Source organism: Dromiciops gliroides, chromosome 5 (assembly GCF_019393635.1).
Source record: "Dromiciops gliroides isolate mDroGli1 chromosome 5, mDroGli1.pri, whole genome shotgun sequence".
Classification (NCBI taxonomy): domain Eukaryota; kingdom Metazoa; phylum Chordata; class Mammalia; order Microbiotheria; family Microbiotheriidae; genus Dromiciops; species Dromiciops gliroides.
This window is the reverse complement of record NC_057865.1, coordinates 94,626,351-94,748,745: the sequence shown is the minus strand read 5'-3', so window position 1 is coordinate 94,748,745 and position 122,395 is coordinate 94,626,351. Positions and strand designations below refer to the sequence as shown.

At 50.0% G+C, this 122,395-nt stretch overlaps 3 protein-coding genes and 18 non-coding genes across 23 annotated transcripts; 3 read left to right on the top strand and 18 right to left on the bottom strand.

Annotated features, from left to right (window-relative positions):
* Positions 1 to 4,978: 4,978 nt before the first annotated feature.
* On the top strand, positions 4,979 to 23,072 carry ZNF212 (zinc finger protein 212). 2 transcript variants are annotated; one of them, XM_043968151.1, is made up of 5 exons: positions 4,979 to 5,114; positions 12,474 to 12,863; positions 12,997 to 13,123; positions 14,921 to 15,025; positions 21,374 to 23,072. In XM_043968151.1, exons 1-5 carry the CDS (start codon positions 5,091 to 5,093, stop codon positions 22,258 to 22,260), a joined length of 1,533 nt encoding a protein of 510 aa, XP_043824086.1. In that variant the 5' UTR covers positions 4,979 to 5,090; the 3' UTR covers positions 22,261 to 23,072. The 2 variants fall into 2 exon arrangements, with proteins under 2 accessions (XP_043824086.1, XP_043824087.1); XM_043968152.1 differs by having other exon boundaries at positions 4,991 to 5,114; positions 21,377 to 23,072.
* A 7,926-nt stretch (positions 23,073 to 30,998) lies between these two features.
* LOC122727748 (zinc finger protein 777-like) lies at positions 30,999 to 43,469 on the top strand. The gene is made up of 7 exons (XM_043965511.1): positions 30,999 to 31,173; positions 33,340 to 33,741; positions 33,831 to 33,957; positions 34,227 to 34,343; positions 35,077 to 35,205; positions 38,284 to 38,400; positions 40,167 to 43,469. The coding sequence occupies exons 1-7, from the start codon at positions 31,150 to 31,152 to the stop codon at positions 40,994 to 40,996; spliced, it is 1,746 nt and encodes a 581-aa protein (XP_043821446.1). The 5' UTR covers positions 30,999 to 31,149; the 3' UTR covers positions 40,997 to 43,469.
* Positions 43,470 to 45,395: 1,926 nt separating this feature from the next.
* LOC122727746 (zinc finger protein 777-like) lies at positions 45,396 to 67,205 on the top strand. Of its 2 annotated transcripts, none has more exons than XM_043965508.1 (6): positions 45,396 to 45,682; positions 51,904 to 52,293; positions 52,799 to 52,925; positions 56,653 to 56,766; positions 62,238 to 62,354; positions 63,668 to 67,205. In XM_043965508.1, exons 1-6 carry the CDS (start codon positions 45,659 to 45,661, stop codon positions 64,864 to 64,866), a joined length of 1,971 nt encoding a protein of 656 aa, XP_043821443.1. In that variant the 5' UTR covers positions 45,396 to 45,658; the 3' UTR covers positions 64,867 to 67,205. The 2 variants fall into 2 exon arrangements, with proteins under 2 accessions (XP_043821443.1, XP_043821441.1); XM_043965506.1 differs by having other exon boundaries at positions 63,665 to 67,205.
* A 6,127-nt stretch (positions 67,206 to 73,332) lies between these two features.
* TRNAC-GCA lies at positions 73,333 to 73,404 on the bottom strand. The gene has a single exon. It is a non-coding gene; the product is annotated as a tRNA-Cys (tRNA).
* A 4,946-nt stretch (positions 73,405 to 78,350) lies between these two features.
* On the bottom strand, positions 78,351 to 78,422 carry TRNAC-GCA. Its single transcript has one exon. It is a non-coding gene; the product is annotated as a tRNA-Cys (tRNA).
* A 791-nt stretch (positions 78,423 to 79,213) lies between these two features.
* TRNAC-GCA lies at positions 79,214 to 79,285 on the bottom strand. The gene has a single exon. It is a non-coding gene; the product is annotated as a tRNA-Cys (tRNA).
* Positions 79,286 to 80,098: 813 nt separating this feature from the next.
* Positions 80,099 to 80,170, bottom strand: TRNAC-GCA. Its single transcript has one exon. It is a non-coding gene; the product is annotated as a tRNA-Cys (tRNA).
* Positions 80,171 to 80,955: 785 nt separating this feature from the next.
* TRNAC-GCA lies at positions 80,956 to 81,027 on the bottom strand. Its single transcript has one exon. It is a non-coding gene; the product is annotated as a tRNA-Cys (tRNA).
* A 728-nt stretch (positions 81,028 to 81,755) lies between these two features.
* TRNAC-GCA lies at positions 81,756 to 81,827 on the bottom strand. Its single transcript has one exon. It is a non-coding gene; the product is annotated as a tRNA-Cys (tRNA).
* A 785-nt stretch (positions 81,828 to 82,612) lies between these two features.
* Positions 82,613 to 82,684, bottom strand: TRNAC-GCA. The gene has a single exon. It is a non-coding gene; the product is annotated as a tRNA-Cys (tRNA).
* Positions 82,685 to 83,412: 728 nt separating this feature from the next.
* On the bottom strand, positions 83,413 to 83,484 carry TRNAC-GCA. The gene has a single exon. It is a non-coding gene; the product is annotated as a tRNA-Cys (tRNA).
* Positions 83,485 to 84,275: 791 nt separating this feature from the next.
* On the bottom strand, positions 84,276 to 84,347 carry TRNAC-GCA. The gene has a single exon. It is a non-coding gene; the product is annotated as a tRNA-Cys (tRNA).
* Positions 84,348 to 85,945: 1,598 nt separating this feature from the next.
* On the bottom strand, positions 85,946 to 86,017 carry TRNAC-GCA. The gene has a single exon. It is a non-coding gene; the product is annotated as a tRNA-Cys (tRNA).
* A 728-nt stretch (positions 86,018 to 86,745) lies between these two features.
* TRNAC-GCA lies at positions 86,746 to 86,817 on the bottom strand. The gene has a single exon. It is a non-coding gene; the product is annotated as a tRNA-Cys (tRNA).
* A 785-nt stretch (positions 86,818 to 87,602) lies between these two features.
* TRNAC-GCA lies at positions 87,603 to 87,674 on the bottom strand. Its single transcript has one exon. It is a non-coding gene; the product is annotated as a tRNA-Cys (tRNA).
* A 785-nt stretch (positions 87,675 to 88,459) lies between these two features.
* On the bottom strand, positions 88,460 to 88,531 carry TRNAS-GCU. Its single transcript has one exon. It is a non-coding gene; the product is annotated as a tRNA-Ser (tRNA).
* Positions 88,532 to 89,259: 728 nt separating this feature from the next.
* On the bottom strand, positions 89,260 to 89,331 carry TRNAC-GCA. The gene has a single exon. It is a non-coding gene; the product is annotated as a tRNA-Cys (tRNA).
* A 790-nt stretch (positions 89,332 to 90,121) lies between these two features.
* Positions 90,122 to 90,193, bottom strand: TRNAC-GCA. The gene has a single exon. It is a non-coding gene; the product is annotated as a tRNA-Cys (tRNA).
* A 9,223-nt stretch (positions 90,194 to 99,416) lies between these two features.
* On the bottom strand, positions 99,417 to 99,488 carry TRNAC-GCA. The gene has a single exon. It is a non-coding gene; the product is annotated as a tRNA-Cys (tRNA).
* Positions 99,489 to 116,101: 16,613 nt separating this feature from the next.
* On the bottom strand, positions 116,102 to 116,173 carry TRNAC-GCA. The gene has a single exon. It is a non-coding gene; the product is annotated as a tRNA-Cys (tRNA).
* Positions 116,174 to 117,820: 1,647 nt separating this feature from the next.
* Positions 117,821 to 117,892, bottom strand: TRNAC-GCA. Its single transcript has one exon. It is a non-coding gene; the product is annotated as a tRNA-Cys (tRNA).
* Positions 117,893 to 122,395: the final 4,503 nt, after the last annotated feature.

Genomic DNA, 122,395 nt, shown 5'->3' with positions numbered 1-122,395 from the left:
GTTGGGAATTCTATGAGGGAGTGAGGAAGGGGTGCTGGTAAGGGCTGTGACAATGAACTAGTGATCGGGAAGGAGAGGGGAACTAGAAATATAGACTGGGACCCGGAGTCTTCAAGCCTGTATGTAGCCTTAGCACAAGGGGAGCCAATTTAATGAGCCCACACATTTGTATACTTTTTTCCAAAGTGCTGAAGAAAAAGAAATAAAAAACAACTCAAGAATTAGAGCCTACAAATTATGAATCAGAACATTTAAGAATTAGGATTCTTAGAAATTAGAATTATTGTCCGAAAGCAGAAGAGATAGCTATAGAAAGTGGTGAATTAATCCATTGCTGGATGTTTTCTAGTAGAAGCTGGGGAAGCTAACCCAGAGGAGTCCTATTTAGGTACAGATTAGATGGAAACAAGAGGTAGCTTCTTAGCTCTCTTCTAACGCTGAGCTTCTATAACTCTATTATTGAATTATTTCCTCATGTCAGTCCTAATGGGGACAGACATTTGTCATTTCCATTTGTCAGATGAGGAAATCAAGGTCTGATGAGGGAAAGTGATTCACCCAAGCCTACACAGGAAACCAATGCTTTAAATGAAGGAATGAAACATTTGTTGACCATTTACTATGTGCTTAATACTGTATGAAGCTCTGGGAATACAAATAGAAAGGAGCTCACATTCTAACTGGGGAGACAATGCAAATCAAATGGAAATGCCCTTAGTGTGCAGTGGCAAAGCACCTTGAGCTCAGTGTCTTGGGCTATTTCCATCAAAGTCAGAGGGGAAATGGGGGTGGGGGTAGTTTGCCTTGCCTTGCCCAGGCTGCCTCCTGTTTCTCCCTCGAGGTGTCGGGCTGCTTCATCTAGGCTGGCTTGCCTTGTCTTGTGTGTGGACATTGGTTGGTGGTAGGTGGGTAGAGCTGCTCCCTTCATAGGATTTGTTTCCCCAGTGATGGCTCTGAAGGCTGGGCTGGAAGCACACACACATATACCAGGTCACACACATGTGCATATTATACATCTACACATACCCATATCTACATATTACATATACACACATACACACACACACACACACACACACACACACACACATATATACAGCAGTATGCTGGAGCTAGGCATTTACACCTTGGAAATTGGCGAAAACTACAAAATTAGGGCTCAGTTTATTGTTTTGTTGTTTGCCTTGGCTTAACAGAGGTGAGGAGAAAATGTTAATAATGTATATTATACTTTAAAGTGTGTCATAACTACATTTTTTTCCATGGAGCTGATTGGTAATCATTTACCAGCACATCACTTTGTCTAGACAACGTTTATATAGAAATGCACAGACACACACACATCCATACACACATACACAGTCTAAGGGAACAAAGGTTCAGTTTATAGACCACTCTCTATTTCTTTTTATTTATTTCTCTTGCTTATCACCTAATAGCCTGCCTTAGAATTCAGTCTCCACCAGAACCACCAGCTTTGTAAATTCCCAGGGAGAGTCTCCCCCATTGCTCAGCTGCAATTCTCCTCATTCTAGATGAGAGAGAAATGAGAACTAAATGCATAGCCCTTCCTCTGGTTCCATAGTCCTATTCTCCCAACTTCCACCACACAAATAACAACTCAAAAAAAAGGCTGGCTCCCTAACTTACTTGATCTATAGGGAGGTATCCAATATCCAGAAGGGACTAACTGAAAGAGCTAGGGAAGGGGAACTAGGAGTATGTCTAGAATAATCCATTAGAAATACCATAACCAGAGGCTGCACAGAACAACTTCCTCTGCCCCCCTACTCTCTTCAGTACAGGAGAGAAGGGGCAGTTGGCTAGGTCATATTCTTTGTGGTTTAGTGTTGTAAGGAAGGGGAAATAACTCTGAGGGAGCAGTTTCATTGAACCAGGTCCATTATCCTGCCCCTGGCACCAGCCACACCCTCTTAGTCTTGTAGTCTCTCTGAATGAGAGAGCTGGGGGATTAAGCACACATGTTCCCAAGATGGAAGGCAAGGCTTGGCTTTCTTTATTAGACTTGGATATGGGGTGGGTATGGGGAAGGGACAGGAAGGGGGAAAAGAATTTATTAAGAACTTACTATGTCCCAATGCTAAGTGGGACATTATTTCACAACAACCCCTCTGTGAGGTATGAGTCTCACTTTATAGTTGAGGAAACTCAGACACACAGGTTAAATGACTTACCTCAGTCATAAGGCTGTGTAAGTGCTGGAGGTCACATTTGAACTCAGATCTTCCTGACTCCAGGCCCAAGGCCTCTATGCACTGAGCCACCTAGCAACTTGCCTTGCTGGTTTCTTAGTACTCATACTAATAATAGTTAATATAGGAATGCTGCTTTAAAGTTTGCAGAGCAGTTTACATAGATCTGGGATTCTTAACCTTTCTTATGTCATAGATCCCTTTGGTAGCCTGGTGAAGCCTATGGACCCTTTCTCTGAATAATGTTTGTTGCCATAATTAAACAGAAGGACATGGCACAGTGGACAGTCAGGAAGACTCATCTTCCTGAGTTCAAATCTGGACTCAGACACTTATTGTGTGACCCTGGACAAGTCACTTAACACTATTTGCCTCAGTTTCCTCATCTGTAAAATGAGCCAGAGAAGGAAATGGCAAACCACTCCAACATTTCTGCGAAGAAAACCCCATGGGGTCATGATGAGTTGAACATGACTGAAAAACAACTAAACAACAACCAAATTCTTTTAATTAGAAATTAATGAAAATAAAGATGTATTTTTTCTTCCCATCCAAGTTCTCAGACCCCCTGAAATCTATCCATGGATCCTTGGATTCTAGGCTAAGACACCTTGCATATAGTATCTCTCTTATTTGAAATTCACGACATTAGGTAGGAAGTTCAGGTATTTACTTTTTGAATTCCCAATGATGTTATTAATAACCTTACCTTCAAACTGAAACCTCAGTTTAATTTTTCTTAAATATATCATTTCAATAGGCCTATATAGTATAATTGTTCTTGAAGTGGAAAACATTCGATTAGTTAAAAATAGTTTGAAGAATGGAAATAGCTCTCATCATTTTGTTCTCTTCTCCCTTCTTCCAACATTACAATTCCCCAGACCCATCCCACCAAAAATTTTTTCCAAAGGGGGAAAAAAAGTCACAAAAGTACAAGCTGAGGCATGTATTTGGACAGCTAGAATAATACCAATAGTTGATGTTTTATGCAATGATTAGCCAAGATTCCAAAAGGCCCATGATGACGACAGAAACATCAGGAGATAGAGAGGTCATAGACCTCTCAGGCAGAATGATACACACATTTGGATATAGCCAATATGGGAATTTGCCTTGCTCAACTACGCATGTTTGTTGCAAGGGGTTTGGATTTTTTTCTTCTTTTCAGTGGAGGCATGAAGGGGGCAAGAGGGAGAAAAAAATAAATACTTGACAATTGAAAAAAAATTTTTTTTAAACAAAGAGGCCTGGAAGAACATGGGTTTAAAATTAATTTGTGCCTTTGTTTATATCTGCAGTGCCACCTTGCAAAACCCTAATTTCCTCTTTCAGGTTTCTCTGCCTCTCCTCCAACTTTCATGCTGCAACAAGATGAGTCTTCCATAGCTGAAGATCTGGCCATTTGGCCTACTTCTTTTCAGAGCCCTCTAACTGCCTTTCCAGAATACCCAAACTCATTACATTGTCACTCAAGGTCCTCCGCCACCCCCACCCCCCCAAAGGTTCACTAAGGTCCCTTCCGGCTCTAAATCTATGATCTTGTCATTGTCTCTCTCCACCCTCCACCCTTCTCCACGTGCACCATGCTTCAGCCACATTAGAGTACACAGTTTCTTCTCTCTCTTTCCATATATGCAAAAACAACAACACTGAGAAGCAAAACTAAGCCATGACCATACTCTCGGTTTCCTGACACACTCAGGATTTGGGCCTCTGGACCTGGGCTTTCATCATTCTGTCTTTGGGATGCCCAACCTCAAACCCCTCTGTTGAACTGGTAGACATTTTACAAGGCGAAGCTTAAATGCCAATCCTTCCTCTATGCAGCCCTCCGTGACTTGGAAAAGGTATTTCCTTTCTCTGATCCCATACTGTATTCTAGATGGGATAAGCAATTTAAAGCGCTTCAAAAACCAAAACTGATATCATGTTCGGGGATCATCATCATCATTATTTTTTTTTTGCAGGGCAATGGGGTTTAAGTGACTTGCCCAGGGTCACACAGCTAGTAAGTGTCAAGTGTCTGAGGCCGGATTTGAGTCAGGTCCTCCTGAATCCAGGGCCGGTGCTTTATCCACTGCGCCACTTAGCCGCCCCATCATCATTATTATTACTACTACCAGTCCCTGATCATTATTTTCTTCGAGTCTACCTTATAATTATGGTATAGTTATATATGACTACGTACTATAGTAATAGTATAATAAGACTGCATAGATAAACAAGAGGGTTCCCAAAGTCTTGGTGCAGTGTGAAGACTTAGCTATTTAAAACTTCAGTAAGACTTTTGGGACATTCAGCACACGTCTTCCCTCTCCTGACAGACGACATGGGAAAGAAATTTAATTATGTTGTTTGTTCATTTTATTTATCTTTCAAATTATCTTTGTATCTCCCCGTGAAACTAACACTGCTTTGCATACATGTGCTTTGCACATAGGCACTTAAAATGACTGTTGAAGAATGAATGAAAGAAACCAGAAATCTTCAAAATGTAAAGCCTCTGACAAGCAAATGATTTGCTTTCGAAAGCGAGAAAACGGGTTAAAAAAGGAAAATGGCCTCTGCCCCTGGCTCGGGTCTTGGCTCTGCGCACGCGCGGGACGCTCCGGCTGCTCTCCCTCCTCCCGGCCCGCTGGAGGCGCCGTGCTTCGTTCCGCGACCCGGCTGCTGAGCCGGAGGCTACTCTTGGCAGGGTAGGCGGGCGGGGCGGGTCGTTGCTCCCAGGATGCAGTTTGTATCAACACGGCGGCGGCGGCGGTGGCGGCGGTGGCGGCGGTGGCGGCGGTTGCCGCTCCTCTGGGGGTCCGGACTAACCGACGGCAGTTCGGCCTGGCTCGCGGCCTGGCTGTGTGAGGACGACGGCGGGGAGCCATGGCCGAGGCGGTTCCTCCTCCGGTGAGGTTCTGCGGGCGGGCCGAGGAGCCGGCCCACAGAGGGGTAGACGGAGGCGGGCCCGGGGGCACCCGGAGGCCTGACCTGAGGCGCCGGGTGCGGAGCGAAGACAGGCTTGGTAGAAGAGCGCCGCCCCCAAGAGGGAGGCAGCCCCCGGGGAAACTGCGCTCTGCTTCCGGCCCGACGGCACTGGGGCTGCGCTCCGGTACCCCGGGAAGCTGGCCACAACCCCCTCCCTGGGCTGCGAACATCGCCTGGTCCCATCTCCTCTCTTTACAGATGAAGAAACTGAGACCGAGGGAGGAAGGAAGGGAAGGTCACAGCCGAGAGCCCCCGTTTGCGCGGCGCTTTAAGGGCTGTCAGTCAAGCGCTCTGTCTTGTTTGTTTAGATAGCCCGTAGCCCCGACGGAATTTGAACCCAGGGCCCCGGACTCCAAATCCGGCGCTGATTTCCCCAGGTGGTTGTTCCTAGGGTGTGTGTGTTGAGTGTGATCCGCCCCCAGGCTGTTTTCTGGAGGTCTCTCCCGGGTCCTGGGGGAGTGTCTTCCTTGACCTGGTGCCCGCCGGCATTCGGTAGGCTTTTAATTTACGCGTGTTGTTCAAACACTGGGGAGATACTCGTATTGGGGCTGTGCCAGGACTGTCTCGTTTGTCTAAGCTTGGCCCCATGTCTCTCCTCTCCGTCTTACTCTACCGCCACCCTAGGGCGTCTTTGCCTTCGTTTGTCCTGTGCACGGTGCCCGGCAGGTGCTCTGTAAATGCTAATTGACCGACCGATCCAACCATAACGTCGATAGTCCTGATCCGTGTTCGTATAGTATGCAAAACACTTGTCCACGACTCTGGGATGAGTGGTCCCAACTGTCGCTGTCCCCATTCTGTTGTCCAGTCACGTCCGACTCTGTGACCCCATCTGGGCTTTTCTTGGCAGAGATACGGGACTAGTTTGCCATTTCCTTCTGCCCCTTATTTTACAGATGAAGAAACTGAGGCAGAGTGAAGTGACTTGGGTCACAGGGCTAGTAAGTGTCTGAGGCCAGATTTGAACTCAGGAAGATGAGGCTTCCTAAACTGGGCCGGTTTCATTTTTGTCTTTGTATCCTCAGAGCTTAGCACAGTGCCCAGCACTTAACAAGTGCTTAAAGAAATGTTGGTTGATTGATAACTCACAGCCTTATGGCTGGTAAGTGACCAAGTCTTTTTTTAGCACATTACACTGTAGCCCCATATCTCCCTGTCAGAGTTAGTGTCACTTTTAGGCAGGACTTCCCTGGAAACCTGCTGTTTGTTGTCTCGTTACCTGTAGAGTTCTCCCAAATCCAGTTCTGCCATACCATGGATTTACTAGAGTAAATCCCTTCATCTCCTAAAACCTCAGTTTACCCCTTGAGTAAAAATGTGAGAATTCGGTTTGGTGATCTTTCAACTTTCTTTTGGCTTTAGCATTTGGTATAAAATTTAAGGCCATTCTTATACTTTTGGCAGTGGGTGGTCCTGTTATTTTTCTCTGGGGGAGGTTATGACTGGGATCTTGGTTGGAATGTGATTTACTTTCAGTATAATGTATACCAATTTGTTGACAAAAACTGTGGGAGTTTTGACATAAAGTGCAATTTAGATCAGTTCAACAAATGTTTATTATTGTACCTAGTACTGTTCTTGGAATCAGAGGACCTAAATTTTTAGCTCACAAAGTTTTTTAAATCTTTTTTTTTGGGGGGGTGCCCTTCGGGGCAATGGGGGTTAAGTGACTTGCCCAGGATCACACAGCTAGTGTCAAGTGTTTGAGGCTGAATTTGAACTCAGGTCCTCCTGAATAAGGGCTGGTGCTTTATCCATTTCGACACCTAGCTGCCCACAAAGTTGTCTTTTGTTCCCCCACAAAGTTGTTTTAAGGAGAATGTTTTATAAACTCTAAAGTGTCATATAATTTGAATTGCTAGTTGCAGGTGATAAATGATGAAAAATTACTCATCCCCTGTCTTCCAAAGAGCTTATAGTCTAGGAGAGATAAGAGGTATAATAATATCTATAATGGAAATTTGAAAATAATTACGTTCATAGGTGAAGTCAAACATTGGTTGAAAGATTTCATGGAAGATTACTTTAAATTTTGGATATGTGAACCTAGAGAAGGACTTCAGGAATTGATGTTCTGAAAATAAAAATTGTTTTATTTGTATTATATCCCTAGCACCTAGAATGGTGTCTGATATATAATAGTTCCTAATAAATGCTTATTGATTGATTAATCATGTTGGAATTTTTCTGCTCTTCATTCCACTATGAGTGAATGGTGGAGCTTGATGATCTGTTAAGTAGGTTCATTTTTATTGTCCTAAAAGGAGGTAAGTGCATTTCCAAAGGTGAAATCAAATCAATATCAACAGACATTTATTGAGTACTTACTCCCATTCGACCAATGCTTCCCAAACTTATTTAGACATAGAATACTTGTGCTTAATGGAACCCATAAATGCTGGTACAAGGAGAATGGTGCATCTCCCCCCAGGGGTAAAAAGGGAAGGGGCTGGAAATTTTGGAAGAAATAAGCATACATGCATACAGAACAAGTGGTTTTGGTACATTAAATATTTTATATCTTAGGAATGGAAATTATCAAAATGTTATTATATGCAGAAATTTGTGTAATGTGATTGTACATATATAACTTATTGTTTGCTGTCGTGGGGAGAGGAAGGGAAGGAAGGGAGGGAGAACAATTTGGAACTAGAAATCTTATAAAAACAAATGTTGATTTAAAAAAACAAACATTGAAAATGATCTCTACATGTAACTAGAAAATAATAAAATATTTTATGATAAAAAAATTATTACAGAACTCACATCCCTTGATAACACAGTTTGGAAATGTTCTACTAAGACCACTGTAACCTTGGTAGGGTATGAAGTATAGCAGGATCCCTGACTTGTGGAGTTCACCAGTTCAATTTCGGAAGCCTTTTGCTTACATAACAATATAAGGTCTGCATAACTAAGACAGCAGTTGAGAATTCCAAGCATTCATTTCTGTTTAATCGCCAAATAAGTGATACTACAACCTGAGAAAAACTGTTATACGAGACTGCCTAGCCTTGTGGAAGTGGGGAATTGGTGCTGCTTTGTTTAAAAGTAGGAATTTTCTAATCCTTGGTAGTAACCACATAAATAACCTTAATCAAAGGGGGAGTAGGTTTGTGGGAGATGTGGTAATTCAGTTTTAGATTTGTTAAATTTGAGGTAATTGGTGAGACTGCTGGTAATACTTTGAATGGGCTTATCTACATTGATATGACCATTTATTGACTGCGGGTTAGATAACGTTGGGAGAGAATGTTGAAAGTGAAGAGGATTGAGAACAAAACCTTGGGAGTAGAAAGAGGAGGTCTGTGAAGGACACCAGGGGAGCACTTTCAAATAAATCAAAAGGAAGGCTGTTGGATTTGATGATAAAACACTTAGACATCTCAGAGGAAGCATAATGTTAGTAGAGTGGTAGAGATGGAGGCCAAATTTCAAGAGACTGAGGAGTTGATTGTTTCAAAGGAAGGTGAGAAAAATTTAGCAGTGAAGGAGGAAGGGAAAAAAAGCATTTATTAAGTACCTACTGTGTGCCAGGTACTGCTGTACAAATAGCTCATTTGATCCTTGTAGCAACCTGGGGAGGTAGGCACAGTTATTATCCACATTTTACAGTTGGGGAAAGTGAGGCAAACAGGTACAGTGACTTGCCCAGCCAGGGTCACAGAGCTAGTAAGAGTCTTAAGTCAGTTATGAACTCCAGTTTTCTGGACTCCAGGCCCAGTGCTGTATCTGCTACATGACCTTGCTGCCTCTAAGAAGAAAAGATGGCAGCTTAAAGCAATATCAAGTTCAAGAAAAGAGGATTTTTTTTAAAGGATGGATAATAACTTGTTTGTAGGCCAAGGAGAAGAAGCCAACACAGGTAAAAACTGAAGATGCATGAGAGTAGTGATGGTTGACTGGAGCAAAATCACAACAAAGACAGAAAAGGAAGATGTGATGTAGACAGAAGACCTGCTTAACATATATTGCCTTGTTGCCTTGGTCATCTCTTCTTCCTCCCTGTAAACCCTGTGGGGAAGTGATCCTTTGATGCCTATTTGTGTTTCCATTACCTAGGACATTGTTTTACTCATATTTGATACTCAACAAAAAACATTTGAGCTCCACATATGAACAAAACAGTATCCTAGGTAATGGAAACACAAAGGTATCATATGTTGATAGGCAGCCAGGTGTCACAGTGGATGGAATGCTGGGCTTCAAGTCAAGGAGACCTGAGTTCAGATCTCACCTCATAATAACTAGCTGTCTAACAGTGAGCAAATCACTTAACTTCCATTAAAAGGGACATGATAACTGCACCTATCCCAGGGTTGTTACGAGGATCAAATGAGGTAATATTTGTAAAGTGCTTTTCACAGTGCCTGGAACATAGTAGGTGCTCTTTCCCTTTCCCTGCTCTGTCAGAATGCCTTAGCCAGAGTGAAACCTTCAGTTTTTACATTAGCTTCATTTTGGCATATATCCCTCTCTACTCACATATCCTTGGGGTGTGTGTGTATGAGAGAGAGAGAGAGGAAGACAGACAGAATAAGAAAGGAAAAGCAGTTCAGCAAAACAAACACATTAATAGTTTTACAGTATCTATAGCTTTCTACCACTCATAGTCCCCCAGCTCTGCAAAAAAGGAAGAGATGTATTTTCTCATTTTTTTTTCTCCAGGGATAGCTTTGCTGTTCATAGTTCTAGTGTTCAGTTTCTTTCTTCTTCTTCTTCTTCTTCTTGTTGTTGTTATTTACTTTTACATTGTTGTAGTCATTGTTTAAATCTTCCCAGGCTTCTCTGAATTTTTCATATCCATTGTTTTTGTGTGGCATAATACTCCATTATACTAATATAACACTATTTCTTTAGCTCTTTCCTAATTTACAAGTAGCTACTTAGTTTCCAGTTCTTTGCTACCACAAAAAGTGCTGCCATTAATATTTTGGTATAGCTGACACTTAACTTTCTTGGATATCCATTGAGTATATTTCTAGTTGTGGGTTGTTTTTTGTTTTTTGGGGTTTTTTAGCATAATTTCAAATTGCTTTCCAGAATGTTTGGACCAATACATAACTGAACCAATACATAGCTCCACCAGTAGTATTAATATGTCTTTCTTTTCAAAGCTCTTCATACAGGGACTCTTTCCATCTTTTGTTATGTTTGTTAATTTTCTGGATATGAGATGAAACTTCCCAGTTGTTTTGATTTTCATTTCTCTGAATATCAGTGACTTGGAGCAGCCTTTCATACTACTGTTAATAGTTCTCAGTTCTTTTTTTTTGGTGGGGCAATGAGGGTTAAGTGACTTGCCCAGGGTTACACAGGTAGTAAGTGTCAAGGAGACACTGAGGCCAGATTTGAACTCAGGTCCTCCTGAATCCAGAGCCGGTGCTTTATCCACTACACCACCTAGCTGCCCCTCATTTCTTTTAAAAACTGTTTGACCAAGTATTTTTATAGTATCCATTGTTATGTATTTTGAGGTCTGCTTTCTAAAGTGGAAGTGGACCTGTCTAATGGCAGTGTTTCAAAACACTAGAGAGTGATATTGCGTATTATATTAGGTACTGGAGAAAATCAGTGGTGGAAAAGGAACTTTTATTTTTTTTGGTGAGGCAATTGGGATTAAGTGACTTGCCCAGGGTCACACAGCTAGTAAGTGTTAAGTGTCTGAGGCTGGGATTTGAACCCAGGTCCTCCTGACTCCAGGGCTGGTGCTCTATCCACTGTGCCACCTGGCTGCCCCTGGAAAAGGAACTTCTAAATAATAAATTCACTGAAAGCATAGGGTCTAGGAATTTGGGAAACTGACAACCTAAAAATCATATAGATAATGTTTAGAAAGAACCCTTCTCATGTCTCGTCTGCCTTGGATTTGCCAAATAATCCATGCAGCAGTATCAACAAAGATGTGTAGATTTTGTTTGTGTATTTGTTTGTTTCTCTTTATCCTCCTTCCCCTCTACATTTCTGCTGTTTACATATTTATTGAGTGACCATGGTCCTTACTTTATAAAGTTAAAATTACAGGCAAATAGACATGGGGGTGGGGGGTGTAAGCATCTCGTATGTGGATTTTATTTGTTGTTTTCCCTTTTGACCATTTTTGGATATTTGAAGATCTGACATTGTTTTTTGCCAGCTGGGGATGAGACAGGTGGACAGGGCGGATATCCAGGTTTAACTCAGTTGGTTTAGGGCATATTGTTAATGAGGCCATGTTTATGGTCTTAAAACTCTCCACATGGGCCAGTTGATTTAATCCTGTTTTGTACAGTTCCAGACTGTATCTCTGACCCTGGGGAACTGACTGATAGATCCATGCTGTCAGTCAACCACCTGGGAGTCTGACACGGACCCATCACCAGTGCCGGAAAGACAACTTACAGTACATATCAAGGATGGAAAAATTGATAGGACTTGGTAGCAGGAAATATTGTAATAGCAGATAAACATGGGACAAGGAATATTATCTGTTTCTATTTCATGAATTGCCTGTCCCTAAGACTGGAAGACAAAAGTGAATGGGAGTCATATGGCAGGACATGCGAGGGTAGCCAAGCAGCACTTAAATTTTGCTTATGTTGGCAGCCTTGCTGTAGACTCATCACATTTTGGAATCGACCTTTTAAAAAAAATCTAATCTTAGTATCCTTTTCCTCTCTTCCCTTCCCCATCTCTCTTACATTTTGTTTTTTTCTTTTTGTCATTGCATCCCCAGTCCTTAGTGCCTGGCACATAGTAGGTGCTTAATAAATGCTTATAGATTTGTTGACTGTGACTTTGACAGATGAGGAAATCAATATTCATGCAGCTAGTCTGTCTCAGATCAGGAACTAGAAATTAACTCTCTTGACGCCTAATCATGTGCGTTTTCCAACAGACTGACACTTAGAACAGAATTTAGCATGCAGTAAACAATAAATGTTTCTTCTAGCGGGATTTTGACTGTTGAGTCTTCCCTGGAGGTGGTTAAATTTGTTTCTTTATTTTGCTTTCCTCCCCTGCCCCCAGTGAAAGAAAAAAATCCCAGAAAATCATGATTTGGTTATATTTCTTTTGAGTTTTCCTACAGTGTTTCCTCCACTTGTAGGATGATGCTAAGTATAATAATAAGCAAGTTCAGTGAAATCTAGGTGGTGCTTTTAAACTAGGAAAAAACCCAGATCCTAACCTAGGACATTGTTGAACAATGTTGAAATGTGGCAGTTCTTTTCATGTTGTTGTATATTTAAACTGTCATTGTTGAATCAAACTGTGATCATAATTACATCTTTCATTCTTCAGAACAAGGGAAAACGACGCTCTACACCTATAACTTCCTCTTCACTCCTGCCTCCGGCCTCCGAGAAAGATTCATACCTACAAAGTACAGAGATCTCCCTTTGGACTGTGGTGGCAGCTATTCAGGCAGTGGAGAAGAAGGTGGAGTCCCAGGCTGCCCGATTACAGACCCTGGAGGGGCGGACTGGGACAGCAGAGAAGAAACTGGCTGATTATGAGAAGACAGCAGTAGAGTTTGGGAACCAGTTGGAGGGCAAATGGGCTGTGTTGGGGACCTTGGTGCAGGAGTATGGGCTGCTGCAGAGACGGCTGGAGAACATGGAGAACCTTCTGAGAAACAGGAACTTCTGGATCCTGCGGCTCCCCCCGGGCAGCAAGGGCGAGGTTCCCAAGGTAATCTCTCTAGGTCTGGAACTGAGGTTTGGGATGGCATGCTTGACCTTGTATACTCCTTGCATTTTTCTTGAAGGGTCATGCTGTGCCAACATGATAAGAGGAACTCAGTGTGTGACCCTTGTGATTTCAGGTGCCTGGGACTTTTGAAAATGATGGAGTCTATTTCTCAGAGCAAGAATGGGAGAACCTGGATGATTGGCAAAAAGAACTTTACAGGAATGTGATGAAGAGCAACTTTGAGACCCTTGTCTCACTGGGTAAGAGAGTTTCCCTTTTTAGGATTATTTTAGTTATTCTGGACTTTTGGATTTGGACAGTTACTGACCTTGGCCCAAATTATAAATTGTAATTGGGCCCTTATGATGTCCGTTGCCAATTCATAATATAGGAACTTCCCTTTTCTTCTTATTTTCAAAGATATTTAAAAGTCCCAGTGCTGGTCCTCTGGCATTTACTATCTTTGATCACCTGGGTAGATCTTGATTTTCCTTGCTAATAAGAAAAGCATGATCAAATGGAAAGAACACTGAATTAGGAGTCAGGAGAATTGGATTTGTTTAATCACTCAGTCTGTAACTATGATTTTGGGCAAGTCATTTCTATTCTTTCCTTATTTGTCAAGGTAAATAATATCTTTTTTACCTCACTGGGTTTTTATGGGGATGAAATGAGAAGAAAGATGTGGTAGTATCTTGGGAGAATAGTGATCTAAATAAAACAGTACTCTTACCTTTGGAATACAGCGTATAACACTTCATACCTTTGGAATACAGCACATAACCCTTCATAGTATCATAGATTTAGAATTGAAAATTACCTTAGAGATCATAAATCCAATCCTCAGGGTGGTGGAATCACTTATTTATACTTTAACTTGCTCTTAGAGTGAACTTGTGTTCCCTCCTTAGTACACACCAAATGAGTGGAGGAAGATGGTCAGAATGTTGTAGAGTGTGGCAAAAGGTAAACCAGCTTACCTTTCCATGGAGAATTTAGAATTGAGTTTTTCAGAATATTTGGTGTTAATTCACTATCCAGTACCTCCATCACAGGTTCTTTTTGACTAAAGAATTTTTCTGTGAAACTATAGATTCTCTTCTGTTTTCTAGGTGGAAAATGTCTTACATCACCATTAAATTCCTCATTAAAACCAGGTCTACATATTTTTACCTGTAAAATGAAAGGGGTAAAACTAACTCTAACCCTAACCCTTGGGGCATACAATTATTAAGTGTTAGAGCCAGCACTCAAACCCAGGTCTTTTGATTTCAAGGCTGCTGTTCTTTTTGTTGCAACTTATTGTTTTTGCTATAATGGCTGGACCTCTCTTTTGCACTTAACCAGTTTCTATAGTTATAAATGTCTTTTCTGCCTTGTTAGATTATAAACTCCTTGAGAATAGAGTCTTATGTCATTCTGTATCTTTTTATCCCCAGCAACTAATATAGTGCCTTAATACCAATTTAATAAATTTTTATTGAATTGATTAGCTTAGGTAAGACTTTGTCTTGTTAAGATATCAAAGATCTCTGGGAAATAGAAAATGTATAAAATTGAAAAATGCAAAAATTGAAACACTTGATCATTCACAATGTGGGCAAGATAAGTTTAAGCAATCCTTATCTATAAAATGAGTTGGAGGGGTGGCTAGATAGCACAGTGGATAAAGCACCGGCCCTGGATTCAGGAGTACCTGAGTTCAAATCCGACCTCAGACACTTGACACTTACTAGCTGTATGACCCTGGGCAAGTCACTTAACCCCCATTGCCCCACCAAAAAAAAAAAAAAGAGTTGGAGAAGAAAAAGACAAACCCTAAGTGTCTTTGCCAAGAAAACCCTGACAGGGATCATGAAGAGTCGGACACAACTGGGAACAACTGAACAACAATACAATTACATAATCTATGAGTTTATAAAAAAGCAGCCAGGAAAGGGAAAATAAAATAGTTATAGCTTTGCCATGGTTCTGCTGAGGTATAGCATTGGGAATTTGTGTCAACAATTACAAACCAAATGTTCAGTGTATCTTTTTTTTTCCTTTCTTGTTTTTAGACTGTGCCATTTCCAACCCTGAGATCCTGGCCCACCAGGAAGAAGAATCTGGCACAGAGGAACTGGGGGATTTGGCTGGGGAGAGTCCAGGTGGTCCCCACCTAGGTGAGTGGCTTTAGGATACTTTCTACTGTAACTTAAAGTAGTCTCTTACCTTCCTGTACTTCTCTGGAACTAGTCTTTGACTACTTTGTGACAGATTTTAGATGAGGTATTTTCTTCTATTATTAGTAAACTCTTAATTGGTATTATAAATATAAACTTGTGAGCAGGGACCATACTTTATTTTCCTTCTGAATTCATTCAAAGGACCATGGACAGTGCTGGTCATAAAAGTATAAGGCTTAGTTAAAAAATTGATAGATTCAGAAGTGTTCCAGATCACCAACTGTATAGCAGGTGACATCATTTGGGGTCAAAAGGGAACTGCATTGACAGTGCTTTTTCCAATACAGTAATCTGACTTTGGTCGGTCAGTTAACAGTCAACAAGTATTTGTGAAGCAATTAACATGTAACAGGGACTGTGCTAAGTGTGGGGAATACAAAGAAAGGCAATGACATGGTCCCCAATCACAAGGAGCTCACAGTTTATTGGGAGAGACAACTTGTAAAATGCTAAGTTCATATGGGACGAATATAGTGTAAATAGGAGATAATCTCAGAGAAAGCACCATGTTTATTTTGTTTTTAAAAACAATATTTCATTTTTTCCCAATTACATGTAAAGACCATTTTAACTTTCATTTTTTTAAAAATTTGAGTTACAAATTTTCTCTCTCACCTCTTCCTTCCCTGAATTGGTAAACAATTTGGTATAGGATATACATGTTCAATTGTGCAAAATATATTACCATATTAGTCATGTTGTAAACAGACCATAAGGAAGGAAAAAAAAACTTGAAAAAAATACAGAACATGAAAAATGGTATACTTTGATCTGCATTCAGACTCTATTAGTTCTTTCTCTGGAGGTAGATGGCATTTTCCATCATGAGTCCTTTGGGGTTGTCTTGGATCATTGTATTGCTGAGAATATCTAAGCATTCACAGTTGATTATCATACAGTATTGCTGTTAACCATGTTAACACTGTCTTCCTGGTTCAGGTCACTTCACTTTGCATCAGTTCATATATATTTTTCCAGGTTTTTCTGAAATGAGTCAGCTCATTGTTTGTTATAGCACAGTAATATTCTATTACAATAATATACCACAACTTGTTCAGCCATTCCCCAATTGATGGGCATCCCCTCAATTCCCAATTCTTTGACACTATGAAAAGAGCTGTTATAAATATTTTTGTACAAATAGGTCCCTTCCTCCTCCCTTGCTTTTTAAAATCTCTTTGGGATACAAACTTACTAGTGTTACTGCTGGATCAAAGGATATGCACGGTTTTATGACCCTTTGGTCCTAACTCCAAATTGTTCTCCTGAATAGTTGGTTTGTTTACAACTCCAGCAATATTGTACTACTGTCCCGGTTTTTCCATATCCCCTTCAACATTTGTTATTTTCCTTTTCTGTTGTATTATCCAATCTTATAGGTGTGAGGTGGTACCTCAGAGTTGTTTTGATTTGCATTTCTCTAATCAATAGATATTTAAAACTTTTTTTGTATGATTATAGATAACTTTGATTTCTTTGTCTGAAAACTGCCTGTTCATATACTTTGACCATTTATCAACTGGGGAATGATTTATATTCTTATAAATTTGATTCAGTTCTTTATATGAGAAATGAGGCTTTTATCAGAGACACCTACTATAAAAATTGTTTCCCGGTTTTCTGGAAAGCACCATGTTTAGAAAGGTATGACACAAAGGTTATTCAGTGCCTGCTTGACCTCTTGTATATGGATGCTCTGCTTGCCTTTGATTTATACCTTCCTTCACTAGCATTCAAGCAGCCCCCTTATTACCTTTTAAGGAAAGGCTAAGGCAGATTCTTTAAATCTCACACAAAATGAGCCCTATGTTGACCAAACCATCTGTTGCATCAGTAGCCATTTCACACAACCTGTCATTCACTAGCCATAATGACTTTTGTCAGGCCATTCAGTAAGTACTTGGTAGTCTTAGTCTCTGGATATTCTTCCCAAGGATAGAAAATTTTGAGTCAGCTCAGTTAACACAGTTTCGCCATATTGCTTCAGACTCCATCTGTCTGTGGCTTTCACCTTCTCACATTTCTCATGTACCTGTGTGATTGCTGTAGCAGCAGAAGCCATAAAGACACCCAGGAATACTCTGATTCCCATTGATGAAGTGGGAGAAAAACCTTGGGATCAATCATCTAGTCCAGCCCCTTGTTTTACAGAGGAAGAAACTGAGGTTCAGCAAGGATAAGTGACTTGCAAAAGAATACATAAGGTCAGCCAGTTTGAAGGCATATCCTTCAACTCTAAACTGGCTTTCTTTTTATTCATACCTAATACTTCAGCTTTATAGAGAGAGCTCTAGCAAATGCCTTCAGGCCAGATTTGTGTTATGTAAGTTTATCTTTTTGGGGGGAAAGGGGGAGTGTTTCCATTCCCAAACAAATAATACTTCTTCAATCCAAGCAGTTTATAGTATACTCCAGTAGCAATATCACATCTGCCTCTGTCTTCATTGAGTCTTACTCAAATACTCTTCATATTTACTCTCTGAAGTTCCTGAGTTTCCTCACATATCTTCTACATAGGTGGTGCTCCTGCTCTACCCCTTTTTGTCTATTCTTTTTCTTTTCTACAAGGTCCTACCAGAGCCATATTCAAGTTGTATCCCACAAGTCTTAGGAAAAGAATGAGATCCAGACTCTCAACACCTTGGGCACCATAACTATACCACACCTTTCCCTCCTAGCTTCATTTGGCTCCTCTGCATGTATTTATATCATTCATTCTCACCACATTTTCTTTCTTATCACTATGTCCAGCCTGGCTTGATTTAAAAAAATATCAGTCTGGGGCATCTAGGTGGCGTAGTGGATAGAGCACCGACCCTGGATTCAGGAGGACCTGAGTTCAAATCCAGCCTCAGACGCTTGACACTTACTAGGTGTGTGACCCTGGGCAAGTCACTTAACCCCAATTGCCTCACCAAAAAAACCCAAAAAACAAAACAACAGCCCTTTACTCTATGATTCCTCTGAATAATCTAGAGGAAGTGCTGATATTAAAAGCCAGGAGTCTCTAAACTTTTTCTCATACTACCATCCATAAAAAAAATTTCATGCTTGTACCCCCAAAACATCTATATTTACTTACTTTAAAATTAAATAGATATACAACTCTACTAATAGTTATATATATTACAAACATTAAACAAAAAATAGAAATTAAGAGATGATGAGATAAAGATGAAATAATAGAGAACCACTAGAGTTTATTAAGGAGCAGGGGGTGATATAATCAGAAAATCGCTTTTTCATAAATCTGTGTGGAGGTTAAATTAGAGGGGGGGAAACTTGAGGCAGGGGAACTAATTAGGAATCTATTATAATTGTCTGGGTGATGAGACCCTGAACTAAGGTGGTTGCTCTCTGAATAAAGAGAAGTATACAGATAATTCTCACTTTACATAAGTGGACCATTCCATAAAGTGATTTTTTGGGGGGTTGGGGTGGGGCAATGAAGGTTAAGTGATTTGCCCAGGGTCACACAGTTAGTAAGTGTCAAGTGCCTGAGGCTGGATTTGAACTCAGTTCTTCCTAAATCCAGGGTCGGTGCTTTATCCACTGCAGCCACCTTGCTGCCTCTCCATAAAGTGATTTTTACATAATTCAAATGTACCCATGCATGTGGGGAAGAGGGGGAGGGTGGCCAGAAGGGGTGGGGCATATCCCCCTCCCCCACAATGGAAGGGGGGTTGGCATAGCACATGTTTAAGGACACATGGAGGCTGGAGACAGAGAATTGAGAGGAGGAGGAGGAACGTGTGGATGGGGGGAAGCAGACAAAGACAGACAGGAGAGGATAGGTGACATTTAAGGCCCAGGGACAGACATGGCACCTGTTGGAGGACAAATGGAAGACAGATAAATGGGCCAGACATGTAAGTGTATGGGTAGAGTGGGGCAGAAGTCTTTCTCAGCTTCAGAGGTCTCGGGCTAAGCCCCAATTGGTGTCAGTGGTGGGGTAGTCTTTCCTTGTGTCCATTCTATTTTCCCTTGGAAGTTTTTGTTTGTGTGTTTTGTTCTTTTGGTTTCAGGGTGAGGGGCTTTGGAGTGCTGAGCCAAGGGGCAGAAATGGAAAGAGCACAGTACTGTGTAGTAAAGTTAACATAGATGTTCTTTTGGAATGCAGATTTCTTTCAGGATTATTTACATAAAGTCAAATTTCCATAATGGGAATTTACATAAAGCGAGAACTGTCTGTATTGGAGAGATGTAAAGGAGGTAGAAATGACAAGATCTGGCAACTGATTGGATATATGAGCTGAAAGTAAGTGAGGAGTCAAAGATAACACCAAGATTGAGAACCTGGGTGAATACAGGGATGGTGGTACCCTCATCATTAATAAGGAAGTTCAGAAGAAAGGTTAATTTGGGGCAAAAGCAATGAGTTTTCTTTGGGACATATTGAGTTTGAGGTGCCCATGGGGCATCCAGTTGGAAGTGTCCAATGGGTAGTTCATGATCACAGGATCGGATTTAGATTTGGAAGCGACCTTAGAGGCCAATGAGTCTAACCCCCTTGTTTTATAGATGGAAAAAACTGAAGCACTGAAAGATTAAATGACTTGCCCCAGATGTGAGACTAAAGTTCTGAGGAGAGATGTTAGGGCTGGATAAGTAAAACTGGGAGAGTTTTGCATAGAAATGATAGTTAAAACCATTAACTGAGAGAATATATAGAGAGAAGAGTAGAGTACACCCACAGAAGAGACATGAAATGGATGTTGAGATAGCAAAGAAGACTGAACAGGGAGGTTTAGACAGCTGGGAGGAGAACTAAGAAAAAGCTATGTCTGGATTACCCAAAGAGAAGAGATTAGGTATCCAGGAAGAGAGAGTGGTCAGCAGTGTCAAATGCTTTAGAAAGGTCAAGAAGAATTAAGATTGAAAAAAGGCCCTCTGATTTGGCAATTAATGATCATTGCTAACTTTGAAGAGAGTGGTTGGAATTAAGTGAGGAGTCAAGGATAAAGAAAGAAGATTGAGAACCTATAAGACTAGAAGGATGGTGGTACATGGAAATAGGAAAGTTAAGGAGAGGGATGGATTTGGAAAGAAAACTTATCCTGTGCTACTTTTCCTATTGAAAAATGAAGTATGTGTAGGTTTTAGTTATTAGCTGCTACGCCTAAGTCCTCTGCAGGTATGATGACTTGGGACAGAAGATGAGGACTACAGGAGAGGAGTAGAAATTTGTCTGTGCCCCTGAGTTGCATTATTGGGGGTCTCAGGCCTAGTATCACCTGAGAAGGCTGTGGGAAGGGGACTGAATGAGAGTGTATTAGAGGTATCGTAGTTTTGTTTGAAACAGTCTGTGATTGACTAATTGGCTATCAAGATGGGATGGGGGGAGGATGTAATCCTTTTTCACTCACTGATTGTTTGATCACCTACTCCTTTGGGTCATTCTGTGATCCCTTAGAGTAGTGATGTCAGACTAAACTAGAAGTGATCCTTGAGGGGGATCCATATTGATGGGCTGCTCTAAAGACACCGGCCCCACATCTATTCTAATTTTACTTATTTTGTTACACATTTTCCAATTACATTTTGTTTTTTTGTTTTGGTTTTTGGTGGGGCAATGAGGGTTAAGTGACTTGTCCAGGGTCACACAGCTAGTAAGTGTTAAGTGTCTGAGGCCAGATTTGAACTCAGGTACTACTGACTCCAGGGCCGGTGCTCTATTCACTGCGCCACCTAGCTGCCCCCAATTACATTTTGATATGGTTCAGTGACTTCTGCCATAGCAGCCTACTTTAGACACCATTGTAATAAGCTATTGTTTGCTTCAGCTATTGCCCTATTTCTTGCAATTCTACATTTGAAGGATGTCACACCAAATTCTCCTCCAAACCCTGAAAATGCCTTATTGTACTAACACTTCAGAAAAGGTGGTATAAAAGTATTTCCATGTTTCTCTTCTCAAGACTATAGAATAAAGGGAGCTTGAATAAGAGGTCAAAGACCAGAATGCATCCATATAAATCAGGAAGGAAGCTTTAAAACCAGGTAATTTATATTGAACCTTAAAAGATAGAAATGTGATGACAGAAAAGACAGACAAATATGTATTTTTAAGAAGTGGCTTTAGTGGTTTTAAGTGTTGAGACTGGTTTTCTCTGCCTCTTCTGTAGGTAAAGAGTAATAAGTCATTTCCTAAGTCATTTGCTGTTTAGATGACTTATTTGGAACTCTGAAGGCAAAGCTGTTTTAAGAGACCTTTTTTTTTTGTTTAGAGTTCAGGGGTATTATAGTTTCATTTTTGTTTGTTTCTCCTCTTCTTTTCCTGTACAGCAGATGGAGTTATGATCAAACAGGAGATGAAGTACCATCAAGAAAGCCCTGAAGACTTGCCCGGAGAGTTTTCTGGTAGCGTTGAACAGCATGCTTTACTAATCCCTGAGCAGGCTGCAACCTGGGATGGTCAGGGCAACTCCATCCTTCTGGAGACTGACCCAGAGGTGGCTAAACTGGAAGAAGCTATAGAATGTGACCAAGACCGAAGTAATGCCAAAACATTGAGCTTTCATCGGAAGCGGAAAGCTAGTGGGCAAGCCCGATCAGGTCAGGAGTGCAGACAGGGCATGAGGTTAAAAAGGAGTCTGGCCCACCCTCGGAGCCCCCCAGCCACTGGTTCATACGAGTGCTCTGAGTGTGATGTCAGTTTCCGATACAAGCAGCAGCTGACTGTTCATATGAGAACCCACCCTGGTTGGGGGTCCTTTGGGGATCCAGAGCCTGAGGAGAATCTACGGCCCAGGCCCCAGCTCAAACCTCAAGCCAAGAGGGTGAAGCCGCACCGGTGTGAAGAGTGTCTGAGAAGTTTTAGTTGTAAGGCAAGCCTTGTGACCCACCAGCGGTGCCACCTGCAGGAAGGCTCAAGCGTGGGCCAGCGAGTCCAGGAGAGGTTCTCACCCAATAGCCTGGTGGCACTACCGGGCCACATCCCTTGGAGGAAGAGCCGAAGCTCACTTATCTGTGGATACTGTGGCAAGAGTTTCAGCCATCCTTCTGACCTGGTGCGGCATCAGCGCATCCACACAGGTGAACGGCCCTACAGCTGTGCACAGTGTGAGAAGAGTTTTGTACAGAAGCAGCACCTATTACAGCACCAGAAGATCCATCAGAGAGAACGGGGTGGGCTGGCCCTGGAACCTGGAGGGAATGATGGGCTGCTCTAAAGATGCCGGCCCCTCATCTATCCCTGGGGCAGGGGGGGCCGGCATAAGCCCCCTGGAAAGTCACTGTGCAGGGGTGAGGCAGCTCTCAACTAGATCCTGCTTTAGGGCAGGGTGAGCTCAGCCACCCCCCTACCCTCCTCTCCTTTCTCCGACCAAGCACTAGACTGAGCCCGAACTCTTCCCTGAAAACCATGCTGAGATGGGGTAGGTAGCCTGAAAGTCAGGCTTCCATATCCTGCCTTCCACCTGCTGATGAGTCAGCCATTCTTTGGAATCCTTTGTGCCTCTGTTTTTCACATTACCCCAGGGTTTGTGGGTTGGAGTGGCCTAGGTTTGCCACCTGCTGGGGAGTTGTGTTCTGTTGCCAGGCCCAAGTAGCGTTCTTCACAAGAATCCCATAATGGAAATTCCCACAGATGCCCCTTCTGCCCCTCCAGGTGACCTATGATCACCTCCAAGGCCTGTTGTTGGGGTGTTTTGTAACCGCCTCTGGGGGGAGTGGGGCCAGAGTTATTAGCAGTTGTGTGGCAGGAAGTTGGGAAGCACAATATTTCATTTCTTTAAAAAAAAAGTTATAATTGGTGTTAACATGTAGGATTAACTTAAATGAGCCACTTTCCTTTCTCTGCTGATACCTGTTTTGAACTCAGTTTGAGGATTTTTGTCATTTAATTTTTAAAACCAAGCTTTCTGACACTTGGGTTTTTTTGTTTGTTTGTTTTGTTTTGTTTTTTTTAAATTCTAAAAGAAGTGGTTGTTCCTAACTGGGACTGGGCCCACCCTCTAGGAGGGAATAAAGGATATGAGGTTTCTTTAGTGTTACCATCACTGAGTGGACAAATCAGGGAGCAGAGGACATGTTTCTGGTGTTTCTCTGACTAGCTCCTGGAAGTCACAAGTTGAATGGCTTTGTTTATAGAGAATCAAGGAGAAGAGATAAAATGGCTGAATTCCAAAAGCCCCTGAGATTGTAAAAGGCAGACTTGGAGCTCTTTCACTGGAATAAACGTAGAATCTGGTTTCAGGGCTTTACATGTGAGCAAGGAACTGGGCCTATTTCTTTTGTATGTATGTATAACCTTGGTTGTTCCATAAGGGTCTGTGGCCTTGGTTTATCAGGGTTTTTCAGGTTTTAGAATTGGCTGTGGGTCTTAGTTTCAGAGGGACAATGAAGGGAAGTGTTCAGTTCCTTACCTCTGAAGCCGCTGCCAAATGCTCATTGCTATTACTGATATCTCTGGTGGAAAAAGAGGGAGAGGGTTCCTGGGACAGACAGGAATCCCTCATTGTGCTCTGCTTAGAATAAAACTGCTAACTAGCAAAAAGCCCTTATCTGGTGTTTTCCTCCTGTCAGAAATGGCTTCCCTAGTTTTGGGGAGCTGAAGTGAGAGAGGCAGACTTTCTTGGGATGTTACGAGGAAATTGGCCAAGAAGCTTAGACTTAAGACTCTGTGGAGTCAGTAACTTCCATTGCATTTCAGTCCAGGTCAGCTACATGACACAGGTTTGTCTTGCCATAGAACTAAACTTCCTAATGTTTGTGAGAACACTGAGTGTCTTCTCAGCTTTATGTCCTTTCCCTAAACACCTCCCTTAAAGACACCCCTTTTAGGCCTCATAGGATTGGATTCATCACATCTTTTGAACATTTGTTTTATAAACAGGAGAGTGATAGGACTTCCTCTGAACTATTTCTTACTTTGACAAAGGAGCTGTAATATTTGGTAAATTTGGTGATAACTGGTATTACCATGAGAAACCCTTACAGGATCTTAGTCCAGCTTCAGCTTTGATAGTTGTAATTAAAATTGATAGAATCTACCTGGTGAGGTCCCCACAGTTCATGTCTCATCTTTGCTTTTGCAGTAACAGAACTTTGACTTTTGAACTTGAGAGGGGCAATGCTGAGTGCTAACCACATTCACAAGGAGACGGTTTTAGTATAAAACAATGAAAATTTATTAAATTACAGTGGGAGATATGCCTGGCTTGAGAACCATGCCTGGACAACTCAGGAGATTAAATGAACGTTGAGAAAGTTTATTGAGCATAATATCAAAGCAGAAGAAAGTTGGATGTTCCTAAGGGATATTTCCATCAATCTACATACCAAGGCAAAGACACATTTGGTACTTTCTTCTTGAGCTTATTATATATCAGTGCAGTCAGCTGATATATCGATGGTTCTGGGTGGCTGATGGACAGACATTTAGCTGAACACAGCAGTGCATGTTTAAATTTATTTTCAAAACTTCATAGAAATCCAAAGGGGAGTCATTTGAAAAGAGGTTCAGAATGAGCCATTTTTAATACCTCTTCAAAAAAATTGCTCATACAATGAGCTCTAAGGTCTTAGATGTGCAGCATTGTTTTTCTTATTTTGCTGAATCTTGCAAATTTTGCTTAATGAGCAACAGAATTCACTGAAGAAACCATAGCTGACCTGAGGTATAGAACTGGGTTTAGAGCACCGTGGATTTGGGGAGAGCTGCCATACATGTACAGGGAATGCCGGCGGGCATTATAGGGATAAGCAGGCATGTCAGGCAGGAGACAAGGTGCCGAATCCCAGTAGGTGTGGCTGATTATAGGGGTGTGTCATAACTGGATAATAGACCTGCCTCAAAGTAGAAAGCTGTTGTATGGTATTTGAATAGGTACTATTAACTGATGTTTCCAGAGCAACCTGTCAGCCACCTGACCGTATATAGTAACCTTATATACCTGAGGAACTTGCTTGGTCTATCCCAGAAGAGTATGTAGCTTAATAAACGCTGATGATATCTCACATATCCCACAAGAGACTGTTCCCTAAAGTGTTGTTGGCTGCTTCGATAAGGTAAATTAATACTGCAAAACCTTGGTGTCTTGAAATGAGTCATTGCCTTTTGGATCACAAAAATATGAGTTGGCATCGAGATGCCTCAGCCTTCCTGACCTAATTAGTTGAAACAGTGGGGGCAACTGCAGCAAGAGGAGCAGCGTTGGATGAGAAGGTTGCTGAAGAGATTAAGGTCTGATATATGGCCAAGAGAGTATGCACTGTATGGTAGACAGTGAGGATACACAAGTGGTGGCACTCAGTGGATATTTGTCAAATAGCTTGTCCTGAAGCTGACATTGTATCAGTGTTCAAAAAAACAGGCCGCTGAAGAATATCTCCAACATATTTGGGGAGGAGTATGGGACAATGCCAGTGAGAGGTTTGCCATCGGTTCCATTGTATGGAAAACATACCATACCATTGTTAAGACACTCCTGTTTCATTGTTACTCCATTCATACTTCTTCCCCTGAAGATTTCAGAATCTTGTTCCATCTGATTCTGTGAAGAGTTGGACAAACCCCTCCAAACTGAATCAACATAAACTTTGACGTTTGGTGACTACTGTGCCAAAAGGTAAGCCCAGACGAAGTGCATAGAGTAGGGAACTTGGACGTGTGATGGCTTCATTAATATAGGCAACTTCCAAGTGAGAAAAAGTCCTCTGCCACCTTGCAACAGAGAGCCTTAGAAAGTGGCCTCGAGCTCTCAGAGGTCTAGTGTCTCACCCAAGATCATCAAGACCAAACTTTCCAGGCCAGCTTGAAGAAATATATATTGGACAGTCTGGGTCAGAAGTAAGGAATGAAGCCAGATCTTTGGTGACCACACACAAGTTTCATGCCTTTACATTACAAATATTTCCATTGGGGCGGCTAGGTGGCGCAGCAGATAAAGCACCGGCCCTGGATTCAGGAGCACCTGAGTTCAAATCCAGCCTTAGACACTTGACACGTACTAGCTGTGTGACCTTGGGCAAGTCACTTAACCCTCCTTGCCCAGCCCCCCCCCCAAACAAACAAACAAACAAATATTTCCATTGAAAAATGGGAAGTATATAGGGTCAGCATGACAAAAAGTGAAATTGTTTCTATTTTAAGAGACAGAAAATGACATTACTGATGTGGGGATCATTCCTAAATCAAGTGTCTCTGTGCAGCTAGATCACTGACTTGTTAGAGCAAAAATCAAAATTAGTACAAAGTTAAGGGGGTGAATGCTCAGTTTTGAGAATTTGGAAAAATAAAAATGAGAAAAATGGTATATAATTAAAATGGCATCCTTACCTATTTTAAACGAGTTATTGATGCCAAAAATAGGACATGGGTGGAGAAAAGGACATAAAGCTCGATTATAACAATTTTATGCAGATATTTAACTGATATAAATACCATAGAGAAGAAACCAAAATAGCCTAGAAGCTGCATCAGCCAATAAACATGACTTGATCTAGCTAAGTAAAGTGTATCAAAGACAATACCAATTTAGAATAACAGGTCATTTGTAAAATCTTAAAGAAAAGAAGGGATTGGTGGGAAATGGAGAAGTATCACTTTATAAGACAGTGTAAAAAAAATAAGACAATAAGGAAAACTTGCTGAAAGACCTAAGCAAAGTCATCTGAAAGCATTTAAAGATAAAGCTGAAAGGATGGCGGACAGATTGCAAAACTGCAAGAGTTTTTTTTGTTTGTTTGTTTTTTGTTTTTTTAGTGAGGCAGTTGGGGTTAAGTGACTTGCCCAGGGTCACACAGCTAGTAAGTGTTAAGTGTCTGAGGCCGGATTTGAACTCAGGTACTCCTGACTCCAGGGCTGGTGCTCTATCCACTGTGCCACCTAGCTGCCCCAAAACTGCAACAGTTTTATAAAAATTTTTATAGCAAACTTCTATAGCAAGGATAGTGGACCCACCACATTTGGATTCAGTATAGTTCTGGATGTCCTGATGGAAGAAGGGGAATTGGCACTGAAGAAAACCAACAGAAAAGACATTTGGATTGCACTGAGAGGAGTTATGTGCTTGGGGTGACCTAATTTTGAGGGCACTAAGAAATCCTCGAGGTTTGTGAAAGGAGAGGAAACAGCATAAAAACATCTCATAAAAATTTCTTATCAAAAAAGGCAATCAAGATGATCTCAAAAATAGCTACTAATCCATATGCCTAGTTTCCCATCTGTACAAATTATTACATCCTTGGCACACATTGAGGGAGTCCTTCATGAGCTTGAGGGAACAGGCATTTTAAGAAATAGGCCACATCCGACCATTGACTGAAAGGCACAAAAGATGCCTTTTCCTATTTTGCTTACTGATTGTTTGCCAAAAAAAAACCATTTGATTTTGTAAAGCAGAGCATTGCCATAAAAGCTCATCTCAAAAAGTCTCCCATATCTTGAAAGATGTGAAGACAGAGAATTTTATTAAATGACCCTCAGTTATTAGTGACAGGTGGAATATAAAAGGGACATGTATGTATGCTAGAAGTTAAGTGGAATTTTCTAGAAATTCGCTATAGGTGGTGAGGCCCTCCAAGTACTCCTGTTTGTGAATGACAATGTGTTTACTGCACCAAGCCCTGGAGCATTGCAGACTTCTAAATGAGATCAATAACCTTAGCCTTTTCCCTTGGAACAGTTTCTGGTGGTGGTGTGTAGTTTTGAGTCAAGGAATGCTACTCTCTGAAGAACTGAAGTTAATAGTTATCCACAAGTTTTGGAGAACATATCAGGCATTATCAGTAGCAGCACATTACAAATGAGAAGTTATTCATGAAAAGTAATATAAAAAATGTTAGAAAACTATATCATTGGAAAAGTTAAGTGTTGGGTGTATAGATTGAGGGATAGCCCGCACACTCCATTGCTATCTATTCATTGTAAGGAAAATGTGAGGACCTTCAGCATGTTGGGTGGTAGCTAAGCACTGTGGCAAATTTGTGGGGTGACACAAATGAAGGTTGGATTTGGATACATTGGGTTTTTTGTCTGGATGGTGAGCTCACGTCTCTCTTGGAGCATGTATGGAAATCTTTACATTAAAAAGAGGGGGTGGGGCAGCTAGGTGGCACAGTGGATAGAGCACCAGCCCTGGAATCAGGAGGACCTGAGTTCAAGTCCTGCCTCGGACACTTAACACTTACTAGATGTGTGACTCTGGGCACACCAATTGCCTCACCAAAAAAAAAAAAAAAAAATGGGGGCAGCTAGGTGGTGCAATGGATAGAGCACTGGCCCTGGATTCAGGAGGACCTGAATTCAAATCTAGCCTCAGACCCTTGACAGTAGCTGTGTGACCCTGGGCAAGTCACTTAACCCCAACTGCCTCCCCCCCAAAAATTTTTAAGGTGGGGGCAACCATCCAGTGATTCCTGTCCCTGTTACATGCATGGCAGAGAGCCCTTGTTTGCAGGATATTAGGGTGACCTAGGAAAAGGAACCGAGTAGTTTTTAAATTAAAGTCCAGCTTAGAGTCAAAAACTGCACATTGAGGAAGGCCCCTCGAAGAAAATTGTTTCCTGGCTCTTACTGGCTAAAAGTTTGGGGGATCTTCGTCACCTTGGCACCCTAGCCTTGAGGAAGATGAGAGCTTCAGGGGTTCCTTCCGGACTGATGTAAATGTCTAGGAAAGAGAGTAATTGAGATCCAGGACTGGAAGATACTGTTTATTTCCTGTGAAGTGGGAAAAGTGAAGAAAAGTTAAAAAAAAAAACCCAAACCATGAAGTTACACATTTCTGTACATAACAGACAGCATTTTAACAAATCAAATCATATGTAGTATATTTTAATTTTAAACAACATGTATTAACTTTTTTTTTTTGCAGGGCAATGGGGTTTAAGTGACTTGCCCAGGGTCACACAGCTAGTAAGTGTCTGAGGCTGGGTTTGAACTCAGGTCCTCCTGAATCCAAGGCTAGTGCCTTATCCATTGCACCACCTAGCTGCCCCCATGTATTAACTTTTAAAGTCTGTAATGGGTAATTTTTTGGGGGGGTGAGGCAATTAGGGTTAAGTGACTTGCCCAGGGTCACAGAGATAGTAAGTGTCAAGTGTCTGAGGTCAGATTTGAACTCAGGTACTCCTGACTCCAAGGATTGTGCTCTATCCACTGCACTACCCAGCTGCCTCTGTAATGGGTAATTTTTTTTTTAATTCCCGAAAATTTTTGCCTCAATGTGTGATGCTCCCAGCCCCCTTTGCTTAATATTTGAACTCTTAAAAACTGCTAGTTCTCAGGATTTCCTTCTCCCTTATTAGTTTCAGTGAATCTTAAGTTATTTGAAGAGAATCTGCTGTTGAAATTGGTAGTTTCCCCAGTGGTCTACATACCCTCCCATGTTTTTGAAAGGAGGCAGGTTCCTTTGGTCACTGGACAGTCATTTAAGGAAACAAAGTAGTTATGGCCAAATAGTGATAAAAATGACTATATGTAGGGTATCATTCATGAGTGGAACCATCCAGAATGCATTATCACTTAAAATATCTAGCAGAAGTTATGGGAGAGCATGGCTAAGAAGTTGGGGTAAATGGCTTGTGATCGTCACCACTGGACACCAAAGTTTGGAATAATTTGTTTTTAAATTTTTTCATAATTGAGAGTTAATTTTATATGGGTTCAGGACAATTTTAAGAATACAGGTACATGTAAGAATAAAAATGTCCAACCCAATAAACATTTTTTTAAGCACCTGCTGCGTGTAGAAGACTGATGGGTGGGGTGGGGTGGGGTGTGGTGCGAAGTGGTTTAAAACCTAGTTTAGAAAAGGGTCTGTACTCATGTTGCTTACATCCTAGCACAGAGATAGTTATATGTTAGTATCTCCTTACTAGATAAGAATTGCAAACATGCGGAATCTAAGGCAGGCAGGAAGTTTTTTTTGGTTTTTTTTGGCTGGGCAATGAGGGTTAAGTGACTTGCCCAGGGTCACACAGCTAGTGTCAAGTGTCCGAGGCCGGATTTGAACTCGGGTACTCCTGAATCCAGGGCCAGTGCTTTATCCACTGCGCCACTTAGCTGCCCCAGGAAGGGAAGATTTTAAAAGCTTTTCCTTTTTATTCCATATATAAATCCTATTATTTCATGTGTTCATACTGGGAAGGCACCTTAAAAATCAGTCATTTGGTCGATGACAGCAGAGATTGAGGTTTGCCAAAAGTTTCAGTTAGTGGCAGTTACAGGCTGAACCTAGTTCTAGGACCCGAGGGGTAGGCCGAACACTCCCAAGCCGTTGGCTGCCCATCCGGCTGGACGCCCCTTTTTACTTTACCCATCCAAGCTCACTTAAGCGTTGACAAGCGCTCCCCAACCTTCTCCCCGTATCCAGTAACAACCCCTGTAACGCTGGAAGTTGGTCCTAAATGGGTAAGTTGAGTTCTACTGACTCGCACCGCAGAGCCGCCTTGAAGTCGCCCCCCCCCCCCCAGGCCTGGAACCTGCCTGGGTTGGCGCGCCCCCCCGCCCCACTCCCGGCTTCGTTTAAGAGGATTTAGGCCTCGGGGGTGCTTGGGGAGGGAACGCCCCCTGGAGCTTACGTCGACGAGTTTAAAGAGGCTTGTTTCTACTTCCATTACAGCCCCATCTGGACTGCCCCTCCCCCTCCCTCCCCCATCAGAACAAAGGCGCGCCCTATAAATCCACCCTGGCCCCGACTGCCCTAGGTTGGTGCTATTCCTCAGGTTCGGCTTCTTTGAAGTGTGTTGTTTGAATCCTTTTGTTTGAGTCTCGCCCGGGGTGTTAGGCTCTACAGGCCAGAGGCAGGGCGGAACAAAGCGGCCGTCGCTCCGCCGCGGTGCTCCTGGGCCTGCGCCATTCAGTCCTACGGTCCGCAGGGGGCGCTCTCGGCATTCCGGGCTGGCTCTCGCTGAGCCCGGCGGCACGTGTCCTGAGGCCCTGGGCGGGGCTTGACGGAGACCACAGGGCGGCTTGGCTCCAGCTCCGTCGTGTAGCCGGTGTCGACCGCTTCGCCCGCGGGCCGGCTCCGGCTCCGCACCCCGGCACCAGCGCCTCTCGCCCGGGGCGAGCGGCCCAGGCCGCAGGCAGGCTCACCCGCGCGCGGCGGCAGGGGACCATGGCCGAGGCGGCGCCCGCTCCGGTGAGCCCCGAGGCTGGGCGGCGGAGGCCGGCGGGAGGGAGGAGGGGAGGGAGAGCGGCGCGGGCGGGGGTCCTCGCAGCCTGGCGCGGGGCTCGGCCCCTTCGCCCACAGCGGCCTTGGCCTTCCACGCGTTTCCGGCAGCGGGGCCGGGCCGCCCTTCGTGGCCGCGGCTGTGGCCGTGGCCGTGGGGGCGGGGGGAGGGCCGCCACAGGATGAGTGGGTCCGGGAGACCTGAGCCCAGGTGGGGGGCTCGAAGCCCCCGCCCCTCCCCGAGGGTGCCGATCGCCGAGAGTCGGAGACCCTCTACCCCCCTGCGGCCCGACCGCCCCAAATTGTGGGGCCCGCCTCCGGATAGTGGCAAAGGAGACGGATAACCTGTGATCTGGCGTGACTGTGAACCCTAGGACGACGGCAGCCCCGAAACAGCCGGCGGTCGTCCCCTGGGAAGAGCAGTGGGTCAGGAGAAGACTCCGGTTCGGTCCTACCCCGGCCCCTACTACTTGTATGATCGTGGCCAAGCCACTTCTGGGCGCAGGGTCTTCTGTATCACGAAGGGACTGGACCAAATGTTTAAGGTCCCTTACAGCTGTTAATCTGGGGTCCTTGGATCGCACAAAGGGTTCCAGCTGTTTTACAAAGACTTCTGCAAAAGAGCCACGGTAGAGGGCCTGCCTTGTCGTGTGTCCTACCCCCTTTGACTGTCTGGTGAAGCCGAGGGAACCTTTCTCGGAATACTTTTAAAGACATAAAATACGTGGGATTATAAAGGAGATCAGTTAGACTGGCATACAGGTATCAAAAAATATGTGTGTACATGTCTATACACACATTTTTTTAAAGTTACCGGCACCAAAAAGATGGGCTTTTTCCTGTAGCCTGAGAGAGAGACGATTGATAGCTAGCTCTCGTATCCTGCTCTGTTAGTGTCCTCTAGACTCCTGAACTCCAGGAAAGCTCCCAGCACTTTGGGGGGGGGGGTGTTCTCAGTGGTAAACATGGGGGGAGGGGGTCAAGGGACAAGAATCACTGGAATCACAGATCCATTGGAGTTTTGAAGTAATTTTAAGTTGTGTTAATAGTCTGCTTTTTTCTCCCAGGATAAGGTCAGTCTTAGTCATTATAATTTTATGACATTCAGTTGTTTTTAAGCATTCAGTTTTGATTGTTTCATTATTTCAACATATACACTAATATAAATTAGCAATTGTACATATTATTTTCCTGGCTATCCTTACTTTACATCAATTCACTTAAGTCTTTCCATGCCTCCCTGTGTTCACTGGGCTCATTATTTATTAAAGTCCAATGTCTTCATGTACCACAGTTTCTCTAGGTATTTCCCAGTTGATGGGCACCTACTTGGTTTTCAGTCCTTTTGCTACCATAGAGAGTGATGCTATAAATATTGTTAGACTTTCTTTTTTGTCATTCTTCAGGTCCATGATTTTGAGATTTGAAATGATTTTGGCAGTAGCTATTATTTGGTTTAGATTTTTGTAGAGAATAGTTATAGACTCTATAATTCTCTATAAAGAAGCCCCCTCTACCAATTCAGATTGACAACTGTTCTGGAATTTATGCCTTGGTAAGATTAGACAGGTGCTGTCAAAAAAGATTGGAGGACAGTGGAGGTGGCTGTACCTGTTAAGGTGTTATCATAATCGAGGTCATGAAGGGCTGTGCTAGAGTGGCATAGTATAAAGCCCTGCATTATCTCCTACAGTGTTAAGAATGCAGTAATACCTCAATTAAAAACTTACTGATTGGGGGCAGCTAGGTGGCTCAGTGACTAGAGCACCGGCCCTGGAGTCAGGAGGACCTGAGTTCAAATCTGGCCTCAGACACTTAGCACTTACTAGCTGTGTGACCCTGGGCAAGTCACTTAACCCCATTTGCCTCACTTAAAAAAAAAACACAAACCAAAAACCTTACTGATTTAATGAATACCAATCCTATACAAAGCAAGTAGGCATTTGAGCTTCTTGTGGCCAGTCCATGACTAATTCATCAGGAAGGACATGAGGTGGAAGGACATACTAGGAAAGGTCCAGAGCTCAGGAGTGGTTCTTCCTACGTCTCTTTTTGGAGTGGCAGATGATTGTAAAAAATAAAACACAAGTGGCCTCCTCTAATCCTGACCCCATCTCTAATTCTCTTTTCAAATAGGCCCTTGAGCAGGACGTACAGTCTGGATCCTTGAGAGCTTTGCTGGCCTCCCCAGCTCTGCAGGTGTCTCCTGAGAAGGACTCCTGCCTGCACTCCCCAGAGATCACCCTGTGGACAGTGGTGGCTGCCATTCAGGCTGTGGAAAAGAAGGTGGATTTGTGCCTGGCCCGATTATTCACCTTAGAGGGTCGGACAGTGACAGCAGAGAAGAAGCTGGCAGACTGTGAGAGGGTAGCCGTGGAGATGGAGAACCAGCTGGAGGGCAGGTGGGCCGTGCTGGGCACCCTGCTCCAGGAGTACGGGCTGCTGCAAAGGAGGCTGGAGAACATGGAGAACCTGCTGAGGAACAGGAACTTCTGGATCCTGCGGCTCCCCCCGGGCAGCAAAGGCGAGGTCCCCAAGGTAATCTCTTCTGGCTCAGGAATGGTGGGAGCAGGTGAGACCAAGGTGGTGTGTCTGTGTGTGAGAGTGTGTGCCCCTTGTGGTTCTAGGTACCCCTGACGTTTGATGATGTGGCCGTGTATTTTTCGGAGCAGGAGTGGGGGAAGATGGAGGAGTGGCAGAAGGAGCTTTACAAGCATGTGATGAGGGGCAACTATGAGATGCTGGTCTCCCTGGGTAAGGTACCAGACTTGGTCCCCACTAAAGAACTTCTAGGGGTCATGCAATTCATAGCTTTGACTTTGATTTGATCTCAGTCCCCCAGGCTTTTGGTACTGACTTATGGGAGGCCTAGTCTGTCTTCCCATAAGCAGGGAAGTATGTGTGTCTCTAATGTGTTCCAGGCTGACTTGAAGTGCTTTGCTTTGTTATCTCCTTGGTTGAATCTACCTGCCCTCATCCAGTAATCAAACTGATTATGTCTTCTTCCTCCATCTTGTGCATAGACTATGCTGTTTCCAAGCCTGATATTCTCTCTCAGATTGAGCGAGGAGAAAAACCATGTCTTAAGGACCAGTGGGGCTTGGATGAGGAAGTGCCATGTCCTGGAAAACTAAGTCCTAGTAAGTATGAGGTAGAAACAACGTAGAAGACTGGGAGTGAAATGCTAACAGGAAGTACTAGAATTTAATTTTATTTCCAGATCGGTGCTCACTAGCACTTTCTTTGTACCCTTGGGAGGGTGGAATTAGGTATTTATATCAATTTGAATTTTCCAAAGGCAAAGTCAAGCCTCAGAGTGGGAGAATTTGTGGCCAAGGCCAACAAGGTGACTCAGAAGGAGTAGTTAACTACAGGGGTCCAGACTGGTGCTCCTCCCAGACCCAGCCCTTCTTCATTCCCAACCATATCAGCTTCTGGCTCCTAAAGTTGGCTAACATTCTTTTGCCCTTGGAGACTGTTTCCTGGGACAAAGGGCCATTCCTCTTCACCCTTACTACAATGTGGAGTAATAGAAAACACTGGACTGAGAATCTAGAACTTGTTCTAGGGCTGCTTCTAGTGCTAGAGTAAAAGCATGTCATCATCATGGGCCTCAGTTTTCTCATCTTTAAAATGAAGCCATTAGACTAGATCATTTCTACTTATCCAGGGCTAATGGTCTAGATTTGATTATTCACAGAGAGGCAGTTGTTCTGTATCTAGTCACCACCCCAGAGAAAAGAACTGCCTGAGAATTCAGCATCTCTTAAAAATGTCAAGAGATTTCTGGCGAATCCTGGGAATATGGCAGATCTACCCTGGACCTATGTATTCTACTCAATATTAGTTATGTATAATTTCCCCCTGCCCCAGACCTACCTTCTCCAGAGTATATTTCCAAGCAACTTCAACCTGACCAAGGGGAAACAGAGGAAGAACCAGTTCTTACAGATCATCAAGGCTCAGAAGCACGAGAAAGTCTGACCAAGTCAAGCCTAACTGGTGAGTCAGAGCACGGGCTAGGAGCTGAAGGTCGATGACAGATATTTGAGCTATGCCTTGGGGGGCAGAGAGTCTTCTTTTGGTGCTGCCCTCCTAGAGGTGAGGGGAAGGACAGGAATTTTCCGAGGGCAGCGAGTTCTAGAGCAGGACCCATTCTTCTAACACTCATAAAACAATAACAGTAATAATAGAGAGATTTGAGGTTTACAAAGTGCTTTTCTCTAAACCCTGTGAAGTAAATAAGTTCAAGTGTTTTGCCCATTTGGCAGTTAAAGAAATAGAGGCCCACAGAGATGAAGTCACTTTATTCATATCATAGTCAAGGTTCAGACTATTGACCTGACATCTATTGACCAAGGGAATCTAGTGTTCTTTCCATTATTCTAGCTGGACTAGTTTTTATTCACTGTTCCAAAAAAGGATTATGCATTTTCCTATTGCCATGCCGTTGCTCATAATATTCCTCCAGCCTAGAATGACCTCCCCTCATTTCTTTATTTGAATCCTTTCGCCTCTTGAAAGCCCATTCAAAGTCTTATGGAACAGTGCAACAAGCACTAACTCTGGAGTCAGAGGACCTAGATTCAGATCCCACCTCTGATCCTCACTGTCTCTTCAAATGATCCTGGGCAAGTCACTTCAATTCCCTGGGTCTCAATTTCCTCAACTGTAAAATAAGGGAATTGGACTAGATAGGCCCTGAGGTCCCTTCCAGCCCTAACCCTTAGAGATCTGGGCTCCTCTGTAAGACTGCCTTCTCTGACCCAGGCCCCTTGGCTGTCTTCTGATAGAACTTCCTGTCTGCTGCTGATTTTGCACTTAGCATAATAACTCAAATTCATATAAAACTAAAAGGTTTCTAGAGCAACGTCCTCCTAACCCTGTGGGGCTCAGAGAAGTGAAGGGAATAAATGGCTGTCCTGCGAACTAAGGTCTTCTGACTAGCTCCAGAGGTCCCCACCTTGGAGCCACACTTCTAGTTCCCATTCAGCATATGCTCCTTTATGTTTATGCATGCAAGTGACCTATCTTCCTAACCAGATGAAAAGGTCCCTCTTTACGTCTCATGTACTACCTAGCACTGGGCCTTTCACCCAGTAGGTTCACAAAAATAGTCCCTCCCTCCTCTATGAAAATGCCTGTGTTGGGAGCTTCCTTAGCTCCAACCTGGTGTGATATAGATCAGTAACATGATATAGTGGATAGAGGGCCAGCTTGGGGGCCAGGAACACCTGGATTCTAGTCATGCCTGTGTAACCATGAGGAAGTCACTTGAGCAACTCTCCAAAGTAGTGGGTTGCAGTTAAATTGCAGATCTGCAATAATGGAGAGAATTTCCACACAAGGAGTTCTCTGTGCTGATGAAATCACAGGTATGGACCCCCCCCAAAAGAATTTGTACCAGTTGTGACCATGTGACACTTACCCTCTCTCTGACCATAGTTTCCTCAGCAGCAGAATGGGAATAATTTATACTATTTACTTCAGAGTTTTTGTGAGGAAAGTACTTTATATACCTTAAAGTTCTATATAAATGTCAGCAATTATTCACCTATTTATAAGGCATGGTCTCTTTCTTAAAGGATCTTCCAATTTAGTTAGAAAGATAAGCTATAAGCACATGAAAACTAAATACTATTATTGTGGTAACATGATATTGCAAGGAATGTCATAAAATGGTATGTCGGTTGTTTTGTTTGCTTTTTAACCGGCAAAAGGCAGAGAGAATGAGTGTGTTAAATCAAAGGAGAAATCAGGATGGTCAAGGAAGGCTTTTTAGCAAAAGTGGGAATTGAGCTTGCTCTTAAAGGGTGGTTTGAGTTTATCTAGGGGGTAAAGGAAGTCATATTATTACTCCTGGGATAGATAGAGGAAACTTTGACCAGAATTGGGATAGTGCCTCATGAGTTTGGGGACTGAGCATAACAGTTTGATTGCAGCAGAGGAATCATAGGGTAGCCACCCAGGAAAAAGTTGACTCTTCTCTTTTCAAAGACATTTAGGGAAAAAGCCCCTGGAGGGTGTTGTATCTCCAGTGATCGAAAAAAAAATTCCCTTAAATTAGATTGAAATCTTTCCTACCTTAACTTAATCTCATTTACTATTATGTAGACCTTCACAGGCATAAAGAAGAACTGAACAGCACTGTACCTTTCAGAAAGACACAGGGCCAATCCCCTCTTTTCCTCCTATCTCAGACTATCTAATCTCCAGGATTGTTTGCTTTCTTAGGACTCAGCTGTTTGCTACTGACTATCTCCCTCCTTGCTTTTGCCTAACTTTGTTCCTTTCATCTCTTGCTTTCTGAAATTTCTTATGGATGTGCATATATGTCTGTCTGATCTCTAGCATCTCATTGTTTCTTAAGGGCAGGAGCTGCCTCTCTTCCTCTGTACATCTAATAATACTGTGAGTGGGGCACTGAACCCTCAGAAGTTATGTGTAGGAGGGGAATTCTACTGACCCACTATGTGCCCTTCTGAACGGTTTTTCAAGAAGTGGCTTAGATGAGATGGTCATCCACACTCTATTCTGGCCGTCTGTTACAGCCAGAACTTGGGAGGTTTAACCAGCCTATGTTGGAATCAGGGAGTGAGACACAGGAGAGTTCTGGACCTGCTGTTAGGAGATCTGGCTCCACTGCCAGTCCTGACCCTGGGAAGCTGCCCATACCATTCCTTCCCCTCGTCTCAGTTTCCTCACCTGTACAACGAACAGAATAGGCAGGCGCTGCTTACTTCCTAGTACTGATTAGGAAATGTATGTAAAACCTAAAGCACTATAGAAATGTCAGTTTTTGTCATTAACAGGCTGACAGCAACCTGGGCTTCTTTGCCTCCGAGATGTTGGCCTCATTAACTCTGTGCTCTAACCTCCTGAGCCATGGTTGATGGGTGACTGACTTCAGGTTCTCATCTGGAACCCGATGGGGATCCTCCTTTACCAGTAGGTATCTGCTCAGAGTGTGCAAAGATGTTTCACACCTGCTGGGGAAACAGTGATGCTGAGTCCCATTCTTGTACCACTCATGGCATCTAGCATCCAAGGAAGACCTTAATGGGATTCTCTCTCTCACAGAGCTCCCCCCAGCTGGCATCAATGTTTTGTCCTCGATTAAACAGGAGGAAGAACCACAAGATGGGGAAGAAGTATCAGCCTCCCCACAGAGGGAAATCCTGCCCTACCTGGGACTTGGTAAGTGATAGGGGAAGGGGAAGAGCATGTATTAAGTGCCTCCTGTGTGCCAGGAACTGTACTAATAAGCACATCACAAGTATGATCTCATTTGATCCTCAAAACAAACCTGGGAGGTAGGTGCTGTTATTATCCCCATTTTGCAGTTGAGGAAATTAAAGCAAATGGTTAAATGACTTGCCCAGGGTCACATAGCTAGTAAGTGTCTGAGGCCTAATTTGAATTCAGGTCTTCTTGACTCCAGACCCAGCCCTCTATTCACTGAACCAGGACACCCACACCATAGCCAGTTTGGGGGCTAAGGGGTGTCAGTTCTAGTTGGCTGATTGAGGGTACTCTTCAGAGGTTCTGCTTCTTCCCTCCTTTTGCCAACTTCAGCTCAGCTACTTGGTTCTGCACCTAGGGGAGTCTTGTGGCAGTGATGGGATTATTTCCTCTTCGGTGGGGTTTGGGAAACAGGAGGGTATAGATTCCAAGTTCTTTATCCCTTTACCACTTAACCCACATGGGGCTTCTGCTTATTCACTGGTCAGTGTCCTCTGGCCAAGCTTCCAGACCCCACTTATCCACACTCCCAACTTCCCACCGACCTTGATAGGGAATGGACTCAGCCCCCCAAAAGCTAGACTGATAGCCGGGACATCCTTGTTGTCTGTGCTGAGGTTGGATGAGCCTTGGACTTAAAGACCCAACCTGCCATTTTGGGTGGATAGTGGGGAGGGAGGGACAAGTGGCAGGAAGAGGCCTAGCTCTTGCCTATGTAGCAGTCTTTCAGGAGAAATGAGATCTCCCATAGTTCTCTCTCTCCTAGCTTAGTCCTTTTCTAGCCCCTACTGCAGCTGGTCTACCTCCGGTGGGCAGGCAATATTGATTAATCAAATATCTGTTATGATGGGGGGGGCAGAACGATGATGCTAATAGTTGTAGTAGTAGTTCATGGTTTATATAATGCTTTAAAGTCTACACACCACTTTCTTTACATTATTTTATTTGAGATAATGATAGAACCACAACCCCTGCCTTCTAGAAGTACAAACTATTTGAGGAAACAAAATGGTACAAGGCAAGATGGAATCAAATGCCGGACGGTGTGGTTCAGACTGTAAGTGCTAAAGGAATTCAGGTAGAAGAGATGATCGTAGGGGGATGAGCAATGAGGGAAGGCTTCATAAAGGGGGTGGGAATTGGAACAGGCAAAGATCCTTTCAGGCCAGAGGCAAAGCTCTAGAGGGTGGCTGGGTCAGCAGCTAGTTAACAACCCCCTGGGGCTTCCTTGGTTGTGTTTGGCAGCGCTCTTGCTCTGCTGGGGACCATAGCACCTTTCCTTCCCTTCATTTCCAGCAGCCCTCTGCCTTCGATCTCCTCTTAGTGGAGCTAAGAGAGCACTCCAGTCACAAGGATAACTGCATTCTCTTAAGCTCAGTGCTCCCCATCACTTGCCCTTGATCACGAATCCTCTTTGACCACCTTGCAGTGTGATTCTGGAACAGTCACCGCACCTCTCACCTTCAGTGTCCTCATCTGTGAAATGAGAGGGTTGGGCCTGGTGATCTGGAGGTCCCTGCTGGCTCCAGTGTGCCAGGATTCAATGCCATTAAACATGGAGAAGGGAGAGAATCAGATGGCTTGGTGGTGCCTGAGGGAAACTTCAGGGAGGAGGGTAGGACCAGAGTTGGCCTGGAATGAAGAGTAGGATTTTGATGAGCTTGGAGATGGAAATGCCCCTGGTTTATTTGAAGGGCTTGTCTGTGGATTCTTTTCACCAGATGATGGACACGTGAACATCAAAATAGAGGATCAAGTGGACGAGGCCCTCCCTCAGCAGTTGGACTTGGAGCAGGGCTCCCACCCACCGGAGCACACCGCTCCTGACGGAGGGAGAGAAGACTTGGCTGAGCCAAGTGAGCATGCCCGCCCTGGTCTGCCAAGGAGTCGGGTGAGGGAGAAGCCCTCACGCCCTGCAGCGAGCGAGCCACCTCGTGTCCTCCCTCGCCGGAGAGAGCGGGCCTTCCCATGTCCGGACTGTGGTCAGAGCTTCAGGCTGAAGATCAACTTGACCATTCACCAGCGTAGCCATGTAGAGGATGAGGACTGGACGTCCCAGAGCAGCTGGCCGGACGCCTGGGAAGAGACTCCTGCCTCCTTGGAGCCAGGTGAGGTGGTGGTGCCTGGCCCCATCATCCAGTGGCTGCCCGATGAGCCAGAGAACCAGCCGGTGCTGGCTGGGAGGCCGTGCCAGGAGCAGCGCCCTTCGTCCAGCCGGACGTCTAGGCTGTACCACTGCAGCGAGTGCCTGCGCCTGTTTGAGCAGCGGAAGAGCCTCTTGCTGCACCAGCGTCTGCACACAGGCAACAGTCAGGGCTGTCCCACTTGCGCCTATTGTGGTAAGGGTTTCCGGCGACCCTCAGATCTCTTCCGGCATCAGCGCATTCATACTGGGGAACGGCCCTACCAGTGCTCTGAGTGCGGTAGGACGTTCAATCGCAACCACCACCTGGCTGTCCACATGCAGACCCACTCCAGGAAGCATCAGGATGGCCCCCACTGTGCCAAAAAGGGGAGCCTGGCCCGGCCCAGTCGTGCTGAGGAAGGCTGAGCCCACAGGGCTCCTGGGCTGGGGGAAGCTCCTCTCCTTCCAGCAGGACCCTCCTGCCCCTTGAGTGGCAAGAGCCCAGATCTTCATGCTGCTGCTCAGCACGAGGAGAGCAAAGCCCTTCATCTCCACCCGCCTGCCACTCTTCCCTATTTGACAGAGCTCTCGCCCTAGAACAATTTAGGAAACTTTTTCTTTTCTTTGTGCTAGAACATTGGGTAGCTGACACATAATTGGAATCATGAGTGTGTTCAGACACCTACATTTTCTGTTCTCCATGTCTGGGTCGATGGGCCCAGAGGATCAAAGGAAATGGGCCCTTGGGGGTCCTTATCACTGGGCACAACTGGTAGGCTGGGAGTGTGGGGGGACCTGGGTGTGTTGATTGGACCCTCTCACAAGCCCCACTGTGGCCTACCATGGCCCTTCCCTGGCCTTTTCCTACTGGTCCCAAATGTGGGCCAGCCCAGGTGCCATTTTGTATACTCAGGCCTCCAGAGTGATAGGCATTTGGGTGTATAGTTTCCCTGAGGAGCATCGCTGTCATGATGTTGCCTTTTTTGTTGTTCTGCTATGTGTGTCTTGGATTTCTTTTTCCAATGGAGGATTTTTTTTTATCACTTGCATAAGTGGTCTGAGTTATCTCAAAATGGTACAAGAGAGACTTGGTAGAAGCTGACACACAGTGAGTGTGTGTGTGTGTGTGTGTGTGTGTGTGTGTGTGTGTGGGGAGAGAGAGAGGGGAAAGGTTGACAGTGCCTCTGGCCCTGTGTCTGTGTGTATAGAGAGGAGAGGTTGATATACAGTGACCTCTGGCTCTGTGAGTGTGTATATATCTATATGTGTCTATATATGTGCGTGTATGTGTATGTATGTATGTAAACACATATACTCTGAATACACCCAAATGCCTCTATATTTGTATATATATCCGCACATGTGCACACCCACACATAAAAAGCTTCAGTCTTTTAAGAGGGCTAAGTTGTGAACTAGCTAGGGTTCTAGAGCCTGTGATTATAATCCTCAGACCACCAGAGTAGGTGTGGCATTTGGCCAGCATTTCCCCTTATTTTCTTTGTTTTTTTTGTTTTGTTTTGTTTTATTTTTTGCAGGGCGACTGGGGTTAAGTGAATTGCCCAGGGGCACACAGCTAGCAAGCGTCAAGTGTCTGAGGCTGAATTTGAACTCAGGTCCTCCTGAATCCAGGGCTGGTACTTTATCCACTGGGCCACCTAGCTGCCCCTCCCATTATTTTCTTTATCCAAAGTTCTCTTACATCCTTACTAGTAATGATAATTATCTTACATCTCTGTAGCTCTTTATGGTTTATAAAGTTCTATCCTCATAGCTGAGGTAAATGAGGCAAGGATACTCCTCTTTTTTTTTTCTTTCTTTTTTTTTTTTTTTAGTAAGGCAATGGGGGTTAAGTGACTTGCCCAGGTTCACACAGCTAGTAAGTGTTAAGTGTCTGAGGCCGGATTTGAACTCAGGTACTCCTGAATCCAAGGCCAGTGCTCTATCCACTGTGCCATCTAGCTGCCCCAATACTCCTCTTTTTATACATAAGGTAAAATGAAGTTTAGGATAGCCTGGCTTAATTGGACTTTCAAACTTGTTTTTTCCACTATACAATGGTATCTGTTATTTTATCCAAATTTTACTTGTGCTCATGTGGAAAGACCAGAAAGAATCCAGTTCTCCTGGACTATACCTGCTCGTGTGTAATGTGATTCTGGCCAAACATTTATCTCTGCGAATAACAGAAAATTAGCTGGAGAGGTCAGAAATACCATTGACCCTCCCCAGCAGAGAGGAAAGCAACTGACCTTGCTACCAGTGACCTTCAACCAACTCAGTTTAGGCTTTGTTTGCAAATTTTACTCATCTCTCAAACAAGGACAACAGAGGATGCCTATTCTGGCACATATCTACTCTCCTGATTAGCTATTCCATCTCGATCATCACAGGTCACATAGAATGAGCCCAAACTGGGAAGAAGAATGTTAGAGTCTCCCCTTTGTCATTTGCGAAAGTCACAGGATTTCTCTGGGTCCAAGTTTTTTGGGGATGATGATTCTTTTCATGCTTTTGTTTGGAAAGATGATTATTAGGCTACCACAAGATAATGAATATAGAAGTACTTGGGGGAAAAAATAAGACTCACTTTCTGGGGATACCCCTCCCCCACCTCAAAGCACCCTTTTATTTATTTATTTCCCCATTCTCACCCACCCTCGATCAAAATTTGATCTTAGGAATAGCAATGAAAGAATAATTATAATTTCCTTTCTTCATAAGGGGAGTAAAAAACTGATAAAACTTGCTTATTTGTATTTTGCAACTGGGGACAAAACCTTTTTTAAAAACTAAATCTTAGAAGAATTTTAGGCAGCAATCAGCAGCCCCTTAAAGAAATATTTGCTAACTTTGATTTCAAATGAGGATGACTGGGGCAGCTAGGTGGTGAAGTGGTTAGAGCACCGGCCCTGGATTCAGGAGGACCTGAGTTCAAATCTGGCCTCAGACACTTGACAATTAGTAGCTGTGTGACCCTGGGCAAGTCACTTAACCCCAATTGCCTCACCAAAAAAAAAAATGTGGATGACTTCCTACTTTATCTGTGCATGAGGGGGTCTTCCATATAGGGATTATTATAAAGCTCTGCAATTAAGCGGGCTACTTTGAAAAGCAGTTTCTGTCCAGGTAAAGCCTTTTTTTCTTTTCTTTTTTTTTTTTTTGCGGGGCAATGAGGTTTAAGTGACTTGCCCAGGGTCACACAGCCAACAAGTGTCTGAGGTCAGATTTGAATGCAGGTCCTCCTGAATCCAGGGCTAGTGCTTTATCCACTTTGCCACCTAGCTGCCCCTGAAGCCTTTTTCTTGATAGTGGCACCAACCACCGCCTGCCCATTCCAAAGGGTGGCTCCTACTTCCTTGTGTGTTTTGGAAGGAATCAGCTGTGAAGTATGGTCTCCCGTTTGTACTTTTTGCTCTTGAGCTGCTGTGGGTGCACACATTCTTCCCCTACCCCAAAAATTCTTAGATGATGCCGTGGGAGTTTGGAAGATTGGAGGAGTCTGCCCAAAACTCACTTTATTGAGGGGACGAAGGTACTTCGCATATCTGAAGCACTATCCTCTCCCCTTTGCCTACTGGAGGAGAGGAGCCACCCCCAAGGGTTCACTTGAGCTCCACCATGGTTTTGGGAAAGAAAGTAATGTTTTACTGAAGAGAGATGCAGCCTCCTCAAATTGTGGCATTTGGGCAGGAAGTGGTGCAGGCCAGATGGCTGGGTTTAGATGATAAGACGGATCCTTTGGGTGGTGGAATGGGGGAGGGGTATTTCTTCTTGGAACCTCAGCAAAAAGTTGTTTCTCAGAATGAAGTTCTCTTATACCTCCTGGGTCCGCTTTGCAAATGCTGATTTGGGCTCCTGAACATTTTTCTTCTCCTTTAACCCCCCCTTCGTGTAGATAAACGATAAACTAGGAGATAGCGGTGCATGGACCCACACACTGGGTGTGCAAGATGATTTGCCAAACATTCAGCACCTCTTAGATTGTCTGGGCACCAAGTGCTGAGGCAGGCACGAGTATGTCTTTGGCTGTCAGGAACTTTGTACTACCCAGGAGTACAAGCCTGTGGAGGAGAGAAGAAGCAACAACGCAGTTCAGGGGAGGGGGCAACGTGGAGGAAGTGGGATTGAATTTGGCCCTGGAGGAATAAATAGTTTAGGGAGTCGAAGTTAGGGTTAGCAGGGTGTGGGTGACCTAGAAGCAGATTTTGACAATTAGCTGCTCAGACGAAAAATGGTTCAGGGTCACCGTAGTGCTTAGAGGGCTGCACGTGCATGGCGGGGTGGGGTTCCTGGCCGCCCAGTTTAAAGTAGTCGACCTCAAAGGGTCGGTCCATCCTTTACAAGGCTCCCAAACGTGCCTTTTTTAGCTGAATAGACTAATAATCTTAACAGCACGAAGACTCTGGGACCCCTGTGCAAGAGCCGAAGGTGTGGCGCGGGCAGCACGTGCAAATGGCTGTGCCCAGCGCCGGGACGGCCTTGCTCAGACGGCCCCGCTCCGACCACGTAACCCGCTAAGGCTGTTCTCATCCTCAAGGACATCGACGGAGCCCGCGCGGGGGCCGCCTTCCTGCTCCTACGGGCCTTGGGGGGGCGCTGTGCGCTCCGCGGCCGAGAGGAGGCGCCGAACGTTTCTCCTTCCCCGGCCAGCCAATGGGGGAGCTGAGCTCCCAGGATGCAGTGGTTATCAACACGGCGGCAGCTGCAGCAGCTGTGCGGCTCGCGCTGCAGAGGAGCAGGAGCGGGAGCCGCTGCAGGGCCGGGCGCAGGTGCTGCAGAGCCGGGGCCACGCCGAGCCGAGCCTGAGGCTGAGGGGCCGGAGCTGAACGCGAGGTCGGAGCGCGGCGGCGGCGGCGGAGGCGGGGGCAGCCCAGCTCGGGGCCGGTCCTCCAGGAGCTCGCGGCGGCCGGGGTCTCATTTCGGGTTTTTGGATCCGCGCCCTCCCCGCTGACGGCTCCAGAGCCCGGCTTGGTCGGAGGAAGCCCCCCCTGCGGGTCCCGTGTACAGAGAGAGGAGGGCCGGACCGCTCCGGAGCCCGCTCGTCCGCGCCGCAGCCTCCGGGGCCTGGGAACGAGACCAAGGGCCATGGCCGAGGCGGCTCCTGCTCCGGTAAGAGACCCCCCCTCCCCCCCCCGCCGCCCCCAGCCGGAGTCCTCGAGGAAGGGGCTCTCCCACCCCGGGGCCCTGGGCTCAGCTTCTCCGAGCGAGGCCGGGCCATCGCTTGGGCCCTCTGGGGTCAGGGTCGGGGCTGAGGTCAGAGGGCTAGATTGCCCGAGTTACTTCGGGAGATGGGCCCCGCGAGGGCGAGGGTCCCTGCAGCCTTGCGCAGGCACGGAGGTCCCCCCTGCCCTTTCTCCATCTTGGTTCCGTTCTGCCTCCCCGCTGACCTTCAGCTCCATCCCCCAGTCCAGGACCACCTGGCCTTCATCCCCCATTGGGACCAAAAGGCACTTGTCCTGTGGTCCCTGTTCTGCTCACCTGCTGGCCGAAGCAGGCCCCTGGCCAAACATCTGCATCAGAGAGGTCCTCCCGGCCTCGTGTCTGGCTCTCCCTTTATTTGGGAGGCAAGATTGCATTAGTGTGCCCATTTCAGCCTTGTACGAAGGAAGGAAGAAAAGGGGCATCAGTCTTACATCATTCAGGCTGAGTCTTGTTATAGAGCCGTGGCATGGCTTGTACACTTTGTAACAGGGAGCTAGTTGTGTCTTAATGTGGCCCTATTGTATCGCTGCCTCTGTAGAAACTACCCCCATACAGAAATGGCTTCCAGAAAATTCGAGATAAATCTTTGGTGACAGATGAACAATTAAAGAGAAGTAATCCTGTTTAGGACATTTTCTTGATATGTAACAATTAAGGGAAAGATAGCCATGGGTTCCCTCAATCTTCCCTAATCAGAGACCAAATCTCCAGGTGGAGGGAATTGGGGGCTGGCCTGTAGTATCTTTTCTAAGGTTTTTATTCTTTCTCGAAGGTGTGGTGCCCCTCCCAACTCCTGTTATCAGGATGTTGTTTGAAATGTCTACCTTGGGGGTGGGGCGTGGGGGGGTGCTTCTCCTCCCAAGGCTCTTAAATCTCTCTGGCCTGTTCCTGGGTGATCGGGCCTGGCCTCCTTGAATGAAAGTGACTCAAGTTGGTTGAAGGCAACAGAAGTCTGAAGGGACAAGAAGTTCGCAGAACCATAGAATTTTAGAGTTGGAAGTGCCTGACTAAATATTTGGGTATGGTTCAGTTCATTTTTGTAAAAGAAAGCAGGCTCATTTTCCTTCGTGAGAGTAAGAGTCTTTTTAACACCCCCTAAAGTTTCTGAGGGCTTGGATTTCACTCCCACTTCCAAGGGCTCACCTCTCTGATCAACCTCATGAACTTTCCCTTTTTGTCTGGCTTTGTCCCATCCAGAAAGGGTCAAAAAAAAAAGCAGTAATTGAAGGAATAAGCTTTAGCGGCTTTGAATTTTCACTCAACAGAAATACATCAGATGCCAGGTCTCCCAGTACCTGAATCTGAGTGAACAAGTTGGTAATTGGCAGACATTTAGAAATTGTCCACCATGTACCAGGCAGTATACAAGATGATGGAGAGATGCGTAGAAAAGTTAATCAAGCTTTCTCCTATGGGAGGATACAGTATATTCACAGCAAAGTAGTGGATATATACAAAGTGTGGAGGTGGAAAGGGAGAGCATGTCAAGTATGGGGGGGTTGGGGGGGGAGCCTTGGCAAAGACTGGAGATAAAATATAATGTACAAGGACTAGCAAGTAGGCCAGTTTGACTGGAACATAAAGTTCATGTGGGAGAGTAATGTGTAATCAGGCTGGAAAGATAGGCTGGAAATTCCCTATTGCTAGAGTTTCTCAAACTAATAGCCACCAAACACTCTGGGACTTAACAAATGGAACCCATAAATGTTGACTCCCTGAAAGAGTGGGAGTGAAGGGCCTAGGGGTTTGTAATTCTCCCACTATAAAGGATGGTTGAGGGAATTCTTAAAATGTAATAAGGGAAATTAAGCCTGTCTTCATGTTGAAAACTTTCCAGAAATATGCATATTTAATATTTTGGTGAAAAAGATCACTAACATTGACATTTTTATTTTAGAACACTTACATGGTATAGAGCATCTCCACCTCTGAGCCTTTGTAAAATAAAGGGTTTGACCTCTTCTGAGTCTAAACCCTAATATCCTGGGAACACAGTTTGAGGACCCTCTTTCTACTGAATCCAAATTCTTCTGCTTGAGGGTCAAAGCCTTCCCCCAAGATGGCCAGCACAACTTGTTCTTTCCTTCCTGACCTGCATTCTTGCCTTCAGCCAGGCTGATCGTATGATCCTGTGAACAAACCTTGGTCTTCACCTTAGTTCATATTATTTCATCCTCCCGCCCTTCATACTTGGAATGCTCTCTCTCTTCCTCTCCATTTTTCTAAGTTTTATCCATCTTTGAACACTCAGTTCTTTTCAACCTATTTCACTTGATTTTTCTGAATTTTTAAAAACATTTTGTTTTTTGTCACTTATGTGGCACTTCAGTCTTTTCTCATTCTTTTCTTGCATGTTAATTTTGTCTTTCCAAATAGATTATGAGCCTTTTCAGTATCTCTCCCATGTTACCTAGCACAGGACAGGACAGGTTGCTTGAAGAGTTGGAAGGGGCCTTAAAAATCACTGAAACCAACTAACTCCCTTATGTGAGAAAGTAGGCCCAGAGGAGTAAAGCAGCAGCTTGTTCACAGGCATACTCTCTTTTAACGTCAAACTTAAAACTAGGTCCCAAGATACAAGATTGACTATTTCTACTGCTGTACTGTTTCTCAAATCATTGTTTTCCTTTGGAATGTAAGCTCCTCAAGGGCAAGACTTACTTCACTTCTGTCTTTGGAGCCCAGAGCAGATGATTCATAAATGATCCCACAGCCAGATCCACATGAGTCCTGGCAAGGCCTGGCAGGGAAGGGATTAGAAATCCCAGTGCCCAGCACAAAGTCGATACTTAAGAAATGCCTCTTGAATGAATGATATACATATCAGGTTTCAGTTTCATTGCCTTGAGTTTTGGCCATATCCTGTCTGACTTGGAGATTAGACCAGAGATCCCCCAAGAGGAATCTGTTGGTAGTGTCAAAAACTTTGAGACATCAAACCCAAGCTCAATAACGTCACTGTGAAGATCTTAAACTAATCTACTTCATGTAGTTTATTTACAACTTATATGTAAGTAAAGTATAACCTGAGACATATTTTAAAGGTATTAAGGGAACTTCCCTTGAGAAATCTTTTTAATAAATCATAGACTGGCCCCTGATTTCTGCTTTTATATATTGAGATTCTTATATTTTTTCGAGGTTTTTTTCTTTAACTTTATTTACATTTTCTTTTCTCTTTCTCTGTCTATTTTTCTCAATTAACAGTCATCCACAAACATGAACATTTCTATGAAGATTATATACGAAACTGAATTTCAGTTACATATCTCATATCATATTCTGTTCTGCTCATATATTGCTTTGATGTCTTTTGTGCTACTTTGTGTGTGTGTGTAATCCAGGATTTGTAGTTTGCTGTGGCTTACTTTCACCCACCATGTAATCCTTTAGCTACCTTTCCATGATCTGCAATTTTGCTTTCTCTGAGACTGTAGTATCCCATAATTCAAAGCCATAGAGTAACACTGGAAGAACCCAGTGCTTAGTACAGTGCTTTGCATATGATAAGTGTTTAATGTAAAAAAATTTAATTATTATTAGCTAACCAATCTAACCTGGAAAAATTCATCATTTGACTTATGAAAAATTATAGGTTTGGAGAAATTATAATTGGGCCGTAAGTCCTGCCACGGTCGCCATTAAAATGTGAGAATATTTTAAATGAGTAGCCTAATTTTGGGGCTAATCTGACAGGAGGACTAATCTGGGGACCTTTGACTGTTTGGCCATCTGAATGCTGTTAATTTAATGTGGGCCGTTTATAAAGTTCCACCACACTGCTCCACTCCCAAATTGATAAGCAAAATATTAAGAAGCCTCTTAACCAAATAATCAAAGCAGAGTTTATTTATGAGATACTATTTAAAATTAAGAATACAGGGAAATAAAATGTACAACCTGACTACTTTCCTGCCCTCTCTTTCCACTGCATCTCTTTCCCACCTGCTGCGCTTATAACTTTTTAATACAATAAGGGCCTTAGCCACCTCTCGCCTCAGGGTATTCAGGTCCTTTATTCTAACTCCGAGCCCCTTTCACTTTGTAAATCCCCCTGCTTCTTACTTTCCTCTCCTTACTGCCACCGCTGAACCCGTGTTTCTCTCTCACCGATCTTCTATCTGTCTGCTCCATCAGTCTGCCCTCTGCCTCTCTTTTCTCTGCTCCTAGTCCTTCTCATCTTCTCCTGCGTCCTTGTAGCCCCGTCTCTAGTCTGCCATGCTCCAACCTTTCTAATCTCGTCAGCCATCGCTTGACCTCTTCTCCGCCTCCTCTCGTCCGTCCTCCCCCTTGCTGTCTAACTCCCAGGTCTATATATACCGTTTCTTCTCTCCACTCAAATCTTGGGGCTTCCTGTGCCCCCACAGACCAAGCTAATCCGCCAGCCAGGGCTGCGGCTGGTGGGAGGGGGGGGTGCGCTCTAGCATCATGTGCCTCAGCACAGGCTATAGGCTATCTGGGATCTTTCCGATAGCTCTGCTCAGGTTGGAGGGGGCTTGGGGCTTTTTTTCCCTAACTGTCTGACCTGGCGTCTTGTACAGCCCACGGGGCTTTTGGGCTCAGCTGAAGCAGAGGGGGAGGGGCTGGTGCCCCTCCCACACAGAAGAGACCCTAAGGGCCTAAGGCTTTCCAATCTCAGCCCAAAGGTAGGGTCCCCAAATCAAAATAAATTTCTATATTAATAAATGCTTCATTCATGTTGGGGTTTTGTTTTTAGGGAGAAGCTTAGGGTTATTGAAAGCACTGAGAAATTTCCCAAGGGCAGTCTAGCCTGTTTCTTTCCTTCCTGCTCCCTCCCCCACTTATCTTCCCCTTCCTCCCTTTTCTTTTCATCTTCCTCCTCAATTCTGAGGCCAATTCATTGTCCAAAATATATGGACCATTGAACCAGCTATATAGGTTGTCTAATTACATAACTTGGTCTGGACAATGGGTTTTCTTTATCTAACAAAGTTTATTTCAAGCTCTCAGTAAGATGATCATTATCCATGGTAGTGCTTCTCAAGAGTCTTCTATGGGCAAGGAATTGTGGGGCATATGGGGAAACACAAATAACCATAAGACCTGATCCCTCATCTCAAGGAGCCCTCTTTGGGACAGTCATTACAATTCCAGCATAGCCCAGTTTTCTCCGAAGCAGCTAAAAGCATTGTCACATCTTCTAAAGGAACTTCTTTCTTACTAATGGTTAAGCTGGTTTCCCAGCAGATGGTATTTACTAAGTATTTAGAGAAATAACTGTAACGCCAAGGGGACATTGGCTTATTAGCAGTGTGAGAGAATGAATAAGGTTGAGAGGAAGGCATAAATGACAAAACAAAAGCCTACAAACAGCAATAAATTTGAGGTTTTCCTTTTTAAGATTTTCTGTCCTCATATGATGCTGCTTGTCTTCCCCCTTTAGGCTGGAAATTCTTACAGGAAGGGGAAACCCTTTTCCCTTTATAATCTCTTTCCTACTCTGTACAATGGGTACAGTAAATGAAGTTGACTGTGTGCCAGGGGCTGTTTGAACATATTGGTGCTGGGAAGGAGGTACAAGGTATTGTGCTCTAGATAGAATATTGTGCTTGGAGTTGGGAAGACTTAAGTTAAAAGCTAGGTTTTGGTACTTATTGACTGTGTGACCCTGGACAAGTTATTTAGCCTCTGTCTGCCTCAGTTTCCTCATCTGTTAAATGGGGATAATACCTGTCTCCTTCTGTTGTTTTGAGAACAGAATAAAATTACTGTAAAATGCTTTGTAAACCTTGAAGTGCTATATAAATGCTCGCTATTATGATGATTATGGATGATATAAAGCTTATTGACTCTTTTCATAGATGAGGAAACTGAGGCCAGATAGGTGAAATATGCCAGTGTAAAATCTCAGCTGTAGTTCGGTCTCAGTCTTATAGACGCTGAGAGCCCAAAGGAGCCTATGAGATCAACAGCTGTGAGGTGAGTGACTGCCCTGCTGGAACTTGAACCTGAGGGTGAGGGCTCCTAGACAGGGTTATTCCCGTGACTGCTTCTCCCACCTTCCCTCTTTCTGTGGCTTAGGCACGGTCCTCAGCCAGTGCCTTTTTGTTGCTGATTATGGTAAGTGGAGATGACCCCCACCTGTTTCTGTGTCTCCTTGTGTTTAGTCTCAGGAATGGGACACCAGCATACAACACCCAGCGCCTCCAGCATCTCCTACGGGCCCCCAGCGTGAAGCCCAGATCCAGTCGGCCGAGATCTCCCTGCTGGCTATCCTGGCTTCCATTCAGGCCGTGGAGCAGAAGGTGGAGTCCCAGGCTGCCCGCTTACAGACCCTGGAGGGGAGGACAGGGACAGCAGAGAAGAAATTAGTTGATTGTGAGAAGACAGCGGTGGAATTTGGGAACCAGCTGGAGGGGAAATGGGCTGTGCTGGGCACCCTGCTCCAGGAGTATGGGCTGCTGCAGAGGAGGCTGGAGAACATGGAGAACCTGCTAAGGAACAGGAACTTCTGGATCCTGCGGCTCCCCCCAGGCAGCAAGGGCGAGGTCCCCAAGGTAATCTGCTGTGGTGGATACTAGCTTGGCGCACATTGTTCTTAAGAGTCCAGTGGCAGCAGGCACTGAGCCAATGGAAAGCAGAATTCTCTGTTCCTAAAGCTAGTCAACCAGTTATTCCAAGGAACTTTGGGATATTGGGAAGGATAGGGGTCAGGGTCTAATCATCCTGAGCTAAAGAAAGCAAGAACTTTGATCAGAAGAGTTGGGGATGTATAGGGAGAGGTAACCATGGCAACAGGTATACTAGGAACAGACCGTAAAGTAGAGAAGAAGCTTCTAAAGGCCTATAAGGAGCCTGCATTCTGGAGCTGGATGTGGGAGGGCATATGGAATAGGAAAAGCAAAAGTAACTGCTGCACCCAATTCCACCTTGAACAGCTTGAGGACCAGTGAAGATGAACACTTATTTATAGGAGTTTTGTCAGAGAGCCCCAGAAATCACCAGGACGAGAGCTGGATGTCAGATGTGACTCTGAAATGGGCGTCTCATACTGTTTCCTAGGTACCTGTGATTATTGAAGATGTGGCTGTGTATTTCTCAGAGCAGGAGTGGGGGAACCTGGATGAGTGGCAGAAGGAACTCTACAAACATGTGATGAGAGGAAACTATGAAACACTGGTGTCCTTGGGTAAGGGGCCACTCTCTCTGTGTGTTAAGAGCTCTGGGACTGCTATAGAAATCCTTTTAATTTTTACTTACTGGCTTAGCTACTTAAATCAGAATCCTGTATTTGAGAAGTAAAAGGAACTTTGAGAGAACATCTGATATAGGTAAGGTGGGAAATGGGGATTTTCTCAGGGTTATAAGCTAAAAAAATGGGGAATGCACAAAAAACTTGGGACTTCTGCCTCTCCAGCATAATGCTTTTATTCTATGAATGGTTATTTGTACACCTGATTTATTTTCCTCAACTGTGCTGTAAGCTTTGGGATGGATAGTGGCCTTGGTCTTATATTTCTGTATCTCACAGGGCTTAGCAGAAGGCCTTATCCATTGTGTTTGATAAATATTGGCCAATTATGTGGTTGGTGAGGCACCAACTCTTAAGAGTGATTCATTAACCTCTCTTCATTGGAGATCCTAACAGTCCACATCTTCCACTCAATCAAAATCGTAATTTCTATTTTCTGTGGACTTCCAGGATACTCTCCTTCCCTCCTCAGTAAGTTTCACTGCTTGGCTCACAGTCTTTCTCAACTCCTGCCCTCATACTAGGGGATTTCAACATATATATTGACACTCTCAAATACCACAGTTGTTAAGTCCCTTAACCTACTCACTTCCCATGATGTCCTCCCCTTCCCCATCTGAACCACACACAAACATGATCATACCTTAGATTTTGCCATCACCCACAAGTGCACCACTTCCATGGTCCAAGAACTCTGAAATCCCCCATCTGATCATAATCTATTGGCCTTCTACCTCCCTATGCCTTCCCATACCAAACCAAACCAAACCGTAGTCTTCATCCATACCATGACCTTCCATCCTTTAACTATCAGTTCTTAACTGTCATCTCTGCACTAGCCGCTCCCTTTGCCTCTCCCCATCTTGACCCTCTGGTGAACCAGTTCATCACTACATGGTCTTCTTCATTTGAGTCCTTAGACCCCTCATCATTTTGCCTGTTGTGCCCTACCAGGCCTCAGCTTTCAGTCACTTCCACCATCTGTTGCCTTGGCTACTACACTTGTTTTGCTGAATGAAGGTGAAGAAAATCACACAACCATTCTGACTGGGTCCTCTCCAAATTTATGTTCCACAATCTCAACTGATCCCTCACTACTGCTAGGCAGACCCATTCCACAGCAGCTCTTTTTTTTTGGAGGCGGGGGAAGAGGTGAGGCAATTGGGGTTAAGTGACTTGTCTAGGTTCACACAGCTAGTAAGTGTTAAGTGTCTGAGGCTGGGATTTGAACTCAGGTACTCCTGACTCCAGGGCTGGTGCTCTATCCACGGCACCACCTAGCTGCCCCTCACAGCAGCTCTTTCAAATCTTTTCATCCCTCCTCAAACTTCTCATGGCTCCCCCTCCCTCCCTCCTCCCAAGCTGATAACCTTGCCTCATATTTTACTAGAAAATTTGAATTTGTTCATCATGAATCCCACTTCTCCCCTCTTCCTCATCTGTCACCCCTCCACTTATTCAAGCAATCCTGTTCCATCTCATCTCCTCTAGCAGATTGCCCTTCTGTCATCACCACTCTCCCTTTCTACTGCCTCATTCCCTGCTGCCTATAGGCATGCCTTGTGTCTTCTCCATCTTGAAAAAAACCTCACTTGATCCTTCCATTCCCACTAACTATCTCCCCTTTGTGGCTAAACTCCTTGGAAATGGCCATCTACAATAGGTGCCTCCACTTTGTCTCACTTTCTTCTTAACCCCTAACTATGGCTTCTGATCTCATCATTCCACTCAAATGGTTTTTCTAAGTTACCAGTGGTTTCCTGCTTGCCAATTCAATGACCTTTTCTCAGTCCTCCTTCTTGACTCTTTTGCATCTTTTGATACTGCTGATCACTTTCGTTTCCTTGATACTTTCCTTTTTCTAGGTTTCCAGGACATAACTCTTCTGGTTCTCCTGTTACCTATCTGAACTCTTTCTCAGTCTCTTTTGCTGGACTTTTATCCAGCCCACTCATTGTGGGTGTCCTACACGACTTTGTTGTGGACCTTCTTCCTCTTTACAACTTCACTTGGTGATCTCATCAGTTCCAATGTATTTAATGATCATCCCCATGCTTTTGATTCTCAAATCTACTTATGCTGCCCTAACTTCTCTGCTGACCTTCAGTATCTCATCTCCCACTGTCTTTCATACATTTCAAACTGGACATCCATTAGACATCTTAAACTCAGCAAGTACAAAATTGAATTCTCTCTTTCCCCCAAACTTTCCTCCCTTTCATATTTCTCTATTACTGTCAAGGACACCACCCCATGTTCCTCAGGCTCATAATCTAGACATCATCTCTCCCTTCTCACTATCTCTTGATCTTTTTTTTGTGAGGCAATTGGGGTTAAGTGACTTGCCCAGGGTCACACAGCTAGTAAGTGTTAAGTGTCTGAGGCCGGATTTGAACTCAGGTACTCCTGACTCCAGGGCTGGTGCTTTATCCACTTCGCCATCTAGCTGCCCTTTCTCACTATCCCCCCCCCCCCCCCCCCCCCGCCCATATCCAAGCTGTTGCCAAGGCCTATCGATTTCACTTTTGCAACGTCTCTCATATATGCTCCTTTTTTTCTTCTGACCCTGCTATTGCTCTAGTACAGGCCCTTACCACCCCATGCCTAGCTGTGTGACCCTGGGCAAGTCACTTAACCCCCATTGCCCTGCAAAAAAAAAAGAAGAAGAAGAAGAAGAACCTACTGGTGGATCTCTGCCTCAAGTCTTTCTTCACTCTGTCCTATCCTCCATTCAGCCACTGAAGTGATTTTCCTAAAACAATAAACTGCAATGGCTCATTTCCAGGATCGGATACAAAACCTTCTGGGTTTCAAAGGCCTTTATACCCACCCCCACTTCCCAAGTACCATGTCTTTCTCTACACACTCTGCATTCCAGTGACACTGACCTCCTCGCTCTGCCAGGAACAAGACACTCCAGCTCTCAGCGATGGGCATTTTCTCTGACTGTTCTGTCCATCTAGAATGCATTCCTTCCACATCTCTATCTGCTGGCCTCCTTGGCTTCCTTCAAGTTCTAGCTACAATCCTGCCTTATACAAGAGGCCTTTCCCAATCTCTTTATTCCAGTTTCTTCTTTCTGTAAAGAAAGCTTATTTCTACATATTTGTTTGCTCATTGTCTCCCTCATTAGATTGTGAGATCCTGGAGGAACTGCCTTGCTTCTTCTTGTGTCCCCAGCCCTTGAGTGTATGGTACATAGTAGGCATGTAAAAAATGCCTATTGACTGACCGACTCAGGCTGGAGGAGGAGGGAATGGAAAGAATGGAACTTTAGTTCCCCTGTTCAGTAGTGTGGTCCAGGCTCAATCATCTGTTCTTTCCTAGACAAATGGACAGAAAGCCATATGTATGTGTTTGTGCTGTTTGAATCGTGATTGGGATCAGAAGATGACTGTAGGCCCGCCCCCTCAATTACTGCTTATGAGGGCTGACCCATGGGGCCTGTGGACAAGATGGGGCACAGTGGGACCTGGAGAGAAAGAACCTCAAAGGCCTAAGTTGGGGGAAGTCTTTCCCCATAAAGTAATTGGGCTCCATGATGGGCCTTGTGGTTTTCCTTTCATAGTTGCCTGCTCATCCCATTTGACTGTTAGAGAATTAGAGTCCATGACTTCCGGTCCCACTCACATCCTTTATAACACTTCACTCTTTTCCCTACCAGACTATGCCATCTCCAAGCCAGATCTCTTATCCCGAATTGAACAAGGGGAGGAGCCATGTGGCCAAGAGCTCTCGAACACAGAGGAAAGAGAGAACCCAGTGCATCCCAGTGCTGGTGAGTAGCTCTGCTTCTGGAGGGTTGGAAGAGGGACGGTAACCAACTTCTGGGAGCACCCTCCCATGGAAAGAGTTGGAATATCTGGGCTCTTTCAGAGTAGGAAGGGACTAAAGAAGCCATTTCTCTCATCTTCGATAGGAGAAAGCTGAGGCTTAGGGAACTAGTTTTTTACCCAAGGTCATACAACTAGAGAGAGCTAAAACTGGAATCCTAGGTCTCCTTACTTCTAGTACATTATTCTTCCCATTACAGTGACCAGATGTTCTACCTTGGGCAAGTCTTTGAATCTTTTCAGACCTTGGTGTCCTCATGCAAAATTTTTTGGGGAAAAAAATGGATTAATTTCCAAGGTTTCTTTTCGTTCTAAAAATCTAGCATTTGATCAAATACCATGCCAATAAAACCAAAGCTATAGGTTTTTTCCTTGTATGACCTGGTTAGTTTTGTTCACTATCCTAGCCATATACTTATTACTAAACTGGGTTGTAAATCTGTCCCATTATTCAGAAGAGATAACATAGAACTGTTGTCTTCTTCTTAGGCTGTGGGTAGAATTTCCCTCAGAGAAGATTGGAACATGACCCTGTGTACAAGTACTGACCCTAAAATAGACTGGGCTGATCTTTCTTGGGATATCTCTCTCTCTCTCTCTCTCTCTCTCTCTCTCTCTCTCTCTCTCTCTCTCTCTCTCTCTCTCTCTTTTTAAAGTTTTTACTCTGAACTTGACAATCAACAAATACAATCATTTCAGTATACGAACAACTTTCATTTCCATTTGCTTTGAAAGCAAAACAGGATTTTTTTATTTGATTCTAGATATAATCGAAAGCCCCTAGAGTTTGCTGAATGGGGTGGTGACATCATCAGACCTGTACTTAAAGATCGGTTTTACAGCTCAGTGGCGCGTAGATTGGAGTAGAGAGAGATTTGAGGGAGGGAGATCAACTACCCTCAGGCTATACCAATAGTCCAGGCATGAGGCAGTGAGGGTCACACTCACAAAGGGAGTAACAATAGGGCTTCGCAGGTTAATGGATGTGTGAAGTGAGAGAGTAAAGACATCGGATGACATGCAGGTCTTGAGTCTGAGTGACCAGGAGCCTAGTGGTACCTTCAACAATAATGGGGAAATCCAAAGGAAGGGAGGGCTTTGGGGGATAAAAGTATTGTTTCATTTTGGAGATGTTGGATTTAAGATGTCTGTGGCCCATCAAGTTTGAGATGTCCATTAGGCAGCTGGAAGTTTGAGACTGAAGGTCTGGAAATAGGTTAGGACTGCATAAATAGATCTGAAAAACATCGGCTTAGAGATGATAATGGAATCCATGGGTGTTGATGAGATCACCAAGTGAAATCATATAGAGGGCATAAAGTAGGAGGGCCCAGGAAAGACAGCATTAGCAAATAACTCTGGTTAGGTGAAGATTGACCAGAGGAGGAAACCCAGGAGAGAATAGTGTCCCAGAAACAGAGAAGAGAGTATCAAGAAGATGAGGGTGATTGATAGTGTCAGGGGCTGCAGAGAGGTCAAGAAGGATACAGATTGAGAAAAGGACATTGGCTTTGGCAGTTAAAAGATCATTAGTGTAAAAAGCTTTTGCACACAAGCACCAGCCCTGGATTCAGGAGGACCTGAGTTCAAATCCAGCCTCAGACACTTGATACTAGCTGTGTGACCCTGGGCAAGTCAATTAACCCTCATTGCCCTGCCCCCCCCCCAAAAAAAAGGCTTTTGTACAAAAAAAGCCAATGTGCAGAAAACTGGGAAAGAATTTTTGAAACAAATATCTCTGATAAAGGGCTCATTTCTCCTTTTCCATTTGGCCACTTTGACTTTTCAAGCTGTTGACTTTTTTCTCATGTCTTTCCTGCATCCCCCTCATTTCTCTTTCCATTTTTTCCTCTACCTCTCTAACTTTATCTTCAAAGTCCTTTTTGAGCACCTCTATGGCCTAGGACCAATTCATATTTTTCTTGGAAGCTTTAGATATAGGGGCCCTGATGTTGACATCTTCCTCTGAGGGTGCCCCTTGGTCTTCCTTGTTACTGAAGAAACTTTCTATGGTCCTCACCTTTCTCTGTCGGCTCATCTTGCCTTTCTTTTACTTGACTTTTAGCTCCTTAAAGTGGGGCACTGTTTCCAGGCTGCAGTATCCCAAGCTTAAGAAGTCCCAGGTGGTCTGATTTAAGGAGAATCAGGTTCTTTACTCACCCAGCCTGTTTCCTGGTCCTAGATGACCCCAGACCAACTTGCCAATCAACCAGCTTTGTGTGTTGTGATTGTCAGCTCTGACAAGCCTGTGCCCCTCCCCGACCTGGGCCACTGCTACTTGAGCCCACCTCCTGGTTCTCAGCAGGGGTGTAAAATCCAAGTTCTGCCTCAGCACCAGCATAGACCCCTGTAGTCTCCCCCCTGCCCAGGGCTCAGTCCACTGACCAGATTGTGAGCTTAGTTCCAGACGACACTGGCGCTTCAGCTGATTCAGAGGCTCTGGGGGTCTCCTTCTCTGGTGAGGAGTTCCTGAGACTGGATCTGTGTCAGGGTGACTGTGGGGTTGGGCTCAATTCCTGTATCAGCACAGCAGCTCCCTCCTTCTGACCTTCCAAGCCGTTCTTGGTTAGAAGATGATTTCAGCACATTCTTCTGTGAGTTTTGCTGCTCCGGGCATTTTCCTAATGGTCTTATTTGGATGTTTTTTGGAGCGATTGTGTCATGAGTTTGGGAACTCACAGCCTTTCCAAATCATTTAACTTCTAAGTCTCCACCTCTTCATCTTTTATAGCAAATTGGTCACCAAATATTGTTTCTGGCTTCACATACCCTTCACATAGATCCTCTTCTCTCAACTCGTTCAGTCACCAGCCTAGTTCAGCAAGGCCTCATTTCTCAAATATTTAGAAAACTGAGTCAATTTTATAAAAATACAAGTCATTCCTTAAGTAATAAATGGTCAAAGGATATGAACAGGCAGTTTTCAGACAAATCAAAGCTATCTGTATTCTTATAAAAATGTTCTAAATCACTATTGATCAGAGAAATGGAAATTAAAACAATTCTGAGGTATCACTTCATACCTTTCAGAGTGGCAAATATAACAAAAAAGGAAAATGTTGGATGTTGAAGGGGATGTGGGAAAACTGGGATGCTGATCCACTGTTGGTGGAGTTGTGAACAAATCCAACCATTCTGGGAGAGCAATTTGGAACTGTGTATACTCTTTGATCAAGCAGCTACCGCTAGATTTATATCTGGAAGACATCCCAAAAAAGAGAAAAAGATCTATTTGTACAAAGCTCTTTTGTGGTGGCTAAGAATTGGAAATCAAGGGAATGCCCATCGATTGGAGAATGGCTAAGCAAACCGTGGTATATGATTTGTGATGGAATGTTAATTGTGCTCTAAGAAATGCTAAGCAGGACAATTTCAGAAAGGCCTGGAAAGATTTATATGAACTTATATATAGTGAAATGAGTAGGACCAAGAGAATGTTGTACACAGTGACAGCAGTATTGGTAGATAAAGAATAGTGAATGATTTGACTATTGTCAGAAATACAATGATCCACGACCAATGGACTAATGATGACACATACTGTCCACCTTCAGAGAAAGAGCTGATATTGATTGAACACAGACTGAAGCGTGCTATTTTCCACTTTTTCATTTTTACTTTTTTTTAAGTTTTCTTAGACAAAATGACTAATATGGTAATGTTTTATATAATTGCAAGTGTATAACCTTTATCTGTTTACTACTTCAGGGAGCGGGGAAAAGGAGGGATAGAATTTAGAACTCAAAACTTTAAATAAAAATGTTTATTATCCCCCTTTTGCCCCCCCAAAAAGAATGTTACCTCAGATCATCTTGTAGTATAAAGTCATGTTCATTGGAATGAGCGAGGATCTATGACAATGGGGACATCTTCTCAAGGATGGGAATATTTATATATTAAATTGAGGATGAATTAAATAATATAATTTCTGGCAGATGTGCACCCCTTCCCCCACCCCCTCAAAAAAAAATCACTAGTGACTTTGGAGAGAGCAGGTGAATGATGAAGTAGGAAACCAGACTGCAGTTAAGAGAGTGAAAGGAAGGGAAGTGGAGCCTTCTCCAGGAGTGTAGCCCCAGAAGGAAGGAGAGATCTGGGGTGAAAACTGCCCATGATGGATGAATCAAGTGAGGGTTTTTTAAGAATAGGGGAGACATGGGCATGTTTGTAGGCGTTAAGAAATAAGCCCATAGACAGTGAGTGTTTGAAGATTAGTGAGAGAATAGGAATGATAGAGGAGGCGCTTTGCTGGAGAACATGGGTTGTTTTCCATTGAATCATTGTGCGTGTAGAGAGGTTTGCCTTGGCAGGGAGAAAGCCTGCTTCTTCATGTGAAGCAATTTTAATCTGCTGTATTCATAAATATATCTCAATATATATTTCCTCTATTTATATTCATAATCTATTTTCATATAGCCCTATCTCTGCTATAGGAAAAGTAGTGAAAGAAATCTGTGTGAGGGGATGGGAGGAGAAGGGGAGAAGAGGAAGCGTTTAGCAAATGACTTCTGTTTTGTCAGTAATATATGAGGTAAGGGTGTCAGCTGAGGGGATGAAGGGAGAGGTGGCCATGGGAGATTTGAAGAGGGATGAAAAGGTTTAAAAAAGATGCTTTGTTGGTGGGATGGTAAATTGATAGGGAAGGTGTGAAAGGATTTGTCTTACTTCAGTGAGGGCCCAGGTGAGATTCTACAACATAAATTTGTTGTGGGCTCAGTCACCAAAGATTTGTGTTTCATTCAGCAACCCATGAGCAGGAGCAGAGGCCGCTGTGGTGGGAGGAATATAAGGCTGAGAATTGGCAGGGTAAGATGTTTAGTAGGATAAAAGGACAAGGGACTTGAGACAATATGGAGTTCATCACAGGTCAGAATGGCATAGGAGTGAGTAGCCCTTCCCAAAGGCTTGAGAAAGAACTGCAGGGGGAGGGATTGGAGGTCTCAGTGAAGACATAACGTAAGGTATGAGGTTGCAAGGCAGAGGGAGAGGTGAAAACACAATAGATTATGTTCAGATAAAGGGGTTTCAAAGATCTTGAAAGAGGAGGGGCACATTTGTAGGTATTGGCAGTCAAGGGTATGACCCTTTCTGCATCATTTCATTCAAGGTGATTTTCTCAAGGTAAGCTGTTTAGCAGACCTTAGACTAGAACCATTTCCTCACTGGCAGCCCAGTGTTTTGTTGTTTTTTCTGCCATACTGCACTTATATCATCTGAAATCAACCCTTTGGCCCATTTAGTGCACCTGGGAGATTTCATGTGGCCTGTAACACACTGGAGGCAGATTGTGTGCTCAGTCATCATCTTCCTTGTTTCTTTTTTGTCTGGCCTCTGACCATACCCATAGGCTGCATGGCCCACAGAATAAGAAAAAGTGCAGTGATTTGTAAACCTTAACTCTTTCTCTCCCCTACAGAAACTAGTACGCTGGTTTCTTCTCAAGATGTACTTCCCTGGATTAAGCAAGAAGGAGGATGTGGGAGGAATCAACAGAATCTGCAAGAGAGTGAGATCTCCACTGACCTCTGCACAGGTAAGGGTTGAATCTCTTCTCCCTCTCATTATGGCATGTATCTGCTAGGTGAGAACAGCAGTCAGCAAGGGTGTCAAGGCAGGTGTCCGTGGCTTCCAAATGGATGTATTAGATATAGCCAAGCCAGCACTTCTTGGGAGAAACCCTCCTTTCCTAGCCAAGAAGATGGTGCTTTTCTCCAGGAATTTCCACTTGCGTTTTCTTAGGGAACAAGCCCTTGCAGGAGAAATAGCAAGGAAAACACTAAATATAATCAGATTTAGACATAGAAGGGTATCTGAAGCTCATCCCCTTCAATCCCCTCCAATCCCCTCCAATCCCCTCCTTGTAAAAGGGGGACAGTGAGGCAGGATAACTTAGCCATGGTCACAATGACTCTGAGTCATGTTTGGACTTTGGAAATCCTTCCTAGGTTGAGTTTTACACTTTTGTCTTAGAACTCCTGCCCAGGGTCCATGCCCTGCCTCACTGTGATTGCTCTTCCTTTTACCTGGGGAAAGAAGGAGAATATTTTGAACCTGAGGGCCAAGACCAACATCTCTGTGTCTCGTTTGTTTGTCTGCTGTGGGCTCCTTTCTCAGGCATCTTGATTTAATAGGTCATTATTTCAATATGAAAGTTGCCTTTCCCTTGAGGTCTTCATTGAGCAAGTTTAAGTGTCTTTGTAGTAACACTATGTTAGTCTTTTGAAGTGTGTATGTGTATGCATGTGTGTATACGGGAGCACATGCATGCATGTGTATGTGAGGCATAGGGTGTATAAGGTGAGGGGGTGATACAGTCAGATGGTCACTGCCTTCAAGGAACTTACAGTCTAGTTAGGGAGATGAGACTGAGGTCTCTGGAACATATGAAATAATAATACCCAAAAGTGCTTCATGATAAAGCACTATCCGTTGGCACAGACAAGTTTCACAGGTGTTGAAAGGCTAGGGAGATAATTGTGAAGTGGAGCAGACAGAACTCGAGTGGGGCCTTGAAGGATGAATGGAGAGGAAGGGGAAGGACATTCTGGGGAACATTACAGCCAGGTCTGTTCAGAGAGAGGATTATAAATGAGAGAGATTGGGGTGGAGAGGTGGTTTGAGAAAGCCCTGGAAGATCAAGATAGATTGAGACTTGGCTGGGGAGAGCCTTGATTGGCAGGGCTGCATTACTTCTCACTGATTGGGATGTAGAACCACAAGATAAAAGGGAACAAGCCATTGCAGACTCTCACTGGGCCATTATTTAAAGAAACCAGAGGCAGAAGTGATTCATATGTGTCCATGTGTGTGTGTGTGTGTGTGTGTGTGTGTGTTTTCTCCCAGCAGAGGACTGGCTGGTCAGTAAGGAGAAGGAGAAGAGCCAGGAGAAGGGGCCCAAGGATCTGGAGTCCAGCTGGGTTCTGCAGGGCCGAGACAAGGAGAGCCTTCACCAAGCCCCGGATCTGGGCTTGGGAGGGGGGTCTTGTGAGAACCCCTGCAGTTCATCCCTTCTCAGAGGCCCAGCTGGAAAACCTGCCCCATGGGAACGAGACTTCAGCACCCTTCCTCCTAGCCCCTACTGTCAAGATGGTCCAGCATCTGTTTCCGCTGAAAGGCCTTATCCCTGTGCTGAATGTGGCCAGAGCTTCAGCCGAAAGGAGCACCGCACGCAGCACCAGCAGGCTCTCCATAGCCCTCGTCCCTTTGCCTGTCCTCAGTGCCCTAAGAGCTTTGCCCAGCAGGCCACTCTCACCAGCCACTACCGCATACATACAGGAGAACGAGCCTATACATGTGCCCAGTGTGGGAAAAGCTTCATCCACCAGTCTACTCTTACTACCCACTACCGTACCCACACTGGGGAGAAACCCTATCCCTGTGCAGAATGTGAGAAGCGTTTCAGCCGACTGTCAACTCTTCTGGAGCATCGGCGCACCCACACTGGTGAAAAGCCTTACCAGTGCACCGAATGTGAACGCCGCTTCAGCCGCTTATCCACACTGGTGGAGCATCGGCGCACCCACACTGGTGAAAAGCCCTATCAGTGTGCTGAGTGTGAAAAACGGTTCACAAGGCTGGCTAACCTGACAGTACACCAGAACACCCACTCTGGCGAGCGCACCTACAAATGTGCCCAGTGTGGTAAACGCTTTGCCCAGAAACCCAGCTTCTTGCGCCACCTACGCAGTCACACGCAAGAGAAGCTCTATCCGTGTGGGCAGTGTGGCAAGAGCTTCATTTGCCGCTCCTGGCTGGTTCGGCACCAGGGCAGCCATGTTGGTGAGCTGCCCCGTCCCTGTACTGAATGTGAGAGAGGCTGTCCACCATCTAAAGATCCTCCTGCTGGCCCCACTGGGAGTGGGGGCCAGGAAAGACTGCAGACTCCTGAAGGCCTCTTGGGAAAGCAGGATGGAGAAGGTGCTAGGACTGGGCAAGACCCAAAGGGGCGCCGAGGGGCTAGAGAACAAGGCAGTAGTGCCCAAGTGAACCTTGGTGAACCCTTGCACAACCCACATTCATATGTGAAGATGGAGAATGTGGGCTAGCATCCTTGAAAAAACCCTACCCAGGGTCGAGGACCAGGTGGGGTAAACTCATTCTCCTCGGTGGAGAATTGAAAGCTCTCTCTCATTGGGAGGGAACCACGGGGACAAGGACATAGCATCTCTGGGAATGAACAACCAGATTTTCTCAGGAAGGAAAACTAATGATAAGGGGCGGGAAGAGACACTTGAGGGGTTTCTTTGTGCAAGCCCAGGAGATGTGCTGAATGGGAGCATTCCTTCCAGTTGTGCTTTCTTTGTATTCTGGACTGACCAAGCTGACTGCAGTGACAGCAGGGGAGTAGGAGGGTGGGGGGTGGGATGTGGGAGGTGGGATGGGCATACAGACTGCACTCTCCTCACTGTTCTGAGACAGTAAGTGCAGGCCCATGGTTGCCATTTCCTTTGAAGCCCTAAGTTTTTAAGAGGAGTAAACTTTTAACTATGCAGATTCTGAAGCACTTCTCGGACTGGATTGAAGGTTTCCCTAGTTTTACTGGTCCCTGTCATCTCATTTTTAAATGACCACTGCAGGGGACCAGTGCTATTCCTTTGTACCTCTGTACCCTTCACTAATCCCTGTCTTGTCATCAAGGCAAGGGATGGAGGGTTCTCATAGTTCTCTCCTCACTTAGGCGTGAATAAAAGGGTGGTGGTTGCCAGAGATCTCTAGAGGAATTACTAATGCTTCCTGTGCCACCTGGCTCAAATAGTGTAAAGACACATGGACTCAGTGTTGGCACATGCTCCGTTTGGCTTCCAGCTCCCTCATCTATAAAACATCAGATTGTACTAGGTGACCTCTAGGTTCCCATCCAGTTTTGAATCTACGATCCTGTGAACTCTTCCCAAAAGTGTTCCTGTCACATTTGCACTAGGTCGTGCCCCCGGGTACTCACGGGCCTCCTCTGAGGGTATCTGAAGTTTCACTGAGGAGGAGCTTTCTCTAGCACAGATTTCTTATTCCGAGGTAATTACGGTCTAGCTGCAGACAGCCCTGGCGCTCATACCAATTTACAGTTTACACCTGGGGCTGTTTTTACCTCAGCTGTATCTGAGATTTCTAACCATTAATAAAGCCCACCCTCCCCCTTTGTTTTTTTGTTTTTTACCTGTTTTAAAATAGCCTAGTTCTCCTGGTATCCATGTGACCTCAAGGATAGTGTTGTCATCCCTGGCTCTTAGGCTACTCCCTACAAGGGCTAGAAGTGAAATTCTCTTACTGTTTCAGAGCTTATGTGCCCCTACCATGTGCTTTCCTGTCTAGCCTGAGGGGTGCCCTTATTCTCCGCTCTCTTTTACAGTCGGAGATGACTGACAGAGCTGAACCCAATGGCTGATCAAGCCTTTCCTAGCTCAGGTGACCAGGTTTACCCACTTTGCTAAATTCTCTCCTTTGTGTCATCCCTTCAAGTGGCCCACTCCCCAGTGAGGAATTGGATTTTCAGGATTCTGTCCTTATAGTTTCACATTATAAAATAATCACATGTGTCTAGTTTTGCATGAGGGCTGTGGGGGATACAAAAGCTCTCTACCTTTTTGAGGAGATTATATATGCACAAGAAAAAGGAAGTCATAATACCAAGAGCTACTTGAGTACCCGTCCCAAAGATTTTAAAGGGCCTCTCCTCCTTTTAAAAAACGTCCTTGATAGATTTTAGGCCTTTAGTCTTTGGCGCTTCTAAGAATGAATTTGAACAGATAACCAGTTTGGGACTCCAGCATCTTGTCAAGTTGAATTCCCACTCCTTGGCAGGAAATCTTTGCCAAAGCTGGACTGATTGACCCAGCCAGTTAAAGACTTGCCCATGCTGTACCCACAGCCTCAGACTTTGTCCAGTTTTCCTATGGCCACAACTGCAGGATCTCTTCCCTTGGCAATTGATCTTGAGGACAGCATTTGAACCATACATATATTTTGGGTACATATCCCAGTGTATTGTATAAGAACAGGTAGGAAGAGTTGCTATCTATTCCTACATTGTCCTTCCCCTTTCTTGCTTCTAGGACGTGTTGGGAAACATTAGCAAAACTCCTCCCCTTGAGATTGTACTGGGGGATCAATCAAATGTTTCATCTTTCATTGCCTCATGGTATCTGAGGCATTTATATGTTTGTCTGGTAGGCAGGAGGCAAGTGTTTGGAACTTCCATGGATTGTTTAATTGTCATGTATACTTACAAACTCTGTAATTAGGCAAACTATTTATGCAGTTTTGAGGCTGAACTTCTCTCCTTTGCTTGTTGTTCTTTTGATGGTTATTTCTTATTTATGATGCAGTAACTGTGTTTTTGACTGCAGGATCTGAGCAGTGGTGAAATAAAGCTATTTTTAAATGTGAATACTCTTCGAAGATTTTTTTTTAAGGTTAGTGTAGTCTACAGGTGAAATGGCAGAAACTTTGTCTTAAAAACATATTAGGGGGGCAGCTAGGTGGCGCAGTGGATAGAGCACCGGCCCTGGAGTCAGGAGTACCTGAGTTCAAATCCGGCCTCAGACCCTTGGCACTTATTAGCTGTGTGACCCCGGGCAAGTCACTTAACCCCAATTGCCTCACTAAAAAACAAAACAAAACAAAAAAAACATATTAGGAAAAAGAACTCAATTCAGTTCAAATTTTAATTTGTTATTGGCTATGTGCAAGGGAGAGCAGAATATCAGTCCCAGGTGACTTTTTCCATGGCATTCGGTAAGTTTGGCAAAGCACCTCTCCACCATGCCACTGCCTCTGTGGCTGTGCCCATCTATTCCTAGTGACTATGCTTCCCACCCTGCAGGCCCCTTGTGTTGCCCAACCCAGACCTGCCCTGCTCCAAAGTCCTTAACTCCCCAGTCAGGATAGAAGCTGGAAATCATGCTTCTTAGCACTACTTTTGTGAAAATAAAAGTGAAATAAAAGTACAAGCCTTCCAGGACAGTTTCATCTACTTGACCCTGGGGGCCTCCAGGTAGGTAGCCAGCATCTGTAAACTTGAGCTATACGTGCCCTGAAGCATTTTTTTTTAAGTGAAGCAATTGGGGTTAAGTGACTTGCCCAGGGTCACACAGCTAGTAAGTGTTAAGTGTCTGAGGCTGGATTTGAACTCAGGTACTCCTGACTCCAGGGCTGGTGCTCTATCCACTGCGCCACCTAGCTGCCCCCCTGAAGCATCTTAAAAGTTCTGTGCTGAGCAGGTCCCTCCAACATCACCCCATTTGGACCGGTTACCCTAACTCTGCAGCAGATTGAACCCAGCCCCTGAAGGAATAACTGAGCATCTGCTTGTAGTCAGTTTTCTGTCCTCATTCCGAGGGTTGGAGGAAGGGGTGTAAAGGAGAGGCCGAAGTCAAAATGTCAGTGACGTTTTGTGATGGAGAAGATGATGGAACCCTCGTGGAAGTAAAACAAGACTTGCTGAAGTTTCCTGTTTCTGTTGTTTGGTTGGGCCCAGGAAGGAAGAGTTCGTTAGTTTTGCGGGGTTTGCCCATGAATCTGAAGTGCCAGTGGCAAATGAGCTTAGGAGAGAGATCAGGACTACAGAAATGAGAGGCTTCCTAGTACAGTTGACACCATGGAAGATGGCAGAGAAGGAGAATGGAGTTTGTTGAATTTAGTTGAAAAACACTCCAATTGTTACTCTGACTAAAGTTGGTCATAGAGAAGAGGTGAGAGGTTTTCTCCTCTGTTTCCCCTCTTTCGTGGCTTGGTGGTGGTGGGGCGGTATGGAGGTGAGACATCTCTAATGGGTTTGAAATATTGTATGTGCTGTCAAATGCATTTGATGTGTGGATTGGTTTTGCTAAAGTTGTAAAAATATTTGGTGCAAGGAAAGGCTTAGGGAAGTGGCGAGGGGATATAGTCAGAAAGGATTGTGATGTTTGAAAGTCATCATCATTTTCCTTATAATAGTCCGGCATCCATCACTGGCTAGACAGACTGGCAGCCTTAACGTGGTCCTGATAGCTCCCTCATTTTTAACACTAATGAGTCCAGTTCCAATTTTCCTGGGCCTCCAGGTACTTTGGGGAATCTAGTCTTGTTAACACGTGGCGCTGTTGTTCCTACCTCTGGCACAGAAAGAAGACCGCTGGATTCGGAGCCCCATTATGCTGCTCACCATCTTTGAAACCTTGGGCAAATTATTTAACCTCTCTGGCCCTCAATTGCCTAGATAACCTCCGAGTTCCCTCTCAGCTCCAAATGTGATCCTAGGAAGTGTGGGGGGGAAATAAATCAAGTTTACAGAGAAAAGTGACTGTTAGAGGGCTTGGGAAGTTGAACTAAGCTGCTTCTCACCTACATGAATCCCTGGGCCAGAATTCACTCAGGAGCCAGTTGTGCTGCTTCCTAGAGAGACCAGACAGGGCTGCTTAACCGACCCTCAGCCTCCAGCTCCCTTCCCTGGCATCCCATCACTTGGCAATCTGAGTCCCTTCTGACTCCTATCGCAGCTGAAGCCAGGTGCTTCTAAGCATCTTTCACCCCCCCCAATTCATCAGTCTGTCTCAATCTGACACCTACCTACTAGGTCCAGCTACATATTTCACATTTGTCCCAGCCTTTCAACAGAAATCACCAAATTCTTCAGGCTTAGATGATGTACTCTAGAGTGCTCGAAGCCTGCAATCAGGCATCATGCTAGAGTGGAGCCAGAGACCCTGCGTTCTGATGGCACATCTGGTGGTTACCACCTGTGGGAGCTAGAACCAATCACGACCTCCCTGGCCTTAGTTTGCTTATCTGCAAAACAAAGGAATTGGTTTAAATGAACTCTGGGATCCTTCCAACTCTCCATCTATGATCTTTTGCTGTCTTGCAGTTTCTTCACAGCAATACAGGAAGAAAAGGCAAACATCATGGGAAAGGTTTTTTTTTGTTTGTTGCAATGGGGGTTAAGTGACTTGCCCAGGGTCATGCAGCTAGTAAGTGTCAAGTGTCTGAGGCCAGATTTGAACTCAGGTCCTCCTAAATCCAGGGCCGGTGCTTTAACCACTTCGCCATCTAGCTGCCCCCAAAAGGCAAATATTGGTTGCTGTTGTTCTATAGCTAAAGAAAGAGGAGCGGTTCGGTGATTTGCCCAGGGTCTTAGAGACCCTGGCACCTGTGGGGACCTGGCCTTAGAACTTGGATCTTTTGAAAACCAATGCTCTTTTTACACCACACCAGAGTACCACGAATCACCACTTCCACACTAGGAAAGTGTTCACCCAATATTTCATGAACATACAGTAATACTTCTCTATGGTTTCTACCAACAGTATGAAGAAGAGTAATTTAATCCCTCAGTGTCTCAAAGAGATGTGTAAGATATTTAAAAGTTAAGCAACTCTGTATCAGGAGACAGTTTCCTCACTGGGAGTTCTTTATGCCAGTAAAATCATAGGTCTGGGCTCAGCGTCACGGAAGCCCAACTTGGAAAGTATTTCAAGAAAGAGATAATTTACCTTCCGATGCTAGAGAGAGAGAAACCAAATAGTAAGCTGACTTAAGCAAAGGCTGCTGAATGGATGATTAGTAAAGTCACTGAGGCAGTGACACAGAAGTAGCTAGGCTGCTCAGTGGATAGAGCACTGGGTCTGGAGTCAGGAAGACCTGAGTTCAAATCCCAACTCAGACACTAACTGCGTGACCCCAGATAAGTCACTTAACCTCTGTTTGCCTTAATCTACTGGAGAAGGAAATGGCAAATCACTCCAGTGTCTTTGCTAAGAAAACCCCATGGACAGCATTGGCATGTGTGCTATGGTCCATGGAGTCACAAGGAGTCAGACACAACTGAACCACTACAAAGTCACTAAACGCTAGGAACAAACCTAAGAGCAACAGGGAGAAATTAAAGAGGCAGGATCAGACTCGATGACTGTTTCCCCCCTCTTGTTTCCTCCCCCTCTCCCCCCCCCCCCCCCCCCCCCCGCCCCCAAGCTCCAAGAGAGATATGAAGCGACTCCTTATTGGGAATCCTATAGAATGAGTTGTCAGCACAGATCCAGATCAGCCAAGATGACCAGCGAGGTCCTTTCCAAACCTGAGGTTCTGTGACTCTGTAAGAAAGTCTCAAGAGGTCCAAGGGAGGCGTCAAGACAGAGTTATAGTTCAAAGCCATGGAAACCAGACACGCTGCTTATTTGACGTTGAGAGGAAGGAAGAGAGACTTGATCCAGACAGGAATGTCCAGGTGGTGAAAGGCTGTGGTGAGAGTAGAGAGGGAAGGAAAAAGAGATGTGAAAAGGACTGGATGAAAGAGGGCAATTGCTGCCTGATGCAAGACAAGGCTATGTCCAGCGGCCCTGCGTGCCCACCGAAATTGGGAAGGACAGCTGGAAAAACTGGCGCAGTCTCTGTAAATGTAGCACGTGTGCAATCTGGGGATCCTGCTCACACTGAAGACACGGGTCTCCCAGAGCAAGACTAGATAAATCTCCCCTTCAGGGTTCTAGGGGTACCCCCTGGAGGACTGCAGATGTCCTTTTCAATGCTCCAATGAACCTCCATGGGTGTGTTTCCACGTATGATTCTCAAGGGATTATCAATTAGCTGGACTTAATTATCTTCTAGAAAGAGATATTTACTAAGGTGGTCTAGTAATAAGAGCAGGTTCAAAACATCTCTCAAAATTGTATGACATGCTGGGGTAGCTAGGTGGCGCAGTGGATAGAGCACTGGCCCTGGATTCAGGAGGACCTGAGTTCAAATTTGGCCTCAGACACTTGACACTTACTAGCTGTGTGACCCTGGGCAAGTCACTTAACCCCAATTGCCTCACCAAAATAAATAAATGAATGAATAAATAGATAGATAGATAAATAAATAATAAAAAATTGTATGACATGTTTCTTCAGGGGAAAGGACTTAATTTATACAAGTCCCTTTGTTGGAACCTTCAAAATGCTCCTCTTACGTATGTTGCAGATTTTCTGCTGGGCTCATTGGAGAGCCTGAAATCTACCTCTGATTCTTTTGTTGTCATCATCACCTCCCAATGCCAACACTGCTGTCCTCTGATCAGGAGATGCTGCTAGGACCTCAGTGGGAAGTCTCAGCAGCCTCTGAAGTTTTCAGGGGGAGGGGAAAAACTTCATCTGAGGGTCCTAGGGCACTGTGCTTCCCCTCCCTGTTGGTTCCTTCTCAGCATTTAGCTAGAAGACTCTTTCTTGCCATTTCTCTGAATTTCTTGAATTCTGAATTAGTTCCCTGGTTTTATACAGGGCATTCCCAAGTTTTCTTAGCCAACCCAAACATGGTTCCTGAGCAATATATCACTCTTGCTGATAAGGATTTTGCACACTGTCTAAAGCTATCATTGATTTGACATGTTCTCATAAGGTATCAGAGGGAAACATTTTATCATTTAATTTATTTTTTTTTTTTTCGGTAAGGCAATTGGGGTTAAGTGACTTGCCCAGGGTCACACAGCTAGTAAGTGTTAAGTGTCTGAGGCCGGATTTGAACCCAGGTACTCCTGACTCCAGGGCCGGTGCTTTATCCACTGCGCCACCTAGCTGCCCCTTATCATTTAATTTAAATGAAGTGGGGTGACTTGCTCCATTGATTAGCTCAATCAACCCCAAACCCTTATACTCTCCCCCCAGTTTTAATACTTACTGTCTTCAGCAGACCTACTGGAGTGTATTTGTCAAAGTCCATTGTCCCATATCTTAGATCTTGCATGACTTGGAAAGGGGCTGCGTTTCCTTTTTGAATGCCTTTCTCAGTGCCTCATACTAAAGTCTTGTAAAAATCTACATTTGTAACACACTTGATAATCAAGTCTGGTAAGTCACATTCTTCCAAATAAATTGTTGTTTAGTCATGTCCAATTCTTCATGACCTCATTTGGGGTTTTCTTGGCAAAGATACTGGAGTGGTTTGCCATTTTCTTCTAACTCATTTTACAGATGAGGAAACCGAGGCAAACAATGGTAAGTGTCAGAGGCCAGATGAGTCTTCCTGACTCCAGGCCCTGCATTCTATCCACTGTGTCACTTATCTGCCCTTCCAAATAAATCAGCAATCCAATTCAACAAGCTAGTACCGCTTTACAAAGTGTTAATTGGTTCTCTGCCTGTCTTTGTGCTTACAAAAGGCCTTCCCCCAGCCCAAAGACAATAAAGAAAAGAGGACCTAAGAGTTACAGAAGAACCACATGACCCTCCGTGATTTCAACAATTAAACCTGAATGTAGGTCTGTTCCTAGGGAGGTATGGGACGGGCAGCAAGGACTACAGTTCTCTTTTTCTTTATTCGGGTTGAGAACTTTTGACCCCGAGGGGACTATGTATATCCAAAGATGTTCTAAAATGACTAAAATGACCTGGAAGCGCCTGGGTACAAGAAGGTAAACCGGCAAGCCAACAGAATAGTACTTGTGCAGAGAAAGGAGTTGCTGTCAGTAAGTCAATGGGGCAATATGGGTCACAGACATATGACTAAGATATTGAGATTAATATTAGGAGGAGCGTCTGGAAGGCCTAAAAGGTAAGGCAGCTGGAAGGGGGCACCTGGATTTGAACCAGGGACCTCTTGATCTGCAGTCAAATGCTCTACCCCTGAGCTATACCCCCTAACCCGCAGGGATACTCTCAATTAGCACCTTTCCAAGCTGCACAGCCACACCCAGTGCAGTTGCATTCCAGAGGCATTGCCAGCTCTGCCCTGGAAATGCCTGCCACTCGTAATAGCAATCCAGCTACCTTCATATTGGGCCCCTTGGGGGAACCTTTCCTGCTGGTCCCCTAACTGTTCATGGACCCTATCCTCAAGGCTCGACAGTTCCTGGCAGGGAGCAGCTTTTACTGGGGAATATGTTCCCCACACAATTTGCCTGCCTTACTTAAACCTCCGAGGTCATTGAGGCTCACATTTATGAATCTTCTTTCCATGGGATGTCATTTCACAATAGGACCCCAGCCAAAGACTCACTAAGATTGTGTTCAGTCCTGAGAGAGCCTGACCCCAAAACATGGGGGTGGGGGTATAATGGAGGTAGGATGGTGATTCAGGCTCCCTTCTTGCCCTGTATTTTCTGGCTCATTATTTCCCTATCCTGGAATCGAAGGGATAATCTATTAAATAAAGCTTAAGGTCTGCACAGATGAGATTAACATGGTCTCTTCTAGGAAAAAAAAAACTATTCCATATACAAAGTACATTTAGTAAATACCAAAGAAAGGACTCATTTCTCTTACCACCAAAAAAATTTTTTTAAATACAAAAGATTTATAAACACTCATCACCACATCCTCAAAACATAAACACCTCCATTCCACTTTCCCAGGCAGCAGACTCCAGGGACACTTGTGATCTGTTGTTCAAGAAACACTCAAGGTCCATCTCGCCTAGCAATCCCTGGTCACATACTCTTAGAAAGGGTCATTTTATGTAAGAAGAGTCAGAAAGCACCTCCTGCTACCAGTCAGAACTGCGACTAAGAAGTGCAGAACTCTTGAACTCAGGAGGTAGTGAGTGACCTGGGCTTAGAAACATCCACCTTGGGATCGCTATTTAGTTACCTGTGGCCAGGAGAGAACAGAAGGAGCGGCCAGAGACTCAGGCCCCAGCCTCAGACTTGCCCATGGAAGCATTATGTGCGTGCCACTTATGGCTACTGAGGATGGGGAGGGGAGAGAAATTCTCCCTCCTGTGAAAGCCGCAGGCAGAGTTGTCAGAATTCTTAAAACCTCTTTAAAAGGCAGGAGAAATTTCCCTTTCTAAAGCTTGCTGAGTAGGGGGCTTTTCCTACTGGGTGGTCAATCGCTTTCAGCATCATGGTCAACAGCCAGGAGCCTCTGATTGGGCAGAGGACGGGGCTTGTGAAAGACTGAGTGCACTCACACTCATGCTCCCTAAGACGTCTACGCTTGGGCCCACGGTGTTGGAGGAAGGCCTCCAACATAGACATGCAGACTCTGAGTTTACTGACATTTCCAAGTCTTCTAGGCCACATCCATGCTGGGCATACTTAGCTTCCCCAGGTCTAAATCCCTGGACATACAAGCTGCTTTTGCTCCCTCTCCTGAGCATGGCACATCGCTCTGACTGGAAATAGACTGAGACCTCTGAGGCTTTGTCAGAGCCAGAAAAGTCCCATTTACTCTGCCTCACAATTCAGCATGTCAGCAAACATGCTTAGGGTGGGCCCTCACACTGGTTCTCAATACTAGTTGGTCTCCAAAGTCGGGGCCTCAGCCTGTAATAAGACTAAGGGAGTGGAAGTGGTGTGTGGCACAGCGTGATCCCAGGGGATATGGGATCAACAAATAAGAGGGTGGGAAGATGGCCCTTGGTGATAGCCAGTTATGGGCTTGTCTCCACCACAATTACAATAAGCGCCTTCACCTATTCTAGTCCTCAACCACCTCTTCTCACTCGCCTCCTCTAACTCTGGGTCCTCTGAGACCCAGGTGGCCTTAGAAACAATAGAGGAGGGGCAGCTAGGTGGCACAGTGGATAGAGCCCTGGCCCTGAAGTTTGGAGGACCTGAGTTCAAATCCCAGCCTCAGACACTAAACACTTACTAGCTGTGTGACCCTGGGCAAGTCACTTAACCCCAATTGCCTCACTAAAAAAAAAAAAAAAGGAAAAAAGAAACAATAGAGGAAACGCCTGATTCCATACCCAGTGTGCTCACACTCTTAATGATACATAAGAGCATCTCATATCTTCTTCAGCAAGTAGATCTCCCCTACCAGCCAGGCTCTGCACTCCAGATCAGTGACCAGGAAGTTAGACTGTCACATTTCCCCCATCCTCCACCACCCCCAGATTTCCCCCCCCATACCTTGCACCCTGGCACCTGCATACAATTTTGGGGAGGGAGGGAATTGTGTGCCACAAGAGGAGCACACATGGATGGATTATGAACTGCATCACAAGGCTCCTTAGATAATCTTCTTCTCCCCAACCCACTGTCGTCCTGAATTTCCATATTCCTATTAATAGTACCAATAGGCTTTCAGTCCCAACCTCTCTGTTTTGCTTGACTCAACATCCCTCAAATGAACTACCTTCTTCCCCAATGCAAATGACGACATAATGGAGACATCTGAAGGCCTTTGCACAAGCCTCATCCGCCTTGACCTCTCTGCAGAATTTGAAACTGTTGACCAGCATCTCAACTGGAGGCCCTCTCTTCTCTCTGGGCTTCTGAAAACTTTATGTGGGCCGCATGTAAATATTTGCATATATGCACACTTTTAAAATGCGAAAACAATTGTAGAGACTTAAAATCCCTGAAAGGGAGGGTCTCAATGGTTGTAAACCGATTTACTAGACACCATCTTACTGATTAGTTTGCAAGAACAACTACCAAAAGCAAGGAAGATTGAAACTGACAAGCTGAAATGCAACAAAATCCATAGCATAAAGGGTAGCTGAATATGAAAAATGCTTATCCCCCCCCAAAAAAAGAAAAAGAAAAATGCTTATTCAGATTTACAGGAGGAGGCCAACTATGCACTTCTACCCTACTATTAGCAAACACATAAATTTGTGGAGTACATTCTTCAGGTATGGCAGACTTTAAAAAAAAAGTACAGAAATAAACATTTAATCATATATTAAATGCTCTATAAAACATACAGTGTTACACAGAAATAATACAAAACAATCATGATATCTAGGGTATATATAGCACTTAAAGTATAGTCTATAGCACTGCTATCACCAAAAGATAATTATTAACATATTATGTAGACAATTAATATTATTTCCAAAAGACAGAAAATTCAGCTAATGGTAGAAGAATTTCTATTTTGTAAAGGCTCTATATTTTATAGGATGATAATAACTACTTAGGGATAATAATATATGCGTAAAGGATAGACTGATTGGGAGATGCTGATGAAAATATTTTTGTGAATAGGGGACTCAATAAAATATTAGATTAAAAAAGCCCTAACACACCCACCATCCTGTGAAATATCAAATCAAGAAAATTATTGGGAGGAACAGAAGGATGGAGAGAACAGAGCTGGATTAGAACCAGCTACCTCTGGAACCTCAGGCAAACTCCCTGTGCCTGAGCCACCAGCCAGGAAGCCCAAGGGCCCTGCCCGCTCAGCCAGCAGCCCTCTGGCTGGGCAGTCACAAGGGCTTGCCAGCTAAGAGGATCCACTTCCAGACCCTCTGCTGTCCCTGATGCAGCCCCGGAACCTCAAAAGAACTCATCCCCACATCAGCTGGGCTAAGAAGAGAAAGCATGAGGAAAGTGGAGGCCTAGTGGGGAAGGAAGAACACACACAGGAGAAAGAGATAGACAGGGCAGATTTCCAGCCATGGGGAGGGAGGGAGGAGGACAAAGGCATGTGAGGAACTGATATCAGAGAAATGTCCAGGCCTAATGAAAGAGGATTTAGAAAGGCTGAGGCAAACTGGGGGAGGGGCCAAAATTCAGAAGGTTCCAAGTACCGGGAGACAGGCTGGGATTGGGATACCATCTGACCTTTTTGGACCCAGAATGAGGGGACAGAGAGGCCCTAAAGCTTTGCTGAAGTTGCCCCAGATCTTGGAACTGAATAACTTTTTGCAACCTTAGAAGGTTCTGATAACAACAGAAGAACATTCCAATATAAATGCAGGGACAAAAAAGACAATGGAAAGAGTTTGATGCCAGGGACAGACAATAAACAACCCATAAGCATAAAGCTGAGAAATGGTGAGAAAAGTCAAGCAGACAGTGAAAAGCTGAAGAAGTGGGGAAATTAGATCTAAAAGCAAGAAGGTAAGAGAGCTGAGCCAAAAAGCCAGACAAGCTTCCCCCAAAAAAGAAGGGGGAGGCAGGCAAAACTGTAGGTAAATAGCACTGAACAAACCCCTGTATTTGGTAAAATATAAATGCATAAAGGAGTAGAATGGGTAGTATAAAGCAAGGCACCAGACAAAGGCTGCGGGCACATAACAGGCCACAAGATAAATGGGCAAGGGAAACCCTTGCAGAGCAGAACAGGAGACATTGCCCAGGGCACAGGCAAAGGGCAGACAAGGCAGCAGAGATCAGGCCATTGCCAGGCCATTGCCAGACCATGGAACAGGCATGTGGACACCTCTGGTAGGCACTGACCTGGAAAGATTGAACTGCTGGGGTTCCTGATGGCCCCAAGTCCCCAGTACCCCTGCTGAAGTCGGCCTGCTCAGCAGTGGCTTCTAACCAGCAGGGGGCTTCCTCTAGGGGCTTCTGAAGGAACCATAAGAGGCTCTGAGGGGCAGCCCTGTGGCCACTAGTGGAAGGCAGTTGGCCATGGCCAGACTCTCTTTCTCCTAAGACCAAGGAACTGCAAAAGAAGCCCCACAAGACGCAGTCAGGAAGGCCAAGGACATGCAAGGTGGCTACACACAAGAGGTGGCAGTCTCAGGTCTGGGAGGGCCTTGGACCAGGCCAAACTTGCCTACAGCATGCCAGCCACACGTCCTGCTGAGCCTGAGGCTGGGCAGATGCTGGAGGCCTGGCAGGGCCTTGGCAGGCCAGGAGGAAGAGCAGCAGCTGGAAGGCCTAAAAGGTGAGGCAGCTGGTAGGGGGCACCTGGATTTGAACCAGGGACCTCTTGATCTGCAGTCAAATGCTCTACCCCTGAGCTATACCCCCTGGCCCACAAGGCCATCCTCAATTAGCACCTTTCCAAGGTGTGCAGCCACACCCAGTGCCGCTGGTTTCCAGAGGCATTGCCAGAGGCTGGGAGAAGCCTCTCTAGAGCCCAGCTGTCAGCCCTGCCCCTGAGGACACCAGTGGGGCCCTCTGTCCCTCTCTGGGGTTCCTCACCAGCCCAGCAGCCCAGCACGAGCCCCCTGAGGCTCCCACATCTCCCTGGGAGCCCTCCCCTTCGCTGCCATGTGTCCCCATTGCCCCTGTCAGAAGGGTCAGGCAGGCCCGCAGCACAGAGGCCCCAGAGCTGCCCCAGCCCAGTAGGCAGGACCACCTCATAGAAGAGGGGCTTGGTCTCTTCGGATCCCGGAAGACTGCTGGGGGTTGTGATGACTCTGAATCCCCAGGACCCCTGCTGAAGTCGGCCTGCTCAGCAGTGGCTTCTGACCAGCTGAAGGCCCCATTAGAGGCTCTGAGGGGCAGGCCCTTGGCCGCCAGTGGAAGGCAGTTGGCAACGGCCAGACTCTCTTTCTCCTAAGACCCAGACACCCCAAAAGAAGTCCCACAAGAGGCATTCATGACGGCCAAGGACATGCAAGTGGGCTGCACACAAGGCGTAGCAGCCTGAGGTCTGGGAGGGCCCTGGTCCTGAGCCAAGGTTGCCTAGAGTGTGCCAGCCACAGGTCCTACTGAGCCTGATTCTGAGGATGTGCAGATGCTGGAGGCCTGGCAGGGACTTGGCAGTCCACGAGGAAGAGCAGCAGCTGGAAGGCCTAAAAGGTGAGGCAGCTGGTAGGGGGCACCTGGATTTGAACCAGGGACCTCTTGATCTGCAGTCAAATGCTCTACCCCTGAGCTATACCCCCTGGCCCACAAGGCCATCCTCAATTAGCACCTTTCCAAGGTGTGCAGCCACACCCAGTGCCGCTGGATTCCAGAGGCATTGCCAGAGTCTGGGAGAAGCCTCTCTAGAGCCCAGCTGTCAGCCCTGCCCCTGAGGACACCAGTGGGGCCCTCTGTCCCTCTCTGGGGTTCCTCACCAGCCCAGCAGCCCAGCACGAGCCCCCTGAGGCTCCCACATCTCCTTGGGAGCCCTCCCCTTCGCTGCCATGTGTCCCCATTGCCCCTGTCAGAAGGGTCAGGCAGGCCCGCAGCACAGAGGCCCCAGAGCTGCCCCAGCCCAGTAGGCAGGACCACCTCATAGAAGAGGGGCTTGGTCTCTTCGGATCCCAGAAGACTGCTGGGGGTTGTGATGACTCTGAATCCCCAGGACCCCTGCTGAAGTCGGCCTGCTCAGCAGTGACTTCTGACCAGCTGGGGGCTTCCTGAACAGGCTTGTGAAGGCCCTATTAGAAGCTCTGACGGCAGCCCGGGGGACCCCAGTGGAAGGCAGGTGTCCATGGCCAGATTCTCTTTCTCCTAAGACCCAGACACCCCAAAAGAAGTCCCACAAGAGGCATTCATGATGGCCAAGGACATGCAAGTGGGCTGCACACAAGGGGTAGCAGCCTGAGGTCTGGGAGGGCCCTGGTCCTGAGCCAAGGTTGCCTAGAGTGTGCCAGCCACAGGTCCTACTGAGCCTGAATCTGAGGATGTGCAGATGCTGGAGGCCTGGCAGAGACTTGGCAGGCCAGGAGGAAGAGCAGCAGCTGGAAGGCCTAAAAGGTGAGGCAGCTGGTAGGGGGCACCTGGATTTGAACCAGGGACCTCTTGATCTGCAGTCAAATGCTCTACCCCTGAGCTATACCCCCTGGCCCACAAGGGCATCCTCAATTAGCACCTTTCCAAGGTGTGCAGCCACACCCAGTGCTGCTGGATTCCAGAGGCATTGCCAGAGGCTGGGAGAAGCCTCTCTAGAGCCCAGCTGTCAGCCCTGCCCCTGAGGACACCAGTGGGGCCTTCTGTCCCTCTCTGGGGTTCCTCACCAGCCCAGCAGCCCAGCTCGAGCAGCCTGAGGCTCCCACATCTCCTTGGGAGCCCTCCCCTTCGCTGCCATGTGTCCCCATTGCCCCTGTCAGAAGGTCCAGGCAGGCCCACAGCACAGAGACCCCAGAGTTGCTCCAGCCCAGTAGGCAGGACCACCTTCTGGAAGACGGGCTTGGTCTTTTGGGATCCTGGAGGCCTGCTAGGCATTGTGATGGCCCCGAGTCCCCAGCACTCCTGCTGAAGTCGGCCTGCTCAGCAGTGGCTTCTGACCAGCTGAAGGCCCCATTAGAGGTTCTGAGGGGCAGGCCCTTGGCTGCCAGTGGTTAGTTGGTGGCCATGGCCAGATTCTCTTTCTCCTAAGACCCAGACACCCCAAAAGAAGTCCCACAAGAGGCATTCATGACGCCGAAGGACATGCAAGTTGGCCACGCACAAGAGGTGGCAGTCTCAGGTCTGGGAAGACCCAGGGCCTGGGCCAAGCTTGCCTACAATGTGCCAGCCACACGTCCTGCTGAGCCTGAGGCTGGGCAGATGCTGGAGGCCTGGCAGGGCCTTGGCAGGCCAGGAGGAAGAGCAGCAGCTGGAAGGCCTAAAAGGTGAGGCAGCTGGTAGGGGGCACCTGGATTTGAACCAGGGACCTCTTGATCTGCAGTCAAATGCTCTACCCCTGAGCTATACCCCCTGGCCCACAAGGGCATCCTCAATTAGCACCTTTCCAAGGTGTGCAGCCACACCCAGTGCCTCTGGATTCCAGAGGCTTTGCCAGAGGCTGGGAGAAGCCTCTCTAGATCCCAGCTGTCAGACCTGCCCCTGAGGATACAAGCTGGGCCCAGTGGTCCCTCTCCAAGGATCCTTGCCTGCCCAACAGCCCCCAGAAGCCCCGTGAGGCTCCCAAATTCCCTTGGGAGCCCTACCCATCCCTGCCATGTGTCCCCACTGCACCAGACAGAAGGGCTAGGCAGTTCCCCAGCACAGAGACCCCAAAGCTGCCCCAGCCCAGTAGGCAGGACCACCTCCTGGAAGATGGTTTGGTCTTTTGGGATCCCGGAGGACTGCTGGGGGTTGTGATGACTCTGAATCCCCAGGACCCCTGCTGAAGTCGGCCTGCTCAGCTGTGGTTTCTGACTCCTTGGTGGCCGTGGCCAGACTCTTTCTCCTAAGATCTAGACACCCCAAAAGAAGTCCCATAAGAAGCATTCATGAAGGCCAAGGCCATGCAAGTTGCCCATGCACAAGAGGTGGCAGTCTCAGGTCTGGGAAGACCCAGGGCCTGGGCCATGCTTGCCTACAGTATGCCAGCCACAGGTCCTGCTGAGGCGGGGGCTGGGCAGATGCTGGAGGCCTGGCAGGGCCTTGGCAGGCCAGGAAGAAGAGCAGCAGCTGGAAGGCCTAAAAGGTGAGGCAGCTGGTAGGGGGCACCTGGATTTGAACCAGGGACCTCTTGATCTGCAGTCAAATGCTCTACCCCTGAGCTATACCCCCTGGCCCACAAGGGCATCCTCAATTAGCACCTTTCCAAGGTGTGCAGCCACACCCAGTGCCGCTGGATTCCAGAGGCATTGCCAGTGGCTGGGAGAAGCCTCTCTAGAGCCCAGCTGTCAGCCCTGCCCCTGAGGACACCAGTGGGGCTTTCTGTCCCTCTCTGGGGTTCCTCACCAGCCCAGCAGCCCAGCTCGAGCAGCCTGAGGCTCCCACATCTCCTTGGGAGCCCTCCCCTTCGCTGCCATGTGTCCCCATTGCCCCTGTCAGAAGGTCCAGGCAGGCCCACAGCACAGAGACCCCAGAGTTGCTCCAGCCCAGTAGGCAGGACCACCTTCTGGAAGACGGGCTTGGTCTTTTGGGATCCTGGAGGCCTGCTAGGCATTGTGATGGCCCCGAGTCCCCAGCACTCCTGCTGAAGTCGGCCTGCTCAGCAGTGGCTTCTGACCAGCTGAAGGCCCCATTAGAGGCTCTGAGGGGCAGGCCCTTGGCCGCCAGTGGAAGGCAGTTGGCCATGGCCAGATTCTCTTTCTCCTAAGACCCAGACACCCCAAAAGAAGTCCCACAAGAGGCATTCATGACGCCCAAGGACATGCAAGTTGGCCACGCACAAGAGGTGGCAGTCTCAGGTCTGGGAAGACCCAGGGCCTGGGCCAAGCTTGCCTACAATGTGCCAGCCACACGTCCTGCTGAGCCTGAGGCTGGGCAGATGCTGGAGGCCTGGCAGGGCCTTGGCAGGCCAGGAGGAAGAGCAGCAGCTGGAAGGCCTAAAAGGTGAGGTAGCTGGTAGGGGGCACCTGGATTTGAACCAGGGACCTCTTGATCTGCAGTCAAATGCTCTACCCCTGAGCTATACCCCCTGGCCCACAAGGGCATCCTCAATTAGCACCTTTCTAAGGTGTGCAGCCACAGCCAGTGCCTCTGGATTCCAGAGGCTTTGCCAGAGGCTGGGAGAAGCCTCTCTAGATCCCAGCTGTCAGACCTGCCCCTGAGGACACAAGCTGGGCCCAGTGGTCCCTCTCCAAGGATCCTTGCCTGCCCAACAGCCCCCAGAAGCCCCGTGAGGCTCCCAAATTCCCTTGGGAGCCCTACCCATCCCTGCCATGTGTCCCCACTGCACCAGACAGAAGGGCTAGGCAGTTCCCCAGCACAGAGACCCCACAGCTGCCCCAGCCCAGTAGGCAGGACCACCTCCTGGAAGATGGTTTGGTCTTTTGGGATCCCGGAGGACTGCTGGGGGTTGTGATGACTCTGAATCCCCAGGACCCCTGCTGAAGTCGGCCTGCTCAGCAGTGGTTTCTGACTCCTTGGTGGCCGTGGCCAGACTCTTTCTCCTAAGATCTAGACACCCCAAAAGAAGTCCCATAAGAAGCATTCATGAAGGCCAAGGCCATGCAAGTTGCCCACGCACAAGAGGTGGCAGTCTCAGGTCTGGGAAGACCCAGGGCCTGGGCCATGCTTGCCTACAGTATGCCAGCCACAGGTCCTGCTGAGGCGGGGGCTGGGCAGATGCTGGAGGCCTGGCAGGGCCTTGGCAGGCCAGGAAGAAGAGCAGCAGCTGGAAGGCCTAAAAGGTGAGGCAGCTGGTAGGGGGCACCTGGATTTGAACCAGGGACCTCTTGATCTGCAGTCAAATGCTCTACCCCTGAGCTATACCCCCTGGCCCACAAGGGCATCCTCAATTAGCACCTTTCCAAGGTGTGCAGCCACACCCAGTGCCGCTGGATTCCAGAGGCATTGCCAGTGGCTGGGAGAAGCCTCTCTAGAGCCCAGCTGTCAGCCCTGCCCCTGAGGACACCAGTGGGGCCTTCTGTCCCTCTCTGGGGTTCCTCACCAGCCCAGCAGCCCAGCTCGAGCAGCCTGAGGCTCCCACATCTCCTTGGGAGCCCTCCCCTTCGCTGCCATGTGTCCCCATTGCCCCTGTCAGAAGGTCCAGGCAGGCCCACAGCACAGAGACCCCAGAGTTGCTCCAGCCCAGTAGGCAGGACCACCTTCTGGAAGACGGGCTTGGTCTTTTGGGATCCTGGAGGCCTGCTAGGCATTGTGATGGCCCCGAGTCCCCAGCACTCCTGCTGAAGTCGGCCTGCTCAGCAGTGGCTTCTGACCAGCTGAAGGCCCCATTAGAGGCTCTGAGGGGCAGGCCCTTGGCCGCCAGTGGAAGGCAGTTGGCCACGGCCAGACTCTCTTTCTCCTAAGACCCACACACCCCAAAAGAAGTCCCACAAGAGGCATTCATGACGGCCAAGGACATGCAAGTGGGCTGCACACAAGGCGTAGCAGCCTGAGGTCTGGGAGGGCCCTGGTCCTGAGCCAAGGTTGCCTAGAGTGTGCCAGCCACAGGTCCTACTGAGCCTGATTCTGAGGATGTGCAGATGCTGGAGGCCTGGCAGGGACTTGGCAGTCCACGAGGAAGAGCAGCAGCTGGAAGGCCTAAAAGGTGAGGCAGCTGGTAGGGGGCACCTGGATTTGAACCAGGGACCTCTTGATCTGCAGTCAAATGCTCTACCCCTGAGCTATACCCCCTGGCCCACAAGGCCATCCTCAATTAGCACCTTTCCAAGGTGTGCAGCCACACCCAGTGCCGCTGGATTCCAGAGGCAATGCCAGAGTCTGGGAGAAGCCTCTCTAGAGCCCAGCTGTCAGCCCTGCCCCTGAGGACACCAGTGGGGCCCTCTGTCCCTCTCTGGGGTTCCTCACCAGCCCAGCAGCCCAGCACGAGCCCCCTGAGGCTCCCACATCTCCTTGGGAGCCCTCCCCTTCGCTGCCATGTGTCCCCATTGCCCCTGTCAGAAGGGTCAGGCAGACCCGCAGCACAGAGGCCCCAGAGCTGCCCCAGCCCAGTAGGCAGGACCACCTCCTGGAAGATGGTTTGGTCTTTTGAGATCCCGGAGGACTGCTGGGGGTTGTGATGACTCTGAATCCCCAGGACCCCTGCTGAAGTCGGCCTGCTCAGCAGTGGTTTCTGACTCCTTGGTGGCCGTGGCCAGACTCTTTCTCCTAAGATCTAGACACCCCAAAAGAAGTCCCATAAGAAGCATTCATGAAGGCCAAGGCCATGCAAGTTGCCCACGCACAAGAGGTGGCAGTCTCAGGTCTGGGAAGACCCAGGGCCTGGGCCATGCTTGCCTACAGTATGCCAGCCACAGGTCCTGCTGAGGCGGGGGCTGGGCAGATGCTGGAGGCCTGGCAGGGCCTTGGCAGGCCAGGAAGAAGAGCAGCAGCTGGAAGGCCTAAAAGGTGAGGCAGCTGGTAGGTGGCACCTGGATTTGAACCAGGGACCTCTTGATCTGCAGTCAAATGCTCTACCCCTGAGCTATACCCCCTGGCCCACAAGGGCATCCTCAATTAGCACCTTTCCAAGGTGTGCAGCCACACCCAGTGCCGCTGGATTCCAGAGGCATTGCCAGTGGCTGGGAGAAGCCTCTCTAGAGCCCAGCTGTCAGCCCTGCCCCTGAGGACACAAGCAGGTCCCAGCGGTCAGTGGTCCCTCTCTTGGGGTCCTCACCAGCCCAGCAGCACCCGGAAGCCCCGTGAGCCACCCACATTCCATTGGGAGCCCTACCCATCCCTGCCATGTGTCCCCACTGCCCCTGGCAGATGGGCAAGGCAGGCCGGCAGCACAGAGGCCCCACAGCTGCCCCAGCCCAGTTGGCAGGACCACCTCCTGGAAGAGGGGCTTGGTCTTTTGGGGTCCTGGAGGCCTCCTAGGCATTGGGATGGCCCCGAGTCCCCAGCACTCCTGCTGAAGTCGGCCTGCTCAGCAGTGGCTTCTGACCAGCTGAAGGCCCCATTAGATGCTCTGAGGGGCAGGCCCTTGGCCGCCAGTGGAAGGCAGTTGGCCATGGCCAGACTCTCTTTCTCCTAAGACCCAGACACCCCAAAAGAAGTCCCACAAGAGGCATTCATGACGGCCAAGGACATGCAAGTGGGCTGCACACAAGGGGTAGCAGCCTGAGGTCTGGGAGGGCCCTGGTCCTGAGCCAAGGTTGCCTAGAGTATGCCAGCCACAGGTCCTACTGAGCCTGAATCTGAGGATGTGCAGATGCTGGAGGCCTGGCAGGGCCTTGGCAGGCCAGGAGGAAGAGCAGCAGCTGGAAGGCCTAAAAGGTGAGGCAGCTGGTAGGGGGCACCTGGATTTGAACCAGGGACCTCTTGATCTGCAGTCAAATGCTCTACCCCTGAGCTATACCCCCTGGCCCACAAAGGCATCCTCAATTAGCACCTTTCCAAGGTGTGCAGCCACAGCCAGTGCCTCTGGATTCCAGAGGCTTTGCCAGAGGCTGGGAGAAGCCTCTCTAGATCCCAGCTGTCAGACCTGCCCCTGAGGACACAAGCTGGGCCCAGTGGTCCCTCTCCAAGGATCCTTGCCTGCCCAACAGCCCCCAGAAGCCCCGTGAGGCTCCCAAATTCCCTTGGGAGCCCTACCCATCCCTGCCATGTGTCCCCACTGCACCAGACAGAAGGGCTAGGCAGTTCCCCAGCACAGAGACCGCACAGCTGCCCCAGCCCAGTAGGCAGGACCACCTCCTGGAAGATGGTTTGGTCTTTTGGGATCCTGGAGGACTGCTGGGGGTTGTGCTGACTCTGAATCCCCAGGACCCCTGCTGAAGTCGGCCTGCTCAGCAGTGGTTTCTGACTCCTTGGTGGCCGTGGCCAGACTCTTTCTCCTAAGATCTAGACACCCCAAAAGAAGTCCCATAAGAAGCATTCATGAAGGCCAAGGCCATGCAAGTTGCCCACGCACAAGAGGTGGCAGTCTCAGGTCTGGGAAGACCCAGGGCCTGGGCCATGCTTGCCTACAGTATGCCAGCCACAGGTCCTGCTGAGGCGGGGGCTGGGCAGATGCTGGAGGCCTGGCAGGGCCTTGGCAGGCCAGGAAGAAGAGCAGCAGCTGGAAGGCCTAAAAGGTGAGGCAGCTGGAAGGGGGCACCTGGATTTGAACCAGGGACCTCTTGATCTGCAGTCAAATGCTCTACCCCTGAGCTATACCCCCTGGCCCACAAGGGCATCCTCAATTAGCACCTTTCCAAGGTGTGCAGCCACACCCAGTGCCGCTGGATTCCAGAGGCATTGCCAGTGGCTGGGAGAAGCCTCTCTAGAGCCCAGCTGTCAGCCCTGCCCCTGAGGACACCAGTGGGGCCTTCTGTCCCTCTCTTGGGGTCCTCACCAGCCCAGCAGCCCAGCTCGAGCAGCCTGAGGCTCCCACATCTCCTTGGGAGCCTTCCCCTTCGCTGCCATGTGTCCCCATTGCCCCTGTCAGAAGGTCCAGGTAGGCCCACAGCACAGAGACCCCAGAGTTGCTCCAGCCCAGTAGGCAGGACCACCTTCTGGAAGACGGGCTTGGTCTTTTGGGATCCTGGAGGCCTGCTAGGCATTGTGATGGCCCCGAGTCCCCAGCACTCCTGCTGAAGTCGGCCTGCTCAGCAGTGGCTTCTGACCAGCTGAAGGCCCCATTAGAGGCTCTGAGGGGCAGGCCCTTGGCCGCCAGTGGAAGGGAGTTGGCCATGGCCAGATTCTCTTTTTCCTAAGACCCAGACACCCCAAAAGAAGTCCCACAAGAGGCATTCATGATGCCCAAGGACATGCAAGTTGGCCATGCACAAGAGGTGGCAGTCTCAGGTCTGGGAAGACCCAGGGCCTGGGCCAAGCTTGCCTACAATGTGCCAGCCACACGTCCTGCTGAGCCTGAGGCTGGGCAGATGCTGGAGGCCTGGCAGGGCCTTGGCAGGCCAGGAGGAAGAGCAGCAGCTGGAAGGCCTAAAAGGTGAGGCAGCTGGTAGGGGGCACCTGGATTTGAACCAGGGACCTCTTGATCTGCAGTCAAATGCTCTACCCCTGAGCTATACCCCCTGGCCCACAAGGGCATCCTCAATTAGCACCTTTCCAAGGTGTGCAGCCACACCCAGTGCCGCTGGATTCCAGAGGCATTGCCAGTGGCTGGGAGAAGCCTCTCTAGAGCCCAGCTGTCAGCCCTGCCCCTGAGGACACCAGTGGGGCCTTCTGTCCCCCTCTGGGGTTCCTCACCAGCCCAGCAGCCCAGCTCGAGCAGCCTGAGGCTCCCACATCTCCTTGGGAGCCCTCCCTTTCGCTGCCATGTGTCCCCATTGCCCCTGTCAGAAGGTCCAGGCAGGCCCACAGCACAGAGACCCCAGAGTTGCTCCAGCCCAGTAGGCAGGACCACCTTCTGGAAGACGGGCTTGGTCTTTTGGGATCCTGGAGGCCTGCTAGGCATTGTGATGGCCCCGAGTCCCCAGCACTCCTGCTGAAGTCGGCCTGCTCAGCAGTGGCTTCTGACCAGCTGAAGGCCCCATTAGAGGCTCTGAGGGGCAGGCCCTTGGCCGCCAGTGGAAGGCAGTTGGCCATGGCCAGACTCTCTTTCTCCTAAGACCCAGACACCCCAAAAGAAGTCCCACAAGAGGCATTCATGACGCCCAAGGACATGCAAGTTGGCCACGCACAAGAGGTGGCAGTCTCAGGTCTGGGAAGACCCAGGGCCTGGGCCAAGCTTGCCTACAATGTGCCAGCCACACGTCCTGCTGAGCCTGAGGCTGGGCAGATGCTGGAGGCCTGGCAGGGCCTTGGCAGGCCAGGAGGAAGAGCAGCAGCTGGAAGGCCTAAAAGGTGAAGCAGCTGGTAGGGGACACCTGGATTTGAACCAGGGACCTCTTGATCAGCAGTCAAATGCTCTACCCCTGAGCTATACCCCCTGGCCCACAAGGACATCCTCAATTAGCACCTTTCCAAGGTGTGCAGCCACACCCAGTGCCTCTGGATTCCAGAGGCTTTGCCAGAGGCTGGGAGAAGCCTCTCTAGATCCCAGCTGTCAGACCTGCCCCTGAGGACACAAGCTGGGCCCAGTGGTCCCTCTCCAGGGATCCTTGCCTGCCCAACAGCCCCCAGAAGCCCCGTGAGGCTCCCAAATTCCCTTGGGAGCCCTACCCATCCCTGTCATGTGTCCCCACTGCACCAGACAGAAGGGCTAGGCAGTTCCCCAGCACAGAGACCGCACAGCTGCCCCAGCCCAGTAGGCAAGACCACCTCCTGGAAGATGGTTTGGTCTTTTGGGATCCCGGAGGACTGCTGGGGGTTGTGATGACTCTGAATCCCCAGGACCCCTGCTGAAGTCGGCCTGCTCAGCAGTGGTTTCTGACTCCTTGGTGGCCGTGGCCAGACTCTTTCTCCTAAGATCTAGACACCCCAAAAGAAGTCCCATAAGAAGCATTCATGAAGGCCAAGGCCATGCAAGTTGCCCATGCACAAGAGGTGGCAGTCTCAGGTCTGGGAAGACCCAGGGCCTGGGCCATGCTTGCCTACAGTATGCCAGCCACAGGTCCTGCTGAGGCGGGGGCTGGGCAGATGCTGGAGGCCTGGCAGGGCCTTGGCAGGCCAGGAAGAAGAGCAGCAGCTGGAAGGCCTAAAAGGTGAGGCAGCTGGTAGGGGGCACCTGGATTTGAACCAGGGACCTCTTGATCTGCAGTCAAATGCTCTACCCCTGAGCTATACCCCCTGGCCCACAAGGGCATCCTCAATTAGCACCTTTCCAAGGTGTGCAGCCACACCCAGTGCCGCTGGATTCCAGAGGCATTGCCAGTGGCTGGGAGAAGCCTCTCTAGAGCCCAGCTGTCAGCCCTGCCCCTGAGGACACCAGTGGGGCCTTCTGTCCCTCTCTGGGTTCCTCACCAGCCCAGCAGCCCAGCTCGAGCAGCCTGAGGCTCCCACATCTCCTTGGGAGCCCTCCCCTTCGCTGCCATGTGTCCCCATTGCCCCTGTCAGAAGGTCCAGGCAGGCCCACAGCACAGAGACCCCAGAGTTGCTCCAGCCCAGTAGGCAGGACCACCTTCTGGAAGACGGGCTTGGTCTTTTGGGATCCTGGAGGCCTGCTAGGCATTGTGATGGCCCCGAGTCCCGAGCACTCCTGCTGAAGTCGGCCTGCTCAGCAGTGGCTTCTGACCAGCTGAAGGCCCCATTAGAGGTTCTGAGGGGCAGGCCCTTGGCTGCCAGTGGTTAGTTGGTGGCCATGGCCAGATTCTCTTTCTCCTAAGACCCAGACACCCCAAAAGAAGTCCCACAAGAAGCATTCATAACGGCCAAGGACATGCAAGTGGGCTGCACACAAGGGGTAGCAGCCTGAGGTCTGGGAGGGCCCTGGTCCTGAGCCAAGGTTGCCTAGAGTATGCCAGCCACAGGTCCTACTGAGCCTGAATCTGAGGATGTGCAGATGCTGGAGGCCTGGCAGGGCCTTGGCAGGCCAGGAGGAAGAGCAGCAGCTGGAAGGCCTAAAAGGTGAGGCAGCTGGTAGGGGGCACCTGGATTTGAACCAGGGACCTCTTGATCTGCAGTCAAATGCTCTACCCCTGAGCTATACCCCCTGGCCCACAAGGGCATCCTCAATTAGCACCTTTCCAAGGTGTGCAGCCACACCCAGTGCCGCTGGATTCCAGAGGCATTGCCAGTGGCTGGGAGAAGCCTCTCTAGAGCCCAGCTGTCAGCCCTGCCCCTGAGGACACCAGTGGGGCCTTCTGTCCCTCTCTGGGGTTCCTCACCAGCCCAGCAGCCCAGCTCGAGCAGCCTGAGGCTCCCACATCTCCTTGGGAGCTCTCCCTTTCGCTGCCATGTGTCCCCATTGCCCCTGTCAGAAGGTCCAGGCAGGCCCACAGCACAGAGACCCCAGAGTTGCTCCAGCCCAGTAGGCAGGACCACCTTCTGGAAGACGGGCTTGGTCTTTTGGGATCCTGGAGGCCTGCTAGGCATTGTGATGGCCCCGAGTCCCCAGCACTCCTGCTGAAGTCGGCCTGCTCAGCAGTGGCTTCTGACCAGCTGAAGGCCCCATTAGAGGCTCTGAGGGGCAGGCCCTTGGCCGCCAGTGGAAGGCAGTTGGCCATGGCCAGACTCTCTTTCTCCTAAGACCCAGACACCCCAAAAGAAGTCCCACAAGAGGCATTCATGACGCCCAAGGACATGCAAGTTGGCCACGCACAAGAGGTGGCAGTCTCAGGTCTGGGAAGACCCAGGGCCTGGGCCAAGCTTGCCTACAATGTGCCAGCCACACGTCCTGCTGAGCCTGAGGCTGGGCAGATGCTGGAGGCCTGGCAGGGCCTTGGCAGGCCAGGAGGAAGAGCAGCAGCTGGAAGGCCTAAAAGGTGAAGCAGCTGGTAGGGGGCACCTGGATTTGAACCAGGGACCTCTTGATCTGCAGTCAAATGCTCTACCCCTGAGCTATACCCCCTGGCCCACAAGGACATCCTCAATTAGCACCTTTCCAAGGTGTGCAGCCACACCCAGTGCCTCTGGATTCCAGAGGCTTTGCCAGAGGCTGGGAGAAGCCTCTCTAGATCCCAGCTGTCAGACCTGCCCCTGAGGACACAAGCTGGGCCCAGTGGTCCCTCTCCAGGGATCCTTGCCTGCCCAACAGCCCCCAGAAGCCCCGTGAGGCTCCCAAATTCCCTTGGGAGCCCTACCCATCCCTGTCATGTGTCCCCACTGCACCAGACAGAAGGGCTAGGCAGTTCCCCAGCACAGAGACCGCACAGCTGCCCCAGCCCAGTAGGCAAGACCACCTCCTGGAAGATGGTTTGGTCTTTTGGGATCCCGGAGGACTGCTGGGGGTTGTGATGACTCTGAATCCCCAGGACCCCTGCTGAAGTCGGCCTGCTCAGCAGTGGTTTCTGACTCCTTGGTGGCCGTGGCCAGACTCTTTCTCCTAAGATCTAGACACCCCAAAAGAAGTCCCATAAGAAGCATTCATGAAGGCCAAGGCCATGCAAGTTGCCCATGCACAAGAGGTGGCAGTCTCAGGTCTGGGAAGACCCAGGGCCTGGGCCATGCTTGCCTACAGTATGCCAGCCACAGGTCCTGCTGAGGCGGGGGCTGGGCAGATGCTGGAGGCCTGGCAGGGCCTTGGCAGGCCAGGAAGAAGAGCAGCAGCTGGAAGGCCTAAAAGGTGAGGCAGCTGGTAGGGGGCACCTGGATTTGAACCAGGGACCTCTTGATCTGCAGTCAAATGCTCTACCCCTGAGCTATACCCCCTGACCCACAAGGGCATCCTCAATTAGCACCTTTCCAAGGTGTGCAGCCACACCCAGTGCCGCTGGATTCCAGAGGCATTGCCAGTGGCTGGGAGAAGCCTCTCTAGAGCCCAGCTGTCAGCCCTGCCCCTGAGGACACCAGTGGGGCCTTCTGTCCCTCTCTGGGGTTCCTCACCAGCCCAGCAGCCCAGCTCGAGCAGCCTGAGGCTCCCACATCTCCTTGGGAGCCCTCCCCTTCGCTGCCATGTGTCCCCATTGCCCCTGTCAGAAGGTCCAGGCAGGCCCACAGCACAGAGACCCCAGAGTTGCTCCAGCCCAGTAGGCAGGACCACCTTCTGGAAGACGGGCTTGGTCTTTTGGGATCCTGGAGGCCTGCTAGGCATTGTGATGGCCCCGAGTCCCGAGCACTCCTGCTGAAGTCGGCCTGCTCAGCAGTGGCTTCTGACCAGCTGAAGGCCCCATTAGAGGTTCTGAGGGGCAGGCCCTTGGCTGCCAGTGGTTAGTTGGTGGCCATGGCCAGATTCTCTTTCTCCTAAGACCCAGACACCCCAAAAGAAGTCCCACAAGAAGCATTCATAACGGCCAAGGACATGCAAGTGGGCTGCACACAAGGGGTAGCAGCCTGAGGTCTGGGAGGGCCCTGGTCCTGAGCCAAGGTTGCCTAGAGTATGCCAGCCACAGGTCCTACTGAGCCTGAATCTGAGGATGTGCAGATGCTGGAGGCCTGGCAGGGCCTTGGCAGGCCAGGAGGAAGAGCAGCAGCTGGAAGGCCTAAAAGGTGAGGCAGCTGGTAGGGGGCACCTGGATTTGAACCAGGGACCTCTTGATCTGCAGTCAAATGCTCTACCCCTGAGCTATACCCCCTGGCCCACAAGGGCATCCTCAATTAGCACCTTTCCAAGGTGTGCAGCCACACCCAGTGCCGCTGGATTCCAGAGGCATTGCCAGTGGCTGGGAGAAGCCTCTCTAGAGCCCAGCTGTCAGCCCTGCCCCTGAGGACACCAGTGGGGCCTTCTGTCCCTCTCTGGGGTTCCTCACCAGCCCAGCAGCCCAGCTCGAGCAGCCTGAGGCTCCCACATCTCCTTGGGAGCTCTCCCTTTCGCTGCCATGTGTCCCCATTGCCCCTGTCAGAAGGTCCAGGCAGGCCCACAGCACAGAGACCCCAGAGTTGCTCCAGCCCAGTAGGCAGGACCACCTTCTGGAAGACGGGCTTGGTCTTTTGGGATCCTGGAGGCCTGCTAGGCATTGTGATGGCCCCGAGTCCCCAGCACTCCTGCTGAAGTCGGCCTGCTCAGCAGTGGCTTCTGACCAGCTGAAGGCCCCATTAGAGGCTCTGAGGGGCAGGCCCTTGGCCGCCAGTGGAAGGCAGTTGGCCATGGCCAGACTCTCTTTCTCCTAAGACCCAGACACCCCAAAAGAAGTCCCACAAGAGGCATTCATGACGCCCAAGGACATGCAAGTTGGCCACGCACAAGAGGTGGCAGTCTCAGGTCTGGGAAGACCCAGGGCCTGGGCCAAGCTTGCCTACAATGTGCCAGCCACACGTCCTGCTGAGCCTGAGGCTGGGCAGATGCTGGAGGCCTGGCAGGGCCTTGGCAGGCCAGGAGGAAGAGCAGCAGCTGGAAGGCCTAAAAGGTGAAGCAGCTGGTAGGGGGCACCTGGATTTGAACCAGGGACCTCTTGATCTGCAGTCAAATGCTCTACCCCTGAGCTATACCCCCTGGCCCACAAGGGCATCCTCAATTAGCACCTTTCCAAGGTGTGCAGCCACACCCAGTGCCTCTGGATTCCAGAGGCTTTGCCAGAGGCTGGGAGAAGCCTCTCTAGATCCCAGCTGTCAGCCCTGCCCCTGAGGACACCAGTGGGGCCTTCTGTCCCTCTCTGGGGTTCCTCACCAGCCCAGCAGCCCAGCTCGAGCAGCCTGAGGCTCCCACATCTCCTTGGGAGCCCTCCCCTTCGCTGCCATGTGTCCCCATTGCCCCTGTCAGAAGGTCCAGGCAGGCCCACAGCACAGAGACCCCAGAGTTGCTCCAGCCCAGTAGGCAGGACCACCTTCTGGAAGACGGGCTTGGTCTTTTGGGATCCTGGAGGCCTGCTAGGCATTGTGATGGCCCCGAGTCCCGAGCACTCCTGCTGAAGTCGGCCTGCTCAGCAGTGGCTTCTGACCAGCTGAAGGCCCCATTAGAGGTTCTGAGGGGCAGGCCCTTGGCTGCCAGTGGTTAGTTGGTGGCCATGGCCAGATTCTCTTTCTCCTAAGACCCAGACACCCCAAAAGAAGTCCCACAAGAAGCATTCATAACGGCCAAGGACATGCAAGTGGGCTGCACACAAGGGGTAGCAGCCTGAGGTCTGGGAGGGCCCTGGTCCTGAGCCAAGGTTGCCTAGAGTATGCCAGCCACAGGTCCTACTGAGCCTGAATCTGAGGATGTGCAGATGCTGGAGGCCTGGCAGGGCCTTGGCAGGCCAGGAGGAAGAGCAGCAGCTGGAAGGCCTAAAAGGTGAGGCAGCTGGTAGGGGGCACCTGGATTTGAACCAGGGACCTCTTGATCTGCAGTCAAATGCTCTACCCCTGAGCTATACCCCCTGGCCCACAAGGGCATCCTCAATTAGCACCTTTCCAAGGTGTGCAGCCACACCCAGTGCTGCTGGATTCCAGAGGCATTGCCAGAGGCTGGGAGAAGCCTCTCTAGAGCCCAGCTGTCAGCCCTGCCCCTGAGGACACCAGTGGGGCCTTCTGTCCCTCTCTGGGGTTCCTCACCAGCCCAGCAGCCCAGCTCGAGCAGCCTGAGGCTCCCACATCTCCTTGGGAGCCCTCCCCTTCGCTGCCATGTGTCCCCATTGCCCCTGTCAGAAGGTCCAGGCAGGCCCACAGCACAGAGACCCCAGAGTTGCTCCAGCCCAGTAGGCAGGACCACCTTCTGGAAGACGGGCTTGGTCTTTTGGGATCCTGGAGGCCTGCTAGGCATTGTGATGGCCCCGAGTCCCCAGCACTCCTGCTGAAGTCGGCCTGCTCAGCAGTGGCTTCTGACCAGCTGAAGGCCCCATTAGAGGCTCTGAGGGGCAGGCCCTTGGCTGCCAGTGGTTAGTTGGTGGCCATGGCCAGATTCTCTTTCTCCTAAGACCCAGAAACCACAAATGAAGTCCCACAAGAGGCATTCATGACACCCAAGGACATGCAAGTTGGCCACGCACAAGAGGTGGCAGTCTCAGGTCTGGGAAGACCCAGGGCCTGGGCCAAGCTTTCCTACAATGTGCCAGCCACACGTCCTGCTGAGCCTGAGGCTGAGCAGATGCTGGAGGCCTGGCAGGGCCTTGGCAGGCCAGGAGGAAGAGCAGCAGCTGGAAGGCCTAAAAGGTGAGGCAGCTGGTAGGGGGCACCTGGATTTGAACCAGGGACCTCTTGATCTGCAGTCAAATGCTCTACCCCTGAGCTATACCCCCTGGCCCACAAGGGCATCCTCAATTAGCACCTTTCCAAGGTGTGCAGCCACACCCAGTGCCTCTGGATTCCAGAGGCTTTGCCAGAGGCTGGGAGAAGCCTCTCTAGATCCCAGCTGTCAGCCCTGCCCCTGAGGACACAAGCTGGGCCCAGTGGTCCCTCTCCAGGGATCCTTGCCTGCCCAACAGCCCCCAGAAGCCCCGTGAGGCTCCCAAATTCCCTTGGGAGCCCTACCCATCCCTGCCATGTGTCCCCACTGCACCAGACAGAAGGGCTAGGCAGTTCCCCAGCACAGAGACCGCACAGCTGCCCCAGCCCAGTAGGCAAGACCACCTCCTGGAAGATGGTTTGGTCTTTTGGGATCCTGGAGGACTGCTGGGGGTTGTGCTGACTCTGAATCCCCAGGACCCCTGCTGATGTCGGCCTGCTCAGCAGTGGTTTCTGACTCCTTGGTGGCCGTGGCCAGACTCTTTCTCCTAAGATCTAGACACCCCAAAAGAAGTCCCATAAGAAGCATTCATGAAGGCCAAGGCCATGCAAGTTGCCCACGCACAAGAGGTGGCAGTCTCAGGTCTGGGAAGACCCAGGGCCTGGGCCATGCTTGCCTACAGTATGCCAGCCACAGGTCCTGCTGAGGCGGGGGCTGGGCAGATGCTGGAGGCCTGGCAGGGCCTTGGCAGGCCAGGAAGAAGAGCAGCAGCTGGAAGGCCTAAAAGGTGAGGCAGCTGGTAGGGGGCACCTGGATTTGAACCAGGGACCTCTTGATCTGCAGTCAAATGCTCTACCCCTGAGCTATACCCCCTGGCCCACAAGGGCATCCTCAATTAGCACCTTTCCAAGGTGTGCAGCCACACCCAGTGCCGCTGGATTCCAGAGGCATTGCCAGTGGCTGGGAGAAGCCTCTCTAGAGCCCAGCTGTCAGCCCTGCCCCTGAGGACACAAGCAGGTCCCAGTGGTCAGTGGTCCCTCTCTTGGGGTCCTCACCAGCCCAGCAGCACCCGGAAGCCCCGTGAGCCACCCACATTCCATTGGGAGCCCTACCCATCCCTGCCATGTGTCCCCACTGCCCCTGGCAGATGGGCAAGGCAGGCCGGCAGCACAGAGGCCCCACAGCTGCCCCAGCCCAGTTGGCAGGACCACCTCATAGAAGAGGGGCTTGGTCTTTTGGGGTCCTGGAGGCCTGCTAGGCATTGTGATGGCCCCGAGTCCCCAGCACTCCTGCTGAAGTCGGCCTGCTCAGCAGTGGCTTCTGACCAGCTGAAGGCCCCATTAGAGGCTCTGAGGGGCAGGCCCTTGGCCGCCAGTGGAAGGCAGTTGGCCATGGCCAGACTCTCTTTCTCCTAAGACCCAGACACCCCAAAAGAAATCCCACAAGAGGCATTCATGACGGCCAAGGACATGCAAGTGGGCTGCACACAAGGGGTAGCAGCCTGAGGTCTGGGAGGGCCCTGGTCCTGAGCCAAGGTTGCCTAGAGTATGCCAGCCACAGGTCCTACTGAGCCTGAATCTGAGGATGTGCAGATGCTGGAGGCCTGGCAGGGCCTTGGCAGGCCAGGAGGAAGAGCAGCAGCTGGAAGGCCTAAAAGGTGAGGCAGCTGGTAGGGGGCACCTGGATTTGAACCAGGGACCTCTTGATCTGCAGTCAAATGCTCTACCCCTGAGCTATACCCCCTGGCCCACAAGGGCATCCTCAATTAGCACCTTTCCAAGGTGTGCAGCCACACCCAGTGCCGCTGGATTCCAGAGGCATTGCCAGTGGCTGGGAGAAGCCTCTCTAGAGCCCAGCTGTCAGCCCTGCCCCTGAGGACACCAGTGGGGCCTTCTGTCCCTCTCTGGGGTTCCTCACCAGCCCAGCAGCCCAGCTCGAGCAGCCTGAGGCTCCCACATCTCCTTGGGAGCCCTCCCCTTCGCTGCCATGTGTCCCCATTGCCCCTGTCAGAAGGTCCAGGCAGGCCCACAGCACAGAGACCCCAGAGTTGCTCCAGCCCAGTAGGCAGGACCACCTTCTGGAAGACGGGCTTGGTCTTTTGGGATCCTGGAGGCCTGCTAGGCATTGTGATGGCCCCGAGTCCCCAGCACTCCTGCTGAAGTCGGCCTGCTCAGCAGTGGCTTCTGACCAGCTGAAGGCCCCATTAGAGGCTCTGAGGGGCAGGCCCTTGGCCGCCAGTGGAAGGCAGTTGGCCATGGCCAGACTCTCTTTCTCCTAAGACCCAGACACCCCAAAAGAAGTCCCACAAGAGGCATTCATGACGGCCAAGGACATGCAAGTGGGCTGCACACAAGGGGTAGCAGCCTGAGGTCTGGGAGGGCCCTGGTCCTGAGCCAAGGTTGCCTAGAGTATGCCAGCCACAGGTCCTACTGAGCCTGAATCTGAGGATGTGCAGATGCTGGAGGCCTGGCAGGGCCTTGGCAGGCCAGGAGGAAGAGCAGCAGCTGGAAGGCCTAAAAGGTGAGGCAGCTGGTAGGGGGCACCTGGATTTGAACCAGGGACCTCTTGATCTGCAGTCAAATGCTCTACCCCTGAGCTATACCCCCTGGCCCACAAGGGCATCCTCAATTAGCACCTTTCCAAGGTGTGCAGCCACACCCAGTGCCGCTGGATTCCAGAGGCATTGCCAGTGGCTGGGAGAAGCCTCTCTCGAGCCCAGCTGTCAGCCCTGCCCCTGAGGACACCAGTGGGGCCTTCTGTCCCTCTCTGGGGTTCCTCACCAGCCCAGCAGCCCAGCAGCCCAGCTCGAGCAGCCTGAGGCTCCCACATCTCCTTGGGAGCCCTCCCCTTCGCTGCCATGTGTCCCCATTGCCCCTGTCAGAAGGTCCAGGCAGGCCCACAGCACAGAGACCCCAGAGTTGCTCCAGCCCAGTAGGCAGGACCACCTTCTGGAAGACGGGCTTGGTCTTTTGGGATCCTGGAGGCCTGCTAGGCATTGTGATGGCCCCGAGTCCCCAGCACTCCTGCTGAAGTCGGCCTGCTCAGCAGTGGCTTCTGACCAGCTGAAGGCCCCATTAGAGGTTCTGAGGGGCTGGCCCTTGGCTGCCAGTGGTTAGTTGGTGGCCATGGCCAGATTCTCTTTCTCCTAAGACCCAGACACCCCAAAAGAAGTCCCACAAGAGGCATTCATGACGCCCAAGGACATGCAAGTTGGCCACGCACAAGAGGTGGCAGTCTCAGGTCTGGGAAGACCCAGGGCCTGGGCCAAGCTTGCCTACAATGTGCCAGCCACACGTCCTGCTGAGCCTGAGGCTGGGCAGATGCTGGAGGCCTGGCAGGGCCTTGGCAGGCCAGGAAGAAGAGCAGCAGCTGGAAGGCCTAAAAGGTGAGGCAGCTGGTAGGGGGCACCTGGATTTGAACCAGGGACCTCTTGATCTGCAGTCAAATGCTCTACCCCTGAGCTATACCCCCTGGCCCACAAGGGCATCCTCAATTAGCACCTTTCCAAGGTGTGCAGCCACACCCAGTGCCTCTGGATTCCAGAGGCTTTGCCAGAGGCTGGGAGAAGCCTCTCTAGATCCCAGCTGTCAGACCTGCCCCTGAGGATACAAGCTGGGCCCAGTGGTCCCTCTCCAAGGATCCTTGCCTGCCCAACAGCCCCCAGAAGCCCCGTGAGGCTCCCAAATTCCCTTGGGAGCCCTACCCATCCCTGCCATGTGTCCCCACTGCACCAGACAGAAGGGCTAGGCAGTTCCCCAGCACAGAGACCGCACAGCTGCCCCAGCCCAGTAGGCAGGACCACCTCCTGGAAGATGGTTTGGTCTTTTGGGATCCTGGAGGACTGCTGGGGGTTGTGCTGACTCTGAATCCCCAGCACTCCTGCTGAAGTCGGCCTGCTCAGCAGTGGTTTCTGACTCCTTGGTGGCCGTGGCCAGACTCTTTCTCCTAAGATCTAGACACCCCAAAAGAAGTCCCATAAGAAGCATTCATGAAGGCCAAGGCCATGCAAGTTGCCCACGCACAAGAGGTGGCAGTCTCAGGTCTGGGAAGACCCAGGGCCTGGGCCATGCTTGCCTACAGTATGCCAGCCACAGGTCCTGCTGAGGCGGGGGCTGGGCAGATGCTGGAGGCCTGGCAGGGCCTTGGCAGGCCAGGAAGAAGAGCAGCAGCTGGAAGGCCTAAAAGGTGAGGCAGCTGGTAGGGGGCACCTGGATTTGAACCAGGGACCTTTTGATCTGCAGTCAAATGCTCTACCCCTGAGCTATACCCCCTTGCCCACAAGGGCATCCTCAATTAGCACCTTTCCAAGGTGTGCAGCCACACCCAGTGCCGCTGGATTCCAGAGGCATTGCCAGTGGCTGGGAGAAGCCTCTCTAGAGCCCAGCTGTCAGCCCTGCCCCTGAGGACACAAGCAGGTCCCAGTGGTCAGTGGTCCCTCTCTTGGGGTCCTCACCAGCCCAGCAGCACCCGGAAGCCCCGTGAGCCACCCACATTCCATTGGGAGCCCTACCCATCCCTGCCATGTGTCCCCCACTGCCCCTGGCAGATGGGCAAGGCAGGCCGGCAGCACAGAGGCCCCACAGCTGCCCCAGCCCAGTTGGCAGGACCACCTCATAGAAGAGGGGCTTGGTCTTTTGGGGTCCTGGAGGCCTGCTAGGCATTGTGATGGCCCCGAGTCCCCAGCACTCCTGCTGAAGTCGGCCTGCTCAGCAGTGGCTTCTGACCAGCTGAAGGCCCCATTAGAGGCTCTGAGGGGCAGGCCCTTGGCCGCCAGTGGAAGGCAGTTGGCCATGGCCAGACTCTCTTTCTCCTAAGACCCAGACACCCCAAAAGAAGTGCCACAAGAGGCATTCATGACGGCCAAGGACATGCAAGTGGGCTGCACACAAGGGGTAGCAGCCTGAGGTCTGGGAGGGCCCTGGTCCTGAGCCAAGGTTGCCTAGAGTATGCCAGCCACAGGTCCTAGTGAGCCTGAATCTGAGGATGTGCAGATGCTGGAGGCCTGGCAGGGCCTTGGCAGGCCAGGAGGAAGAGCAGCAGCTGGAAGGCCTAAAAGGTGAGGCAGCTGGTAGGGGGCACCTGGATTTGAACCAGGGACCTCTTGATCTGCAATCAAATGCTCTACCCCTGAGCTATACCCCCTGGCCCACAAGGGCATCCTCAATTAGCACCTTTCCAAGGTGTGCAGCCACACCCAGTGCCGCTGGATTCCAGAGGCATTGCCAGTGGCTGGGAGAAGCCTCTCTAGAGCCCAGCTGTCAGCCCTGCCCCTGAGGACACCAGTGGGGCCTTCTGTCCCTCTCTGGGGTTCCTCACCAGCCCAGCAGCCCAGCTCGAGCAGCCTGAGGCTCCCACATCTCCTTGGGAGCCCTCCCCTTCGCTGCCATGTGTCCCCATTGCCCCTGTCAGAAGGTCCAGGCAGGCCCACAGCACAGAGACCCCAGAGTTGCTCCAGCCCAGTAGGCAGGACCACCTTCTGGAAGACGGGCTTGGTCTTTTGGGATCCTGGAGGCCTGCTAGGCATTGTGATGGCCCCGAGTCCCCAGCACTCCTGCTGAAGTCGGCCTGCTCAGCAGTGGCTTCTGACCAGCTGAAGGCCCCATTAGAGGTTCTGAGGGGCAGGCCCTTGGCTGCCAGTGGTTAGTTGGTGGCCATGGCCAGATTCTCTTTCTCCTAAGACCCAGACACCCCAAATGAAGTCCCACAAGAGGCATTCATGACACCCAAGGACATGCAAGTTGGCCACGCACAAGAGGTGGCAGTCTCAGGTCTGGGAAGACCCAGGGCCTGGGCCAAGCTTGCCTACAATGTGCCAGCCACACGTCCTGCTGAGCCTGAGGCTGGGCAGATGCTGGAGGCCTGGCAGGGCCTTGGCAGGCCAGGAAGAAGAGCAGCAGCTGGAAGGCCTAAAAGGTGAGGCAGCTGGTAGGGGGCACCTGGATTTGAACCAGGGACCTCTTGATCTGCAGTCAAATGCTCTACCCCTGAAGCTATACCCCCTGGCCCACAAGGGCATCCTCAATTAGCACCTTTCCAGGTGTGCAGCCACACCCAGTGCCGCTGGATTCCAGAGGCATTGCCAGAGGCTGGGAGAAGCCTCTCTAGAGCCCAGCTGTCAGCCCTGCCCCTGAGGACACAAGCAGGTCCCAGTGGTCACTCTCCAAGGGATCCTTGCCTGCCCAACAGCCCCCAGAAGCCCCGTGAGGCTCCCAAATTCCCTTGGGAGCCCTACCCATCCCTGCCATGTGTCCCCACTGCACCAGACAGAAGGGCTAGGCAGTTCCCCAGCACAGAGACCGCACAGCTGCCCCAGCCCAGTAGGCAGGACCACCTCCTGGAAGATGGTTTGGTCTTTTGGGATCCCGGAGGACTGCTGGGGGTTGTGATGACTCTGAATCCCCAGCACTCCTGCTGAAGTCGGCCTGCTCAGCAGTTCAGTCAAATGCTCTACCCCCTGGTATACCCCCTGGCCCCACAAGGGCATCCTCAATTAGCACCTTTCCAAGGTGTGCAGCCACACCCAGTTGCCGCTGGATTCCAAGAGAGGCATTGCCAGTGGCCTGGGAGAAGCCTCTCTAGAGCCCAGCTGTCAGCCCTGCCCCTGAGGACACAAGCAGGTCCCAGTGGTCAGTGGTCCCTCTCTTGGGGTCCTCACCAGCCCAGCAGCACCCAGAAGCCCCGTGAGCCACCCACATTCCATTGGGAGCCCTACCCATCCCTGCCATGTGTCCCCACTGCCCCTGGCAGATGGGCAAGGCAGGCCGGCAGCACAGAGGCCCCACAGCTGCCCCAGCCCAGTTGGCAGGACCACCTCATAGAAGAGGGGCTTGGTCTTTTGGGGTCCTGGAGGCCTGCTAGGCATTGTGATGGCCCCGAGTCCTCAGCACTCCTGCTGAAGTCGGCCTGCTCAGCAGTGGCTTCTGACCAGCTGAAGGCCCCATTAGAGGCTCTGAGGGGCAGGCCCTTGGCCGCCAGTGGAAGGCAGTTGGCCATGGCCAGACTCTCTTTCTCCTAAGACCCAGACACCCCAAAAGAAGTGCCACAAGAGGCATTCATGACGGCCAAGGACATGCAAGTGGGCTGCACACAAGGGGTAGCAGCCTGAGGTCTGGGAGGGCCCTGGTCCTGAGCCAAGGTTGCCTAGAGTATGCCAGCCACAGGTCCTAGTGAGCCTGAATCTGAGGATGTGCAGATGCTGGAGGCCTGGCAGGGCCTTGGCAGGCCAGGAGGAAGAGCAGCAGCTGGAAGGCCTAAAAGGTGAGGCAGCTGGTAGGGGGCACCTGGATTTGAACCAGGGACCTCTTGATCTGCAGTCAAATGCTCTACCCCTGAGCTATACCCCCTGGCCCACAAGGGCATCCTCAATTAGCACCTTTCCAAGGTGTGCAGCCACACCCAGTGCCGCTGGATTCCAGAGGCATTGCCAGTGGCTGGGAGAAGCCTCTCTAGAGCCCAGCTGTCAGCCCTGCCCCTGAGGACACCAGTGGGGCCTTCTGTCCCTCTCTGGGGTTCCTCACCAGCCCAGCAGCCCAGCAGCCCAGCTCGAGCAGCCTGAGGCTCCCACATCTCCTTGGGAGCCCTCCCCTTCGCTGCCATGTGTCCCCATTGCCCCTGTCAGAAGGTCCAGGCAGGCCCACAGCACAGAGACCCCAGAGTTGCTCCAGCCCAGTAGGCAGGACCACCTTCTGGAAGACGGGCTTGGTCTTTTGGGATCCTGGAGGCCTGCTAGGCATTGTGATGGCCCCGAGTCCCCAGCACTCCTGCTGAAGTCGGCCTGCTCAGCAGTGGCTTCTGACCAGCTGAAGGCCCCATTAGAGGTTCTGAGGGGCAGGCCCTTGGCTGCCAGTGGTTAGTTGGTGGCCATGGCCAGATTCTCTTTCTCCTAAGACCCAGACACCCCAAATGAAGTCCCACAAGAGGCATTCATGACACCCAAGGACATGCAAGTTGGCCACACACAAGAGGTGGCAGTCTCAGGTCTGGGAAGACCCAGGGCCTGGGCCAAGCTTGCCTACAATGTGCCAGCCACACGTCCTGCTGAGCCTGAGGCTGGGCAGATGCTGGAGGCCTGGCAGGGCCTTGGCAGGCCAGGAAGAAGAGCAGCAGCTGGAAGGCTTAAAAGGTGAGGCAGCTGGTAGGGGGCACCTGGATTTGAACCAGGGACCTCTTGATCTGCAGTCAAATGCTCTACCCCTGAGCTATACTCCCTGGCCCACAAGGGCATCCTCAATTAGCACCTTTCCAAGGTGTGCAGCCACACCCAGTGCCGCTGGATTCCAGAGGCATTGCCAGTGGCTGGGAGAAGCCTCTCTAGAGCCCAGCTGTCAGCCCTGCCCCTGAGGACACAAGCAGGTCCCAGTGGTCAGTGGTCCCTCTCTTGGGGTCCTCACCAGCCCAGCAGCACCCAGAAGCCCCGTGAGCCACCCACATTCCATTGGGAGCCCTACCCATCCCTGCCATGTGTCCCCACTGCCCCTGGCAGATGGGCAAGGCAGGCCGGCAGCACAGAGGCCCCACAGCTGCCCCAGCCCAGTTGGCAGGACCACCTCATAGAAGAGGGGCTTGGTCTTTTGGGGTCCTGGAGGCCTGCTAGGCATTGTGATGGCCCCGAGTCCCCAGCACTCCTGCTGAAGTCGGCCTGCTCAGCAGTGGCTTCTGACCAGCTGAAGGCCCCATTAGAGGCTCTGAGGGGCAGGCCCTTGGCCGCCAGTGGAAGGCAGTTGGCCATGGCCAGACTCTCTTTCTCCTAAGACCCAGACACCCCAAAAGAAATCCCACAAGAGGCATTCATGACGGCCAAGGACATGCAAGTGGGCTGCACACAAGGGGTAGCAGCCTGAGGTCTGGGAGGGCCCTGGTCCTGAGCCAAGGTTGCCTAGAGTATGCCAGCCACAGGTCCTAGCTGAGCCTGAATCTGAGGATGTGCAGATGCTGGAGGCCTGGCAGGGCCTTGGCAGGCCAGGAGGAAGAGCAGCAGCTGGAAGGCCTAAAAGGTGAGGCAGCTGGTAGGGGGCACCTGGATTTGAACCAGGGACCTCTTGATCTGCAGTCAAATGCTCTACCCCTGAGCTATACCCCCTGGCCCACAAGGGCATCCTCAATTAGCACCTTTCCAAGGTGTGCAGCCACACCCAGTGCCGCTGGATTCCAGAGGCATTGCCAGTGGCTGGGAGAAGCCTCTCTAGAGCCCAGCTGTCAGCCCTGCCCCTGAGGACACCAGTGGGGCCTTCTGTCCCTCTCTGGGGTTCCTCACCAGCCCAGCAGCCCAGCTCGAGCAGCCTGAGGCTCCCACATCTCCTTGGGAGCCCTCCCCTTCGCTGCCATGTGTCCCCATTGCCCCTGTCAGAAGGTCCAGGCAGGCCCACAGCACAGAGACCCCAGAGTTGCTCCAGCCCAGTAGGCAGGACCACCTTCTGGAAGACGGGCTTGGTCTTTTGGGATCCTGGAGGCCTGCTAGGCATTGTGATGGCCCCGAGTCCCCAGCACTCCTGCTGAAGTCGGCCTGCTCAGCAGTGGCTTCTGACCAGCTGAAGGCCCCATTAGAGGTTCTGAGGGGCAGGCCCTTGGCTGCCAGTGGTTAGTTGGTGGCGATGGCCAGACTCTCTTTCTCCTAAGACCCAGACACCCCAAAAGAAGTCCCACAAGAGGCATTCATGACGCCCAAGGACATGCAAGTTGGCCACGCACAAGAGGTGGCAGTCTCAGGTCTGGGAAGACCCAGGGCCTGGGCCAAGCTTGCCTACAATGTGCCAGCCACACGTCCTGCTGAGCCTGAGGCTGGGCAGATGCTGGAGGCCTGGCAGGGCCTTGGCAGGCCAGGAGGAAGAGCAGCAGCTGGAAGGCCTAAAAGGTGAGGCAGCTGGTAGGGGGCACCTGGATTTGAACCAGGGACCTCTTGATCTGCAGTCAAATGCTCTACCCCTGAGCTATACCCCCTGGCCCACAAGGGCATCCTCAATTAGCACCTTTCCAAGGTGTGCAGCCACACCCAGTGCCTCTGGATTCCAGAGGCTTTGCCAGTGGCTGGGAGAAGCCTCTCTAGAGCCCAGCTGTCAGCCCTGCCGCTGAGGACACAAGCTGGGCCCAGTGGTCCCTCTCCTGGGATCCTCACCAGCCCAGCAGCACCCAGAAGCCCCGTGAGCCACCCACATTCCATTGGGAGCCCTACCCATCCCTGCCATGTGTCCCCACTGCCCCTGGCAGATGGGCAAGGCAGGCCGGCAGCACAGAGGCCCCACAGCTGCCCCAGCCCAGTTGGCAGGACCACCTCATAGAAGAGGGGCTTGGTCTTTTGGGGTCCTGGAGGCCTGCTAGGCATTGTGATGGCCCCGAGTCCCCAGCACTCCTGCTGAAGTCGGCCTGCTCAGCAGTGGCTTCTGACCAGCTGAAGGCCCCATTAGAGGCTCTGAGGGGCAGGCCCTTGGCCGCCAGTGGAAGGCAGTTGGCCATGGCCAGACTCTCTTTCTCCTAAGACCCAGACACCCAAAAGAAATCCCACAAGAGGCATTCATGACGGCCAAGGACATGCAAGTGGGCTGCACACAAGGGGTAGCAGCCTGAGGTCTGGGAGGGCCCTGGTCCTGAGCCAAGGTTGCCTAGAGTATGCCAGCCACAGGTCCTACTGAGCCTGAATCTGAGGATGTGCAGATGCTGGAGGCCTGGCAGGGCCTTGGCAGGCCAGGAGAAGAGCAGCAGCTGGAAGGCCTAAAAGGTGAGGCAGCTGGTAGGGGGCACCTGGATTTGAACCAGGGACCTCTTGATCTGCAGTCAAATGCTCTACCCCTGAGCTATACCCCCTGGCCCACAAGGGCATCCTCAATTAGCACCTTTCCAAGGTGTGCAGCCACACCCAGTGCCGCTGGATTCCAGAGGCATTGCCAGTGGCTGGGAGAAGCCTCTCTAGAGCCCAGCTGTCAGCCCTGCCCCTGAGGACACCAGTGGGGCCTTCTGTCCCTCTCTGGGGTTCCTCACCAGCCCAGCAGCCCAGCTCGAGCAGCCTGAGGCTCCCACATCTCCTTGGGAGCCCTCCCCTTCGCTGCCATGTGTCCCCATTGCCCCTGTCAGAAGGTCCAGGCAGGCCCACAGCACAGAGACCCCAGAGTTGCTCCAGCCCAGTAGGCAGGACCACCTTCTGGAAGACGGGCTTGGTCTTTTGGATCCTGGAGGCCTGCTAGGCATTGTGATGGCCCCGAGTCCCCAGCACTCCTGCTGAAGTCGGCCTGCTCAGCAGTGGCTTCTGACCAGCTGAAGGCCCCATTAGAGGTTCTGAGGGGCAGGCCCTTGGCTGCCAGTGGTTAGTTGGTGGCGATGGCCAGACTCTCTTTCTCCTAAGACCCAGACACCCCAAAAGAAGTCCCACAAGAGGCATTCATGACGCCCAAGGACATGCAAGTTGGCCACGCACAAGAGGTGGCAGTCTCAGGTCTGGGAAGACCCAGGGCCTGGGCCAAGCTTGCCTACAATGTGCCAGCCACACGTCCTGCTGAGCCTGAGGCTGGGCAGATGCTGGAGGCCTGGCAGGGCCTTGGCAGGCCAGGAGGAAGAGCAGCAGCTGGAAGGCCTAAAAGGTGAGGCAGCTGGTAGGGGGCACCTGGATTTGAACCAGGGACCTCTTGATCTGCAGTCAAATGCTCTACCCCTGAGCTATACCCCCTGGCCCACAAGGGCATCCTCAATTAGCACCTTTCCAAGGTGTGCAGCCACACCCAGTGCCTCTGGATTCCAGAGGCTTTGCCAGAGGCTGGGAGAAGCCTCTCTAGATCCCAGCTGTCAGCCCTGCCGCTGAGGACACAAGCTGGGCCCAGTGGTCCCTCTCCAGGGATCCTTGCCTGCCCAACAGCCCCCAGAAGCCCCGTGAGGCTCCCAAATTCCCTTGGGAGCCCTACCCATCCCTGCCATGTGTCCCCACTGCACCAGACAGAAGGGCTAGGCAGTTCCCCAGCACAGAGACCGCACAGCTGCCCCAGCCCAGTAGGCAGGACCACCTCCTGGAAGATGGTTTGGTCTTTTGGGATCCCGGAGGACTGCTGGGGGTTGTGCTGACTCTGAATCCCCAGGATCCCTGCTGAAGTCGGCCTGCTCAGCAGTGGTTTCTGACTCCTTGGTGGCCGTGGCCAGACTCTTTCTCCTAAGATCTAGACACCCCAAAAGAAGTCCCATAAGAAGCATTCATGAAGGCCAAGGCCATGCAAGTTGCCCACGCACAAGAGGTGGCAGTCTCAGGTCTGGGAAGACCCAGGGCCTGGGCCATGCTTGCCTACAGTATGCCAGCCACAGGTCCTGCTGAGGCGGGGGCTGGGCAGATGCTGGAGGCCTGGCAGGGCCTTGGCAGGCCAGGAAGAAGAGCAGCAGCTGGAAGGCCTAAAAGGTGAGGCAGCTGGTAGGGGGCACCTGGATTTGAACCAGGGACCTCTTGATCTGCAGTCAAATGCTCTACCCCTGAGCTATACCCCCTGGCCCACAAGGGCATCCTCAATTAGCACCTTTCCAAGGTGTGCAGCCACACCCAGTGCCGCTGGATTCCAGAGGCATTGCCAGTGGCTGGGAGAAGCCTCTCTAGAGCCCAGCTGTCAGCCCTGCCCCTGAGGACACCAGTGGGGCCTTCTGTCCCTCTCTGGGGTTCCTCACCAGCCCAGCAGCCCAGCTCGAGCAGCCTGAGGCTCCCACATCTCCTTGGGAGCCCTCCCCTTCGCTGCCATGTGTCCCCATTGCCCCTGTCAGAAGGTCCAGGCAGGCCCACAGCACAGAGACCCCAGAGTTGCTCCAGCCCAGTAGGCAGGACCACCTTCTGGAAGACGGGCTTGGTCTTTTGGGATCCTGGAGGCCTGCTAGGCATTGTGATGGCCCCGAGTCCCCAGCACTCCTGCTGAAGTCGGCCTGCTCAGCAGTGGCTTCTGACCAGCTGAAGGCCCCATTAGAGGTTCTGAGGGGCTGGCCCTTGGCTGCCAGTGGTTAGTTGGTGGCCATGGCCAGATTCTCTTTCTCCTAAGACCCAGACACCCCAAAAGAAGTCCCACAAGAGGCATTCATGACGCCCAAGGACATGCAAGTTGGCCACGCACAAGAGGTGGCAGTCTCAGGTCTGGGAAGACCCAGGGCCTGGGCCAAGCTTGCCTACAATGTGCCAGCCACACGTCCTGCTGAGCCTGAGGCTGGGCAGATGCTGGAGGCCTGGCAAGGCCTTGGCAGGCCAGGAAGAAGAGCAGCAGCTGGAAGGCCTAAAAGGTGAGGCAGCTGGTAGGGGGCACCTGGATTTGAACCAGGGACCTCTTGATCTGCAGTCAAATGCTCTACCCCTGAGCTATACCCCCTGGCCCACAAGGGCATCTTCAATTAGCACCTTTCCAAGGTGTGCAGCCACACCCAGTGCCTCTGGATTCCAGAGGCTTTGCCAGAGGCTGGGAGAAGCCTGTCTAGATCCCAGCTGTCAGACCTGCCCCTGAGGATACAAGCTGGGCCCAGTGGTCCCTCTCCAAGGATCCTTGCCTGCCCAACAGCCCCCAGAAGCCCCGTGAGGCTCCCAAATTCCCTTGGGAGCCCTACCCATCCCTGCCATGTGTCCCCACTGCACCAGACAGAAGGGCTAGGCAGTTCCCCAGCACAGAGACCGCACAGCTGCCCCAGCCCAGTAGGCAGGACCACCTCCTGGAAGATGGTTTGGTCTTTTGGGATCCTGGAGGACTGCTGGGGGTTGTGCTGACTCTGAATCCCCAGGACCCCTGCTGAAGTCGGCCTGCTCAGCAGTGGTTTCTGACTCCTTGGTGGCCGTGGCCAGACTCTTTCTCCTAAGATCTAGACACCCCAAAAGAAGTCCCATAAGAAGCATTCATGAAGGCCAAGGCCATGCAAGTTGCCCACGCACAAGAGGTGGCAGTCTCAGGTCTGGGAAGACCCAGGGCCTGGGCCATGCTTGCCTACAGTATGCCAGCCACAGGTCCTGCTGAGGCGGGGGCTGGGCAGATGCTGGAGGCCTGGCAGGGCCTTGGCAGGCCAGGAAGAAGAGCAGCAGCTGGAAGGCCTAAAAGGTGAGGCAGCTGGTAGGGGGCACCTGGATTTGAACCAGGGACCTCTTGATCTGCAGTCAAATGCTCTACCCCTGAGCTATACCCCCTGGCCCACAAGGGCATCCTCAATTAGCACCTTTCCAAGGTGTGCAGCCACACCCAGTGCCGCTGGATTCCAGAGGCATTGCCAGTGGCTGGGAGAAGCCTCTCTAGAGCCCAGCTGTCAGCCCTGCCCCTGAGGACACAAGCAGGTCCCAGTGGTCAGTGGTCCCTCTCTTGGGGTCCTCACCAGCCCAGCAGCACCCGGAAGCCCCGTGAGCCACCCACATTCCATTGGGAGCCCTACCCATCCCTGCCATGTGTCCCCACTGCCCCTGGCAGATGGGCAAGGCAGGCCGGCAGCACAGAGGCCCCACAGCTGCCCCAGCCCAGTTGGCAGGACCACCTCATAGAAGAGGGGCTTGGTCTTTTGGGGTCCTGGAGGCCTGCTAGGCATTGTGATGGCCCCGAGTCCCCAGCACTCCTGCTGAAGTCGGCCTGCTCAGCAGTGGCTTCTGACCAGCTGAAGGCCCCATTAGAGGCTCTGAGGGGCAGGCCCTTGGCCGCCAGTGGAAGGCAGTTGGCCATGGCCAGACTCTCTTTCTCCTAAGACCCAGACACCCCAAAAGAAATCCCACAAGAGGCATTCATGACGGCCAAGGACATGCAAGTGGGCTGCACACAAGGGGTAGCAGCCTGAGGTCTGGGAGGGCCCTGGTCCTGAGCCAAGGTTGCCTAGAGTATGCCAGCCACAGGTCCTACTGAGCCTGAATCTGAGGATGTGCAGATGCTGGAGGCCTGGCAGAGACTTGGCAGGCCAGGAGGAAGAGCAGCAGCTGGAAGGCCTAAAAGGCGAGGCAGCTGGTAGGGGGCACCTGGATTTGAACCAGGGACCTCTTGATCTGCAGTCAAATGCTCTACCCCTGAGCTATACCCCCTGGCCCACAAGGGCATCCTCAATTAGCACCTTTCCAAGGTGTGCAGCCACACCCAGTGCCGCTGGATTCCAGAGGCATTGCCAGTGGCTGGGAGAAGCCTCTCTAGAGCCCAGCTGTCAGCCCTGCCCCTGAGGACACCAGTGGGGCCTTCTGTCCCTCTCTGGGGTTCCTCACCAGCCCAGCAGCCCAGCTCGAGCAGCCTGAGGCTCCCACATCTCCTTGGGAGCCCTCCCCTTCGCTGCCATGTGTCCCCATTGCCCCTGTCAGAAGGTCCAGGCAGGCCCATAGCACAGAGACCCCAGAGTTGCTCCAGCCCAGTAGGCAGGACCACCTTCTGGAAGACGGGCTTGGTCTTTTGGGATCCTGGAGGCCTGCTAGGCATTGTGATGGCCCCGAGTCCCCAGCACTCCTGCTGAAGTCGGCCTGCTCAGCAGTGGCTTCTGACCAGCTGAAGGCCCCATTAGAGGTTCTGAGGGGCAGGCCCTTGGCTGCCAGTGGTTAGTTGGTGGCCATGGCCAGATTCTCTTTCTCCTAAGACCCAGACACCCCAAATGAAGTCCCACAAGAGGCATTCATGACACCCAAGGACATGCAAGTTGGCCACGCACAAGAGGTGGCAGTCTCAGGTCTGGGTAGACCCAGGGCCTGGGCCATGCTTGCCTACAATGTGCCAGCCACACGTCCTGCTGAGCCTGAGGCTGGGCAGATGCTGGAGGCCTGGCAGGGCCTTGGCAGGCCAGGAAGAAGAGCAGCAGCTGGAAGGCCTAAAAGGTGAGGCAGCTGGTAGGGGGCACCTGGATTTGAACCAGGGACCTCTTGATCTGCAGTCAAATGCTCTACCCCTGAGCTATACCCCCTGGCCCACAAGGGCATCCTCAATTAGCACCTTTCCAAGGTGTGCAGCCACACCCAGTGCCGCTGGATTCCAGAGGCATTGCCAGTGGCTGGGAGAAGCCTCTCTAGAGCCCAGCTGTCAGCCCTGCCCCTGAGGACACAAGCAGGTCCCAGTGGTCAGTGGTCCCTCTCTTGGGGTCCTCACCAGCCCAGCAGCACCCAGAAGCCCCGTGAGCCACCCACATTCCATTGGGAGCCCTACCCATCCCTGCCATGTGTCCCCACTGCCCCTGGCAGATGGGCAAGGCAGGCCGGCAGCACAGAGGCCCCACAGCTGCCCCAGCCCAGTTGGCAGGACCACCTCATAGAAGAGGGGCTTGGTCTTTTGGGGTCCTGGAGGCCTGCTAGGCATTGTGATGGCCCCGAGTCCCCAGCACTCCTGCTGAAGTCGGCCTGCTCAGCAGTGGCTTCTGACCAGCTGAAGGCCCCATTAGAGGCTCTGAGGGGCAGGCCCTTGGCCGCCAGTGGAAGGCAGTTGGCCATGGCCAGACTCTCTTTCTCCTAAGACCCAGACACCCCAAAAGAAGTGCCACAAGAGGCATTCATGACGGCCAAGGACATGCAAGTGGGCTGCACACAAGGGGTAGCAGCCTGAGGTCTGGGAGGGCCCTGGTCCTGAGCCAAGGTTGCCTAGAGTATGCCAGCCACAGGTCCTACTGAGCCTGAATCTGAGGATGTGCAGATGCTGGAGGCCTGGCAGGGCCTTGGCAGGCCAGGAGGAAGAGCAGCAGCTGGAAGGCCTAAAAGGTGAGGCAGCTGGTAGGGGGCACCTGGATTTGAACCAGGGACCTCTTGATCTGCAGTCAAATGCTCTACCCCTGAGCTATACCCCCTGGCCCACAAGGGCGTCCTCAATTAGCACCTTTCCAAGGTGTGCAGCCACACCCAGTGCGGCTGGATTCCAGAGGCATTGCCAGTGGCTGGGAGAAGCCTCTCTAGAGCCCAGCTGTCAGCCCTGCCCCTGAGGACACCAGTGGGGCCTTCTGTCCCTCTCTGGGGTTCCTCACCAGCCCAGCAGCCCAGCAGCCCAGCTCGAGCAGCCTGAGGCTCCCACATCTCCTTGGGAGCCCTCCCCTTCGCTGCCATGTGTCCCCATTGCCCCTGTCAGAAGGTCCAGGCAGGCCCACAGCACAGAGACCCCAGAGTTGCTCCAGCCCAGTAGGCAGGACCACCTTCTGGAAGACGGGCTTGGTCTTTTGGGATCCTGAAGGCCTGCTAGGCATTGTGATGGCCCCAAGTCCCCAGCACTCCTGCTGAAGTCGGCCTGCTCAGCAGTGGCTTCTGACCAGGTGAAGGCCCCATTAGAGGCTCTGAGGGGCAGGCCCTTGGCCGCCAGTGGAAGGCAGTTGGCCATGGCCAGACTCTCTTTCTCCTAAGACCCAGACACCCCAAAAGAAGTCCCACAAGAGGCATTCATGACGGCCAAGGACATGCAAGTGGGCTGCACACAAGGGGTAGCAGCCTGAGGTCTAGGAGGGCCCTGGTCCTGAGCCAAGGTTGCCTAGAGTATGCCAGCCACAGGTCCTACTGAGCCTGAATCTGAGGATGTGCAGATGCTGGAGGCCTGGCAGGGCCTTGGCAGGCCAGGAGGAAGAGCAGCAGCTGGAAGGCCTAAAAGGTGAGGCAGCTGGTAGGGGGCACCTGGATTTGAACCAGGGACCTCTTGATCTGCAGTCAAATGCTCTACCCCTGAGCTATACCCCCTGGCCCACAAGGGCATCTTCAATTAGCACCTTTCCAAGGTGTGCAGCCACACCTAGTGCCGCTGGATTCCAGAGGCATTGCCAGTGGCTGGGAGAAGCCTCTCTAGAGCCCAGCTGTCAGCCCTGCCCCTGAGGACACCAGTGGGGCCTTCTGTCCCTCTCTGGGGTTCCTCACCAGCCCAGCAGCCCAGCTCGAGCAGCCTGAGGCTCCCACATCTCCTTGGGAGCCCTCCCCTTCGCTGCCATGTGTCCCCATTGCCCCTGTCAGAAGGTCCAGGCAGGCCCACAGCACAGAGACCCCAGAGTTGCTCCAGCCCAGTAGGCAGGACCACCTTCTGGAAGACGGGCTTGGTCTTTTGGGATCCTGGAGGCCTGCTAAGCATTGTGATGGCCCCGAGTCCCCAGCACTCCTGCTGAAGTCGGCCTGCTCAGCAGTGGCTTCTGACCAGCTGAAGGCCCCATTAGAGGTTCTGAGGGGCAGGCCCTTGGCTGCCAGTGGTTAGTTGGTGGCCATGGCCAGATTCTCTTTCTCCTAAGACCCAGACACCCCAAAAGAAGTCCCACAAGAGGCATTCATGACGCCCAAGGACATGTAAGTTGGCCACGCACAAGAGGTGGCAGTCTCAGGTCTGGGAAGACCCAGGGCCTGGGCCAAGCTTGCCTACAATGTGCCAGCCACACGTCCTGCTGAGCCTGAGGCTGGGCAGATGCTGGAGGCCTGGCAGGGCCTTGGCAGGCCAGGAGGAAGAGCAGCAGCTGGAAGGCCTAAAAGGTGAGGCAGCTGGTAGGGGGCACCTGGATTTGAACCAGGGACCTCTTGATCTGCAGTCAAATGCTCTACCCCTGAGCTATACCCCCTGGCCCACAAGGGCATCTTCAATTAGCACCTTTCCAAGGTGTGCAGCCACACCCAGTGCCTCTGGATTCCAGAGGCATTGCCAGTGGCTGGGAGAAGCCTCTCTAGAGCCCAGCTGTCAGCCCTGCCCCTGAGGACACCAGTGGGGCCTTCTGTCCCTCTCTGGGGTTCCTCACCAGCCCAGCAGCCCAGCTCGAGCAGCCTGAGGCTCCCACATCTCCTTGGGAGCCCTCCCCTTCACTGCCATGTGTCCCCATTGCCCCTGTCAGAAGGTCCAGGCAGGCCCACAGCACAGAGACCCCAGAGTTGCTCCAGCCCAGTAGGCAGGACCACCTTCTGGAAGACGGGCTTGGTCTTTTGGGATCCTGGAGGCCTGCTAGGCATTGTGATGGCCCCGAGTCCCCAGCACTCCTGCTGAAGTCGGCCTGCTCAGCAGTGGCTTCTGACGAGCTGAAGGCCCCATTAGAGGCTCTGAGGGGCAGGCCCTTGTCCGCAAGTGGAACCAGTTGACCATGGCCAGACTCTTTTTCTCTTAAGACCCAGGAACCCCAAAAGAAGTCCCACAGGAGGAAGTCATGAAGGCCAAGGACATACAAGGTGGCCAAGCACAAGGGGTGGCAGCCTTGAGTCTGGGAGGGCCCTGGGCCCGGGCCAAGCTTGGCTGCAGTGTGCCAGCCACAGGTCCTGCTGAGCCTGAAGCTGGGCAGACGCTGGAGGCCTGGCAGGACCTTGGCAGGCCAGGAGGAAGAGCAGCAGCTGGAAGGCCTAAAAGGTGAGGCAGCTGGTAGGGGGCACCTGGATTTGAACCAGGGACCTCTTGATCTGCAGTCAAATGCTCTACCCCTGAGCTATACCCCCTGGCCCACAAGGGCATTCTCAATTAGCACCTTTCCAAGGTGTGCAGCCACACCCAGTGCCTCTGGATTCCAGAGGCTTTGCCAGAGGCTGGGAGAAGCCTCTCTAGATCCCAGCTGTCAGCCCTGCCCCTGACGATACCAGCAGGTCCCAGTGGCCAGTGGTATCTCTTTGGGGGTCCTCACCAGACCAGCAGCCCAGCACAAGCCCCCTGAGGCTGCCGAGTCCCCTTGGGAGCACCACCCATCCCTGCCCCGTGTCCTCACTGCCCCAGCTAGAAGGGCCAGGCAGGCCCACAGCACAGAGGCCCCAGAGTTGCTCCAGCCCAGTAGGCAGGACCACCTCCTGGAAGAGGGTTTGGTCTTTTGGGATGCTGGAGGCCTGGTAGGGGTCGTGATGGCCCCGAATCCCCAGGACCCCTGCTGAAGTTGGCCTGATCAGCAGTGGCTTCTGACCAGCTGAAGGCCCCATTAGAGGCTCTGAGGGGCAGGACCTTGTCCGCAAGTGGAAGGCAGTTGGCCATGGCCAGACTCTTTTTCTCCTAAGACCCAGGAACCCCAAAAGAAGTCCCACAGGAGGAAGTCATGAAGGCCAAGGACATACAAGGTGGCCAAGCACAAGGGGTGGCAGCCTTGAGTCTGGGAGGGTCCTGGGCCCGGGCCAAGCTTGGCTGCAGTGTGCCAGCCACAGGACCTTCTGAGCCTGAAGCTGGGCAGATGCTGGAGGCCTGTCAGGGCCTTGGCAGGCCAGGAGGAAGAGCAGAAGCTGGAAGGCCTAAAAAAGTGAAGCAGCTGGTAGGGGGCACCTGGATTTGAACCAGGGACCTCTTGATCTGCAGTCAAATGCTCTACCCCTGAGCTATACCCCCTGGCCCACAAGGGCATCTTCAATTAGCACCTTTCCAAGGTGTGCAGCCACACCCAGTGCCTCTGGATTCCAGAGGCTTTGCCAGAGGCTGGGAGAAGCCTCTCTAGATCCCAGCTGTCAGCCCTGCCCCTGAGGACACAAGCTGGGCCCAGTGGTCCCTCTCCAGGGATCCTTGCCTGCCCAACAGCCCCCAGAAGCCCCGTGAGGCTCCCAAATTCCCTTGGGAGCCCTACCCATCCCTGCCATGTGTCCCCACTGCACCAGACAGAAGGGCTAGGCAGTTCCCCAGCACAGAGACCCCACAGCTGCCCCAGCCCAGTAGGCAGGACCACCTCCTGGAAGATGGTTTGGTCTTTTGGGATCCCGGAGGACTGCTGGGGGTTGTGATGACTCTGAATCCCCAGGACCCCTGCTGAAGTCGGCCTGCTCAGCAGTGGTTTCTGACTCCTTGGTGGCCGTGGCCAGACTCTTTCTCCTAAGATCTAGACACCCCAAAAGAAGTCCCATAAGAAGCATTCATGAAGGCCAAGGCCATGCAAGTTGCCCACGCACAAGAGGTGGCAGTCTCAGGTCTGGGAAGATCCAGGGCCCGGGCCAAGCTTGCCTACAGTGTGCCAGCCATGGGTCCTGCTGAGGCGGGGGCTGGGCTGATGCTGGAGGCCTGGCAGGGCCTTGGCAGGCCAGGAGGAAGAGCAGCAGCTGGAAGGCCTAAAAGGTGAGGCAGCTGGTAGGGGGCACCTGGATTTGAACCAGGGACCTCTTGATCTGCAGTCAAATGCTCTACCGCTGAGCTATACCCCCTCGCCCACAAGGGCATCTTCAATTAGCACCTTTCCAAGGTGTGCAGCCACACCTAGTGCCGCTGAATTCCAGAGGCATTGCCAGTGGCTGGGAGAAGCCTCTCTAGAGCCCAGCTGTCAGCCCTGCCCCTGAGGACACCAGTGGGGCCTTCTGTCCCTCTCTGGGGTTCCTCACCAGCCCAGCAGCCCAGCTCGAGCAGCCTGAGGCTCCCACATCTCCTTGGGAGCCCTCCCCTTCGCTGCCATGTGTCCCCATTGCCCCTGTCAGAAGGTCCAGGCAGGCCCACAGCACAGAGACCCAAGAGGTGCCCCAGCCCAGTAGGCAGGACCACCTTCTGGAAGACGGGCTTGGTCTTTTGGGATCCTGGAGGCCTGCTAGGCATTGTGATGGCCCCGAGTCCCCAGCACTCCTGCTGAAGTCGGCCTGCTCAGCAGTGGCTTCTGACCAGCTGAAGGCCCCATTAGAGGTTCTGAGGGGCAGGCCCTTGGCTGCCAGTGGTTAGTTGGTGGCCATGGCCAGATTCTCTTTCTCCTAAGACCCAGACACCCCAAAAGAAGTCCCACAAGAGGCATTCATGACGCCCAAGGACATGCAAGTTGGCCACGCACAAGAGGTGGCAGTCTCAGGTCTGGGAAGACCCAGGGCCTAGGCCAAGCTTGCCTACAGTGTGCCAGCCACACGTCCTGCTGATCCTGAGGCTGGGCAGATACTGGAGGCCTGGCAGGGCCTTGGCAGACCAGGAGGAAGAGCAGCAGCTGGAAGGCCTAAAAGGTGAGGCAGCTGGTAGGGGGCTCTGGATTTGAACCAGGGACCTCTTGATCTGCAGTCAAATGCTCTACCCCTGAGCTATACCCCCTGGCCCACAAGGGCATCCTCAATTAGCACCTTTCCAAGGTGTGCAGCCACACCCAGTGCTGCTGGATTCCAGAGGCATTGCCAGAGGCTGGGAGAAGCCTCTCTAGATCCCAGCTGTCAGCCCTGCCCCTGACAATACCAGCAGGTCCCAGTGGCCAGTGGTACCTCTTTGGGGGTCCTCACCAGACCAGCAGCCCAGCACAAGCCCCCTGAGGCTGCGGAGTCCCCTCGGGAGCACCACACATTCCTGCCCCGTGTCCTCACTGCCCCGGCTAGAAGGGCCAGGCAGGCCCACAGCACAGAGGCCCCAGAGTTGCTCCAGCCCAGTAGGCAGGACCACCTCCTGGAAGAGGGTTTGGTCTTTTGGGATGCTGGAGGCCTGGTAGGGGTCGTGATGGCCCCAAATCCCCAGGATCCCTGCTGAAGTTGGCCTGGTCCGCAGTGGCTTCTGACGAGCTGAAGGCCCCATTAGAGGCTCTGAGGGGCAGGCCCTTGTCCGCAAGTGGAACCAGTTGGCCATGGCCAGACTCTTTTTCTCTTAAGACCCAGGAACCCCAAAAGAAGTCCCACAGGAGGAAGTCATGAAGGCCAAGGACATACAAGGTGGCCAAGCACAAGGGGTGGCAGCCTTGAGTCTGGGAGGGCCCTGGGCCCGGGCCAAGCTTGGCTGCAGTGTGCCAGCCACAGGTCCTGCTGAGCCTGAAGCTGGGCAGACGCTGGAGGCCTGGCAGGACCTTGGCAGGCCAGGAGGAAGAGCAGCAGCTGGAAGGCCTAAAAGGTGAGGCAGCTGGTAGGGGGCACCTGGATTTGAACCAGGGACCTCTTGATCTGCAGTCAAATGCTCTACCCCTGAGCTATGCCCCCTGGCCCACAAGGGCATTCTCAATTAGCACCTTTCCAAGGTGTGCAGCCACACCCAGTGCCTCTGGATTCCAGAGGCATTGCCAGAGGCTGGGAGAAGCCTCTCTAGATCCCAGCTGTCAGCCCTGCCCCTGACGATACCAGCAGGTCCCAGTGGCCAGTTGTATCTCTTTGGGGGTCCTCACCAGACCAGCAGCCCAGCACAAGCCCCCTGAGGCTGCCGAGTCCCCTTGGGAGCACCACCCATCCCTGCCCCGTGTCCTCACTGCCCCAGCTAGAAAGGCCAGGCAGGCCCACAGCACAGAGGCCCCAGAGTTGCTCCAGCCCAGTAGGCAGGACCACCTCCTGGAAGAGGGTTTGGTCTTTTGGGATGCTGGAGGCCTGGTAGGGGTCGTGATGGCCCCGAATCCCCAGGACCCCTGCTGAAGTTGGCCTGGTCAGCAGTGGCTTCTGACCAGCTGGAGCTTCCTCTAGAGGCTTCGGAAGGCCCCATTAGAGGCTCTGAGGGGCAGGCCCTTGGCTGCCAGTGGAAGGCAGTTGGCCATGGCCAGACTCTTTCTCCCCTAAGACCCAGGAACCGCAAAAGAAGTCCCACAAGATGCAGTCAGGAAGGCCAAGGACATGCAAGGTGGCCAAGCACAAGTGGTGGCAGCCTTGAGTCTTGGAGGGCCCTGGGCCCGGGCCAAGCTTGGCTGCAGTGTGCCAGCCACAGGTCCTGCTGAGCCTGAAGCTGGGCAGACGCTGGAGGCCTGGCAGGACCTTGGCAGGCCAGGAGGAAGAGCAACAGCTGGAAGGCCTAAAAGGTGAGGCAGCTGGTAGGGGGCACCTGGATTTGAACCAGGGACCTCTTGATCTGCAGTCAAATGCTCTACCCCTGAGCTATACCCCCTGGCCCACAAGGGCATCCTCAATTAGCACCTTTCCAAGGTGTGCAGCCACACCCAGTGCAGCTGGATTCCAGAAGCATTGCTGGTGGTTGGGAGAAGCCTCTGCAGAGCCCAGCTATCAGTCCTGCCCCTGAGGACACCAGTGGGTCCCAGTGGTACCTCTCTGGGAGTCCTCACCAGACCAGCAGCCCAGCACAAGCCCCCTGAGGCTGCTGCATCCCCTCGGGAGCCCTACCCATTCCTGCCCCGTGTCCTCACTGCCCCAGCTAGAAGGGCCAAGCAGGCCCACAGCACAGAGGCCCCAGATTTGCCCCAGCCCAGTGGGCAGGACCACCTCCTGGAAGAGGGTTTGGTCTTTTGGGATGCTGGAGGCCTGGTAGGGGTCGTGATGGCCCCGAATCCCCCGGACTCCTGCTGAAGTCGGCCTGCTCAGCAGTGGCTTCTGACCATCTGAAGGCCCCATTAGAGGCTCTGAGGGGCCGGCCTGTGGCTGCCAGTGGAAGGCAGGTGGCCATGGTCAGACTCTCTTTATCCTAAGACCCAGACACCCCAAAAGTATTTCTACAAGAGACATTCATGAAGACCAAGGACATGCAAGCTGGCCACACAGAAGAGGTGGCAGCCTCACGTCTGGGAGGGCCCTGGACTTGGGCCACTAGCACCATTGGCATCACCCAAGCATCCCTTGAGTTGTGCCTGCCACTGCTAAAAATGGAGCTTAGGCTGAGGCAGGAGGTAAAGGTGGACTCTTGTCCCTCATATATTGTCATGTCCCAACCTAGGCAGAAGAGACCAATAGGAGAAGCAGATGATGGAGGCACCTTGATTTAAACCAGGGACTCCTTGTTTTGCCAGGAATTCCCCATGTCTAAGTTATGTCCCAAAGCCCACGGGAATACCTGCAGTTAACACCTTCCTCTTTGGTGGACCCCTTGCCATTGGCCCAGGATCCATAGTGCTGGTGATCCTCCGAGGTCCTGGGGTAGTTCTGAGGCTTTGGCTGAGGCTCACTCTGAGGTAGGCCACCTGAGGTAACGAGATGGGCAGCAGCCACTCTCTTGTTCCGTCCAATCTCAGCCAGGCCATTTCTGGGATCAAATATCCATCCCTCTTTTCGGCATTCAGATTCTTTTATGACCTCTCCCCCTCCCACTTTGCTCTCCCCATGTACTCTCCAATCCAAAGATATATGAGGTGTGCTTTATATCCTGGAGCAGATTGTATTAGTCTGGCTTTTAAGCTACAATTACATAAGGAGAGCAGGCTGGCCATTGGCCCTTTTAAAGAGAAACAGGTTGTCTCCCTGACATGATGTGAGATTCTAAGGCACTCTTTTGACTTCACATTATTTTCCCAATAATAACTTACATGTAATAGGTCATTAAGATTTACACAATATTTTCCTCACACTTCTCCTCTGAGGCCTTATTGACTTCTTTAAAAAACAAAAAGATGAAGAAAATGAGGTTGGTAGGGTTCAAGAGACTTTTTACCATGTTTGTATATAATTCTAGCAGGTACCTGAGCCTGGATTTATTCCCCAAGCCTTCTGACTCCCAATTCAAGTTTCGGTTTCCTTTTAAAACTCTCTCTCCTCAAACTGTGTGCCATGCCGGCTAAAATTCCACTATTCCTATGGGTTATGGCACTGCCTCTCCAATATCTGCTTTAAAATGAAGCTGTCCTTAGAGAAGTAACCATTCATGGCACTGTTGGTTAGCTGAGAACTAGCTCACAGTAAGGTATGAATTCAATGATGTTCTCCTTGGGGACACAGATTGTGTAGGAGTTTCACTGGGGTGAGGCAGGAAGATGAAAAATAAAGAAAGGAAAGATTGGGGAGCTTGGGGTACTGAGTCTTTTAGGTTGAAGAACATCAGAAGAAGGCAATGTCCAAGAGGAAGAAAGTGGGAGGAAAGGGAAGACCATCAACTCCCATTTCCCAGATAGCTCCAGAGTACTTTATTTTTTTAATTGGGATTTCCTAGGAAAAGACAGGTTCTGGAAGTGTTCACTTATTTCCAGGATGTCATGACCAGGTGGGGTTGTTTTGGCAACTTTAGGTTTCAAACTCTGCTGCTTTTAGGATCTCTGAGCCTGTGTCTGGAACCACAAAACCTTGGTTCAATTCTGGTTGAAGATACTGTGTGACCCTGGGCAAGTCATTTAACTTTTGGTGCCTCAGTTTCCTTGTCTGTAAAATCTGGCTAATAATAGAATCTATCTTTTGGTGTTGTGAGGATCAAATAAAATATTTGTAAAACCCTTAGCACAATGTCTGTCACTAGCAGGTGTTTAATAATTGCTTGTTTCCTTTTTCCTTTCTGTCAAATGGGGGGAGGGTCTTAATTTTTTGTGTCTGTCACAGGCCCCTTTGGCAGTCTGGCAAAATCTTTGGACACCTTCTTAGAATAATGGTTTTAAATAATTGGGGCAAATTCTAAAATTTAGCCGGAGGTTAATGAAAATAAAGAAGTAATTCTTTTTTTCCAATCCAAGTACACAAAGCTCCTGAAATCTGTCCACAGACCTCTTGAGTTACCACCACCCTTGGAGATAATGTTTAAGGGTAACTCTAACATTCTATGACACTGTGTCTCGATGGACTATCTCAACCCTAAGAGGTGTGGATTTTTCTAGAAAACTGAGATCCCATGTTAACTGACTCTCAGCTCTGTCTGGCTCTTATACTGAGCTCACTCGAGTGCCCTGGACCAGAGTCTTTGAACAGCTTGAGCTATCTTCTCCAAAATCCTAGTCCTACTCTGCCTTGTACCCTGTTAATTCATGCATATATTATCTCTTTAGCTAGACTGAAAAGTCCTTGAGGGCTGGAACTGTGTCATAATTCTTTGTATTATGTACCCAAGGAAACATCGGCTTGATAGAGGGCACCTTCACATTTTCCCCATTCCCTTCTCTTTAGTTCATCCCTACATTCTGTCCTCTGTACAAGTCATTGTGAATAGCCATAGGGCCTTACTTTACCCTTCATAACCTTCCATTACCTTTTGGCCTTTTACAGTTTAATCATCTATAAAAAAGGGGGGGGGGTGTCAGTGGTTGGACTTGAAGGTGCTTTCCGGCTCTAATATTCATTTCTTTGGCTTTTCCCTTAAATTTACTTTTTCTAAACCAGTTAAGGCATTCTATCCTCCCCTCTGTTCCCATGAACTCCAACCCAGGCCGGATGTTGAAATGGACCATTCAGTACCTTATCTGCTACATGCTGACAATTATCTTTCCTCTGAGTGTATGCTCATCATTTCCTTCCATTTTCACACAACCTGTTCAATTTAGATGGTGAGATGAGGAAAGGAAGAGGCCTGGTGCCATCTTTCGTCTATATTTGGCCTACTTTGTAATGGCAGTAACCTTGCTGCCCAAGGGTGGCTGCATTACAGGCCCCCCAAGAAGGGGTCTTCAGTTCTAAAGGACACATATCCCTATTTGACAATCCCATTACTTCCTCATTCACTGTGAAGGCTTCCCATGTAAATCCAGCCAACATCAGTTTCCCCTTCCCAAGAGCCCTACGACTTCGAAATCAGGCAGCACCATGCACTGTCATACCACAGTCTTGTCCCTGTTTTCTGATTGTCTCCTCAGTCTTATCTCC

Excerpts from the sequence above, each read along its gene's own strand:
- ZNF212 (XM_043968151.1), top strand. The coding sequence starts at position 5,091 with ATGGCCGAGGCGGTTCCTCCTCCG. Across the intron at positions 5,115-12,473 it reads CCGAGGCGGTTCCTCCTCCG|AACAAGGGAAAACGACGCTC; the intron begins GTGAGGTTCTGC and ends TTCATTCTTCAG. Across the intron at positions 15,026-21,373 it reads TCCAGGTGGTCCCCACCTAG|CAGATGGAGTTATGATCAAA; the intron begins GTGAGTGGCTTT and ends TTTCCTGTACAG.
- LOC122727748 (XM_043965511.1), top strand. The coding sequence starts at position 31,150 with ATGGCCGAGGCGGCGCCCGCTCCG. Across the intron at positions 33,958-34,226 it reads TGAGATGCTGGTCTCCCTGG|ACTATGCTGTTTCCAAGCCT; the intron begins GTAAGGTACCAG and ends TCTTGTGCATAG. Across the intron at positions 34,344-35,076 it reads TCCTGGAAAACTAAGTCCTA|ACCTACCTTCTCCAGAGTAT; the intron begins GTAAGTATGAGG and ends CCCCTGCCCCAG.
- LOC122727746 (XM_043965506.1), top strand. The coding sequence starts at position 45,659 with ATGGCCGAGGCGGCTCCTGCTCCG. Across the intron at positions 52,294-52,798 it reads GCAAGGGCGAGGTCCCCAAG|GTACCTGTGATTATTGAAGA; the intron begins GTAATCTGCTGT and ends ACTGTTTCCTAG. Across the intron at positions 56,767-62,237 it reads CCCAGTGCATCCCAGTGCTG|AAACTAGTACGCTGGTTTCT; the intron begins GTGAGTAGCTCT and ends TCTCCCCTACAG.